Genomic DNA, 144,179 nt, shown 5'->3' on the forward strand with positions numbered 1-144,179 from the left:
ATTTATTGTTTCTCGGTCAAGTTCATGGCATTGCCATTTGTGAAGAGACTTTCCATTTATTGTATGAATGTATGGTACATTACGGTATGTTTGAAAAATGTCATTCATTAAAAATTTAATTAAAAAAAGAACTGGTGTTGCCTCGGAAGTGAGGGGTAGTCTTATACAGCGAATATAGGCCTAAACCTATGTTTTAACTGTAAAATTAGGGGGTCGTCTTATACCCCGGAAAATACTGTGTGTGTGTGTGTGTGTGTGTGTGTGTGTGTGTGTGTGTTGTGTATATTAGAGAGAAGAAAAGAGAGGTGAGAGAATAAATTGCAAATTTAATTGGCCAGTTCATTGTTCAGTTATGGTGGAAAGGATCATGTATTGTAGAATACATAGATTCAGAAACAGGTAAGTAAACTGCAGGTTTAAATTATACCATTGAGTTCTTGTATTAAAGATCCACAAATAAAAGTAAAGAATTAAATGTTGTTGGGGAGTCCCCCAGACCACCCTCAAGTTCAATAATTCATTAGAACTTACAGAAATGAATTTGACAAAGCTGTTTTAATTATTATTACAATTTATTATAGCAAGAGAAAACAAATTAAAATTGCCAACAGAAAAACACACATAGCTCAGAATGCAGGACACCAGTTGTGAGCTTCCAGGTGTCTCTTCTCAAAGAAGTTTTTTTATTGATAGCTTACTTTTTTTAATCCAAATATACCCTTCAGGAAATTAATTTAATTTTTTTATTTTTTTATATTACAGTTTCAGGTGTACAGCATACTAGTTAGAAATGTACATAACTTACAAAGTGGTCACCATAATAATTATAGTACCCACCTAACCTCATATGTAATTATCACAATGTTATTGATTATATTACATTACCATGACAATTTCATAACTGCAAACTTGTACTCCTCTGCTGGCCTGGTCCCCCCCAACTACCCTCTCCTGCATGTTTGATCACCCCAACTGCCCTCTCCTGCTGGCCTGATTGCCCACAACTGCCTTCCCTTGCAGACCTGGTCCCTCCCAACTTCTTTCCCCTGCTGGCCATCTTGTGGTGGCCATCTTGTGTCCACATTGGGGAAGCCATCTTGTGTGTTGGAGTGGTGGTTAATTTGCATATTACTCTTTTATCAGATAGGATAGAGGTCTGATGCATGGATTGGGGGAGGGGGGGGGGGCGGGCAGCTGGTTTGCCCTGAAGGGTATCCCGGATCAGGGTGGAGGTTCCCTTTGGGCATGGGGTGGCCTGGGCAAGGGACCTGTGGTGGTTTGCACACCCCTTGGTGACCCAAGCAGAGGCCCCAGTATTGGAATTTATTTTGTCTTCTATAATTGAAACTTTGTAGCCTTGATTAGAGGCCTGAGCCCACCAGGGTGTGTGAAAAGCTTGGCTTCCTCCATTACCAGGGAAACTCAAGCCTCCTGCTTGCTCTGTGGCCACAGCCATTTTGGTTGGGTTACTTTGCATACTCATTCCCAATTGGCTAGTATGAGTGGCTTGTGTGTGTACCAGAGTGATGGTTAATTTGCATATTACTCTTTTATTAGAGAGGATAATCTGAAAAATGGTCAGACCAGAGAAAATGACTAAGTGTAATTATGGTATGTTTGATGGGATTCTAGCACTGAAAAATAAAAGGCATTAATGGGAAATTATTTAAATCTGGATAAAGCATAGAATTCAGTTAATCATAATGTGCCAATGCTGATTTCCTAGTCTTGACAAACATATAGTTAGCTATTTATTATGTTAACAATAGTGAAAAGATAGGGCAATTCCCTGCCCTATTTTTGCAACTTTTATATAAATTTAAATGTATTGCAAAATAAAAATTTTATTTTCAAAAGTACTATCCACCTTTTTCTTGTCTTTAAGCAGACATACAAATAGTAAAAAATTTAATAGTAAGACTAAGATTAACTTTTGTTCATCTCAAAGTGATTCCTTATGAGAAAAGCAGAGATAGTTTTCCTTCTCCAAAGCAACACTTGGCTCTGGATATTATTACCAGATTAAATTCTCAACTTTTATAATTTAAATTATTTTTGTGTTTCCACCCTGATAAATAAAATTCCATAAAGGGAATCATTAAGGGGCTAGCAAGGGCATAATGAGCTGGTTGTGGGCCCCCATAGATGCAAATTACATTGATAGGTTCTTTCAGCTGGGGAGAGAAGGAGGCCCAAGAACTAAGGGTTGTGAATGAGTCCCACTATCATAAATAAAAGCTGAGAGCACAAGTTTTTGAAGTTCCCATTTGTTATCTTGTAGGTCTTCCTGAAATATCATAAACTTCCCTTAACCTCCAACTAGGTTTGATTCCCTACTCTGCTTTCAAATAACTCTAAATTGTTGCGGTTGTGATTATCAAGTTCAGTATTTCCCAAAGTGTGGTACGCCTACCCCCAGGGGTATGGGAAAAGTTTGGTGGGGGTACGCGTTGCACCGGAGTTTGGTGGGGATATGCACTGCACCATGCTTAGCTGTGCCTAATTCTACTTTCTCATGAGTACGAGAGGTACTCAGCATTACGAAAATTATAGAAGGGATACACATATGTCAAAAGTTTAGAAAACACTAACTGCTTTTCCTAACTGGACTACAAACTCATGAGGGCCATGCTACCACCTATATCCTTCCCAACACCCCTCAAATTACTCTTGCCTGGCACAAGTGTGGTTGCACTCAATAAATATTTTTGCATTAATGTCTGCCTTAATATCACCACAAATTTAATGGCTTAAAACAGCACAAGTCAGATAATAATTCTGTAGGATAGAATTCGGCCATGGGTTTCTCTGGGCTAAAACAAGGGGGTCAGCTAGCTACTTTTCTTTCTGAAAGTTGTAGAGGGAAATCTGTTTCCTCCTCAGTTGGTTTGTTGGTGGAATTCAGTGCCTTGAACGTGTGGGTCCTAGGCTTGTGTTTTCTTGCTGGCTGTAAACTGAGGGCTATTCTAGCTTCCAGTGGCCTCTAGAATCCTTGCTCACAGGACCTTTCCTCCATTTTTAAAGAAATGACAGGTTAGTCCTCCACACATTGCATCTTTCCAAGTCACTCTTCTTTTGTCATCTTTCACTTTTAAGAATTGGGCCAGACCTCCCAGGACTGCGTCTGGCGAGTGGCTCATATTCTGCCAGCTTCAGAGACGGGAGGAAAAACAGGCCTGGTAGAGGCACCCATTCCATTCCCTGCTTGCTCGGTAGCTGGTGATTGGAAGGCACTCTGCGACAGTGAAAAAAAAAAAAAAAAAAAAAAAAAAGAATTGGGCCAGGATAGTCTCCCATCGCAAAGTTCTTAACCTTAATCACAACTGCAAGGCCCCTTTTGCCAAAAAATGTAACATATTTACAAATATCAGGGATTAGGATATGAACACCTTCACAGATGAGGAGGGATTATTCTGCCTATCACACATTTGTTGAATTAAAATGTCAAACTATAAAGTGATTAAGTTTTTTTTTTTCATGCATTGTGGGAACTTTATAAGGTTCTGTAACTATTCAATACTTTTAAAATTTATTGTTACATGTTTATCAGAACCTCAAACCTCAGGGAAGGAGGGGATCGCTGGGAGTAAGGGGGAGAAATCAACCAAGAAACTTGTGTGCATGAGTTTTATCAATGGCCACAGATAACAGGGGGTGGAGTATGAGTGGAGGGTAGGGGATAATGAGGGGATAAGAACACATATGTAAAATAATAATAATAATAATAATAATAATAATAATAATTTTTTTTAAATAGAAAGTGTGAAGTAACCGAAACCTCAAGAACACCTGAGACTGTCTTTACTGCCATGCTAGCAGTCATTAGCTGTATGGTAATATAACTTGGGGCTTTTGGGTAAGTATTTCTGGACTTATGTTCCTGATCCTTCATGGATGGGAGCCCTTATATGGGCTGATTCCCCTGCCTAATGTAGTCACTGATGATACCAAACACCTTGGTCATCCAGGAGGACCACGGGTGGGGAAAGGAAGTATAATTACAGGGTTCTCCACCCAGCTTCCCTTTTGTCTGACACAAAATCAAACCACTGCTCCTCTGTATGTAAAATTAAAGAGAGGTTTCTGGTTTGTGAGGACACAAAAGGAAGGGACCATCACTACTTCCTTCTGGGAGAGGGGCAGAAAATGTAACAAAAACCTTGTCTATACAAAAAAAAATTGACAGCCAGTTTAAAATGGAATTGCCATGGCCTAGAGCAAAGAATATACTTACATAATATTATTCTACAAGGTCATTATCATTTTTCCCAGATTTGGGTAATCACCATTACCTATAATAGTACCTCGCACCCTTGGGTATCAATAAAAATCTTTTTTTTTTCTTTTTTTTCTTTTTTTTTTTTTTTTTTTTTTTTGTGCTTGGAGACAAAGGTAACACATATCTAGATATTTTAGAATTACAACAGCATAATGTACAATTATCCCAAACAAACTTACAAATCAATCCTTTGAATGACTGGCAGCAATTTAAAAATGACATGAAAGGATTTAATCTTTTCCACTGTGCAGAGGGCCACTTGGGAAGGCACCTGAGCATTCTATAGTGGCCCCTCTTGCCCTTTTGGCCAAGAGTGACCCTCTTCTCGTGGTCCAGTTGCCCACAGCTGTTGCCTGAGCTTTCAGTTCATGCCGAGGCTGAAGCATCATGGTAGCTGTTGGTACCATGAATCTCTCTCCCACCCAGTGAGGTGAGCTGGGCCCTCTCTGGAAAAGAAACATGGGTTCTCCAAAATATGAGATCAGTGCCTGGGCCTCGCCAGCAGGTGAGGGGTTCCCGAGGCAGGTGCTAGGTGTGGAGGCCATGGGGGCATAGGCCCAAGGAGACAGAACTGAACCTCACATCACCCTGTTTGGCCCTGGAGGATGGCTGGTTAGCCAGAGGCGGGTAAGATTTCTCAGGGAAGGAATAACCTAAAACAGGCAGTCACAGAGGGGCTATCAGGAGAGAACTTGGGGATCAAAAGAGATGGGGCACAGACCCCTAACAACCCCCTCCCCGCAACCTGGCAGGTGCCTGAACCTTCACCCTTTCTGAGGGAGGTCTCCTGCCCCCGTGGCTGCTTCGCTTCCCATGCACAGCTCAAATCGGGACCCAGGTAACAGACAGAGACTTGGCTGACAGCAGATGCCCTCTCACTGCAACAAGACTTGTTTGAGAGGTCTTGTACCCATGGTGTGGGCAAGTGAGTTTTTAATATCCAAGTCCAGCCTAGTAGCAGGCATGTTCAGGCCCTTCTCAAGAAGGCAAATAATCCTTTCCACTAATACACACATGGTAAATAAGATTGTTGTTAGAGTGTTGAGTTTGACAGTTGAATAGTAGCCAATTTTTCAGAGGAAATTAAATTCATTAATGGAAATAAGCGAATATTCTAGAAAAACTGATTGTACTGTACAAAAAGCTGTTCCTAAACTGTTAACAAAAATTATTATTGGCAGAGCGTCTCATGGTAAAATTGCATAACATGTAATGAATCTAAAACAGTCATAGTTTAGCACAAATAATTAAAATGTAAAGGCTATCAAGACTACATTATAAAATTTCCAAAAGCCTCCTATTATTTAAATTTAAAAAAGGGGTGACAGTGGAAGAATATCATATAAGGAAAAATATCCTGTGAGTAAATTACATCTAAAAAATTACTTTAGAAAATTAACCTTCATTCAAAATGCTAACAGCAAGATACCAATGAAAATACACACATGGTGTCAAAACAAGCCAGAGGAAAATTATTTGGGGGGGGGGGGGGGGGAGAGGGAAGGAGAAAGAAAAAGAAAAAGGATCCCAAGTTAAATTTATAGAAAATATCCCTTTATTAACTTTTGGTAGAGAATATGTTTGTATATTTTCAGAAAACAACTGCAAGACCATCTGGATTCCTACAACAGAGAGAAATAGACAGAAGTGCTCCAGCCATGAAGATAGAAGAGAAACAGTTCAGAGATGGAAGACACTGACGGTGCCTCGCCGTACTAGCAGACAGCAGCTGCGTGTCACTAAAGGATGCCCAGGACCAAACCATAGACGGTCAGACTCGCATCACCACCATTTGTCCACCAACCAGATCTGAAATATCATGGCTGACATGTACACATAAAGAACTGTTTGACATTGAAATTGGGACTCAAAAGAACTGTTGGCCCAGAAAGGAACTCACTAAAGACTGATTCATTTGCCTCTCAGCATAACCATTATGGCTTGTCTCAGTTTTGGTCCTTACAAGGGTATTTCTTGGATCACATGATCTCACACATCTAGAGGAAATAATGAACAACATAAACTGATGAACAAAAACATACCCAGAGAAAGAGAAGCAGTGATCAGACTTTCAAACCTCAGAGGGAAGGTAGGGGAGGGTGGGGGTAAAGAGGAGAGTTCAACCAAAGGACTTGTGTGCATGCATATAAGCCTAACCAGTGGCCATGGACAACAGGGGCATGGGGGCATATGTGAGGAGAGGTTTGGGTTGGGAATGGGGGGATGAGGACAATTATGTGATATCATAATCAATAAAAAATGGAAAAAATAAAATAAATCATTTGGGGTTTTTCAAAAAAAATATATAATAATAAAATTTGTTGTTACATCATTTCAGTTTTCTATAGAGTAGTCTTATTATAATTGGCAGTGATACCCTTAAAAACAAAAGATGAAACTGTTTCACTTTATAAAATCAAATTATAAAAGCACTTATTAAGCACTAGGGTGTCTCAGGAACTTGGGTAAGTTCTTCAGTTTTAGCATTTCATTTTATTTTCACAAACAAAAAGAAATAAATACAAGTAGTATGTCCTCATTTTGCAGATGAGAAAAACAAAATTTAAGTATTTAGTTAATCTTCTAAATTCATACAACTAGTCACTAATTGAGAAACTAGTATTCAAAACCAAACCTGACAAAGTCCAGAGTAGATGTATCCACAGAAGGAACAATGCTGTCTGGCAAGGAAGAGGGTATTTAGGAAACCCCAGCATTAGCCCTTGGATGAGTTTTGAACTAATAATTCCAAGAGATGAAATGGGTGGGATCTAACTACCATAGAGAAAAAAGGGATGCTCTGCTACCTGAGTAAATGAAAAACAAAAAAGGGACAATTGAGGCAAGGCTGAAACTGGGTGAATGGTGTATGAAAGGCATTGAGGTGAGCATGAGAAAGGATCCATTAACCAACCTCTGTCTCTCTATTAAAATATTATGTATGTGCTACATTTATTTTTTTCATTTTAAAATCTCCTCAGTATTTATTTTCAATTGCATTATTGAGATAAAGCTTATATCCATATATTCACCCTTTTAAAGTGTACAATACAGGGGACATCAACATAATGACAGAATGAGAAGACTCCTTTGTTTCTTATTTTAAATATACAACAAGTCAGATAACTGTAATTCCACAAAAGATCTCCAACTTAACACAGAAACACATATGAAAGATATATGCATCAGAAATTGGAAGGTGGTTGCATTACAATTAGAGGCCAGATACTTGAAGATTCAGGCAAGAATGGGCCTTCCTACCACTGGCTGCCAGCACCATCTTCTCTCCAGCCAGGAGCCACCTTTCTGCCTTGCTCTGACCTAAGCTGCCTTTCTGCCTTGTCATGCTGCCCAGAGACCTAGAGCTGCTGGGGTGGTGTGGAACATCTGTGTTGTCTCCATGGCAATGATGCAAGCATCCCACCCTGCCCTCAGCCACTAGACACCTGTGTATGCAAATTAATCTGCCATATTTGTTGGGTTAATTTGCACACTCACTTCTGATTGGCTGGAGGGTGTTGTGAAGGTATGGTCAATTTGAATATTTCTATTTTATTAGTGTAAATAAGTAGGAGAGGCAGGGTGGGAAGAAGGACAAGGACTGTGGCTGCAGATGAGTTCAGTACCCATGGCAGCTACACAAGGGCCAGAGTAGATGTATCCACAAAAGGAACAGGATGCAGTCCTCACACTAGAGCTTAGAATATAAGAAGGGCAGAGCATTGTTCTGTTATGGTAGATACTGCAAGATTAGACTGGGGAGCCTTAAACAGTACTGCAATGCAGCAGCCATTGCTAGCTGGGGACAGAGCTGGGAGACTGTGAACCACACCAATCCCTTTAAAACCCTGTGGAGGCCATGAGGATGTCTCCAAAAATACAGTAAGACCAACAGCCATTAGTAAAAAGAAAGTAGCACTTGGAGATAAACAAACAAAAACAGTCCTTCATTACCCACCACATTCCCTCACCACAGTGGTGATAGCCTGTAGTCAAAGTGAGTTTTCCTTAGAGGGAACACTCACTATTCCAGTGGGTATGCAGCATTTTCTTTAACTACAGTGATGCTAATACTCTGCAATTACAGAGGCACAAATTGTGCAGGTATAAGAAAACAAAAACATGTGCTCTCACCATTTACTAGATAGAAAATAAACCAAAAAGTTACCACACCTATCAAAATGCTCAGTTGTTAAGAGCACAACAGCATCTAAGCAAGAAATGAGTTCACTACCTCAAATGTGCAGGCAGAGAAACAATCCATCAAATACCATGAACAACCAGAACAACATGGGAGCACAGAAAGAAAATTAAAAGTCTCCAGAAACCAAATTCAAAGTCATGGAAGACTGTTACTTACATTTAAAATTTCAGTGATGAAGAAGGTTAATTATATACAAAAGAATACAAATATCTGTTCAAGTCCCTGACTTCAAGACTTTTGTATATATACTCAGAAGTGAAATTGCTGAATCATATGGTAATTCTATTTAATTGTTTTAGGAACTGCCATACTGTTCTCCAGTGTGTACACCTTTTTCTTGCCTAATTGCTCTGGCTACATAATATTGTAAACTGAATGCCCCTTTCCCATCAAATTCTTATGTTGAATTCCTAATCTCCAATGTCATGGTATTTGGAGGTGGGGCTTCTGGAAGGTATTATGCTTATGAAGGTGAGATCCTCACAAATGGGATTAGTGCCCTTATAAGAAAAAGTCACAAGGAAGATAGTCTTTCTCTCTTTTCAGTGAGAGTGAACACAAGAAGGAGATCATCTGCAAACTGTAAAAAGCACTCACCAGGTACTGAATTGTCAGACACTTTGATCTTAGATTTCCCCTTATACCCAATTATGAGAAATAAAGATCTGTTGTTTAAGTCATCCACTTAAGGGTATTCTATTATAGTATCCCAGACTGAATAAGACAAGCCAGAACTTTTAATGCTTTATTAAATGAAAATAGTAAAAATGAGCATTCTGGTCTTGTTACTAATTTTATTTTTTTTATTTTTATTGAATTTATTGGCTTGGCATTGGTTAATAAAATTATATTATTTATAATTTTGGCTTCAGGTGTACAATTCTATAATACTTCATCTATATCAGGAGTCTTCAAACTACAGCCCGCGGGCCACATGCGGCCTGCAGAGGAGTCTGATCCGGCCCGCCAGGTTTTTTGGGCAGTGAGCGCAGCCGAGGTGTTACAGTAGGAATTAGTAGTTCATATAGTCCGGCCCTCCAGCTCTCTGAGGGACCGTGATCTGGCCCCCACTTTAAAAAGTTTGAGGACCCCTATATATTGTATTGTGTGTTTTTGTTACTAATTTTAGAGAAGATTGGAGAAACCAAGATAGAAGCATAGGTGAACACTATACTGCTGCCTTGCACAACAATTTCAAAACCACAACTAAAAGACAAAATGGACACCCAGAACCACCAAAATCTGGCTGAGTGGAAATTCTACAACTAGAAGAAAAAAGAAAAGGACATTGAGACTCAGGAGTGGCGGAGGACAGAGGTAAAGAGACACAGAGACATGGCATGAAAGAGGAAAGGCCAGGGAGCTGAATACATGGCTGGCTTTCTTGAACCAGAGGAAAACAAAGGCTCCCCATAGAGCTGAAATCCAGTCCCAGGTGAGACTCAGGGAACCTAGACACATAGGGGGAGAAACTGGACTGTCTGGCAGCGGGCAGGCCTTGAGAGCAACTTTCTCTGACAGATGCGTGCAGCCATTGCCACGGGGCACGGAGACCCGAGCCTCTTAGGGTGGGGCTGATGGGAAACAAAGGCTGCCTGCTCTGCCCTGAGACCCTGCCCCATCAAAACTGAGCACAGAAGCTCTCCCAGTGTAGACACAGCTGATCCTCACAGCCAGTTGTCTTGGAACTCAATTCTACTCGCACACAAAGCCACTCCATCAACTCATGGAAGCAGCTAAAATGGGGAGACAAAGAATGAAATCACAAATGAAAGAAAAGAAAGAAAGCAGAAACTGGACATAGAGTTCAAAACCACATTTATAAGGTTACTCAAGAATCTGCTAAAAACCCCTAGGAACTTAGTGAGACCTTTAAAGATCTTAATGAGAATGCCAAAAAATGGAAAAGGACCAGCCAGAAATTAAGCATACACTGTCTGAAATACAGCATATACAGAAATTCAACCGTACATCAAAGGTTCCCAAGAATCAAACCAAAGATTTGAAACATGATGAAACAAAAAACACCCAGCCAGAAAAACAAGAAAGAAGAATCCAAAAATATGAAGATAGTGTAAGAAGCCTCTGGGACAACTTTAGAGTACCACCATCTGAATTATTAGGGTGCCAGAAGAAGAGAGAGAGCAAAATATTGAAAACCTACTAGAAGAAATAATGCCAGAAAACTTTCCCTGCCTGGGAAAGAAATAGACTTCCAAGTCCAGGAAGCAGACAGAACCCCAAACAAAAGGAATCCAAAGAGGACCACACCAAGACACATCATAATTAAAATGCCAAGGACAAGAAACAAAGAGAGAATCTTGAAAGCAAAAAGATAAAAACAGTTACCTAGAAGGGAGTACCCATATGACTGTCAGCTGATTTCTCCACAGAAACTATGCAGGCCAGAAGGGAGTGGGAAGAAATATTCAAAGTGATGAACAGCAAGAACCTACAACCAAGATTACTCTACTCAGCAAAGCTATCATTTAGAATTGAAGGTCAGATAAAGAGCTTCAAAGACAAGAAAAAACTGAAGTTCATCAACACCAAACCAGAATTATATGAAATGCTGAAAGGTATTCTTTAAGAAGAGGAAGAAGAAGAAAAAGGTAAAGATAACAATTATGAACAACAAATACATGTCTATCAACAAGTTAATCTAAAAATCAAGTGAATAAAAAATCTGATGAACAGAATAAACTGGTGGATATAATAGAATCAGGGGCATAGAAAGGGAGTGGACTGACAATTCTCAGGGGAAAGGGGGTGTGAGGGGTGCGGGAAAAGATTGGACAGAAATCTTATACCTATGGATGAAGACAGTGGCTGGGAGGGGGTGGGGGGAGGATAAGGGCATGGGGTGGGGTGGAGAATTAGGTGGAGAGGAGCTATTGGGGGGGGGGGGCAGAAAAGAGGAACATATATAATAATCTGAACAATAAAGATTTATTTTTTTTAATTTTAGATAAAAGCTTTCATTCTCCCCCACACTGAATATGAGATTAGCTGTGAGTTTTTACATATGCTCTTCTTTATTTTCAGTTATTTCCTTCTATTTCCAGTTTGTTAAGTGTCTATATCCTTGAAAGAGCATTTAATCTTATCAAATGCATTCTTTTGCATAAGTTGAGATGCTTGTTTAATATTTTGCCCTTCATCCTGTTAATGTGGTTTATTACATGACTGGTGTTCATAAATTGAAGCATCTTTGCATTGCAAGGATAAATCCTACTTGGTCCTGGTGAGTAGTCTGCTGAATTCAGTTAGATAGTATTTTCTTGAAGATATTTTACATCTATATTGTAAGGAATATTCACTGTAGTTTTCTTTTCTTCTAATGTTTTTGTCTGGCTTTGATCTCAGGAAAATGCTGGCCTCCTAAGATGAGTTAGACACATGTGTCAAACACAAGGCCCGCGGGCCAAATCCGTCCTGCCAGGCCTTGCAATGTGGCCCGCACCGCGCTGTCATCACTGCACTCCGCTTCGTTTCCATCACAATGACAGTTTATGACTGTTCAGTAAACCATTCGGCCCACGATTTAGGCTGGATTTTAGATTTTGGCCCCTTCTCTGATTGAGTTCGACACCCCTAAGTTAGAAAGTGGTCCCTCCTCATCAACATTTTGAGTTTGAGAATTATTGGTGTTATTTTCTCTTTAAATGTTTATCAGAATGTACTAGTGAAGCCATTTGGTCCTTGTCTTTTTTGAAGGGAAGTTTTTGATTACTGATTCAATATCTTCGTTAGTTAAAGGTCTATTTAAATTTTCCGGGTGTTTTTTTGTTTTGTTTTGTTTTGTTTTTGTTTTCATGATTCAGACTAGGATTTTGTCCATTTTACCTAGGTTTATCCAATTTATTGGCATGCAGTTATTCATAGTACTTTCTTATAATCTTTTCTATTTCTGTGGAATTGGTAGTAATGTCCCCACTTTAATTTCTGACTGTAATAATCTGAGTCTTCTCTCTTTTTGTTTTATCCAATTTATTGATTTCCTTAAAAAAAAAAAAAAAACACTAACTTTTGGCTTTATTATTATTTTTTCTATTGTGTTTCTATTCTCTATTTTATTTATCTATGTTTCAATCTTTATTATTTCCTTCCTTCTTTTAGCTTTGGGGTTAGTTTGTTCTTCTTTTTCTAGTTCCTTAAAATATAAATTTAGATTGTTGATTGAAGATCCTTATTTTTAATGTAAGTATTTACAGTTATACATTTTCTTCCTTACAGTGCATTCTTTAAATTTTGGTATGCGATTATTTTCATTTTATTCATTCATTTTTATTTTATTTTCTAATTTTCTTTATGATTTCTCCTTGACCAAGATGCATGCCCTTGACTGGAAATCAAACCCACAAACCTTTGGTGCATGGCCAATGCTCTAACCACTGAGAAACACTGTCCATGGTTCTCCCTCATTAAAAAAAAAATCATTATTGTTGAGAGTATTAAATAAGTCTCCTTAGCCCCATTGACCTCTTCCAGCCTGCTCCTTCCCCTCACTGCAGGCCCTCACCATCCCATTTTCTGTGTCCATGCATTATGTATACAAGTTCATTTGTTGATCTCTTCCTGCCCACCTTCCCCTGCCTTCCTTTGAGGTTCTGCTTCTATGTCTCTGGGTCTATTTTTGTTCATCATTTTACTTTGTTCATTATATTCCACTTATGAGTGAGAACATATGATACTTACCTGTCTCTGACTGGGTTATTTTGATTAGCAAAATACTCTCCAGGTCCATCCATTCAATTGTAAATAGTAAGAGTTCTTTCTTTTTTACCACTGCATAGCATTCCATTTATAAATGTACCAAAGTTTTTTTAATCTGCTCATCTGCTTACTCTGTTTCCAGATCTTAGCTATTTTAAATTGCATTTATATGAACATAGGTATACATGTATTCTTTCTGGTGATTGTTTTGGGTTTCTTAGGATATATTTCTAAAATTGGGATCACTGGATCAAATGAAAATTCCATTTTTATTTTTTTTAGTAACACAGGTCATGGTTCAAGTTTCTGCATACCTTTTTGGAAACTCACACTAGCTTATAACAATTGAAACACCCACTTCAAATTGATATGTTGTATGTAGGACATCCACTGCATTTTCACTACACAGTGAACATCAACAGTCTCATCCCAGGTTTTCACTTTCTAAGCACAGATATTGTTGTGATTGTGGAGATGGATGTCAAGTACCTGATTCCCTTCCAGAAACTCTGGTTATTGTTAATGCAGTGCCCTGCTTTTCTTTAGATGAACAGTGAATTTTAAGCTCTATCCTGGATGCTACTCTTATCTCCGTGATTGGAGACAATGCTGGGAGAGATCTTTCATCTTGCTTGGTAGCAGTGTTCTTTTGGCAGCCAACATGACTCTAGTATTCTGAGTTATAACATGCAATACTGAAAACCATTACTTGGTATGAAATATAACGTGTACCCTTAAAATTACATTTTATCCAACAACTTTAAGCTCCTATAACCAGAGTATCCAGGCTGTAAACAAAAGAAACAAAAGGTATAGTTTTTTACTACATTCTAGTTTCAGAGACTGAATTTACAAACTGCAGATGCAGTGCAGATTCTTGTTAAACCAATAGCTTAAGAGATAACAGAATTTGGTGGAGTTAATTGGGGAAAACTTGAAAAAGCATCATTAATCCAAATTTGAAGGAGACCAGACTTTGGACAATTGGAAGGGTGAGCATTTTCTTGGCCTTTATCTCTTCCTTCTTTGTCTTGTTTGAAAAGTATTTTAAAACTTAATCCTATCTTATTTTGTCCTCTGACAACTGAGGTCTAATTACAATTAAGTTAAAAACATTCTAACGAAGAATCTCTGACAAGAAAAGGAAAATCTTTGTCCAGTGATGCCAAAGAAGTGAAGAAAATAGGAAGCAGAGCCCACAATGACTTGAAACACTTTCTGCTCATGTGTCCCATTCCCTCACAACAGCACTTGGCCTTGACATGTAGAATTAGCTGCAGGAAGGGTATCCCACTTGCAGCACATAAGCTGAGGCAGCTAGGGTTGAACCTCAGAACTAAGCTGAGTCTTTAAACACATCACAAGCCACATCATAAGACCTCTGCAGTCCTTGGTACCACTTTCTACAGAGATTCAAAGATTGGAACTTTTAAGGGTAGGCATTCTCTTCTGTGCTGCTGGGGCTATCTGAGTCCTAGTCCCAAGTTCCTGTTTTCAAGAAGCAGCTACCTTAAATCCTAAACCATGCTCTGTACTCACCAGTGGCTCCCACACTTCTCTGTGTTGGGTAATAAAACACCTAGTCCTTGCTTTCTGTTTTTCCCTAAGCCACCTCAGTAGGTGAAACAGGGTAACTCTCCATCCTTCTCCCTTTCTCTCTGTAAAAATCAATAAAATATTTTTTAAAGTGTATGGGCATGTTTTGCTTTGATGGCAAATACCTCCTTCATTCATCCATTCAAAAACACTAAGTCATATATCCAACTTCTTCACTTAAGGAAGGTATTCCATTGGGTTCACTTTTTTCATATCATTGATTTGCTATTCAGACATGAAAACTTTTACATAATTTTTAACAAACCTTTTAGATTGCATTACAAATCTTCCTGCCTTCTTAAACAGAAAGTATGCATTGAACATGATTTGAACATTGGATTAATGACTGAAGGTCAAAAGCTATTACTACTACTATAATCATGCAAATTACAGTTTACCCCAGGAAAAGGACATGCATTCTTTTTGTAGGCAATCATTCAGGATCAAATTGCATCAATAGTCATGTGCAGAACTGTTTAGGTAGAACTTGGGGAATGCCATAAAATACTTGTGTAATTAATTCCATTACATGAATTAAGCAGTTTACTAATGAAAATGTTGTATATGTGCAGGTCAGTTTTTAAAAACAGAAAAAAAAATTGCCCTGGCAGGTATGACTCTGTGGTTGGAGCATCAGGCATACAGTAAGGAACAGCAGGTTCTATTCCCTGTCAAGGGCATGTACCTGGGTTGCCAGTTCAATCCTCAGCCCCAGTCAGAGTGTACAGAAGGCAACCAATTGGTGTGTCTCTCTTACACTGATGTTTCCCTTTGTCTTTCCCTCTGTCTTCCACTGTCCCTAAAAATCAATGGAAAAATATCCTTGAGTGAGGATTAACAACAACAAAAATTCAAATACAGGAAATCTTATCCATTAGTTTCTTTTTCTGGGTGAAAAACAAACAAACAAACCAAATGCATCATGTTCTTGTAGCTTTTAAACACCTTGCCCATAGGGTCAGGATTTGGGAACCACTCTACTAGTATATTGAACAGATCAGTCCCATTTGTAAACAAATGGCCTCATCATGTAAAAAAGAAATGTTTTCTGCTGTCTCTTCAGCTTGTTTGTGAGCACTTCTAGAGCAAGGACAATGTCATACTCCTTTTTGCATCCCTGACACAGTGCATGAGGCATCATAAATACTTAATAAATATGGTTGAATAAATGATGATTAGTGTTCTTTATGGATTACGGAAGCATGTACCTATCTAAGTAAGTTATTAAAAGTATTGAATATTTACTATAAGTATATGTTAACATAAAAAATAACTCAGAAGGTCTTTGTATCTCTGGAAGACTATCACCTCTATGAAAATTATCCATTTTGGATTCTGTAGAGCAATTTAAAAAATGAGTTATTTTTGAGATTTGAAGAAAGTTTCTTTCTGTCATCACTTTGTTATTATTTTCAGTGTCTATGCTCTATATTGTTTACATTTTTGAGGATTTTTTTAAATCCTCTACAATTTGTAAATAATGTATTATATATATATATTCTTTAAAGCATCTAAGTTTGAAAAGACAAGGTTAAACTTCATCTTTTTTAAAAAAAAATATTCTTTATTGGTTAAGGTATTACATGCCTTCTATTCCCCACATCCCCCTGACTCATGCTCTCAACTCCCTCTTGTCTGTGTCCATTGGTTAGGCTTATATACATGCATACAAATCCTTTGGTTGATCTCTCCCCCTTACTCCCACCTTCCCCTACCTTCCTTCTGAGGTTTGGCATTCTGGTCTATGTTTCTCTGTCTCTGGATCTATTTTTGTTCATCAGTTTATGTTGTTCATTATATTCCACAAATGAGTGAGATCATGTGATATTTATCTTTCTCTGACTGGCTTATTTCACTTAGCATAATGCTCTCCAGTTCCATCCATGCTGTTACAAAAGGTAAGAACTCCTTTTTTACCACAGTAGTAGTATTCCATTGTGTAGATGTACCACAATTTTTTAATCCGATCATCTGCTGATGGACACTTAGGCTGTTTCCAAATCTTAGCTATTGTAAATTGTGCTGCTATGAACATATGGGGTGCATATATCTTTTCTGATTGGTGTTTCTGTTTACTTGGGTATATATTCCTAGAAGTGAGATCACTGGGTCAAATGGGAGTTCCATTCATAGTTTTTTGAGGATACTCCATACTGTTCTCCACAGTGGTTGCACCAGTCTGCATTCCCACCAGCAGTACACAAGGGTTCCTTTTTCTCCACATCCTCGCCAGCACTTGTCATATATTGATTTGTTGATGATGACCATTCTGACAGGTGTGAGATGGTACCACATTGTTGTTTTAATTTGCATCTCTTTGATGATTAGTGACTTAGAGCATGTTTCCATATGTCTCTTGGACTTCTTTATGTCCTCTTTCAAGAAGTATCTATTTAGATCTGTTGCCCATTTTTTGATTGGATTATCTTCCTTTTGTTAAGTTGTTTGAATTCCCTGTAAATGTTGGAGATTAAACATTTATTGGTGATAACATTGGCAAATATGTTCTCCTATGCAGTGGGCTTTCTTGTTTTGTTGCTGTGCAAAAGCTTTTTATTTTGATGTAGTCCCATTTGTTTATTTTATCTTTAGTTTTCACTGCCCTAGGAGCATTATCAGTGAAGAAACTGCTTCTGCATATGTCTAATATTTTGCTGCCTATAGATTCTTCTAGTATTTTTATGGTTTCCCATCTTATGTGTAAGTCCTGTATCCATTTTGAGTTTATTTTTGTGTATGGTGTAAGTTGGTATTCTAGTTTAATTTTTTCCCTTGTATCTGTCAAATTTTTCCAACACTATTTATTGAAGAGACTGTCTTGACTCCATAGTATGTTCATGCTTCCTTTGTCAAATATACATTGGGCATAGTGGTTTGGGTCAATTTCTGGGTTTTATATTCTATTCCATTGATCTATATGTCTGTTCTGTGCCAGTACCAGGCTGTTTTGAGAAGAGTGGCTGTGTAATACAGCTTGATATCTGATAGTGAGATCCCACCTACTTTATTCTCCTTTCTCAGGATTGCTGCAGCTATTCAGGGTATTTTTGTTGTTGTTGTTGTTATTATTCCAGATAAATTTTTGGCAAGTTCATTCTAAGTCTTTGAAATATGCCATTGGCATTTTAATGGGGAGTGCATTGAATCTATATATTGCTTTGGGTAGTATGGACATTTTGATGATGTTGATTCTACCAATCCATGAACATGGTATGTTCTTCCATCTGCTTACATCTTCCTCTATCTCTTTTTACAGTGTCCTGTAGTTTTCCACGTATAGGTCTTTTTACATCCTTAGTTAAGTTTATTCCTAGGTATCTTAATTTTTTTGGTGCGATGGTAAATGGAATTGCTTTTTTAGTCTCTGTTTCTGTAATTTCACTGTTGGTGTATAGAACTGCAATAGATTTCTTGGTGTTAAATTTGTATCCTGCTACATTGCTGAATTCATTTATTAAGTCTAATAATTACTCCTATAGGTCATTGTCTGTTTTAATAGTAGATTGTAAGCATGTGCTTCATGGACATGTGGCTCTCAGTCATCAGTTTGTCTTTCAGTATTTATTGAATGTCCATGTACTTATGGTACTCAGTTATTTTTTCTATAAATCTTTTTACTGTGCTGTAATTGATCCTTAGGATTTAACTTGAAGATACAATAATTGCTGGCATTTGACATTTAGCAATAAGAGAATAAATGTGTCCCAGCATTCTATGTTTTATCATAAAAATTTTAAAAGAAAAAATATATCAAAATTTCCTTTTTGTAAGTACCGCTTTTGTTTTTCTGACTCCTGTATTTACCAGCTTCTTCTCCATTTCTCTAATCTCTTTCTTTTCTTTTCTTTTTTTCCCCTAGTTTTATTCATATACTAGAGGCCCAACACACAAAATTTGTGTGGGGGAGAAGGGGAGAGGCTCAGCCCAGCCTGCGCCCTCTTTCAATCTAGGTAAGGAGTGAGCAGGCAGATGGTTAGGAGTGAGGAGTCCTAGATTGAAAGAGGGCGCAGGCTGGCCTGAGCCTCTCCCCTTCTCCCCCACACAAATTTTGTGTGTTGGGCCACCAACTGCACTCGCCAGCCATGAGCACAGCTTCTGGATGAGCAGAGCTCCTCCTATGGAAGTACACTGACCACCAGGGGGCAGCTTCTGCATTGAGTGTCTTCCCCCTGGTTGTCAGTGCGCATTATAGCGACCGGTTGTTCATCCATTTGGTCGATTTGCATGTTAGCCTTTTATTATATGGGATAATGAACATATTACGTATTCATTTTAGGTGTACAACATAATTATTTGATAAATGTGTATGTTGTGAATTGATCATTACTGTAAGTTTAGTGTATATCTTTCACCATACATAATTACAATTTTTATTGTGATGAGATATTTTAATCTAATCTCTTAGAACTTTCAAATATGCAATACAGTATTTTTCACTATACTCACCATGTTATACGTTATATCCCCAGAATTTATTTACTTTATAACTGGAAGTTGCTACCTTTTGACCACCTTCACTCATTTCTTCCATCTCTATTCTCTGTTTCTATGAATTCTGTATTTTAGATTCTACATATATGTAATATCATACAGCATTTGGTTTTGTCTGACTTATTTCACTTATACCCTCAAGGTCCACCCATGCTGTTACAAAAGGCAAAATTCCTTCTTTTTAATGGCTGAATGATATTCATATATATATATATATATATATATATATATATATATATATATATTCTTTAACTATTTATCCATCTGTGAATACTTAGGTTGTTTTCATGTCTTGGCTATTTTTAAAATGCTACAGTGAACATGGCAGTGCAATTATCTTTTCATGATAGTAATTTTATTTACTTCAGATATGTACCCATCAACAGTACACAAAGGTTCCTTTTCTTAACATCAAGCATTTATTTCTTGTTTTTTGTTTGTTTGTTTGTTTTGCAGCAAACATGCTAACATAGGTGAGCTGATATCTCATTATGGTCTTAATTTGCATTTTTCTAATGACTAGTGATATTGAACATATTTTCATGTTTGCCATCTGTATGTCTTCTTTGAAAACATGTCTCTTTTCTCCTCTAGAACTAAAAGAATATTCAGTAATTGTAGAATTTAGGTTCATAAAATTAAACCCATATAGACTCTGAGTTAAAAATAAAATATGCTTTCCCAAAATTTTTGAATATATGCCTGGCTGCATCCACTGTTATTGTTTCTTTGTTAGTCCATACTCTTAGAAGACAATGACATTTCTCTATTGCTTTCTGTTGTTCTTTAGAATTAGATCTGGTGTATGGTTCCTCTTTGTTGCTTCCTCCACCAACTCAGATGAGCTCAGCCAAGCAAAGACTGATATTTAGCAGATATTCTTTTAGCAGAATTAGAATCACAGTAGATGTCTATAAATGTAAGTATACGAAATAAAAAAGTTCTAATCTGTGATTCTATTAATTCCTTCAACAAATGGATACTGTTAATACTATTAAAATTAAAAACAGTTTTACTATTCAAAAAAAGTTGTGGAGTTGTACTGTGATATCCTTTAACAAAATACCAGATAGTGAGTAAGTATTCATAGTCCAGAAAGAGCTCACATTAGAGTAATGGTTAAATGTTGGTGCTCTGAAGTCACACTGACTGAGTACAGATGCCACTCCTTACACTTACTCAGCAGGAGATTAGCGGGACTTACCCTCTTTTAACTTCTGGTTTTGACTCATTAAAATGGAAGTATTGAACTTGACTCATGGGACCATAAGCATTAAATAAGTTAATATATTTAAGTACTTAAAGGGGTTTTTGCCCATAGTAAATACTTAATAAATACTATTATTTGTTATTATTTAATGAACATCTTATGAAAACATTTAAAATGGATCTTCAATCTATCTTCAATAAGTTTTATTGTCCTGAATTGATGACTATTTCCATTTTATATTTGGACATCATTAAGACATGTTACCAAACCAATATCTTTCCTATAGGTTAGGATGCTTTTAGCTGCATGTGACATAAGACTCAACTAAATATACTTAAACCATAAGGAAATTTATTCTTTATTCAACAATGATAGTTCCTTTGCCTTTTCATATAAGCTTTACAACGAGCTTACTGATTCTACAAATGTTTCTTCAGGGATTATCAATAAGACTATGTTAAATTTATAGATCAACTTGGGTAAAATTTATGGCAATTTTGGGTCTTTCACTTCAGGAAATTGGTATACTTCTCTATTTATTTAAGTACTAGAGGCCTGGTACATGAAATTCATGCATGGGGTGTGCGTCCCTCAGCCCAGCCTGCACCCTCTCCAATTTGGGTCCCCTTGAGAGATGTCCTACTGCTCATTTAGGTCTGAACCAAGTAGGATCAGGCCTAAACGGGCAGTAGAATCTTTCTCACAATCCAGGACTGCTGGTTTCCAGCTGCTCACTTGCCTGCCTTCCTGATTGCCCCTAACCACTTCTGCCTGCCAGCCTGATCACCCCCTAACCCAGGCGTCTTCAAACTACGGCCCGCGGGCCACATGTGGCCCGCAGAGGAGTCTGATCCGGCCCGCCAGGTTTTTTGGGCAGTGAGCGCAGCCGAGGTGTTACAGTAGGAATTAGTAGTTCATATAGTCCAGCCCTCCAGCTCTCTGAGGGACCGTGATCTGGCCCCCTCTTTAAAAAGTTTGAAGACGCCTGCACCACTCCCCTTCCATCCTGATTGATGCCTAACTGCTCCCCTGCCAGCCTATTTACCTCTAACTGCCCTCCCCTGCAGGCCTGGTCACCTATAACTGTCCTCCCCTGCAGGCGTGCCTTCCCCAACTGCTTTCCCCTGCAGGCCTGAGTCCCCCCCTCCCCCCAAACTGCCCTTCCCTGCAGGCCCAGTCACCCCCAACTTCCCTCCCCTGCCTTCCTGGTCCCTCCCAACTACCCTCTCCTGCTGGCTATCTTGTAGTGGCCATCTTGTGTCCACATGGGGGCAGCCATCTTTTACCACGTGAGGACAGCCATCTTATGTATTGGAGTGATGGCCAATTTGTATATTATTCTTTTATTATATAGGATTAGATAGGATAGAGGCCTGGTGCATGGGTGGGGGCCAGCTGGTTTTCCCTTGTAAGGTGTCCCAGATCAGGGTGGGAGTTCCCTTGGGACAAGGGGCAGCCTGGGTGAGGGGCCTGTGGTGGTTTGCAGGCTGGCCACTCCCCCATGTAATCCTAGTAGAGGCCCTGGTATTTAGGATTTATTTATCTTCTATAATTGAAACGTTGTAAGCCTTGAGCGGAGCCAAGCCTCCTGCTCACTCTGTGGCTTCAGCCATTTTTATTGGGATTTATTTATCTTCTATAATTGAAACTTGGTAGCCTTGAGTGGAGGCCAAGGCAGGCCAGGGCTGCAGAAACTTATCTTTCTCCATCACCAAGGGCAACTCAAGCCTCCTGCTCTTTCCAGCTCCATGGCTGCCACAATTTTTGTTGGAGTTTATTTATCTTCTATAATTGAAACTTTATAGCCTTAAGTAGAGGCTAAGGCAAACCAGGGCAAGCAGAAAGCTTGGTTTCCTCCATTGCAGGGGAAACCCAAGACTCCTGCTCTCTCTATGGCCACAGCCATCTTAGTTGGGTTAAATTGCATGCTCACTTCTGATTGGCTGGTGGACGTGGTTGGTGGGTGTAGCAGAGGTATGGTCAATTTGCATATTACTTTTTTATTAGATAGAATTATATGATTTTTCTCATCATTGTTTTGTTCATTTTAAATATACAGAGCTAGCACATTTTTTTATTAGATTTACAGCTAAGTATTTATTGTTTATTGGTGCTAGAGTAAAGGGTACTATTTTTAGTTTTTAATTTCCACTTTTCATTGCTATTTTATAAAAAGCAATTGATATTTTGTTTTCTGTGGGCTTATTCGCTTATTGATTTTCTCTGCAGAATCACCATGGCAGCTGGGACCATGTACACATATCCTGAAAACTGGAGGGCCTTCAAGGGGCTTGGGTCCATGAACTCTCCGCACCACCTCACTTCCACTTTAGCCAAACCAACCGTGCCCTTGAATTTCTCCACAAATTTCCTGTAGGCAAGGTTCTAGTATTTGAAGGTGACAATGGATTCCGTGTATTTGAGAACAATACCATTGCCTACTACGTGAGCAATGAGGACTTGCAAGGAAGAAGTCCAGAAGCAGAAGTCCAGGTGGTACAGTGGATGAGTTTTGTGATAGTGATATAGTGCCCCTAGCCAGTACCTGGATGCTCCCCTCTTTGGACATCATGCACTACAACAAGTAAGCCACAGAGACTGTGAAGGAGGACGTGAGGGGAATTCTGGGGCTGCTGGAAGCTCACTTGAAGACAAGGATCTTCTGGTGGGAGAATGTGTGACACTGGGTGACATCACAGTTGTCTGCACCCTGTTGTGGCTCTATAAACAGGTTATGGAGCCATCTTTCTGCCAGGCCTTCCCCAAAACCAACCACTGGTTCATCATCTGCATTAACGAGCCCCAGTTTCATGCTGTCTTGGAGGAGGTGAAAGTCTCTAAGAAGAAGGCCCAGTTTGATGTTAAACAGTTTACGGAGAGCTAGCCTAAAAAGGACACCCCTCAGAAGGAGAAAGGACCTTGGGAGAAGCAGAAACTCCAGGCTGAGTGGAAATAGGAGAAAGCTGCTCCCACTCCTGAGGGGAGGATGGATGAGTGTGAGCAGCTGCTGACTGTTGAGCCAAAGGCCAAGGACCCCTTTGCTCACATGCCCAAGAGTGCCTGTGTGTTGGATGAATGCAAGCGCAAGTACTCCAATTTGGGAGCACTTTGATAAATATAGCTGATGGTACTTTGAGTAATGCTTCCCTGAAAAGCTCATCCAGACTTTCATGAGTTGCAACCTAATCACTGGAATGTTCCAGTGGTTGGACAAGCTGAGCAAGAATGCCTTTGCCATGTCATCCTCTCTGAAACCAACAATAGCAGCTCCATTTCTGGACTCTGGGTCTTCCATGGTCAGGAGCTTGCCTTTCCACTGAATCCAGACTGGCAGGTATACTATAAGTCATACACATGGCAGAAACTATCCTGGCAGCATGGAGACCCAGACGCTGGTGCGGGAGTACTTTTGCTGGGAGGGGGCCTTCCAGCATGTGGGCAAAGCCTTCATTGAGGGCAAGATTTTTTTTTTAAGTTTATTTTATTGATTTTACAGAGGAAGAGAGAGGGATAGAGAGTTAGAAACATCGATGAGAGAGAATCATCAATCAGTTGCCTCTTGCACACCCCTTACTGGGGATATGCTTGCAACCAAGGTACATGCTCTTGCCCAGAATCGAACCTGGGACCTTTCAGTCTGCAGTCCGACGCCCTATCCACTGAGCCAAACCGGTTTCTGCCAGGGCAAGATCTTCAAGTGAACATCTTTTGCTATCCCTAGCTGCCTGTACCCACCCTTCAGGAAGATGGGGGTCATTAAAGGAAACTGAACATTGAAAAAAATAAATAAATTCGCTTATTAGTTCCAGCAATTTTTTGTATGTGAAATGTTTTATGTAGGTAATCATGTCATCTTCAAGCAGAGACAGTTGTATTTATTTTAAATCTGTCTTTCCTCCCCCCAGAACTTTAGTATGATGCTGAATAGGATTGCTGAGAGTGGACATCCTTGCCTGTCCCTGATCTTAAAGGGACATTTGTTTTTTTACCATTAAGTATGATGTTAGCAGCAGGTATTTAATAGATTCCCAAGTTGAGGAAGTTCTCTTGTATACCTAGTTTTCTGAGAGTTTTATCAGGAATATATATACATATATATATATATATATATATATATATATATATATATATATATAAATTCTGGAACTATCCAGAAGGTCCTTATTTTCTTTAGTCTATTGGCATCATGAATTATTTTGATTTCTAATACTGAACCAACATTTCATTTATGGGGTAAATATCAGTTGGTCATGATTTATTATACTTTTCAAATATCAGTGGATTTGACTTGTTAGGATTTTGTTCAGGATTTTTCCATTTATATTCATAATAAAATTGATCCATAGTTTTCTTTTCTTGTATTGTCTTTGGTTTGGGTACCAAAGCAATGCAGGCTTCACAGAGTGTGTTGAGAAGTGTTCTCTGTTTTCCAGAACACTCTATGTAAACCTAGTACTGCTTCTTTGTTAAATGTCTGAGATATATGCCTATGGAGCTTCCTGAGCCTGAGATTTTTGGGGGAAATTTTTTAAACGTATTTTTTGTGGTAAAATATACATAAAATACAATTTTAACAATTTAAATGTACAATTTAGTTAATAAGCTTACATATAAATATATAACAAAAACTAAGTACATTCACAATATTGTACAACCATCACTACTATTTCCATTACTTTTATCATCCCCAATAACTCCTGATTCCTTTGTTCTTTCAGTCTCTAGTAAACTTTATCCTACTATGAATTTGCCTATTTTCTGTACTCATATAAATGGAATCATACAATATTTTTTCTTTTGGTCTGGCTTATTTCACTTAGCATAATGTTTTTAAGGTTCACTCATGTGTCAGAATTTTCTTCCTTTTTAAGACTGAATAATATTCATATCTAACCTAATAAGAAAAGTAATATGCAAATTAACCATCACTCCACAATAAAATGGCAGCACCTATAGTCACAAGATGGCAGTGCCCAGTCCTCTTAACCCCCACCAGAGTTCCCAAGTCCACCCAGCAGCGGCAGTTCAGGGTGTCCAGCTGGGAAGGGCCAGTGCCCTGTGCAATCTTCAGCCTGGGCTGGGGTCTCAGGCCAGCAGGGCCACGTAGCCCCGTCATGCAATCTTCAGAACAGCAGTGGCAGCCTGGGCTGGGGCCGCGCACCCCCACTTCGAGATCCCCGGCCAGGCTGAGATGGCTGCCTGGACTGGGGTCTCAGCCTGGCCAAGGCACGATACCCTTCCAGTAGTGACAGCCTGGGATCTCAACCATTGAGTCACAACAGTCATATATAGAGGAATCTTAAATGTTTCTTTTTAAAAAAAGATATATTTTATTGATTTTTTTACAGAGAGAAAGGGAAAGGTATAGAGAGCTAGAAATATCTATGAGAGAGAAACATCAATCAGCTGCCTCCTGCTCACTCCCCACTGGGTATGTGCCCCCAACCAAGGTATATGCCCTTGACCAGAATCGAACCTTGAGTCTGCAGGCCAGTGCTCCAGCCACTAAGCTAAACCAGTTAGGATTGTCCAATATGCTAAAGAAAAAACCCTATCTAATAAAGAGCAAATATGCAAGGGAGGGCATTTGGGGGTGACCGGAGTGTCAGGGGAGGGCAGTTGGGGATGATCAAGCTGGCAGGGGAGCAGTTAGGGGGTGATCAGGTTGGTAGGCAGAAGTGGTTAGAGGCAATCAGGAATGCAGACAGGCGAGTTGGGAGCCAGCAGTACTATATTGTGAAAGGGATGTCTGGTCTGACTGCCTGTTTAGGTCCATGAGATCAGGCCTAAACAGGTAGTCGGACATCCCCCAAGGGGTCCCAGATTGGAGAGGGTGCAAGCTGGCCTAAGGGACACACACCCCTTGTGCATGAATTTTGTGCACCAGGCCTCTAGTGTGTGTGTGTGTGTGTGTGGGTGGGTGTGGGTGTGTGTGTGTGTGTGTATAATATATATACATATACATATACATATACATATACATATACATATACATATACATATATTGTGTGTGTGTGTGTGTGTGTGTGTGTGTATATATATATATATATATATATATTTATATATATATATATATGAAGCTGATGCACTAAGATTCATGCTAGAATGGACTTTCCTTTCCCTGGATGTCAGCACCACCTTTCCACTCCAGCCCAGCACATTTCCATTCCAGCCCAGCCCCTTTCCACTCAGGCCCCAAAGCCACCTCTTTCTGCTCCAGCCCTGCCTTCCCATGCTGTCCAGAGGCCCTGAGAGACTGAGGGAAGGGCAGAATGCCAGTGTCCTGCCCCATCACTCAGTCCCTGTGTATACAAATAATTGCCATCTTTGTTGGGTTAATTTGCATATAACTCTTTTTTGGCTGGTGGCATAGCAGAGGTACAGTCAATTTACATGTCTGTCTGTTATTAGGTAAGCTATATTAGAGGCCCAGTGCATGAATTCGTGCATGGATGGGGTCCAGCCAGCCTGGCCACAAGGAGGGTACATGGGCAGTTGGCCGGCTTGCCTGCTGGTTGAACTCCTGGTCAAGGGAACAATTTGCATATTAGCCTTTTATTATATAGGATTATATAGGATATATACTGAGTGGCCAGATTATTATGTGTTCAGAGATCATAATAATCTGGCTACTCAGTGTGTGTGTGTGTGTGTGTGTGTGTGTGTGTGTGTGTATAGACAAAATATACCATATATATGCCAAATATATACACCATATTTATATACTATATATATATATATATATATATATATATATATATATATATATACAATATACACACACACACCATGTTTTGTCTATTCATTTATCTATTGATAACATATGGTTGTTTCTACCTTTTAACTATTGTAATGCTGCAATGAACCTTGGTGTTCAGGTACCTTGAGTTCTTGTTTTCACTTCATATATATATATGGTCAGGTATGCAACATTTGTTCCTAGAAATAAGATGACCTTTATTCTAGGTAGTTAATTCAGGGAATTGAGTCAATCTGGTCAAGGGCTGAGTTGTATTTGGGTTAGGGTTACCTTCAGTGGACCACTGGCTTCAAATTTATCTGATATTACATTGCACTTAGGGTGGGATTTTAGGTCCTGGAAAGTATTCCTTAATGTGTCTGTTGTATTCTTTCTTAGCTTTGGGTCTTCCATGTGCTCTTACACCACAGACAGATTTTCTCTCCACTCCCAGTGAGAGATTGTTGTTGCTTTGTTACTTAGTGCTTGGTATCTTTGGGGTGGGAAACAGAAGAATTCCTTATTGTCATAGTCTAATTTCAGTATCAGGTAAGCAAGCCCTGCGTTCCTGGGATTTCAGGGTTGAGCTTTCTTTCCCCTTCTTCTCATGGAGTAAAATTCTTCTGTATAGTATATTTTTTCAGGTCTTGTGTAGGTATAATTGTCAGATAAAACCCAATTAAACCCTAGCCATGTGACTCAGTTGGTTGGACCATGTCCCATACACTGGAGGGTCACAGGTTCAATTCCCAGTCAGGGCACATAGCTAGGGTTTGGGTTCCATCCTTGGTCTGAGCACCTATAGGAAGCAACCAATCAATGTTTCTCACAATGATGTTCTCTCTCTCCCTTCCTCTCTCTGAAAATCAATATAAGCACATCCTCTGTTGATGATTTAAAAAGTAAAACTCAATTAAATATGAATTTTACATAAGTAACAAATATTTTACACATTAGTTTGTCCCAAATTTTGCACAAATAAAATTATTTTTTGTTTGTTTGAAATACAAATTAAACTGTATTTTTGTTAAATCTGGTAACCCTATGCATTGGACTTTCTTGTCTCCTACCAGTGGTATGAGATTTCTAAGTTAATGGTAGAGTATCCTGGGCCAGGCATGTCTTCAATCCCTCTCCCCAAAATAGAGGGTTTTTAGTGTTAATGCTCCCTTACCACAATACATGTTCGCCTGTGCCCTAGGACTGATGGCATTTCTTGCCCTTCTCCAGGTGACTTAGAGAATTAGTTCCTTAGGGGAAAAGAGTCTGGTGGGACTCCTAACTTTCCTGATGTGTCAGCACTCCTCTTCTCCATGCCTGCAACACCATAGGGGGCTTTCTCCAGTCTCCTGCCCTCCCTACCCTTCAACTGCACATAAGAGAATCTGGTGAAAGTCTCTGTGGAAGAATCTATAGGGTCTCCTCATGTCAGTCAGATGCTTCTCACACTAGCTCATACTTGACTCCTAGCAATGTGTTAAAATGTTTTAGCTCTTACTTGCTTGTGTGGTACCCAGCTTCTTTTCCTGCCATGTTCTACCATTGGTGGGCAAGTGTTTATATCTTGTTACTCCTTGATAGGATCTGCCTTTCCTTGAATTTGGAGCTATTTGGTTAAACTATGAACTTAGGTCTCTCCTGCCAAAATGCCTTTGTGTCTATAACACTCTCTTTGACACTGTCCCTCATCCAGGCTTCATTGTCTGGCTGATGGCTGCACCCTCAGGAATGTAGACTGTGCTGGTGGCTTCCAGCTAGGCAGCCCTGAGTGTGAAAGCTAGCTTAGCCATTTACTTACCTATTTGAGACTAATTTTATTACCTGTGAAAAGGGGAGAATAATATCAATATTCATCCTTCTAGTTCTAGGAGGAACTAGAAATCTATAATAATAATATATAATAAAAAACGTGATATGCTAATTAGATCAGATGCCCTTCCAGACCAAGCCACTGTGGGCTGGGGCCAAGGCAGATGCAGAAGCCCTTGGCTGCTGTGGCGGGTGGGGACCCAGGCAAAGGCAGGGGCAGAGGCCCCCGGCTGCTGAGGGCAGGGCAAAGGCAGAGGCAGAGGTGGCAGATGTCAAGCCCCTTGCACAAAATTCATGCATCGGGCCTCTAGTAATAAATAAAAAGGCCTAGGCCCTGGCTAGCATTGCTCAGTGGTCAGCATATTGGCCTGTGAACCAAAAAATCATGGGTTTGATTCTGGTCAAAGGAACATACATGGGTTGCAGGTTCAATCCCAGGACATGGTCCAGGGTGTGCAGGAGACAAGCAATCTATGTGTCTTTCTCACGTGGATATCTCTCTCTCTCTCTCTCTCTCTCTCTCTCTCTCTCTCTCTCTCTCTCTCTCTCTTCCTCCCTCCCTCCTTCCTCTCCCCTCCTTTCTGCTATTTCTGGGGGGAAAAATCCTTCGGTGATGATTAAATAAATAAATAAATAAATAAATAGGTCTGGAGGTGAAAACAATATATTATGGGCTAAGTAGGATTCTGAGTGCTTTATTCATATTAAATAATTTATTATTCCTGACTCAAGAGTCCCCTCCTCCATGTACCCCTCTTCATTTTTCTAGACTAGATGAAATGTCTTTGCTGATTATTTCTTATTTGTCCCCTCTCCCAGCCTGACCTGTTCTTACCCTTGTCTGCCCTACAAGTGCCCTGGGAGACTACACTCATGGAACACAACACTTAGGCTCTTTTGCTAGCTTCCAGATGGGCTCGGCTTTTGTGTGAGACCAGAGAGCAGTAGGAGGGCCAGAGTATCAGGAGGGTCAGAGCACCCTTTCCCATTGCCTCCCTGACCAAGTCTTATTTCTAGCAGTATCAGTTTCTTTCTCTGTATTATTTTGCTAGGGTTACTGCTATAACAAAATACCATTGACTGATATTTCTTTAAACAAAAATTGTCCCAGAAGCCGGTTTGGCTCAGTGGTGGAGCGTCGGTTTGCAGACTGAAAGGTCTCGGGTTCGATTCCGGTTAAGGGCATGTACTTTGTTTGCGGGCACATCCCCGGTAGGGGGTGTGCAGGAGGCAGCTGGTTGATGTTTCTCTCTCATCGAGGTTTCTAGCTCTCTATCTCTCTCCCTTCCTCTCTGTAAAAAATCAATTAAAAAAAAATTGTCCCATAGTTCTGAAGGCTGGACGTCCCAGACGAAGGTGTCAGCAGGTTGGTTCTTTCTGAGGACTCTCTCTTTGACTTGCAGATGGGTATATCTCCCTACGCGTTCATAAGGTTTTCCCTCTGAGTCTGTGTCCTCACCTATTCTTTTCATAAGGACCAGGCAGATTTGGTTTGGGCCCACCCAATGACCTCCTTTTATCTTAATTATCTCTTTAAAGATCCTGTCTCTAAATGCTGTCACATTCTGAAGTACTGGTGGTTAAGACTGCAACATATGAATTCAAAGGACACAATTCAGCCCATAACACTCCCTAACTAGAGCTCCAGTCAGGTGGCCCGATGCTACAGCCTCACCTTCTACTGGGGTCCAGTCAATCTAGTCTTCCTCTAGCCATGCAGGTCTAGGGATGGCAAGGTTCCCACTGCGGTAGTTTCTTGCTGCCTCAGCAACTACTTTCATGAGGTCATTCCCCATTGCAATTACCCGAACTATCTTGTTGGATGCAGTTACCTCAGGCACTGAAATAGTGTCTTCTCTGAGTTCCTTTAGCCACTTCCTTCTCCTGTCCCCAACATTTAGCATATAGTATGGCAAGTATCTTACTCTTTTCCCATGTTCCCTATGGAACTACAAGTTCCTTGGAAATAAAAACCATGCCTTTTTTTTTTTTTTTTTTTTTTTTTTTTTTTTTTTTTTTTTTTGTATTTTTAAGGCCTAGCCTGGTATCTGATGTTCAATATTTGTGATTTGTCATTGATGAATTTAGTCATTGACGAATGCTCCCCTGGATCCATGTTTTCCCATCCCCTCTGTCCACTTACTTCTTTACATGTCTGGTACATGACTCTTAGACTATGGAAATAGCTATTAGATCTCACTGTTATACAGTTTGTCCATCTTTGGTACACATGACAGATTAATCTTCATAATCAATGATCCTCAGAGAGATGATGAATTCAAGGCCTTAACCTCCCTTCAATTTCTCATGCCTAGCACCATCACTCACTTTCCAAACTGGAACATACCTTTGCTGCCAGCCTTTCTGTTGGTGGTGAAAACATCACCAGTTCTGATCAGTCTAAGTCAGTGGTAGAACATTAGCCTGGGCACAGTTTCAATTCCCAGTCAAGGGCATGTACCTTGGTTTCAGGTCCATTCCCCTGGTCAGGAGGCAACCAATTGATATGTCTCTCTCACTTGATGTTTCTCTCTCTCTCTCTCTCTCTCTCTCTCTCTCTCTCTCTCTCTCTCTCTCTCTCTCCCTCTCTCTCTCTCTCTCTCTCTCTTCACATCTTTCCTTTCCACTCTCTCTTAAAAAATCAATGAAAAAAATATCCTTGGGTGATGATTAGCAAAAAACAAATAAACAAAAAACTGGCATCAGGTGTTGGATCCATAGAGTCAGATCAGATCTGGTTCAAAAACCTCGGTATTTCTGGCTAAGAAAGAATTCAGAGCCAAGACTCACACTATAAGATAACATTTATTTAGAAAGTTGCAGAGGTAGAAAAAGTGAGCTGTAGAATAGGTTTAGGAAACAAGTTAGAGGTGAAAGAAGAAAGAGTTTAGGAGAGAGAGGCAAGGAAAACACACATGGGGGAAGGGTGGTGGAGAAAGACACAGGTGTGCTCCATAGAGAGAGCAGTGCTGGGTCCTCCATCCTAAGGACTTTTAAGGGTGGGGGTTTTAAGGGAAGACCCAGGGAAGGATCTCAACCACTTTCCGGGTATGTCCTTTCAGGATCGTTGTCAGTGCCAAAGTAGGGGGTTAATATTCAATGTAGCTGGTCCTGAGGTCAGCCATGGTGTCGCCAGTCTGGTTTTGCAGCTCCAATACAACTGAGGTCTACATGTTATCTCTAGGGATTAATGCTTATGGGAGTGATCCTACAAGGGTTCGTATAGGCATAATATGAGGCTATTCTCCCGCCTCTTGTTCCTCCATCTAAAGGGTCTATCCACATGCCAGGGGAGGAAAGGTCAAGGTGGAGGAGGGGGGTCCAAATCACAGGACCAGTGATATGAAAGGTCAGAGGAAAGGTCATCTGGGGGTGAGGTCCTTGTTTTTTCAGTTTTGCCCATTGCTTGGCACCTGGAGCTCCCACTCTGGTGACATTCCATAACTGGTCTATTGCCCTGCTCTGCTCATGCCTGTCTGACTGCCTACCATATTTGTGCCACTGCTCACAGATATTGATATAATGACTTCTCTCTGAGTTCCCTTAGCCACTTCCTCTCCTGTTCCCAACATTTGTCATACAGGCAACTATCTACCTCCCTACACCTAAAACAGTTGTTGCCCTCCTTGCCTTTGGTTGAATTCTCATCCAGCTTTCTCAAGATGCAAAATATATACTATATCATGGTACTGACCCACCCAAATAAAATCAGATCAGAGTAGGAGCAGGGTTAAAGTCCTGGAAGTTTTGAGCTGTGCTGAGGGTTGACCTTCTAGTTTCTGGATAGTGAGAAAGTGAGGATAATCTAGAGGGGCATAGGCAATAAGGGGGGAACCTGGAACAGCAAATATTTTGATACTGTTTATCTTGGTGGCCCTAAGAAAATCATTTAAGGTTTTGGTGCCTCAGTTACCAATTGGCTTGGATTAGAATTGTTAACGAAAAAAAAAAAACACACACACACATTGAAACCTGTAAAGAATTTTTGTGAGTTTATTTGAGCCAAGCTTTCCACACATGCCTGGAAGCAGAACCTCAACGGATTGAGATAATGCTCCGAAGAATGGCGGGTTACATTTCTCTATTTATACACTGAAATCAAAGGAGGGACATAGGTGGGTTACATGAAATTCATTGGTGATGGAGTAAGGAGGCGGGAGAAAGCAAAGCAGTAGGAAACTCCTGGGATTGGATAAAAAGTAAAATGATGGACGTGTACTCAGGTGAGTGCAGGAACAATTAACATGATAAGGAATGAATTTGAGGCATCTGTCCTGGTGCTCACCACATTTGGTTGTGCCCCCGGGGCTCCGGAAAAAGGGAAGCCACAAGTTACCCAGATATCTCACAGATATGTTATCTTAGAGGCAAAAAGGCAAATAGGCTCAGTAAAAAGATCAAAGTTGATCTTTGCCTGGGAAAATATCTGGGACATGACTACCTACTATAACCTGTTAGATATTTAATTTTCAAACCATCTTTTGTGGTTATCTTAGGTCTCTGGGTTTGCAAGACTGCCACGCAGGCCTTCCCTGAGCTTGTCAGGTTAGCACATGGCTCTTTTCTTTCACAGAATATTATAGTGTTTAAATGTACTTCAAGTTCTGCAATTTGATTTTGTTCAAAATATGCCAAATCTGATTTGTTGATTTAGCTCCTTACCACCATCCATCTCAGTGAATGGCAAAACTGATTAGTCAACAAAACCAAATATCAACAGTACAACGATTGAAATTTCTTTTGAGAGCCAACTTTTTTAAACTTAAATTTCTAACGCCATTTCTTCAAAATAGATTTGCCCAGGACATGGTATTTTGTGGAAGAGCCACACTTAAGGGGCCAAAAAGTCTCATGTGGCTCTTGAGCCACAGTTTGCGGACCACAGAGCTAGGACAAGTAAATTTTAAAAACAAACCTTAGCCGGAACTGGTTTGGCTCAGTGGATAGAGTGTTGGCCTGTGGACTAAAAGGTCCCAGGTTCGATTCAGGTCAAGGGCATGTACCTTGGTTTCGGGCACATCCCCAGTAGAGGGTGTGCAAGAGGCAGCTGATTGATGATGCTCATCGATGTTTCTACTTTCTATCCCTCTCTCTTCCTGTGAAAAATCAATAAAATATATTAAAAAATAAATAGATAAACCTTATTTCAGATTAATTTAAATTGGCTAATTGAAATAAGTGAATATTCAAGAACACTTAATTGTACTGAACAAAATCCTGTTCCTGAAGTATTAGATAAAATTTTTTTATTGATAGTTCATCTCATAGTAAAACTGCCTAACATGCAATGAATCCAAAGCTGTCATATTTTTGTGCAAGAAATTAAAATTACGTTATCAAGACTGCATTGTAAAAATTTCCAAAAGGCTTCTAATATTTAAATTAAAAAGGGCAGATAGTAGAGTAATATCCTGTAAGAAATAATACTATGTAAGTAAATTACATCAAGAAATTTTTTACTTTGAAAATTAATTTTTATTTGCAATGCTAACAGCAAGACAACTATGAAAAGTCATATGGTGTCAAAATAAGCCAAAGGAAAATTTTGAGCAAAAATAAAAAAGGATCCCAAGTCTAATGTATTGATAGAGAAAAGATTCCTTTATTAACCTTTACTTAAGAATATGTTTGTATATTTCCAGAAAAACCCAGATCCCAGAGAGAAACTGACCAGATTGCTCCATCCATGAAGACAAGAGAACAGTCCAAAGATGGAAGACACTGAAGACACCTTGTAATGCTAGCAGTCAGCAGCTGTGCGTTGCTCCAGGTTGCCTAGATCCAAACCAGAGAGGGTCGGACCTGCATTGCCACCAGTTGTCCAACATCCTGAACTAGGATATCATTGCTGACATGTACACATAAGGAACTGTTGGACATTGAAATTGGGACTCAAAAAACTGTTGGCCTGGAAAGAAACTTACTACATTTGCCTCTCAGCATAACTACTATTGCTTGTCTCATTTTTGGTCTTATATGTTTACGTATTTCTAGTCTGCAGATGCAAGATATTTTAAGGGGAAAACAATGGGGTAGATGTTGGAAGCCCTCTATTGTCTTCACTAGCAGAGAGGTGTGGACAAGGAACCCTGAAAGGTCAAAGTCAACCACCCACTGTTTAGTTGAAACAACTTCCACCTTTTAGTTTTATGTAAATCCTTGCTGATTGGCTACCATTTCCCCGAAAACAAGACAGTGTCTTATATTAATTTTTGCTCCCAAAGATGTGTTAGGTCTTATTTTCAGGGGATGTCTTATTTTTCCATGAAGAAGAATACGGTACACATTTATTGTTAAATGAAAATAAAGGAAATTTATTACCTCTATACGGTATGGTAGTACGGTAGTTGTCAACACAAACCAGACAAACTGTGAATCCTACAGTATCAAGAATTTACTCATTTATTCAATGACAATCATGTCATCATCTTCTGGAACATCATCATAACAATTCAATTCCTGAATTTCCTGGTGAATTTCTTGTGACTCCATTTCTTTTAGAATCAGTGGACCAAATCTCTCATGTTTAGCCTGGGTTGGGGGGGGAGGGGGCTTATTTTCAGGGGGATGCCTTATATTTCACTCAGAAGGAAACCTGTAAGTAGGTCTTATTTTCGGAGAATGTCTTATTTTTTGGGAAACACGATATTATTGGAATTGCCTGCCTAAGGGTGTATCCCACAATCTGAATAAAAGGGATAACAAGGTCAGAACATGTGGAGTCCTTCCTCTTGAGCTGGGCTTCCGCCTGGCCCCCAATATTTCCAAATTAATATTTTCTAGTCTCTTTTATTTGTATGCGGCCTCCTCCAGAGCCCAAACCCTGAACCTGAACCCTGAACCACACAGGATGTGGGGGGGACACTCACAACTGGCAGCCCAATGTCGCACATGTGATCTCTTCAATTAAATAGTATAAGGAAAACTGTTAGGCTTTCCTGGTTATTTTGAAATAATTTCTAAGGAAAACATTCAAGTGGAAAATATTCAAATCTTAAAATTTGGGGAGAGATCAAACTGTATTTTTCTCCCAGGGAGAAATACTGACAGTGACTCTTCTTCAGCCAGTATTTCCCTTCTGGAAAATGTCAATTTCACACTCCCACCCTTTGGACCCTTTTGGGGAGAGAATAGGTCCTACTTCCTGCTGGAACTGCCTGTCCTGCCCAGCAATAGGAGCACCTGTTCTTTCCCAACAATGCATTCAGGGAACTATCTTATGTAATAAAATCCTAATATGCAAATCAACCAAACAGCAGAAAGGCCTGTGGAATGACAGGTCGCTATGACATGCACTCACCACCAGGGAGCTCTTGCATTGAGCAGCTGCCCCAGTAGAGGGAGGCCACCTACAGCAGCAATCGGGGGGCAGAGCAGGGGCCAGTGGGTGGTGCCAGGCCACCAGCCAAGGCAGGTGCCAGTGGGGATCCCCAATCACCTGCTGGTCTCCCACAGATGGCCCTGATTGGCCTACGGACCTTATCCTATATATTGGGAACAATGTCTTAGATTTAAAAATTAAAACTTGGCAAGGCTTCTCTAACACTGAAAAAACAGGATGATGCAGCAATGACATATATGGATTGTGGCTTGCACATTTTATGGTCAGCCCTGATTCTAATACTTATAACTGTGTGACAAAGCCAATTACTCAACTTCTCTGCTTCAGTTTTTCCACCCATAAGATGGGGAAAATGGTACTACTGCCTCAAAAGGATCATGCTATGTACTACTTTTTATAATCAGGGCAAAAAAAAAAAAAATGTAGCTGCACATACAACAGCAAGATGCCTTTCACCTGTGTGAAAAGTATGGTCACTGGTGCATGCAGTGTCCCGGATTGCAAGAGGGATGTCCTACTGCCAGTTTAGGCCCAATATCCCCAAGGGGTCCCAGATTGCTACAGGATGCAGGTCGGGCTGAGGGACCCCCCACCTCTAACCTCCATGCACAATTTTCCTGCACCAGGCTTCTAATGTGCAAATAAAGAGGAAGGGACTTAAATAAACATTAAATTTTTCTTCCATTTTAAAACCTGGGAAGTCTTGGGTAAAATGGGACACTTTGGTCACCCACATAATAGATATTTTATAACAAGTCAGAGATCAAATTGTTTCCTCTTTTTATGCAATGACTAAATAGCTTAGAAATAAGAAATTCTACAAAATTTAAAAAGAATATAAGGTGGTTGGCCCTAGCTGATTTGGCTCAGTAGGTAGCGTGTCAGCCTGGGTTAGATTCTGGTCAAGGGAACATACCTCAGTTGCAGGCTCCTCCCCAGCCCAGACCCTGGTCAGGGCTTATGAGGAGACAACCAATAGATGTGTTTCTCTCACATCGATGTTTCTCTCTGTATTTCTCTCTCTCTTCCACTCTCCCTAAAAGTCAATGGAAATATATCCTCTAGTGAGGATTAACAAAAAGAAAAAGAAATAAAAGAAAACAAAAGAAACAAAAGGAAAAGAAAAACGAGGTGGCAGATGCAAACAAAGACTATATATCTAATTATTATCTCGAATTTGTGAAACAGTTACACTTAATTGATAACTAGAAGAGAGATGGTCTGATTTACAGTTTTGCCAACCACTTGCTCAGACATTTTATTTCTGCAGCCCTATCTGTGACAATTAGATATGTAATTCCAGCAATCAGAATCAACACTTTTACTAACTCAGTAGATCTAGAGTTGCTATGACTCGAGAAAAACACACACATACCATTTTACTAAATAGAAGCTTCATCCATGGCTTAAATCAAATAACCACAAAGCAGAGAGCTTCCTGGTTCATTTGCTTAATTGTATTGACTGCAACAAAAAATTGTGAGATTTTTAAAAGCAGTTCATTAAAAAGTGTACATCTTTTAAAAGGCAATTGCAATAAGGAAAGATGTCCACATACCACACTTCCTTACGTGTCTATAATTCTACCCATGCATAGCACTTGCTCATGTTGGGCTGCCAGACAAGACCTCAACAAGCAATAGGGGGTATTGTCATTTAAGTAATCAGTTCTTCTGTCTATAGAGACAGAGATATCATACCACCTTCAAGACAAAATGTGCCTTTAATTAGGAAAAAGCACCTTCATGTGCCCTTTAATTACAAAAGGTAAAATAAGCACTCATTTGTATTTTGAGCAGAATGTTTTTAGGTTGAGAAGCTCTTTTAATCTGTCTAGTAGGCAAGCTCTGGCTCAGCCTTTCTGCCCATTTTAGGGTTTATTGGATATATAAGATCTGAAAGAGAGATATACCCTAACTTTCTGTAAACCAAACATAATTTGTGCTAAAATCTCTTGTCTTTGTGGTTGTTCTGGTGTTACTGTTTGCAGCGATCTGTAGGGAAGCTCTGTCTAGAAAGGGCACACAGGTATGACTAAGATGTCAAGAAGTATAGGTCACTGGCACATACAGGATATCAGTCTTTAATAATCACGTAGCTCTGGTGAGACGACTTGTCTGGACAGGGGCAGTGTTTAATAATCACAAGTGCTCTGGTCTGGATAAGAAAGATGACCACCTTGGTCTAATGACTAGCCTAAGAAGCATTTTATTTATGATGGCTTTCTCATAATGATCAATGACTAATCAAAATAATGATAAATATTAACAAGTGTAAAACCCAGTGTTAAATAATGACACCATTATGTCACATGAAATGGACTTCCCCTCTCATCAGTGAAGTTTCTCTTGGGGCATTCCATTCTCTGAGGAAACCCCCTTCTCCCTGAGCCCCCTACCCAAACCAGTTTAAAGTCTTCGTATCTATTTCAATTTGTTTTACAAAAATGGGTGAAAAACAAACAAAACTTCACTAGGGAACACTTTAAAAGAATACTCGCCGATGGGTGTTAGTTTCTCTAAGGAGGGCTGCTCTTGACCAGTCAGTGCTCAAATGCTCAGCGCTGGGGCTTCCCTTGCCATTTCCCCTTGTCTTCACTTCTGGGCTGCTGGGCCCCTGCAGACATTTGAAGAAGCAGAAGTAGGCCTCTAAAAGAGCAGCTGGCCACGCAGGTGTAAATGCAGACAGATGAGGCCCTTCAACCAGGGATATCCCACTCATACTACAATAGATTGCAGGCTACACGGTCACTTTAAAAAAAGTTTTATACAGATTTGGAGACTATAAACATGGAACTATATAGAAGGCAACTGGTAAGGGCTCCTAGGTGTGTTTCTTTGTGCCCAGGTGAATTAAGGTAAGAAAGCAAGGCCCAAATTATATCTTTACCAGTCGTCAGACCTAAATGAAAAAGATGATTATTTTGCTGAGTCTAAAAGAAGTGGTTTAGATTTTGGCTGCTGTTTTGAGCTTGGATCACAAACCATGACATTTTTTGTTTTGTTTATTAATCCATGAAAAGTTTTAAAGGACCTTTTTATTGTCTCTGGTAGACCTTCCTTGGCAGAGAAAGGAAAATACATAGGTCAAGTGAAACCATTCCAGACAAGGAAAATAGCCCACCTACAAGATGGATGTCCATAAGCCAGGAATGGTTTTACTTGACCTATGTATTTTCTTAACCAAAGATCAAAAACAGCATGATGTCAAGAGCAGAGCAACTGAAAGTACTGGGCTCTGCCAACTATTAGAGCTATGGCTGCAATCAAGGAGCATTCAGCAACACGTTATAGCACTGTGTGCAAAGATTGACCTCTCTCTCTCTTTTGTCACACACACACACACACACACACACACACACACACACACACACCAGCATACACTGCATCTGCTTAAAAAAACAAAGGACCATAGAACTTCAGTCACTTAGATGATGGAAATTGCATTGTTTTAGAAAAGGAAGACAAGTAGGTAAACACAGTGTCGATGGAGTAATTGGCCTATAAAAAAGGATTCATTATTTGTGAACCTCACACCTGGACAAATGCAGTAATCTCCCAGTTGTATTTTCTTTCCTTCATGAACAATCATCTGAAAGTTTCTCCACATTGCAGGAACTGGTTTAGGTGTTGGGTATTAAGACAGATAATTGGCCCTACCTACCCTAATGAAGCTGACTTTGGAAACCAGATGTACTGATAATACACAGGCATACATGTTATGACCTGTAGGCTGAAAATGTGTCACCTTCCACCCAATTTTGGGGGACAAGGGCTCTAACTTCTCCTTTGCCTGATCCTCTGCTCTATAATTTGGCTAATAACTCCATTCTCCCCAGGCTGGCCTTGCCTCTGCCAACCCTCCCAGAAGTCCTACATGCTGACAGACTTCATTGACTCCCAACTAAATGCCTGCTAACATATCTCCATTTACCTCCTCCCAGATTCTCCAACCCTTTATCTCTGCCCTGCCAGCAAGATACACACTTGCTGTTCTTCTCTGATGCCAGTCTCCAGATTTTTGTGCTCCGAGATTTGACCTCCCCAAATCTCTTAAGTGTAAAGAAGAAACCAAGTTCGTAATCAGAAGACTGCTTGGAGGCTGACATCGGTGGCCATCTAGAGGCTGAGGTCACTGAGGGCCCACACTCATGGTCAGCTGTTCTGCATGACCTGCAGCAGTCCCCCAGATATCCTTTGAGAAACAGAAGATGCTTTGTGCTTCCATCTGGTAATTCTAGACGCCACCATTTTTTTCTCTTCACAATTCATGAGGTTCTAGTTTTCTTCTACTTTCAGTCAAGCTTTGGCTAGGTTAGCTCTTCATTTTAACTTCTTAATTTGTTTTATATTGGACAGCGTAACCTAACAATTCTGCAAGAACTAACATTATCAGTGTAGATTTAACTGGCTATCAAGAGAGAAAAAGAGAGAAGGAAAGAATGACAAAGAAAGAGATCTCATTTCTGTGCCTTTATTATACAGGTAATAGAGGCAGGAAGTACATTTTGCTCTCTGAAGGCTGAAGACATTTCTGATAGTCATAACTGCTACTGTCAAACAGTAGCAGAGGCCAGGAATACTGCTCAATAGCCTTCAATGCACAGGACAGCCCCACAACAAAAAAATAATCACCCAACCCAAAATGTCAGCAGTTTAAAGGTTGAGAATCTCTAGATTACAGTATGTTCAAAAGACCAAGGAAGATTATATAATTACTTCTCACTTGGGCAATTCACCTCAATTCTCTGAACTTATCCATGACATCTGATGACGTGGCTGACTTTAATGGTTAAGCTTCTGCTTGTGGGATATCACACACTCTCACCTTAAAGTTCAAAGAATTGCTCACTAACCAGCCCTTAACCATGTGTATGAACCAGCTGGCCCACATGACTAACAGACTATTTCTCACTGGGCACAAGGAAGGCTTATTTAGGAGTTGTTGCCAACATCTGTAGTTTTTAGTGTGCTGAGAGACAAAAAAAAAAAAAAAAAAAGGTAGGAAAGAAAATGGATGCAAAAATCTTACATGGAGTGAAATTCTATTAAGCTTATCATGCCTTAAAAATTTTATGAGAGAATCCAAATAGATTCTCCTTTAGATGTGAAGCTTCCTTCCCTTCTTCTTATCATCAGGAGCTATAAAAAGAAGGAGGAAAGGAATGGAGCTTGGAAGTGGACAGGCAATTGGGTCAATGGGAGAGCTTCTGCTCTGAGGTGGCACTACGGAAAGAGAAAAAAATGAGGACTTGTTGCCAAACTGGATTAGACTTTCCCTTTTCTTTTTATTCATAGAAAATGCAAGACTTGAGAAACTGATAATAACTGTTATAATGGAGGGAGGTGGTGTGAGGTCTAGAACAGAATGAAGGAGAAAGCAAGACGACAGTCTTTTATGGAGACTCCCTCACCACACACACAAAATAATAAATATTAAAAACCTGATTCTTCTGATTTATGTTAATGGTCTTCTCTTTTCTTATTTAATAAAAATTGAGAATGTGAAATCTAAAATGGAGAATCTGAGCATGTGGGTATTACAGAGCTAATATAAATGCAGGCCAGAGTGCCAACATTGCCTGTTAAAAGATAGCCTGTCAGGTTCTGAGTCTAAGAGAAACTGTTAAGCAGATGATCTGAGCTATAATTATGGTGAGGAGCAGAGGAGTAAGAGAGGTGGGCTGCCCAGATGACTGGGAGACAGGAGGGAGAAGAGGAAGTGAAGGTGGTAGGAAAGGAACACTCAGAAACAAGGGGCAGGAAGTGTGATGTCTGATCTGGGTCCCATCTTACCTAAAGTAAACAATTTGGGTGCATTCTGAGTAATGGCTTCCTACATGTGGACTGTTGGTTTCACAGAAGATGTGGCATACAAGGAAAGAAATGGCCCAGATAGAGTTCCCAAGTTTTCAAAATGTCAGCATTTCTCACTGCTGTTTTCTAATCCTCCTGAAATTCATTAATTTATTCAACAAATATTTACGGAAGCCCCTATCTGTGCCAGGTGCTGTGCCAGGCCAGGTGACTATAGTAGTTAAGACTGGCAAGGTACAGTTCCTTTGGAGTTTGTTTTCTAGTGAGACAGATAAAATGTAAGCCAGTCAATATGATGTTGTGCCATGGTTAAATGGTATGAAGAAAACACTTCAGAATTAATATGGTAGTGACTGGAGTATCTACTTTACTAGTAGGTTGGATGGTCAAGAAAAGCCTCTTTGAGGTGACACTTGGTGACATGCCAAGAGATTAAGATTGAGATGTCTAGGTAGAGAGCACAGCCCACACAAAGGGCCACGTGCTGATCTGTCCTGGCAGGTCTGAGGAGCCCCCAGAAAGACCATGCGGCCTCACTGGTGAGCAAGGAGTAGATGAAATGAGGTCCTGGGTGAGCTCAGCCATATAAGACTGCAACATGTGTTCCTTTAGCAAATACTTATTAAGCACCTAGTGTGCCCACGGCATTGATGAGCATACAGAAATGGAACTGAGAAACCCCCCCCCCGTCTCAAGGATTCAGTCCCCAGGGAAGAAGTTAAAGTATAGTGAGGGTGACTGAATATTCAAAACAACTTTGCTACAGGCGGGACACACTAGATGTACAGAGCCGCGGCCTGAGGTCAGAGATCCGGCGGCCACCTCCTCCCCCCACAGAGAGGCAGGGTCATTCCAGAGATGAGTAACCGAGCCCACCTTTCCTCGGCGGGCGCGCCTTCTCGGTCTCCGTGGGTGGGGGCGGGCCACAGAAATCCCCGCCCGGCTGGGTCTGCCGGCGATGAACACCTGATTCACCCGCCGCCCGGCGGGGCGACGCTGCTCGGAACAGCCCCGCCCCCGCCCCGCAGTGGTCCCGGGAGGAGGCCGGCGGAAGTCTGGGTGACTCTGCCCCCTCCCCCAGGCGGCCCGTGACGCCCGGCCGGGCGGGGACCTCCTCTGCGACCCCCGCCCCCGCCCCCGCCCGCCCGCGGCCCCGCCCATACGCTCGGGGACGCGCTTGCGCGCTCGAGGCCGCCTCCCGCCGGAGCCGCTCTGCGCCCCTCCCCCGCCGGCCGCCGGAGCCCGACCACACGCCCCAGGGAGCCGGGGGGAGGGGACGGGGGCCTCCTCGGCGGACGGGCTGAGCGGCTCCTGTTCCCGGCTGGGACGCCGCCGCTCCGCCCGGCCGAGCCGGGAAGTCCGGGGCGGGCGAGCGGAAAACCCCAGGGTCCGGCCTGGTGGGGAGCCAGCCGCGCCGCCGGCCGCCCCAGATTCCCGTTGTTGTTGTTGACAGTCAGTGCACGCAGTCCCTCCCCGCGCCTCCTCCCTCCCGCCCCACCTGCTCCCCGGCTCCCGGCCCCGCCACTAGGGAGCCTGCGCCCTCGGAGCCGGGTGTGGGAGCGGGCGCTGGAGCGCGCATTCGGCCGCCATGGGGAATGGGATGAACAAGGTAACGTGTCTGTCTCTCCTGTGTGCAGGTTTCGCCTCCACCTCTCAGCCTCCCTCAGGCGGGAGTGCGGGCTCCCCACACGTGCCTCCGTGGAGGGGGAGGCGGGCGGTGCGGGGCGGCGCCGGGCCTAGGCATTGGGGGGCGCCCCTGTGGGCCCCGCTTCCGGCGCAGCCCCCGCCTCCGGGCGGGCGGGCGGCCTGCGCACTCCTCGCTGTGTGGGTCGCCGTTCCGCTCCCCCACCCCGGCCCCGAGCTTGGCGCCGCGGTCCTCCTCCCCTGCTCACTCCCGGCTCTGGAGGCGTCGTCACGGGGTCGTTAGGAAACCAGTAGAGAGGTGTCCTCCAGTCTCTACCCTCCTTTTCTCCACAGATTTTGTTTATTTTTCGTGCGCACAGACTAGTCCTGTGGACCGAGAATTGACGGGCCCGATTCCCAGGTGTTTTAAACACCCATTAGGGGCGGGGCGACCTGAGAGCACTGACCGAGCTGACAGATTCTGGGTGGGTGGCTGCTGCTGCGCGGCCAACCTGTGGGCAGGCAGACCGCGGGCGTGCCCCCTGCAAATCCGTGCTGCGCTCTCCTCCTGCTCCGGCCGCGCCGCCTGCCCGCCTTTCTGCCTACTAGGCTGTGGGCTGCTTCCACCGATGGAAGGTGGCAGGAAAGGGACAAGCTCTTAAGCTCAGAGTTGCCTGGGATGTATGTATTCATGTTAAAGGTTTTGTGATCTGGTACTGGTGGTTTAAAGAAAAGATTTACAATAACTTTTTTAAAACCCTCAACACACGCAAGGTCACAGGTCTGTGGAATGGTCCTGGATTGGAGAGTAGCGTCTGGTCTGCTTCTCTTTCCCCATTGAATCCCACCCACTCACTTTTCCACATACATTCAGTACTCAAGGTTGGTGGATGTAACAATGTGGCTTTCTTTTTTTTATATGTCTCAGAACTGGGGTCAGCAATGACCTGGTTCCTTTAGCTGGAGTGTCAAAAGTGTGCTAGGGAGTGTTAAGTGACAAGATGGGAAAAGAGGCTTATGGTAGAAGAAGCCCTTGTACCTTCTTAACTCCACCTGCCCACATTGTTTCTTGTGTTCTGCGGATCCAGTTGATGAAAGAACTATGTGTTTTGGGCTTGCATATCTGAGGGTTTTTTGGTAGCCAGAATTGTATTCATTGTGTGTGTGGTGTTTTTTTTGTTGGGGGTTAGGGGAGTGGATGGTGGGGTAGTGATCAAATTTGGAGACAGACTATTTGGCTTTTGGATAACCACTTGCCCTATGTCAGCACCATGCATGAGTCTTCCCCTTATTAAATTAACACAGAACAACAGTAAAGCCACTTTCACAAGTTTGTGGGCCCTGTCTGCTTTCCTAATAACTGTGGTCATACCTCGGCTTTCCTTTGGTTCTTTCAACAGTATTTCCCACTTAAATTGCTTACTCTCCAGCTCTTTCAGCATGTCATTTATTACATTTATATTATAACTCAAAAGAACATATTTCAAAATACAAATGATTGTCCAAGAGTTCAAAATTAATTTCAAGCTTTTTAGCAAAAAGTCACATTATGAATTTACCCTTCAAGAAAGTATTACTTTATGATTCTATCCTAACCATCTTGTGTTGTAAATAGAACCACTATCTCCAATCTAGAGATGGAGAAACATACAGACAGATTTAGAAATATCCTTAATTCAACAAATATGTATTGTGTACTTGCTATTGTAGTCAGGTGCTGTGCTAGTTGAGTGGGTGGGGTGAAAGTGTGATGGTAATGACACAGACAGAGCCTTCAGTGTAGACCAGCGATTGCCCAATAGAAATAGGTGAGCCAAGTATTTAATCTAGATTTTTTTAGTAGCCACATTAAAAAAGTGAACAGAAACAGGTCAAATTAAAGTTAGTAATATATTTTGTTCAACTGAAATATATTCAGAATTTTGTCATTTCAACATGTATCCAATATATAAAATTATTTATAGAATGGTTTACAGTTTTATGTACTACATCTTCAAAGTCTGGTGTATATTTTATACGTAAATCAAATCTCATTTTAAGTACTCGGCCATTGTGGCTAATGGCTACTATATTACACAACGTGTGTATATGTGTGTGTGAGAGAGAAAAAGAGAGAAGACCTGCATAAACACAGGATGGGGAGGAATACAAGCTCCAGGATAAGATAGGCAATTTCAGGAACGTGGAGTAAGTAGATGTGATGAGAGAAAGCTTGAAGTATCATTTAGGCCAGGCCAAGGATCCTGCTTGGGCAGAGATGTTTAAGCTGAGGTCAGAATGAATTGCTCAAAGTTACAAGGTTAATTAGTGGCAAAGTAGGCTGCCGGAAGCCAGAAATTAAAAGCATTAACTAGAGTTTGTTCATGTCTTTGTGTGACTTGGAATTAGGCTTCATATTTTCCCTGTCTATAAAAAAATAAGGTTGATTTGCAGGATCAGTGGAATTATTATATGGTGCTAACCATAGAAATGCTTTTCTAAGCACTTTTATGAGTAATACATGATGCCCTTCAAACTGAAAATGTAATTGACAGTACGTGTGTCCTGAGGTTACTGGGACAAGATTTCTTTCCAGTATGCCAAATTAGTCATTCTTGGCCAAAGAAAACTTATGAACTAAACAATGCAGATTCCATTCTGACTGCTTGGAGTTTTTACTTATATTTCATGCCCTCGAGAGGATCTTATCCATATGTTCCAGTCTTGAGGAGAGCATCATGCCCATCTTAGGTGTACACAGTGTGTTACACAGAGTATAAGGAAGAAAGGCTTCTTTGTTCTGGGCAATTGAAGATGATGAGGAAATACAGAAAGAGAACACAGCAATTGTGATCTATTATTTTTTGAGCCTCATATGTGCCTGCAGTTTATAAAATCTAAGCCTCACTACAGCCTGTCTTTTCCTTTTGTACAGATTGGAAATGGAGACTGGTAGAGATGAAGTAGCATGATTAAAGTCTTACCAAATGCTAGGAAGAGGCAGGACTGAGTTTGGAGCACAGTTCCCACTGATTTTGAGGATAGGAGAAGCCCTTCCTTTACCTGGGATGTCAGTTCAGTCCACATGAATTCTAAAGATAGCAAAAAAATAATTTGAGAAAGCTCCCCAGAGTTCCAAATTAATTGCAAAATAGGAAAGCCACATCCTCTCTTCATGGTTGACATTAATAAAGCAAAAGGAGAGAAAGGGAGGCAACTAAAACTATCATTTCATTCCTTTTTGTGCAGTTCCCAAATAGATTCTCTGAACTGGTCAAAATTATAGTCACTAATGAGCTTATTGTATGCCAGGGCAAGTCTTGAGACTTTACCTTTGATCCTCACCACAGCGCTGCCCAGTAGATACTGTTATTTGTATTCCTGTTTTACGGTGAGGTACACAGAGTTTAAGTGACCAGCCCAAAGTTGCCTGTCTGGTGAGTGGCAGAGCCTGAACTCTAAGCCAAATGATTGGGTTCATAGCCATAACACAGAGTGCCTCTGTGCTGCTAAAAGGGTCAGACGAAATGTCTCTGTTGAGGATTAGAGTAAAACCGAATAGGCTATTGCATTCAAATTACCATGTTTCTGTGGAGCATTTGCAAACTCCTAATTGACTCAAAGTTCTCTCAAGTGTCTAAACCCCCAAATCTTTTCGGGAGGACCTATAAAGAAAATGACTATCTCATTATCATCTTATTAACCTTAAGTAGTATTATAATACCCCATTAAAAACAAATATCCAGTTTTTCTAGCCTGCATTATATTGGAGAAACGGGCCCAAATGTGTCTCCAACCTGAACTAATGACCTAGAAGTGTGCTAATATGGTACCACCTTCTGGCTCTTGTATTCTGGTTGATGTATTTTCGCCCCCTGACTGAATGGTTGGCTCAATTCATCCAGCACCCAGCTGCCCAGTCTGGTAGTCTCTTCCTTCCTCCCACTCTGCTCTGTGTCCTCTAAAAGCAACCTTCCGAGTATAAAGGGATGTTGTCCAGTATTTCATGGGAAACTTGCTTATGGTAATAGGAGACAAACACTTCAATTAGTGCATCACTTTTAGATGAGAAGCCCACATTGTAAAAGAAAGAGGGACAAGCTACTAAAAAGCCTGACTTAAAGTGTCTCCTATTCTGCTGCTTCATGCTGCAATCTTGAACAATGTTAATGAATGTTTCTTTTTTTTTTTCTTTTAGTTTTTTTTATTTCAAAAAATTTTTTTTTTAAATATAATACCGTTACTTGCAATAAACATTAATATCTCAAGAGATTTTAAATATGTTACATGCAATAACCACCAATTCAAGAAAAATTATCTTACATATAATATTACTATAATAAACATTAATATTTCAAGAATAAAAGGATTTTAAGTATAACAATATTACCAAAACTGTACTAATATAGTATGATGGGAAATATTAAAAATCTGCTAATAACAGGATTACTTCTATTATATTCTAGTATATTTCCCCCTCTGGCTCTATTTTTGTTCTTCAGTTTATGTTACTCATTATATTCCACCAATGAGTGAGATCATATGATATTTATCTTTCTCTGACTGGCTTATTTCGCTTAGCTTGATGCCCTCCACGTCTATCCATGCTGCTGTAAATGGTAAGAGTTCCTTCTTTTTTTACTGTAAATGTTTCTGAGCTTTGGTTTCTCTATTTCCCTTGATTCATAGGGACGGTGGGTAACTTATCTAATATCCTATTTGCTCTAAAATGAGTTCAATAATACTTCCTCCAGTTTCTGCCCAGATTCTTGAGAGAAGCAAATGAGAATTGATGAAAAGACATTTTTACCAACTATAAGGTGCAAATCTGCACTTGGATTTGGCACATCAGTAGTTACAGTAGTGATGGCATCTGCCTTGGATATGGTCGACACCTGTGGTAGCATAGCTCTTTTCTTCTTAGGAAGATAAGGTAGTATAGTTGCTAAAGGAGTATAGTTCAAGGGGAAATAGCTCAGGGGATCAGCCCCCAAGGCAGAGACCAGGGCTTCTCAGCCTTCAGTTTTGAGTTTGAGCTGTAGCGTTCTTTGTTGTGGGGACTGTCTTGTGCACTATGTAGGAGGTTTAACACTATCCCAGGCCTCCACCCACTAGATGCCAGTAGTCCCCTCTCCACTTGTGAAAACTAAAATGTGCCCACGTATTACTATTACATGTCCCCTGGAGGGCAAAGTCATCCCTCATTGAGAATTATTTACTTAAGGTTCTTCACTCAGAATCTCCTGACACCTGTGTTAATCTGGAACCCAGTCATTCTTAAAAGGCCAAAGAGACCTAAGAGGTAGAGAAGCACTGTTTAGTATGGGAAGGAGTTAGAAGATCAGACATCTTTGTGCTGTTAGATGCTGCAGTTTCCACATGGCGGCACCTGACTTCACTTCCTTCATAATTATTCAGTTGTCCATTTACCCAGTCATCAGATTATGTTATTGAATACCTGCTATCGTCCAGGCACTGTGTTAGATCCTATAGTGGGAAATAATGTGCTATCCAAGTTGGTCCGAAGCAAATTACAGAGAGTACTCCCTCTGTGGGAGGTAAGTGCACTGTGAGTGGCACACCTGTACAGCTGTGTCTGTGGGGCTGATGGACAAATGGCACTATGTTGGCGGTCTCTCTATCTTCTCTACACTACCTGCACATTTTCTCTTTTTCAGCATTGCAGATTCATTTCATATCGAAGGAACAGATGCTTAAGGCCTGTAAGTGCACGCAAGAGTATTCTCAGATTTTTCTTTTTGTAGGTGCAAACTGGTTATGTTCTTAGCCACATGGCATTAAGAAAGTCTGTGACATTCAACCCTTTAGGCATCCTCCAGAATTCTCCCTCTCACCCGTGGCTTTAAAATTCAGAAAGTCCTTTCTGACCGAGGGAGAATTATAAGCCTTCCTTCACCCCCATTACCTTGTACTACTGCTTGATCAGGAATTTTCTCCCTTATATCTGTTTGGGTTGTGGTCTTAGATTCCATGGCATCCTGAAATACTAAGAAATGTTTAAAAAGTAAACTCAAAATATTTCCTGCCTTAGAAACAGTATCCTTTTGTGCTTAAGATCATTCTTGCAGATAAGGATTTGATTTCATGTATTTCTGTATGAATAGTGTTAGTAAGGTGTGGATGAGAACAATATTGATCAAGGGGAGCCATCAACCATGGAAAATTTTTAGAATGGTCTCAGAATTACTGCAGAAGGAGACTGCCTTATCATTACCTATCTCCAGATAGTCCTTTAACAAAAGTAAGAATCTTTTGGCCAGCAGTGTCAGCATCTTCCTTCAGTGATTATCTCTTCATGTGCCAGACTCAGTGGCAGGCTTTTGGGACATAGCAGGATACAAAACCCTGTTTCAAGGTCAATCAGAAAAGTAAGCAAATAAAATAATTTTAGGTCTTGATAAATACAATGAAGAAAATAAAGCGGTGATGTAGTAGAGGTGGCAGGGAGTTTGTAGTCATGAGAGACCTCCCTAGGAGCTGTCATCTCATGGGAGACCTAAGTGACAAGAACCACCAAGGGGAACAATGGGGAAAGAATATCCTTGGCAAAGGGAAGGGATAGTTATTCCCAAGGCCCAAAACTGATTAGGACCAATTCTGAACTTATTTTTTTAGAGTCACAGAATATTCCCAAGTTACATTTACTACCTTTTCCCCTTGATCTGTCCTTACTTCCTACCAGGTGTGAATTCACTGTTCATGCTGTTCCAGGTGAATGCCCAACTCTCTCCTGGGCTCCTCTACAAGCATCTATCTGCTGGAAAATTATTTTGTTTCCATTTGTCTCGTTTTTTGAATTTAGGGATTATTAGTAACAATAATATTGGAGAAATAGGGTCACATTTTTTGTTTTTTAAGTTTGAATTACAGTTTTAAGTATGATTGGTATAGAAATTTAAATATTTATGGGCTTTTATTCCTAGAAAACAAAAATGGAATTTTTCTCCCTGCCAGTGGTCAATCCTTCAGCCGTCCTTATTCTTGTTTTGTAATTGTATGTGGCAGAAACTGAGATTGAGCAATTTGCTTTTTATTTCCAGCCCTTGAAACTCTAGTTTACTCTTCTGGTCTTGAAAATTGAGTTAAAAGTTTACTGACATTACTCTGTTCTCTCCTTATATTACTTAAAAAGATCTTAACTGAATACAGAATGTGCATCTTAAATGACTTTAGTAAGTTGGCTTCTTGATTTTGGTAAGCTCAGATCTCTGTTTTTGCCAGCTCTTGCCCTGGCATCCCTCAGGATGCTGCTTTCATCAGCCCAGCCCCAGTGCCTCAGCCTGGTTCACTGACCCCAGACAGAAACCAGCCAGGGCAGAAAGGGACAAAATTTGATCTCACAGGTTTCATTCACCATTTGTTTTCATATTTCTCCTTTCCTTGCTTTGACTCCTCCCACCCTATTCATATTGTTTATTTGCTCATTGAAAAAAACATTTACTAGTACTTGAGTACCTATCAATCTAAGGGAAACCAGTTGAGTTTAGAGAAACATATTCACACATATGATGCAGGCAGCAGGTAAATTAGACTGTTGTGGGCAGTAGTCAGCCTGCACTTGTGTTTTACTTACCTATCGAAATGTTTAACATTGTTTTTCTTAATGTAGATGACAGTGTTTGAAAATTGGGTTGTTTCCCATAAAACCTGGGTGCTGGGTTGGGGGGCCTGGCCTATGTCTCCCTTGGATGAGGAGAATATGGGGGAAGGTGCTAGGCATAGGGCAGAGGCTATAGACATAGCAACCTCGGTCCTTGCAGTCTCACTTGCTGAGGTGTCATATGTAGGTGTCATCCTGATAGCTACTTAGAGCCCTAAGAAGATCTTAATCTGAAATATCACATGATGAGCTTTGCACCTTGGAGGTAGGTTGAGGAATTTTTGGAGTTGCCAAGTTCAGAGGTAGGGAGATGTCTAGGAAGTTATTGCAGTAAGTAAGAGGGGAGGGCTGAGGAGTCGAAGGAAGTGCTAAGTGGAGTCCAGAGGAGGGAAGAGTCTCCTGTGAGTAACCTCCAACTGGTCCTTGGAGTACCAGTGGGGATGCTGCTTTCAGGGTGGGTAGGACTTTGCTAGTTGGTGACTTGCCTGATGGTCTGTGAAACTTATTTGCAATTGTGTATCTTTTCTTGATTTAAAGGCCTACATCAGGGTCTGTGGTCTCAACAAGAGAACCCAAATGTGGCTGCTTTATATAGAGTAGGTCAGGCCCCAAGGTCGTTCGTGCATATGCCATTGGTTTTTAGCAAGGCAAAGATGCACAATAAAATCCATGCCCTGAAGAACGTCACTGGGTGCTGCTTTCAGGTCTCTTAGGGAATTGAGCAAAAAATAGGGAGCGTGGAGCAGAGCCGGGTACAGGGTAGTGGTGCTGACATGAGGGTGTTGCTTGGGTACTGGGGGTATGTAGGGAAGTGTCATCAATACCTGTGTGTTGTGTGCACTGAGCAATCTGTCTGGTACTGTAGCTTCTGCAGCAGTGTCCCTAATTGGACTTTAGAGTTTCCATACAATGTATTGGAAAGACAAAAATGATTTTCTGGTTTCGTTTTTTGCAAAGTGAAAAATAAGTCCCTGTTCTCATCTCAGATCTACTGAATCATTTTATATGGGGGTTGGGGGCTTGTCCAGAAATTTGAATTTTTAACAGATTCTGGTGGATAGTTTGGTTTGAAAACACTGTCTTAGGAGAAGTAGACATTTAGGAGCAAATGCATGTTCTTAATTAACTTACCCATTTAGATAGTCCATTCATTCATTTAGCAATTTTTTGTTGAATGATAATCATGGGCCAAGCCCTGAGCCAGGAGCTGGGTGTGCGGCTGTGAGTGACAGGATATGTTTGCCGCCCAGAAAGTTTTCCAGCCCAGCAGCAGGCACAGACCTTCACCTTGTAGTGCCCGTGATAGCATCACTATAAGGAGAGCATAGCAGACTGTGGGCACTGAAGCAAGGGTCTACTCCAGACTTGGGGATCAGGACAGGCGTCCTTTGGGCATGAGTCATAGCTGCCTAACAGTGGGAATAACATGCACAAAGGCCTCAGACAGCAGAGGGCAGGTTTGCTAGAGCTGTGAGAGAAGCCTTGTATGTGCAGCAGGTATAGAGGGTGTGTGAAGAGTATACTGAGAAAAGGAGGAGTCATGGAGAATCCTGGTCTTTCAAGTTCCACAAATAGATGGGCACCAACATGCGACCATCAATAGGTTATTTGGGAAGGCTTACTATTGGCCATGGGAAAAAGGCAGGAGCCTGGAGACAAGGATGCTTGCTTGTGTGTGATATCCATCTAGGGAGGTGCTGGGAGTGGATGTGGCAGGTGATAAGCCTGTGCTCCAGCTACTCTGCTGAGGGTTCAGCCTCTATATTCAAAGCACTGTCAGTTTTAGGTCCCTAACACTCACATCTGGTCTGTGTCTCTTCCCTAGATCCTGCCTGGCCTGTATATTGGCAACTTCAAAGGTGAGTTCTCTTTTCTTTTGTATTATTGTGGTAAAATATGTATAATGTAAAATATACCATTTTAACAATTTGTAAGTGTACAATTCAGTGGCATTAACTACATTCATATTGCTTGTAAGCATCACCACCATCCTTCTCCAGAACCGTTTGATTTTCCCACCTGGAAATTACTACTTTTAATAAAATGAAAAGTCAATTATTCTCATCTTATGTTGACTTTTCTTTTACCCTTTAGACACTACCCCCTTCTCCGCACCCCAGCCCCTGGTAACCACCATTCTACTCTGTGTCTATGAATCTGACTACTTTAGGGGCCTCACATGAGTGAAATCATGTAGTATTTGTCCTTTTGTGTCTGGCTGGTTTCACTTGGCATAATGTCCTTAAGGTGCATCTATGCTGATGTGTCAGAATTGTCTTTCTTTTTAAGGCTAAATAATATTCCATTTTATGTATATACCACATTTTATTTATTCATTCATCTATCGATGGACATTTGGGTTGCTCCCACCCAAAGGTAAGTTTGCTTTTTAAGAGGTCAGCTTTAGCCTTCTCACCCATGATTGAAACAAGGTATAAACTTGGTTTATTCAAAGTCTGGTCTGGAGGTGGCCACCACTATTGTTAGACCCCTTTTGGACTGGACCCTCTTGGCCAGTGTTGACTGAGTGGTATGAGCTTGCAGGTTCCAATTGGACCTTTGACCTTCATTTTAGTTCTATATACATGTTCGAACATGATATAAAGAAGATGGCTGAAAGACTCATTTAGTAGCCATGTAATTTATTTATAATCTTTTATCATTTTTTTCTAGTTATTAATAAATTTTCAGAAATCTGTTTTTTTATCACCTGGGAAAACTAAGAGAAAATTTTATTTTAGCAGATTATTCTCATCTTGTATTGACTTTTCTTTTCATATATATTTTCTGCTGCTTATTCAATACTAGAGGCTTGGTGTGTGAAAATTCATGCTCTGGAGGCGGTGTCCCTCAGCCCGGCTTGCCCCCTCTCACAGTTCAGGAGCCCTCAGAGGTGGGAGGTGACCTGGCCATCAGGGGAAGGTGATGCCCCCATCACACTTCTGCTGCTGCCACTGCTGGTAGTGCAAGCCTTGGCTGGCCCTGGTTACCTGAGCCTTGGGGGACCCTGGGCAGCTTGGCAGCCGCCATCTGAGGCTTGCCTATGCCTCAGGCCCACCTAGGCAGCTGGCCAGCTGCCATCTGAGGCTTGCCTTCACCTCAGGCTGGTCCTAGGCAGCTGGATAGCCGATGTCTGAGGCTTGTCTGCACCTCAGGTGTCAGCTAGGTAGCCGTCATCGGTGGCTTGCTTGTGCCTCAGGCATCGGCTGGGCAGCCACCATCAGAGGCTTACCTGTGCCTTGGGCTGGCCCTAGGCAATTGGAGGGCTGAGGGTGGGTCCTGCTACACTGTGTGCCTGCTGCCCCAAAAGGACTGTGGGACTCCAGCGGGGCTGAGGGGATGAGGGGACTGGGTGCCATCATCTTGTGGCTATGGGTGCCACCATCTTTGTGATGGTGTGATGGTCAATTTGCATATTCCCTCTTTATTAGCTAAGATATGTTTGATTTGCTGTCAGTTATTGATTTTTTATTTTTAGCTTATCTGTCTCAAAATGTTCTGTGGTCACAGAGGTCAGTAGAAACCTAAAGAGCAAGTGAATGATGGCAAACAGATTTTTTATTTCCAAGGAGGGTTGGGTGCCCATGCTGTGTGACACTGAGTGAATTTAGTGAAAACTGGTTCCTCAGCATGGAGACAGGGTGTGTAGAACAGGAGAGAATACACAGAGGAAACCTGCAGAAACCAGCCAGCCTTGTTGGGTTCAGAGCCAACTTTCATCATAGGATCTGAGACTCCACCCTCCTCAAGCAGTCCAACACACACTGCTGTTAGTTTCTGGTTGTTGCCTAAATTCATGATTCAGAATCAAGTTAATTGTAAAAACAACCTGTATGATTTCTCTGCATAATAATTGTTCCTCTTTTTCCCAGAAAGCTCCCAACTTTGCTAGTCCCCTCAAAGAGAATTAAGCACGGGAAGCTGACAGCTAGCTGCTAATTGCTACTAGAACTCATTAAAAATAGTACTGGAGTTCCTAAATCAGTGAGCTTTGTAGTTTGGGAAAAGCACCAAGTGGTAGGGAGGTGCTCAGTAAAGTCCAGAAAACACAGAAGAAACCTGCAGTTTCCAATCCATTAAAAAGCCAGTTTCTTTAGAGGTTTACTCGGCAAACTCACTAGTCAACAGAACCAAATATCAACAGTTCAATGATAGAAATTTCTTTTGAGAGCCAAATTTTTTAAACTTAAACTTCTTCTAACGCCACTTCTTCAAAATAGACTTGCCTAGGCCGTGGTATTTTGTGGAAGAGCCACACTCAAGGGGCCAAAGAGCCTCATGTGGCTCACGAGCTGCAGTTTGCCGACCATGGCCCTAGCCGATTTGGCTCAGAGGATAGAGCATCGGCCTGCAGATTGAAAGGTCCCAGGCTTTATTCCTGCAAGGGCACATGCCTGGGTTGCGGGCTTAATCCCCAGTAGGGGCGTGCAGGAGGCAGCCAATCAATGACTCTCATCATTTGATATTTCTATCTCTCCCTCTCCCTTCTTCTCTAAAAATCAATAAAAAACATTTTAATAAATACTAATCAAATTAAATACTTCTGCCAACAGTTTGTGATAGTTTTATCCTTACACATAGAAGGTTACTTTCTTATAAAGGGACATTATGCACAACTTTTAAGTAAAGATTTAACACTCTTTTTTTACTAAAATCTGTACCTATTTTCTGAATATTCAGTGACATAGGAAACCTTCCTGGTTCCAGGATTCTTGCTTTGTGGGTTTCACCCATTAGAGAGTTCTGCATCAACCACACTGTCTTTGTTCAGGTGGTGATTCTTTGTTGTTGACATCAGCTATTCTAACATTAGTATGTGATTGTGTTTTATTTTTATTATTATTTTTCAAATTTCTTTATTGATTAAGGTTTTACATATGTGTCCTTGTTCCCCTATTACCTCCCCTGTTCCCTCCACTCATGCCCTCACCCCTCTGTTGTCTAGTGTCCATTGGTTAGGCTTATATGCATGCATACAAGTCCTTTGGTTGATCTGTGGTTGTGTTTTATTCACATACTAATTCACCAGGCATTTCTTAAATACTCATCAAGTGTCAGGCTTATCTACACAAGAAGCTGGGAAGAAGTATTGTATCTATATAGTTGCCTGTGAATTTACTCATTTATTCCACACAGTTGTTGCAAGGCACTGTGCTAGGAGTCTGATGTGGATATGTAGCCTGGCCCTCGAGCATGTACTGAGCAGGGGAACAGTTCCTGCAGAGTTGATCTTGTCTTGGAATTCAGCTACCCCACAGCCCATGAGCCAGATGTTTGCCCTTGATACTTTAAGCAACCTCAGTGTGAGAGCTGATGATAACCTCGCCCCTCCCTCCCTCCCTCCCTCCCTCCTTCCTTCCTTTCTTCCTTCCCTCCTTTTCTTCCTTCCATTAGAATCCTCTGCATGTCACACTGCAACTTCCCTTTTTTCACTTTCTTTTTAACTTTGGACTTAATCTGGTCATGATGACGATGATAATAATAATGACAACAATACCATTTACCATATACCAGCCAAGCACTGTTCTCAGCATTTTATATCATTTAGTACTTCCAGCAACCCTTTGATGTGGTACTTTTTGCCATTTTCCAACATTATACAATAGGTGAGAAGAGTGAAGCACAGAAAAACTTGCCAAAGCTCAGGACCAATAAATGTCAGAGTCCAGATTGGTAGAGAAGGGAAAAGGTAGAAACTGCCCCATTTTGACCCCCAATCCAGGTAGGAGATAGGTCTATTTAAAGGTTCACCCCACTGACAATTATTACAATGTGTAGTAATTTGTAATTAGAAGTCTTTCAGTTTTACAATGTGAAGCATAAGTGCAAATGGATTGGAATCTCTTGCCCATCATTCAGCAGATTCTCAGCTTGGGAGGCAGAAGTTGTTTTGGAAATAACTTGGAACATGGCTTGGGCTTCAGAGCAGAGGGATTTGGTCTCTTTATAGCAGAGACGTTTCTTCTCCCCTCCTATTCCCCTCACCCTGCATGGCCATCCTTTTGAATTCACAAACAGTGCAGCAGGTGCTTTGAGTATTGAACAGGCATTGCCAAAGAAGTTCTTTCCTCCCAAGTTTATGTTTTTCTTGACCATTTGTGTTGCTAGTGTTAATTTCTAATTCTTCTTTGAATATATTTTTGTTAATTTTATTCAGAAGAAATTCTGCTTGACTTTGTTGGACTAGCTTATTTCCCATAGCCATTCTGGCATCTCTAACATCTTGGGACTTTTTACCCTGTCCATCTTCTGTGTCAATATAGAGTGCTAATTTTCCTTCCTAAGGAAGCATGAGGCTGTCACTTTGCCCTTTAGGACAGTATCTTATAGGAATCCACCTGCTCCTTCCATTATGTTCACCCAGTAAATGGTGGAGTTTTCCTCCTGTGAGGCAGGGGACATTCAGTAGCAGAGAAGAATATGTTGGGTGTTTCTGTTTTAGTGCTCCCATTGTGTGAAGGAGACAGTTCATCTTCAGGAGGCCTGATAAAACAGACCTGTGGGAGGGAAGAGTGTCGGAGATGGGGGGGAGGGGGGGTAAAGGAGACAGGTGACAAGAAGTCCAGGGTCTAAGGAGATGGTGGCAGAGAGAGGAACTGCCATTTTCTTTGAAGTCAGTGTCTTATTTGTGGTGTTGAGTGGTCTTCTCTATGCAAATATGTGTAATCTTATTCCCAAACCACTTTTTTTATTGTTCATCTTAATCTGTGTTACAAAAGCATATTTATGGGGTGATGAAAATGTTCTAAAGTTAGATTGTGGTGAAATTAAAAATTCCGCATATGCTAAAACCCTTGAGTTGTACACTTTAAAAGGGTGAATTCTATGGCACATGAATGATCCCAGAAAGATGTTTTTAAAAAGACAAAAACTATATTTAAACAAATATTGACCATTAAATTCAAATCTTGGGCAGGATCAGAATCTGGAAGCTCCTGCCGTTGAGTGTCCCCAGCTTGCCTTAAAGAGCCCATCTCCCTTGCCTTTCTGTATGTCTCCTCTGTGAACACTAGATGCTTTAGTTGCTCTTGTTTCACTTGTAGATTCACAAAAGCTCTAGTGATAACTTGAGAATCACATTTTGGTGAGAATGTGGAGACTGGCAGCCTGTGGATCCCAAATGATTCCAGTTCCTGCCTAATTCAGAGCTCACTAAGGGCTGCACCTTGGAGATACCGTGTTTCCCCGAAAATAGGACATCCTCCGAAAATAAGACCTAGCACATGGAAAGATAAGACATCCCCTGAAAATAAGACGTAGCGCAACTTTGGGAGAAAAAAATAATATAAGACACTGTCTTATTTTCGGGGAAACAGGATAGATAGCTGAATGGGGAGGGTCAGAATGGAGTCCTCTGTGTGTGAGGGAGATGGCTGCTGTGCATATCTGAATTTGAAGCTTGAGATGGCTAGAGCAGTTAAGAGAGTCTTAAAAACCAATATTTTAATATTTTTAAAGTTTTTTCTTTCTTTAAGTGTGGTGCATGCTCGTTGCAGAATATTTACAACAGTGTTCTTAGGTTTTGTTTCATCATCAAGCTAATTAGAAATGCATTTTCCTCAGCCCTGTCTTAGACCTTGAATTAAGTTGGAGCCTAGAAATCTGCCTGTTTAACAAGCAACCCCTCCCTCCCAATAGTTCATAAGCATGTTAAATTTTTTAAAAATATATAAAAAAGAAAAAAAGTGAAAACGCTTATAATTACCTCTCTTAAAGATGACCATTTTTGGGGCTAATTCTTTACAGCAGTTTTACCCACCTAAGTGTGTCTATCTTTATGTGTTTTTACAAATTTTATTTATATTGTATTTATAGTTTTGTACCTGTTTTATCCTCTGTTTAACATTATATCCTGAGCATTTTCCAATGTCATTAAATATTCTCCAGAAACATGATAATTAAACAGTTAACTTTCTGTCTGTTTTATCCTCTATAATTTTAAAAAGCTCAGCCCAGGCCAGGACAGAGGCAAGTGACCACCTTATTTCTTGCTGGACCTGTTTCATGAATTAGAGATGGGTTACAGCATGGTGAAATTCATACAGTTTTTATTCTACTTTGGAAAGGAATGTAATGGGTGTCTCCTTAGTGTCATATGCAGATTATTTAATAGCCGACTCATAACTTAGGTACAATTCTGTTTAGCATTTATAGAAAATGTTCCATTTTTTATTTTTGCCCTAAAGTGAATCTATGTAAACCACAGTCTTGTCTGTATGTCTGGACCCATTCCTACTTTTGACATTAAGGCACGGTCATCTCTGGCAGGTTCCTATATTTTTACACAGTAGTGAGTCTTTTGTGATTAATTTTAACTTGGATTATTAATCATTAAAAGGCAATTTTAATACATTTTAAACATCTTTAGTGTTATGTGTTTTATTGAGTCTACAATTTAACAATTATCACCTACAAATTGATCTCATGGGTTCACTTCCTTGATCACAGTCTTTATCTATCTTAGTACCTTTCCACATTCTGAGCCAGTCAGAAATTAACATAGTTATCTGCAAAACACATAAAAGAGATAGCCCTCTAGTCCCTAGACCTAGATTATTTTGGGTATGGTCAATTCTGAAGTTTCAAGAAAGAAAGATGTAAGTCATTTTGGGGGCATTTTCTGGCTAGACGTGAGGAGGAATCAGTCACTTGCAGAGTAATGACTTGCCCATTTTTTTCTTCTGTGACAGATGCCAGAGATGCAGAACAGTTGAGCAGGAACAAGGTGACCCACATCCTGTCTGTCCATGATAGTGCCAGACCCATGTTAGAGGTAAGAACGTGTGCTGGGGTGCAAGGGACACCCGTGTGCTCCTTTGGTTGCTGTTGTGCTCGAAGGACTACATTCACAACCGCAACCTAGTCGAGGGACTACATGCCTGTGGAATGCGGAGGGTGTGTTGTTCCCATTCTCCTGCTGCATTGCGAGCTTGGCTTTCTTGACTATGTACCAGAGATAAGTTGATGCTGCACTGATTTCCCTCTGGGTTTAAAGGACATTTTAGACCCATTTCATTCCTTTCAAAATTATCTCCAATTTTAGAATCCAAAAGAATCTGGGCTGCTTATTTCCTAGTTGTTGTTTTTTCCCCCACTTAAGCTCAATTATGACTCATTTGCACTTGGGAATAAAAGATAATGGGAGATAAGTCACTGGAGATTTCCTAAGACTCCTCTGATACAGAGGCTGTCAGTGTTGAAACTGTTGTGTATTAAGTTTTCAAGTAAACAAGGTTTGTCAGTCTGTACATTAATTCCCAAACCATCTTCAGTGTTACCCCAATGGACTGTTTAAGCTGTTGTCCAGGAGCCAAATCTGTTTGTTTGTTAGCCTTGGCAGAGTCCAAGTTACCTCTTTTTAGGAAGGTAATGCATGTGTGGTTGTAACGTGTATTGTGTTTTTCTGTTGTAGGGTAGGGTGTTGGAGAAAATGGGGCGATTTGTTCTGAAAGAAATAATCCTAGTTCAATTTGTTTTCATTTAAATTCATATTCCAATAAAAGTTTATGATCTATCAGAATAGATCATACACTTTTATTGTTAATCTATTTTCCTTAGCCATTAGAGCTGCCAGATTAGAGTTAGTATAAAATAAATGAGGACATGGAGGAAGAAGTGATTCTGTCAAATCTTGTATAGACAACTGTATGTGGTAAGCAACTCGGACCATTTCTTGAGATCTGTGAGCTGGCACTTCTGTTTCAGCTCATACTTCTTGTTAAGGTGCTATAATTTGTGTTGTAGCAAAATTTCATTGAAAAACACAACAACAATAGCACACCATTTTTGGGAATAATAGTTCCATTTTTTTATCTAGGAATAATAATTTTTATTTAAAGCATAGCCAGGCTATGGCCACCATCATAAGTTAAACATAAACAGTCATGATTGATTTCCTCTTAAATCATAACATGAGACTTGAGGTTTCCTTTATTTAATGAATGATATAGATGTCCTTTCCTCCTCATCCTCGAACCCCCCTCCTGACTCGATGCTCCATTTAGCGGAATGTTGTCCTTGTCCTGTATGAACATGGCCCTTGACCTGTCCCATTGTAGCTCCTGGTAGATACAAGATCTGCAAGTGTTAGACGTAAAGGAGTGCCAGCCCTGATTTGCCCAACCTCTCATTTTACACATGGGGAAATGAAGGACTAGTGAAACAGGTGGGATTGTAGCCCGGTGTAGAGAACACTGTTTGCGTAAAACCCTCAGAGCTGTGGGTAACTGTGTTCCCATCAATAATATACTGCATATTTCTTTTTAGCCCCTACATATCTCAGTCTAACTTCACAAGTAATTCATGAATACATTCTTATTTTTTTAAAAAATAGAACAATAGCCTCTCTTATGTAACAACTGCTCACATTAAGTTATTGGAATAGAGGAGTTTCACCGGCCAGGGATCAGATGGTTCAGACCTTTGGTTAGCCCTTGCCTGATGCCCATGGCAACTTCTATCTTAAATTGCAGCTCTAGTTCCAGAAGCCACACTCTCACCAGCATGGGCTAGGTCACGGATATTAACTTGTTTGGAGTAGGTAGGGAATTAACAGGTAGATTTGATCCCTAGAGTGAAATAAGGACAGAGATGAAGGTCAAAGGGCAGATTGTGTGCAGGGCAGAGCAGCTGCAGTGAGCTGCTCTGAGTCTGAAGAGGGGCCCAGTAGAGAGTGGAGGGGAAAGAATGAGAGAGAAGGGAGCTGGACCTGCTTCATTTTATAAGAGCTTCAAAACCATGCATGTTTATCTTATGATCCCTGACTTACTCTGAGTAGCACTAGTCTCGGGTGGAGCTGGAAGAGAGAGGTAGTTACTACCGTGTTTCCCCGAAAATAAGACATCCTCCGAAAATAAGACCTAGCGCATGGAAAAATAAGACATCCCCTGAAAATAAGACTTAGTGCATCTTTGGCAGCAAAAATTAATATAAGACACTGTCTTATTTTCGGGGAAACAGAGTATCTAATATAGAAAGGTTTCAGCTCACAGGAGTTCTGTGAGTCTTGCTGTTGTGTCTGTGGATTGGGCAGTGCACTTTAGGTCGTTTCCAACAAACATCTTAGTGAGTTTTAAAATGCTGGATGCTTAGCATCACTTAGAAAGGGATTTTGGAATCTTTAGGTCTGCTCTAAGTGAGAAAGGGCCGTCATATGTTCACCGAGGTTTCTAAAACAGAAGCCAGAGGTAGGGGCTTCCTGAGGATCTCAAAGGATAGGCATAAGCTGTCAGACATTAGGCCTGGAATATGATGCTTTGCAAAAAATAAATAGGGAATTTAACACCTTTCTGGAAGATTTACGGTGTTTTGACAGTAAAAGGTTCCAAGTTCCGCATTGAAGGTACACATTAACCAGTCTCTCTGAGCAGGGACCTGATACCATCTGTGGAACTATGTTCTGCTGAATATGGTCATGGGAATCCAGAGTCAGGAGGACTCTGGAAAGGGCCACAAATCTGAGTGAGTATCCTGGGCAAGTGGGTGTTCATAGGAATGTTCAGACACCTGAGTAGCCAAGAGGACTAGCGTCAAGGAGGTGGTGCCAAAACTGATCTCGTTACTGATGGAGGCTGCCGGATGGTGAGTTTCTGGACATCTTGGTATAAAAGAGATAGACAGAATGGAAGATTACATAGTTTTTGTGCCTGTTATAGCCTCTTAGGTGTAATCTGTTGCAATAACAGTACTATAAAGTATGCCCACCATAAAAGAACTCATGAATATGCTGATATCTTCAGTTATTATCCACTTATTAATTTTTAAAAAATAAATTTTATTGATTTTTTACAGAGAGAAAGAGAAAGGGATAGAGAGTTAGAAACATCGATGAGAGAGAATCATCGATCAGCTGCCTCTTGCACATCCCCTACTGGGGATGTGCCCGCAACCAAGGTACATGCCCTTGACCGTAATTGAACCTGGGACCTTTCAGTCCGCAGGCCGATGCTCTATCCACTGAGCCCAAACCGGTTTCGGCTCCACTTATTAATTTTATTTAGGAAAAACTCTAAGGAATTTTGTTGATTTTAGATTAGATTAGATCTGATTTTCCATTATTTGGATAATTGTTTGATGGTTTCTGACATGGCATTAGCAGGGTCTCCCACTCTTCGTAGCAACCTGATAGGTGGAAGAAAATGAAAGACGCTGTTCTCTACCTGCTGCACCTGAACCTGGTCCTGGAGTGCAGCAGCTTGTCTCTGGTGTTTCTGTGCTGGATGCAATGAAGTTCTCCATCCTCTGAACCAGGAAGGTCAGTGAGGGGGAAGAGGTCTGAGGCTTCAATTATCTCTCCGAAGAGTACCTGAGGAATAAGTCTTTGGAATGAAGACTTTTAGAAACTTGGGCACCTCTATACTCACACGAGTCAGCCCTAAACTAACAGAAGATGCTGAAGAGCTCTGGCTCCCATTTTTATGCCTGCTGCACAGGGTCCTGGAGATGACCTACTTGATCCCATCACTGTGAGCAAGAAGCTGAAGTTCAGAAATGTGCAGGGATTTGTTCTTGATCCCACAGCTGATGTATGGCTTTGTGGAAACCTGGATCTGCTCTCAGGTTATCCAGTGAGTTTCCCTGCTGTAGTTCTCTGGTAGCACAACTGTTGCCCCTGAATTTGTCAACAGTATTGGTAGATGTTGATACATCAGCTTGGGAAAGGATTGTACCATTTGTGTCTTGATTAACAGTGTATGAAAGTGTATTTCCCCAGACTACCACCACCATCGAATCTTATTCTTCTTTACTTTTTATTAGCAATATTTTTGCTTTTTATTATTGCCTCAAGTGCCTTCCTCATACTGTTGAGTCTTTTGTCCAGACGTTGAATGCAGGGAGTTAATGATTTATTCATTTCTTGAACTCCTACTACATGCCACCCGAAGGTAGGTGCAGGAGATAATAGAAGTAAATCTCAGTATCTGCCCTGGTGAAGCCCTTAGTGTATAAAGAGGATATGCATTATGGTTATTTTATAAGTATCCTATTTAATAAAACAGTAATATGCAAATTGGCCATCACTCTAACACAAGATGGCCACCCCATGTGGACAAAGATGGCTGCCCCTATGTGGATACAAGATGGCGACCACAAGATGGCCTGCAGAGGAGGGTAGTTGTGGTCGATTGCTGGCCTGATGAGGGCGGTTAAGGGTGGCCAGACTGCAGGGGAGGGCAGTTGGTGTCAAACAGGCTGGCAAGGGAGGACAGTTGGGGCAACCAGGCCTGCAGGGTGGGCAGTTGGAGGGAACCAGCCCTGTAGGGGATGGCAGTTGGGGGGGACCAGGCCTGCAGGGAAGGGTAATTGGGGGCAACTAGGCCAGCAGGGGAGGGCCGTTAGGGGTGATTAGGCTTGCAGGGGAGGACAGTTCAGGTGACCAGGCCTGTAGGGGAGGACAGTTAGGGGCAACCAGACCTGCAGGAGAGAGAAGTGGGGGTGACCACGCCGGCCAGGGAGGGCAGTTAGGGGTTACCAAGCTGGCAAGGGAGGGCAGTTAGGGGTTACCAGGCCAGCTGGGGAACACTTAGGCATCATTCAGGCTGCCAGGGGAGTGGTTACGGATGATCAGGCTGGCAGGCAGAAGTGGTTAGGGGCAATCAGGCAGGCAAGCGGTTGAGAGCCAGCAGTCCTGAATTGTAAGAGGGATATCTGACTGCCCGGGCAGTCGGATATCTCAAGAGGGGTCTCAGATTGGAGAGGGTGCAGGCTGGGCTGAGGGACACCTCCCCACCCCCCGTGCATGAATTTTGTGACTGGGCCTCTAGTTAATAATAATTACCGTCAGTGAAACATGAGCTCTAACTCCGGGCAGGCCTTTGGTGCTAGGAATCGAGTAGGAACTGCAGCTGTGGAAGCTCCAGCAACAAGGTTCCTCTTTTGCTGTGTGTATCTGGAGGCATATGCAGTGACAGGTATTTGACCAGGGCTTTGGAAGGGACTGGAAATTTGGTAAATCTGGTTGGTGACATTTGAGCCAGGCGAGGCTAGCTGTAACAAGACATAATGCTCCTGCTGGGGCCCTACCACCACAGACCATGCCTGTCTTGTCCACTCCCTAGAATTGGTGAGCCACCAAGGCAGATGCATCATTCCAGTGACAACTGGCTCACATCCCCTGCCAGCAAGTGGCAGAGCCAGCAGGAAGTAAATCACTTACATGGTTTCAACATGAATGAAACCCAGCCCTGTAATTATAGCATACACTGTTTGCATGTGTAGGTCTTGGTTGGGAAGCTACTTGCATTTAGTCAGAAGTGTTTTCTCATTTGTGAGCTGTGTCTTTGGTGCCTACTGATGGCTTCAGATTTGAGGGGTGGTAAAAACTTCTGCTACAGAGACGGTGCTTTTCAAATCAGAACCCTCATATTGTTCAAAGGTGCTAAGGAAGTAATATTGAGTAATGAAAGGTTTCTCCTTCCTCTGAAAAAAGAAACAGAACTCTTTCTAATGTAAAAGATTTCAGTGTTTGTTTCATTTTTCATTTTGGGTATTTAACCAGAACACCTGCAGGAAACAAAACTATTTTTCACTATTAACAAAAATGCTTTAAAAGGTACGGTATTCTCATTCCTTCACTGGCCAATAGCCCAAAGAATTTTAATTTTTAAATAATGTACATTTTAGGATTAAATAGAAAAAATATTATTTGGTAACAGTGTTTCTCATGCATTCATGTGTGGAATAGTTTATCCCCCTATATTTAAACTAGAACGTTGTATGTCTACCAGATAGGTTTGTTTTGTTTCTTTATTAATTTCAGAGAGGAAGAGAGAGGAAGGGAGAGATAGAAACATCAGTGATGAAAGAGAATCATTGATCAGCTGCCTCCTGCACATCCCTTACTCGGGACCGAGCCCACAACCCAGGCACCTGCCCTTGACTGGAATCAAACTTGGGTCTGTTCAGTCTGCAGGCCAATGCTCTATCCACTGACTCAAACTGTTTGGGCCAGATAGGTTTTTTTAAGCTAAAATCAGTTTGGTTATTGTTTTCCACGTTAAGTTGTGAGTTTTATATTTTTAACCATATAAGTTGTAGTTTTTTATTATAATTTTTTAAGATTAAGATGTTTTCATAGACAGACATTTACTCCTGGTGATTCTGTTTTATATTTCTTTTAACTCTGAAAGCATTCTTTTTTTAATGTCCAGGCTCAGAATTTTCTTTTGATAGTTTGTTTGTAGTTGGCCCCTTCTGGTTTTGATATTTACTGTTACCTATATGTCTGTACTGCTATTTCACTGACCTGTTTATTTCTGAGGAAACTCACCAAGGTCAGGTATTCAGTCTGCTTAGACAGTGATGCTGAGGGACCAAGGGCTCCTGGAGGCACCTCATTCCCCTGCTACATGTGCGCCTGGTGACCATCCCCATCTCTCTTCCTCAGAAGTTTTTTTTTTTTTTTTTTTTTGGCTCCCCAAATGTAAGACAAGCCCAAGCCCAGATTTTCAAAGGCATCTATACTAATAAAAGGGTAATATGCTAATTAGACCAGGGGATCTTCTGGACAAAGCCATGGTGGTGGGGCCGAGGCAGAGGCAGTTAGGGGCGATCAGGCCAGGAGGGGAGGGCAGTTGGGGGTGATCAGGCCAGCTGGGGTACAGTTGAGAGTGAGCAGGCCAGCAGAGGGGCAGTTTGGGGCAAGCAGGTTGGCAGTGGGGGGCAGTTGGGAGGATTCAGGACAACAGGGGAGCAGTTAGAGGCAAGCAGGCCACCAGGGGGGGCAGTCAGGCGGCAAGCAGGCTGGCAGTGGGGGGCAGTTGGGGACAAGCAGGCTGGCTCGGGGGGGGCGGGCTGTTGGGGGCGAGAAGGCCAGCATGTAGAGTGGTTAGGGGTGATCAGGCAGGCAGGCAGGTGAGCAGGTAGGAGCCAGTGGTCCTGGATTGCTAGAGGGATGTCATACCTCGAGGGATCCCAGATTGGAGAGGATGCAGGCCAGGCTGAGGGACACCTCCCTCTCCCCACAACCCCCTACCCCCTTGCATGAATTTCATGCACTGGGCCACTAGTTGAATTATAAGAAATTGTGCTTCTTTGTGCACTTTTTCTCTCACGCTCGTCCTGCTTATCCAAGTGTTCTCCTCCTCTCAGAGCTCAGCCAAATCTCCTTCTGAGAAGGACATTCCCAGTGCCCTCCAACCTCAGGGCTTCGTTCCTTTTTCTACAGTATTTTGGGTCTGTACTCTTGGTTGGGTTGTGAATTGTGTATGCTCTGTGATAGCTTCTTTAATATGTCAAATAGCTGCTTGACCTCTGTTTGCTGATCTAGCCCTTTTCCACCTCTGCCTGGGCTCTGGAGCTGGTCGGTCACAGGACCGCTGCAGCAGGTGCTTCACTGGACCTCTGTTTTCCTCCAGCACTCAGCCTGGCTGCTTCATAGGGCCCTCTTCAGAGAGCCACATGCATTTTCAACTCCATTCCAAAGTGAGACATCTTGTCTTCGGTAATATGTGGCTTATTGGTGGTAGGTGAGGGTTGAAGGAAGAGCTGTACAAAAATGATTTATTAATCACAAGTAATCTGTGAATCCAGAGGGTCTGGTAAATGCAGTGCAGCTTTTGAGCATTGGCAGGTCTAGATGTCCTGTTCTACAGAGCTCTTATGGCCTATAGTTCAGGATTACCTCTTCCTAAGTTATTACAATAGAGAATTCCCTGTGAAACTTCTGTGACTTTCTGATTGATCTCTTAAGGGTCCTTCAGCTGCCTTTGGTTTGCATTAGAAGTATGGTTAACAAGAAGGACAGTCCATCAACAACGATCAGTGAATAATAAATTCTAAGGGTTGCCACAGCCAAGACAGCATGCTTAAGGTAGGGGCAGAGCTGGTTGAAATGTTGTCTCAGATTTCAGGGAGCATATAGCCAGATCATGAAAAGCTGAGAGAACATTCCAGGCACAGGGGCAGTGTTCTGACTCATGAGGAAGAGCCTTGTCACCTGTGGTGGCCGCTCAGTCAGACTGCAGGGCTTCACCCCAGCTGTGCCTTTCTATCTGGTGACCATAAAAGCCCACAGCTCTCAGAACCCTGGATCCACCCTGTCCATGACCTTCAGGTAACAGGAGCTGAGGCTGCATTTCCTCTGGCATAAGCCTGGTATCTTGTCTCATACACATAGGGATGGGCTAGGGTGTTCACTGGAGCTCTGTTTGTAATAGCAAAAGACTTCAGCCCCAACACCCCCGTCCCAAACATACACACACACACACACACACACACACACACACACACACACTCTCTCTCTCTCTCTCTCTCTCTCTCTCTCTCTCTCTCTCAGCAGAAAGTAGTGGTCAGTTATGATATGCCCATATTAAGAAATACTCTGCAGCAGTTCAAAAGAAGAGAAGGTTTATCTGTAGGCACAGAAAAAGATTAACTGTTACACAAAAGAAGCAAGTTGTACAATAATATCTACAATATCTAAAATTAAGTACCAATTATATATTTCTGATATCATGTAAGTATGTAAATGCACACACATAAGGGTTTGAAAGGACCATGTCAAACTCCTAAGAATGGTGAAAAGAATTGGGATAGGCAAGGAGGGTGGCAAGGATGAGTTTCACTTTTTTCTCTATTATTACTTATTTTTACAATGTGATTATTTTCATACTATGTTTTTTTTAAATGAAGAAAGGTAGGGCAGGAACACAGGCAGGTGGGTGGCCACACTCTTGGTAATAATGACAGGTAATAGAACTTAGTTATCACTTTTTGTAAACAATTTGAAATTGCCATGTTACTGTGTAATTGATTTGCTTAAAAATGAACAATAAATTTAATAAAATAAAAGAAATAATGACAGGTAGATTGCTTGCCTGGAATGTGTTCTGTATTTTATAACAGTGTTTCCCATGGATTTATGTATGAATGTGTGACACCAAACAAGATACATCCTTGTTGTTCAGGTCAGTAGATACAAAGCATTCATTTCAGTCACCTTAATCCTAAAAAGGAGAAGATAGTCCAAAACACAGATTTCAAATGTATCAAAAGGTTTCATTTTCAATATCAGTTATGTTCTATTTCTACTTGATTCAATTAAAAGAGTTTCTGACCCTTTTTTAGGATTTATAATTCCCCTTGTTATGAGGTTAAAGTACTGGGCAAGATTTCCTAATTGGATTGGCCATTGTTTCCAGTGTGGATGATATCAGTTATTTTGGCATCGCAAACAAAAGACAAAACAAAACAAAACAAAAACACACTCAGATCCTGATGAGTATAGGACTCTGGAAACAAACCATTGTTGGGCCTGGAATGGTTTCAGATTGACAGCTGTTTCCAGTGAGCCTCAGTTGTTTTCACCTCTCTAGGAAATTCTTTGATGCCGCCCAAATATCAGTAGTACCCATTATACCAAAGGCTTGCAGCAGCTTTCCTGTGTTGAGATAAATTTGTTTGAAGCCAACCTCAGACTTAAATAGAAATGACTCAAATAGAAATGATTATGGTAGGTATCGAAAACTGTCTAGTAATTGCTCTTTCTCGAGACAAGTGGTGTCTGAGCTTCTTGTATGGGGACAGTCAAGTGCAAAAGGCAGCTCCAACTGGCTGCTGACCTCTCCCTTGGTGACAAGCTGACTTGCAAGTGGAGTTCTAAAGCCAGAATGGACTAGAAGGGGCTTGAAATCTTCTAGTACTTTCTGGATTCTAGAGAGGAATTGTTGTTTGTCTCTGAATTACAAGAAATCTGTGTTAAGCTTCCTGTGCCTGACTTTCTAGAGTCTCTGTACATCAGCAGGGGACTTCTCTGAAGTACTCCTACTTACTGACCAGTGTCTTCACACACCTGAAGACTTCCTCAGGCTGTTTCTCTTAAGTTGAGAAAGTCTGAGGACTGTTCCCAGGCTGGTTCTCTAAATTGAGTCTCAGTTTCTTGAGTATTTCTTACTGAGCCTCCTCTGGTCCCACCTCTCCTGATTCCCTGTGTGACCAAGTACCAAGCACATTGTGTGCGCTGTGTTCCCAGAATGGGCTTACCTAGTTTGCATCCCTCCCAGTCTTCAACGGAGAATATGCCAGTGGCAGGAACAACAGGACCTCCAAACCCAGGTCCTACATGAGCTATCCTCTGGGCCACAGCTGGAGTGTAGTAGGCATTGACAGTGGCAACTGAAGTGCCAGAAAGTGCTGCACTGCCTGGTGTGGATGGTATGTGGAGGTTCTGTTGGTTTACACAAGATCTTATGACCATGGGCTGGAGGGATTGGAGAGACTTTGTAAAGAGGAGTATTGAGGCAGCCTCCTAGGACTAGTATGGTTTGGTTCACTGGGGAGCTGTGTCTCAGGATGAGCCCTTCCAAGCTGTCCAGGAAAGGGAAATAAGCTCAGAGCCCTGGGAATGTGCAGGTCACCTGCTTATAGAGTGGAGAAGGTAGCCCCTTGGTGACAGAAGGAGGCAGCTCCAGCTGGTTGGGGTGACAGCGGTGTCATCTTCAGTTCTCTTTTCAGTTAAGTTGGGAGTTACTCCCTTATATTCATCAAATGTTTATTGAATAACCATCTTGTAGCAGGGGCTGGGAATAAAATACAAAGAGAGGTAAGATAGGCCCAGCATTAAGAAGGGACAGGCACAGAAGTCCTTACAACACTGCAGAATTGCACTGCATCACATAGGGTGGGTCCCTGAGGCACCCAGGAGAAAATGGCTAACTGATGAGGCCAGCCAGGCTTTGCTAAGGAGATGACACTTTAGTGTAGGGGTGTCGAACTCAATCAGAGAAGGGGCCAAAATCTAAAATCCAGCCTAAATCGCGGGCCGAATGGTTTACTGAACAGTCATAAACTGTCATTGTGATGGAAACGCAGCGGAGTGCAGTGATGACAGCGCGGTGCGGGCCACATTGCAAGGCCTGGCGGGACGGATTTGGCCCGCGGGCCTTGTGTTTGACACATGTGCTTTAGTGCCATCCTAAGGATATTGGATAACAGAGGTTTTCCAAGTAGTAATGGTGAGAAGGAACAGTTGGAGTGGGACATGGGCTTCTGGGTAATAAAGCGTATGTGTGCAGGCGGGCAAAGGGCGTGCAGTGGTGCAGGTGTGCAGAGGTAACATGTTGTGTTCTGGGACTTATGGAGGCGCAGGGGAGCGGGTCTGTAGGGTGGCCAGACTGGGAAGGTAGCCCCACAGCAGATTTGGTAGGTTTTCAATTGTCAAATGGAGTCCTGTATGTGCAAAGCAGAGACTTAGCAAAGATTTTTAAATAAGTCAAGTGACATACTTTGGATTTCTCTTTCAGGGTTTGACTAGGGAAAGAGTGAGGGAAATTGATATTGGACAAGCTATTGGGAAGTTCTTACGATACTCCTGGTCATAAGTGGTGAGGGTTTGAATTGAGGCACTGGGGAGTGGGATTTTTTCCCCCTAGAAGTCATTTCCACAAAGTGACAGAGCAAAGTTGAAAATCAAAGGATGGAAAAAGATTTTCTAGCACATGTGAACCCAAGAAAAGGTGGCATAGCAGTAGTTTTATCAGATGAATAGAACTGAAAGCAAAAGAAAAGAATTGAAATAAGGGGAACAGTTCATTAAGAACTTGGGGGTGTCTTATAAAACAGCTTCAAAGTAAAAAAGCCATTTCTCAAGTGGAAAATAGGAATTATTTGCGGGTGAAATGTGGGGAGTGAAGCAGGGGAGATGGTAAGGATGCCTGAGGTCACAGCTTTGAGGATTGAAAGGACAGCTTCTGTCACCAATGGATGTGAGAGCTCGAGGAGGTGGAGACAGAGTTGAAAAAGGACTAAGCTTCTGGATGAGATGCTCATGTGATATTCCCAATGAGATAAAAATGCATGTGCAGGGGTCAGGTGAGAGATCCAAGCTGGAAATGATTTCAGCATCCTCAGCTAGGCCATTGAGGTTGAGTAAAACCATGCAAGAAATGCTCTTACAGCGTGACTGGGAGAGTAGAAAATGAACAGAATGCTGGGAGGGTGAAACATCTGACTTACATGGTGGTGAAGCATTCAGAGCACAGGGCCCTATATGTTGTGAGGTGGAAACATATGGATTATTATTCCTAAGGCCATTCCCTTTTATGGTTCTAGTTAGTCTCAACTTTGTTGAGTCTAGACCTTGTTGTTTCCTGCAGGGGCACCCCAGAACACTAAGGGATTGGAGAGGAGAATCTCTGAGCAGATATTCTGTAGTTCTTTGGCTACTAACCCTTAATAAGAAGTTTCTCTTGCTTGGCCATGTTTAAGGCTGTGGTTAAAGGAAGTGACATTAGAGCATATCTGGAAAGCTTTAATTTTTGAAGGAGTTTAAAATGGAGGAGCAACTTAGTGTCAAGGGAAGAACCAAGGCAAGTATTCATGGAGCGGGCCCTGGGTATCCTGGTGGTGATGGCATGCAGAGGGTTGCTGGCAGGTGAGGCCCTTCCACCGGCAGTCAGACGTTTGAGAAGTAACAAATGGTTGCTTGGTTAGGACCCGAAGCTGGTTCATGACTCTCGCTACCATCGTTGTTTGTAGCAACAAGAAAAATAATGACTTATAGAGGTGGTCTGGTATACTGAAGTCTGCTTTAAGCAACTTTGCCATCTTCAGGTGCTCATCATAATACATTGTTGGCAGGAACTGCAGGTGGACTGTGTGCTGCCACACCTGCAAGGGAAGTGATCAGCCAGATTTTAAAAGCCATGAGCAAAGCAGTGCACCCAGCTAGTATCACCTTTGTGCCGGCTGCATAAGCAGGTCATGCCCACACTGCATTGAAGTGTGTCCCTCGCTATGTCTGACTCCTGGGATGTTTGGAGAACTTTGTGTGCTGGGGCCCAGCTCAGTGTTGAACCCGGGTTTGAATTGAGAAATTATTTCTCTCCTCTCAGTTATCACCACAACTAGTACAAGTGTCAGATGTCACCATTCATTATTGAGCACAGGGCATCAGAAAATGCAGGCCACATAGCTGCTCCCAGCACGGGGAGAAGGGAGAGGGTATGTTCCTGAGTCTGGATTACAGCCTCTGTCCTTTGAATGTCAGCTTGTAGACATGCTTATTTGCTTCTCAGACTTTTCCCCAACTAAAGGGAGAAAATCTATTAAGTATATTAAGCAAGACATACAGCCACCTACAAGTGGGAAAGCTGCCACAGGCCATCCCTTTCTTATTTTATTAATGGCTGCAAAGGGACCACTTTTCTGACATGGTATGAGGCATATGAAGTTGAACCACCGGTCTTGGAAACAGTTCCTAGGCAGAGAATCTTAGAGACTGTTTCCAAGTGTACTGGCCTTTAGAGCAAGTGGTCAAGGCCTAGCAATGGTGAGAATGGTCCGACTTGAATTTACTATTTAATGAAATACCTTGTCACAGAGACCAGCCCTGCCGCACCCAAGCAGGAGGTAGCTTCAGATCTACTTCGAATGATTCCTAACTTAAACTGCATTATTTAACACCCTGAATCTACACTCTAAAGACAAAATAAATCTCATAGCTAACCAAGTAAGAGTGTTTTCAAACATTTGATTTTTTTTAATGGCTTCCCCCCTCTTCTGACAGAGCCTCTCTTGCTGCTGCTCCTGCATTTGCAGTGGGATTGTGGTGAATGGCTTCACCCAGTCACCTCGAGGTCCTGCTGACTCCAGTGAGAGGCCTCTGGCTACTTGGTGGCCCATTCTCTCTCTCTCTCCCCCCCTCCCCCCTTGTAAGTTCCCCTCGCACAGGCTCTAACCAAGGTGGCCTGGGACTTCCTTCTGTACACAGTGCAAGAGGATGCAGCTGTCAGAGTAAAAATAGCCCATTGGACTGATTTTTTAATGGCAGCCGTGGGGAGAGAGAGGACTTAGTGAAATGCTTCCCTTTGAAGGAAGGCCCTGGAACACTGACCAGCCAGCACTTTGAGCAGAGCAGGAAAGATGCTCCCCTCCCTTGTTGGTTTGGGACATAAAAAACGTAGGGATTGAGTGCAATCTCTAATGACCCACCTCACCTGGGTATAGAGATCCAGCTCCCTCGTATTCAGGAGATATGGAAGAGTTACTGTTCTCTGCTTTGCTTCTCTGAACCAACTCTGAGCTTGATAACTCCTCTTGGTGGGTCACACAGGTGCCTTTATGATGTCTACCCTGTGCACATTGTTTGCCTACCCATGTCAGACTGGCCAGCTTTCTCGGCCAGCTCCCTGCTCTTTGTCAGTGTTTGCTTCTTTCTAGAAACCAATTCTAGGGTCTGATCTCACATGGAGGATGTGACATTAGGCCCAAAGGATCACAAATTTTATTTAGAAAAAACTTATGTGTTGTGAATTGTGTGTAAACCTAAAGACAGTGGCCGTCTTCTAAGTCGACACTTGCCCTGCTGCAGATCTGTCATTTTGTGATAGTGAGGAAGTCTGCCACCTGGTCAGCTTAGCAGTCTGAGAAAGAGACCACAGTGTTTCAGGAAAACCATTACCTTCCCAAGGTGAGGACAGTTAGGACAGGCACACTTGTCCAGGTCTTGGAGACCTCCGGGAGAGTGTACGTGGCTCTGCACTAGTTCTTCTGGATCATCTGCTTGTGATGTTCTGTGCCTGGTGTGCGAGGTGCCATGTTTGCAGGTAACGGAGGACTGCCATCAAGGTGGAGGCCACTGACAATAACTCACCTTCCACAATTTACTTAGCACCATCTGCTCTCAATATATTGCAGCTAGTATCTTTGTTTAACCAGTCCTATAGAAGAGGAAAACCCATCGTCTCTTTCTCTCATGGAGTAGGAAGAGAACTGAGCACAATTGATGATTAAAGGTTGCAGTTCCTAGGACATAGCATGCTGTATCAGATGTTTAAATGTCAAGGGAAAATATGCACAGAATGACTCCAGTCAGCAAAATGATTTCGTGAAGTATCATTGTCTAGATCAGGGCTTGGCACACTTTTTCTATCAAGGGCAATAAATATGTTGCGCTTTGCAGGCCCTGAGGTTTCTGTGGTGGAATCCTTGTCCCCTGTAGTGTGAAAGGAGCTCAAGACAATATGTCAGTGAGCAGATGTGGCTGGGTCCCAATAAATAGGGGCCTCGGTTTGCCAGCTCTGGTCCTCACAGCCAGGTGGATGGAGGGCTCACACAGGTGCCTTTATGATGTCTACCCTGTGCACATTGTTTGCCTACCCATGGGACAGACCTCAGTGACTGGGCCAATTATCTTCCAGGAGAATGTGTTGGGTCCAAAGCTTAGGGCCATTTACTCCATAATGTAATGCAAGTCCTTGGAAATTTCTGGGCATTTTTGCCTACCTTCACCTTAGTTACAACTTTCCATGGTTAATGAGACCAGTCACAGTATGCTGCTGAGACCATTTAGAGCAGTGGTTCTCAACCTTTTTAATGCCTCTACCCTTTAATGCAGTTCCTCATGTTATGGTCACCCCCAACCATAAAATTATTTTTGTTGCTACTTCATAACTGTAATTTTGCTACTGTTATGAATCGTAATGCAAATATCTGTGTTTTCCGGTGGTCTTAGGTGACCCTGCTAGCGGTTCTCAACCCATAGGTCCCTAGCAGGGTTGCCTAAGACCATCAGAAAACACAGATATTTACATTACAATTCATAACAGTAGCAAAATTACAGTTATGAAGTAGAAATGAAAATAATTTTATGGTTGGGGGTCACCACAACATGAGGAACTGTATTAAAGGGTCGTGGTATTTAAAAGGTTGAGAACCACTGATTTAGAGCATGTGGAAAACTAAAGATGAGGCCTAGCCCTTTGTGACTACTTGAAGCTGTCCTGCTCGCCTGCCTGCACTGGATTGTTGCCCAGGTGCCTCTGCCCAGCCTGGGAACAGTGCTGCTCTGCCCAGCCTGGATTGGTGTCCCTGCACTTAAAGTTGTAACAATGGGTCTCCCTTCCCATATATTCCTTCCTTTACTTCATAGCATTTATTGGTGATCTTGGAAGAGAGAGGTGCTAGAATATTGAAAGAAAGATGACTGAGATAGGATCTATGCACTGAAGGTATTGGGATCTGATGGGAGAGACTTACCATTCATGAGCAGTCGTTGTCCTCTGTGCTGGTACCCTAGTGCCTCTGTGTTGGCTTCATGTGTGGTGTGTGCTGTTGGCACTTAGAACAGGGAGCTGGAGTGAGTCCAAAGAAAGAAGGGAGGAGGGGGAAGCCTCTGCAGAGGCAATGGGTTACATCTGGGAAGTTTTCCTGAGGAAGTACCACAAGAGGAGTCCTGCAGGAGAAGAGTACTCCAGAGAGAAGTGACCACAGGAACCTGGCAGGGGCTGGGGGTGGAGTGGGCAGGGGTACAAAAGTATAAGACATTTGGGGAGACTCACAAGTAGGCCAGGACGCCTAGGGTTTGGTGAGCAGGGCGAGAGCATGAGGGGGAAGTCCGGAGATAAGCTGCGGGCCAGTATTGCAGGACTTTGGAGAGGGTCTTCTTCATTTTGCAAATAGGAAGGACCCACTGGAGTTTTTTTTTTAGCAGCCTAGATACGACCAGATGAAAATGTACCTTTGTATGTTTTATAAGGGGTATCTATGGAATACTCTTGAAGTTTCTACTGCTGATTTCTCCTGATAATTCCTAAGCATGGGTTTTCATTCACGATAGTTTTTATGTGGTCATTTAGCATTAACATTAAGTAAGTAATACTGTGCCATTATTTGGTTTGGCGACCCTGTTGAAACTAACCCTGCTTTCCTCATGAGTCACATTGAGTACATTAGCCAGTCCTCAGACAGAACTGAAATCACAGAAGAGGGCTTGTGGTGGTGGGTTTGAGCTGGCGTGAGCCTCCCTCGCTGTCTTCCCATAACCCACCCTTATGGGCTCGAGGAAATCGGATGTGCTGGCTGTGCCCACGGTAGCCTTATATTGAAATAGCTTGAACAAAAATAAGCATTTGGGTCCTCATCTGTTATCTGACAAGTCAAATGTATGTCATTATTTGACTAACCTGAAAGAAGTCAACAGGTGTTAGAGGTTTCTCATTTGCATTTTTTCTCTCACAAAATCAAACCAAGGGCTAAATCTTGTCTCTCCACTCTGACTTTACCACCCCTCCTCAACCTATCAGGCACCACAGAGTTCTTGGAAGTTGTTATTTGTAGTTGTGTTTCCTAAACTTAGCAGGTGCAGGAAGAATCAGTGGCAAATAGGTACTGTAGGAAAATTCATCTTAAATTTAAAACCTAGACTTAAAACATGAATTATGTTACATACCTAAAGGACTGTGTTTATCCTCTGCTAATTTTCTACAATTATTTATGTGATATTTTTGTTATAGTACAAATAGTTAAAAAGAGGGATGGCCAAGAATCTCACCCCTGAGACCTCACCTGGTTTTGTTTTTCATGCTAACTCCGGTTCTTAGTCTACAGATACATGTTTTTGCAGATGTAATCTTCCTATAGGTATACTTTTGTATTCTACTTTTTCCCCTTAAAATTTTATTGGCTGTGTGAAAAGTCTTAGATTCAGAAATAACAATCAAAATGTACATGCCAGGTATTGAGTTTGGCTTCCATATTTCCATATTCGTAAACTGGGTGAGAATGTCCACATGCTTTCTCTGAAGCATGCACTCTGTGAAGAGGGGCCTCGATAAAGAAGACTGGTAATCCAGTCCAGCCTCTGCATTTGAAAGCAATTTCAAGTTGGTGATTGCCTTCTCTGGGTTCTTCACAAATGTGGCCAGATTACTTTTTCAGGGTCAGGTTACCTTTAGGTTTATATAAAAGTTCAGGAGTAGTCACATTCATAGAGACAGAAAAGTAGAAGGGTGTCCAGGATTTGGGGAAAGGAGAATGTGGGGTTAGTGTTTAATGGGTAATGAATTTCCATTTGGGAAAATGAAAATTTTGGAGAGGAATGGATGGAGATATAAATATAAATAAACTTAAGCCACTGAGCTATTAAAATTGGCTAAAATGTTATGTGTATTTTATATGTTATGTATAATTTACCACAATGAAATAAAGTGCAAAGAATGGTTGTCTCAAGGGGGAAAGACTTTTGGTTTTGTAATAATACTCTTATCCTAGGAGGATACATTCCATGACCCCCAATGGATGCCCGAAACCCTGGATTGTACAGAACATTATATATATATTTATTTATTTATTTATTTATTTATTTATTTATTTATTTATTTTAATGTTTTTGTCCCATTTATATATACTTTAAGGCTTCTCCTCAACATAATCAAATTGCCAGCATCACTCCTGTTGTACTTTGGGGCCATTATGAAGTAAAATAAGGGTGAGTTGAGCACAAACACTGTGATTCCTTAACAGGTGATCTGATAACCTAAACAGCTATCAAGTGCCTGACAGGTGGGAAGCATGGATGTGCTGGATGAAGGGATGATTCGGATCCCAGGTGGGATGTAATAGGCAAGATGTCATCATGCTACTCAGAAGGGCATGCAATTTAAAGCTTATGAATTGATGGAGTCGTGGAACAGACTGACATACCTTGATGTAGGGTTAGGGGGACAAGAAGAGATGAACCAAAGAACTTATATACTTACTAAAGGTCCAGTGCATGAAATTTGTGCATGCCGGGGGGGGGGGGGGGGGGGGGGAGGGGGGGGGGGGCGGGGGAGATGTCAGCCTGGCTTACACCCTCTCCAATCTGGACTTCCTCTCACAATCTAGGACCACTGGATCCTAACCACTCACCTGCCTGCCTTATGCCCCAACTGCTCTCCCCTGCCGACCTGATCTCACCCCCAACTGCCCTCCCCTGCCAACCTGATCTCACCCTCCAGTGGCCCCTCTCCTGCCAGCCTTGTCACCCCCAGTGGCCCTCCTTGCTGGCATGGTTACCCTAACAGCCCTCCCCTGCAGGCCTGGTCGCCCCCAACTTCCCTCCCCTGCCAGCCTGATCTCACACTTAACTGCCTTTGCCTTGGTCCCCACCACCATGGCTTTTTTTGGAAGGAAGTCTGATATCCAGAAGATGGCCAGTTGACCCAGACTAATTAGCATATTACCCTTTTGTTAGTATAGATATGCATAGCCCATGGACATGGGCAATAGGGTAATGAAGACCAGGGTGTGGGGAGGGGATGAGAGGAGGGGGGAAGGGAGAGAAATGGAAGATATCTATAATATTGTCAACACAAAAAAAAATATTTTTAATATGAAAATTAATTTAAAAAACAAAACAAAAGGCTTATGAATTGTTTATTTCTGGAATCTTCCATTTAATATTTTTGGACTGTGGTTGACCATAGGTAACTGAAACCACAGAAAGAAAAACCTCAGATAAGGAGGGGACTACTGTATAAGCTGTGGTCTTGCTTCTGGTCAGGTGTGGGATAGTCCACATTTAAATTTGTTTTAATTTTGTGTTTCTTTTTTATAATCAGTTTTGTTGAGAGTATTGTGAAATTATCTCTTCATAGGATCCCTGGCTTATTTTGTTCAACTCACTAATGGGTGTTAGATGACTAATTTTAATAAAGAGTTCTGCATTTGGGAACTGCAAAGTCTACTTCAGCATAACACTCTATATATCTCGTAAATGTGGTTGTCGAAGAAAAAGTGCCACTTCTCTAACAGGACCTCTCCTATGTCCACACCCATGCTGCGGCTGGCACTTGATGGGCTAAGAAGGAAAACCAAGGTTTCCAATCATTAGCAGCTAAAGTGACTCTTCCATTGCCAAGACATCCTAATTCTAGCCCTTCGAAAACTTCCTATCCTGCTACTTATATTTTCTCATAGGTTTTGCAGAGAATATAATTACATTTTATAATTAGCTTGCATTACCGGTAGCTTTCCTGGGAGAGAGGAAACAATTTTGAAGGGCTTTATCTTTCCTTGGAAAGTAGAATGTCAACTAGGTTCTTGAGATGACTCTTACTTACGATGTTTCAGAAAGAAAAGACCAGTGAATTTTAGAAATTGTACTTGAAAAAGCGAGAGTTTGATCTCTTTACTAGTCCTGAAATCAGAATCTTCCCCTACTTTTAAGTCTTTACTTGCATACCATTTTAGGTGTATTCTTTCGTTTCAGGCCCAAAAGCCAAAACTTACTTTTGGTGGTTACTATGCATGTTGAAACAGAAAACTGAACAATATTAGTACTTTTGAGAATGTGCATTTTGAAAGCTTTAACCTTTTGTTCAAGAGCCTCTGAGATACTTTCTAAAACTACTCTCAGCCACTGATGTGTAATTTTTCTTTCACAGCCCAATACAAAAACTTTATCCAAGAGGTTTACTGGGCAGATCTCACATGACTCTTATTGTCCTGTGTTTTCCTAATCTTTTCTACATCATGTTCGCTGGTTGGTATGCTCCTTGGTATTATGAACTTGCCCTACGCATGTGGTCATTGTGGATAAGGACTTTCCTAGAAATATCTGCCTTTTTCTCTCCCTAGCTCCCTCTTAGGCCACTCTCTGAACATGTCAGGCCATTTAAATTGTCAAAAGAAAGGAGCTACTCTTTCTTTTCCTTCATAGAAATCATGAGAGTCTTAATGCATAGACTCAGTTTTTGGGAGAGGAGTTGGGGGGGTGGTCTGTATTTTAATGCAGTCTTGGGCCAGCTGTCTGAACTGAAAATCTGCAACGTGACATTTATTAGCTCCACAAAAGTTTAATATTAATTGGCTTTCCACCAACCACTTTTTGAAACATCATGGAAAGTACTGAGTTTTTATTTATTTATTAAGAATTTTCTTTTGAAAAGGAGATGATCAATTTTAGCTTCATAGATTTTTTTATTTTTTTATTTTTTAGTTATTTCTTTTTTAAAAATATATATTTTATTGATTTTGTACAGAGAGGAAGGGAGAGAGATAGAGAGTTAGAAACATCAATGAGAGAGAGTCATCGATCAGCTGCCTCTTGCACACCCCCCACCGGGGATCTGCCCGCAACCAAGGTACATGCCCTTGACTGGAATCGAATCCGAGACCCTTCAGTCCCCAAGCCGATGCTCTATCCATTGAGCCAAACCGGTCCTGGCAAGATTTTTTAGATATTAGAGGTAATATGAAGTAGTAAATACCTAAAATGCTATACTAATGGGAATGCTGCTATTTTTAGAACTTAGGATATTTTTTTAGATTGTTCTAGAATATTTATATTCTTTTTTTTTTACTTTAAGTTTGATATACTTTCCATAATTTAGTTACAGATATAGATAGGATGTCCTGTCCCTTATCTCTGTCTCTATGGACCTCAGTACTAGAGAATGGCCTTATTTAGGTCCAATTAAAAGGAATATCAATTCTACATCACATTTGCAGAGCCAGGCCTGTTGCTACTAGGATAATTTTAGGTTTCTCCAGACTTCTCATGGTGTTATGATCCTCCGTGTTGCCCCACTCCTACTGCTTTCTGAATTAGTAATTAACGGCTATGCACTGTACACATGTGCAGGCATCCAAAGCCTCTTTCAGGTACTTGATGTTCTGTAGTCTGTGGCCTCCAAGAGAGATACTTTCTGTGCTTTGTTAATGACTAAGCCAAGATAAATAGATGTTCTTGGGGCAAGCAGCTGAGCATTTCGACAGTTTTGACTCCTTTCTTTACTCATTTGCATAGGCTGTTCCCTTCTCATTGTAGATCACAGTGAGATACATCTTAGCTGGTCCCACGGGAGCAGGCAGGCAGGAGATCGGTGTGTGTGCAGAGTCATGCAGTGTGCCCTTGCGCAGTGTGACTGCAGGTCCAGCCTGGTTTCCTTCTTCACAGGGATAAGGCATAGGTGCTTGACAACATTTTCCTTCCCCTGCACTTCTTATAAGTGTGATCTTCATGTTAATAGTTTTTCACCTTGTTTTCATCATCAGTAGTCATTTAGTGAGTGCTACTATGTGTCAGGCACCATTCCAGGGAAGGTTAGTGTTATATCTTTGATCCTATCTTATGTTTTATATTTTCTCTGTCTTGCCTTAACAGTATGGGGTCCCCAAACTCCTATCTTATGTTTTATATTTTCTCTGTCTTGCCTTAACAGTATGGGGTCCCCAAACTCCTGGCCAAGAGCAACTTTGTTCTTCCTTAGAAACTTCACAGATTGAGATTCCGCATCTCAATCCCAGTCAGCAAAGGAAGGAGAGAGGTACACCACTGACCAAAGCATCCTCCTCCAAAGATGCCTTGTCCCTCCTCATCTGCTGTAGCTCAGGAAGGAAGGGTTCCCCTTTGTCATTTTCCTGCCTTGTGGGGCTGGCCTCCTTTCCTTGTACATTATGCCTAAAGGAAACACAGTGCTTTCTAACCACATTGCTGTTGGCATTTAATGCTCTAAATAAGCTAAGATTTTTTAGCCTCCCCTTCTTGCCACTTTCTTTCTTTCCTTCATTTTTTCTTTCCTCCAATATATGAACTAGGCTGACTTTAGATTCTGCTAGAATCAAGTGGTTGCCCGTCAGCATGTGTGACAGGCAAGCGTCTTCACTCTCTGTGAGGGGAACCACCTCAGCATTTTTTATTAATTTATGTTGCTTGGACTGATAATCACAATGGAAGGAAAAGTGGGAACCTGAAAATCCCCTTTCCCTCTGGAGTATTCTGAAGAGGTTGGAGGAAGTTTCTGGAGGAAAGAATTTCACCAGCTTCTGGGCCTGATCCCTGGCCAACTCTCACTTAAAAGTAAGGAAAAAAGTGAGTCATTTCAGTGGCAGATAAATGAAATGATCAGTGCATGATCTACACCAACAAGCTTGTTTGGCCTCTATGGAAGGAAGGAGTAAAATGGCTTCTTTTTACAGTATAATGTCCATTTCCATTGTCTTTCCCTTTAAATTACTGTGCCAATACCTGTCTGATTTTGGAGGTGCTTGGGAACTTTAAACAACTACCTCAGTCCTTCCTCAGAGCACAGTACCACATCCAGGGAAACGAGGACAGAGACAGAGGGAACAATTGAGGACCACAGAGCCAGACATGAAGGAAGAAGAAAATGCTGGTGCGCTTTCTTCTGGCAACTAATCCTTAACTTTTATCCTTGGTGCATTAAAGCCTGTGCAAACTCATATGAAGTGTTCCCATCTGGACAAGCAGCGATAAAACATGTCTTCTTCAAGGTCCAAAGGACCGTTTGTTCGGAAATGTAATGATTGACTCAAATCTGGAAAAATATATGTATGGGAACTAAGTAGGGAATTTTTTTTTTTTTTTTTTTCTAGCCTCTCATAAAAGTAGGAGACAGGAAGTGGAATTCTCTCACTTGGGTCTTCATGGCAGACAACAGGTTTCATGCTGAGTTTGCATCAGCAGGAATGGGTTTGTTGAGAGCTTGTTTATGGTCTCCTCAGAGGAACTAGAGAAATAGAATTTCAGCTGAAATTTTCTGAACAATACCCAGACTACATCATACAACTGGCCCAGTGAGGTCTGGTGCCACCTCTGCCACCATCTGCACCTGCCAAACAGGTGCTTTCTACCCATTCTACTCTTCCCATGTTCTGTTTCCAAATCTACCTGGTGTGAGTTTGTCAGATGATGAAACCCAGCCCTGAGTCTGCACTCTAAAAGCAAAGGAGGTTGAGAAATGTAGTTGGTGTGGACTTCGTATTGAGAAAATGGGGTTCATTATGTAAGGGAGCATCAAAATGTGGAGCTGTGTCCTGGCTGGATTGGCTCAGTTGGAGCTTTGTGCCATGCACTAAAAGTTTGCAGGTTCAATTACCAGTCTGGGCAAAAACCTAGGATTTAGGTTCAGTCCCCAGTTGTGATGTGTAAGGGAGGCAACCAATCAATGATATTCATTTTCTCTCTTCTTCCTTCTTCTTTCTCCTCCTCCTCCTCCTCTTCCTCCACCTCCTCCTCCTCCTTTTCCTCCTCCTCCTCCTCCTCCTCCTCCTCCTCCTCCTCCTCCTCCTCCTCTTTTTCCCCTCTCCCCTCTCCCCTCTCCCTTCTCCCCTCTCCCCTCTCCCCTCTCCCCTCTCTGTTGGGTATTAACTGTGAACCATCATATCATGGTTTGATTCAGTGGGGGCACATGCCCAGTTTGAGCGCTTGATCCCCAGTTGCGGGGAGTGGGGGTACAAGAGGAGGCCAATCAGTGATTCGCTCTTCTCGTTGATGTTTCTATCTTTCCCTTTTTCTCTGAAATCAATACAAATATATATAGAGAGATTTTTTTTTTTAAATGTGAAACTGTGACAGGGTTTGGGGCAGCCACAAATTTAGATGTTCCTTATAAGACTACATTAGTAAGTATAGCATAGATATTTCTAATGACAGGAGTCAATAGTGAAATTTTAATAAACAACTGCAAACTTTTCAAAAATCCTAGAAGACATTATTTTATGACTTTGTCTGCTGAGGGAACTATATTGTCTAAACCCGGCTAGCAAGCCACATGCGGCTCTTTGGCCCCTTGAGTGTGGCTCTTCCACAGAACACCACAGCCTCGACGAGTCTATTTTGAAGAAGTAGCATTAGAAGAAGTTTGAGTTTAAAAAATTTGGCTCTCAAAAGCAATTTCAATCGTTGTACTGTTGATATTTGGCTCTGTTGACTAATGAGTTTGCTGACCACTGGTCTAAACTATTCTACATGCTTGTCCTTCATTTACTCTCTTACATTGGTTTTTGTTCCAGTTTCTGATGTGTTCCCACTCACTTATTTCTAAAGATACAGTGGCAAGAGTCCAGGAGGTTAGGCTACCAGGAGAGGAAGCTTAAAAATGGTCCATCTACGTTTTTATGAAGCCAAGGTTGCTGAAACATTTACACTTTATATTTTCACTTGACACTGCAAACCTTTTAAACTATACTTTAAGTCCCTCTGAAGAAGAAACAACTAAAATTTAATAAAACCGAAATTTAACCTGGTTTTTATGCAGCTTGAATTTACATAAAAATTCTTACAGAGTTTTAATAAACTTTTATATGAAGTTTCCTTCTTTTTTTTTTTTTTTCCAAACTGTTTATTCTTTTTAAAAAACCTATTAGTTTAGTAAATAAGTTTTGCTTTTCAGGAAAGGAGACATAATAAATCACATTATTTCCCATGTATAGAAACTCCTTCTATCAGGTAGGTACATCAGTGAAATTGAAATATCCTCATACTAAATTTGATAAAGAAACTGTACCATAATGTTACAATTTTTAGATATCATATTAAGGTTTTTACTACCAATGGATCCTAAACAAAATTGATAAAAATGTGGAACATATAAACAAGCATCTGTGGTGAGGGCTCTGGAATTTGTACCACCTACTGGGAAGCACCCAGTTATTTCACTTTTTGATATCCCCCTGTCCACAAGCTGTTTCCAGACCGGAGCATGAACGTTTGTACACACAGTCATCATGGAAAATAATCAGGAACCTTAATTAAAGAGTTTTTCCCAGTTCCTTGGCAACAAAAGATGAGTGAAAAACTTCTCCTTTTTATTTTTTTGACCTTAGTAAATAGTTCCTTCAAATATTTTTTTATACTGCATATCATCTTTTAAATTTATTTTTTATCATTCTGCAGGGGGTTAAATACCTGTGTATTCCAGCAGCGGATTCACCATCTCAAAACCTGTAAGTTGCTGTTTTTTTATGCATTATTTGGAGATATTAAAAATGACTAAAGAAATGCAACATCAAATAAGGAAAGGAGAGTAGAGTCTTGGGGCCACGGGACCTTGCTGCTGTGCACAGCTGCTGCCTCATCAGAGGGGATGGGAGGCCCACGCAGGTGTGACCTGCCCAGTGGGGCAGCCTGGAGCCAGAGGCTTGCTTTGTTTGATGGTGGTCTGTACAATAACAGTATGTAAGAAGAGTCTGGTTTTTAAAAAGAGGACCTCATATCAGACCGTTAACATGCTCAACCTTTCTCTAGCAGCAAACCCTTCCTGAAGCTGTGGGTTTTGTGTAAAGAGTGCATCCAATAGAAATAGACTGTAAGCACAATGCAGTCACACTTGTAATTTTGAATTTGCTGGGAGGCATATTAAAAAAGTAAAAATAGATCAGTGACAAGAATTTTAGTAATGTTTTGTTTACAAAAGTATATCTAAAATCCTTCCATTTCAACCATTTGCTAAGTACTTTTTAAATGAGATATTTTCCTTTTTTTTTTTTTATACTAAGTCTTCAAAATCAAGCAGGCTTTCTTTACGTTAACTGCACATCTCAATTCAGATCAGGTTTATGTCAAGTATTCCACAGCCACATGTGGTTGGTGGCCACTCTGTGGCACAGTGTATTTGTAAAGTCTGTTTGAGTCCAGTGAACAGGTCTTCCTGGTTTAGGAAAGTCCAGTCCTCTGTTTCTTCACAGTTGAATACATTTTTGACACAGTTTGTCTCTATAAAGAGAAATGTGTCTTTGCTATCTTTTCAGATAACAGCAATCGCATGGAGACCCGTAGGAGCAGGCTTTGGTAGAATGGAGGACAGGTCTCTGGAGACCTTATGCAGTTATGACTCTAACATTCACACTCTTTAGTTTCCAGAAGTGATCCAGAAAGGCCATAAAATGGAGTAAAGTCTTACTGAAACATGGATTTGAACCTTGCAGGCTGAGAATATGGGAGCCAAAGTAAAGTACTTAACCTTCAGTGCACTCACAGACCCCAACCTCTGCCTCTGAGGCTCGCCTTCTGCTGTTATTGGAGGTCAGATACAATAACCCTCCTAGAATTACATATTATTTCTTTTCATCAGAAAAGTTGAAAGCTACGATGGTGTTTGTGAATTTGGGATTCCATAGGCTTGTCGGGACACATCCCTTGTGATTCTCACATTCTGTTGCCTGCAAATCCTACACATCAGAAGTACAGATTGCAGAACCCTACGTAGGATCCCCAAGTATCTAGCCTCTATAAAAGTGGAACACTAACCAACCTTGATTTTTCACTGCTACAGAGAAGAGAAATCACAGGCTATGCAATAATTTTGTGCAGTCTACCTGTTTGAGAAAAAAAAATGGGTCTAGACGCAGATGGATTGATGTGGGGAAGGATGAGGGGGATAGGTAGGGTACAGGTGGTATAGGGTTAGGTCAGGAAAGGGCAGGAGAAAATTGGAAGTGGGACAAATACATTCTACCCAGGGCTCATGTTTTCAAAGTGACTCTCCATATTTCCCAGGAAAGTCAAACTTTAAGATTGGTGGAGGAAGGATTTTACTAAGACCACTAGGAAAATAGTAGTAGCTTAGATCTGGAGGGAGGAGAAGATACTTTAGAGAACTTCCTTGGTTACGAGTCGTGCCAAGAAACAGAAGTGGTTGGGAGGGCATGGTATGTACGGAAGGAAATGAGCCACTGCCTTTCTCTGAGCCCACAGCAATCTTCTGTATTTTGGTGGAGTATTTTTAGAATGGTTGCTTTGCTCTTATCTCAAACTGAGGTTCTGACATACTGTTGAATTTGTCAATACCTAATTGGCTCTCTGACTCTTTGAAAGAATCAAACTGTAGCACATCTGGGCATTTGCTGTTAGGACACATCATCACGTGTACTTTGTGCTGCCCCTCAGGGTTCTCAGTGCAGCTACAAGTCAATCGCTGGGCTTGCCAGGATGGGACCCTGACTTTCCACGTGAAGATAGAGTAATGAGTATCCTGTGCTATGTGGACAAGTAAGCAGTAGACCCAAAATTAGAGGTCTCAACTTTAAAACAAGTTTCAGATACCTTGGGCAAATCAGTTCTTTCATCTTAAAAAGGCCTGCCTTTAGAATTTTTGGAGGTTAGATCATATATGTGAAAGTGTTTTCTATGAACTCTAAGAACTTTTGAAAATAAGAGGATATTACTGTGTCTTGGGAATTATAGAAAAGGTGCTTGAAAATAAGTTTCAGTGTTTAGGCGGCCTGCTTCATTTCCTTGGAAGGTGTGCTTGTGGAAAGGTCAGGTAATAGGAGCAGGCAGCAGCCGCTTCTGGCAAAATTAGCCCAGTCACCATCACCGTGGAGCCAGAGGACTAACTCATAAGATTTGAATTGGGTCTTATCTATGCCAGATAGGTACAATGATGTTGTTAAATATGTGTGGTTTACCTCTTTAACCCTCTCCTTTTATTTGGATGAAAGCATAGTGTGGGAGAGGAGTTTGCATTTGGGAGTTATTGCAGCATCCATGTTTGGGGCAAATGATGCTAGTGTAGAGAATGCACATTGCTGCTATTGGACTGAAGTCTTACCAGAGCACAACCTCTGTTGCAATTGAAAAACTGAGGCCAGATCATAGTTCACTAAAAGACAGAAAAATTGGCACTCTACTTCTGGGAGTTAGGCACACAGGCATTTGTGTGGGTCTTTACGGAAACTTATTTTGAAATCCTTCATAATACCAACGCTTATGCATAACGTTTTGGGCATGGTTCTATAAGTTTTTCTTGCTCTACTGAAATTAGATGGAGATTATGGAGTTAAGCTGAACTTTGAGCATGCTTTGTATGTTAAGACAGCCTATGAAATAGCTTTTCTCTTTACCTGTTAGAAATGTTTTATTGGAAAGCATCGCATGCTTTCTAAACCAGTAGTCGCCAGACTTTTGGACTTCACAGGCCACCAGTGGTCCTCGGACCACCACCTGTTGGTGACCGCTGTTCTAAATGGAAGCGTGCTTCAGAATATAAGCAGACTACTAACTTACTCTTGCAGGCAGAGCATTTGACTCTGTCTATATGACATATCTCATTTTATGTAGCCTGTAAATATTAGGAACATTTGAAGGATGGAATGAACCTTCATTTTTGTACGCTCAACCATTGTGGGAGGTCAAAAGACAAATAATCTTAATGCTCTTGCTAAAAAAGAGAGAGGGATTGTGTCTCTGGGTAACCCAATTAGAACTGGTAGTTCTTTAGTCCAGCCACTTGTAATTTATGATGCCTGTGAGTTCCTATATTTTTTTTCTTTCTATAGAGGATATAATAATAATAATAATAATAATAATAATAATGCCTAATGACCAAGATTGGTAAGGTTTTAAAATATTTCAATTGATTTTAGAGAAAGGGACAGGGAGAGGAGGGAGAGAGAGAGAATCATCAGTGTAAGAGAGAGAAATATTCTTTGACTGCCTCTTAGACATGACCCAACTGGGGATCGAACCTGTTGCCCTCACCAGGAATTGAATTGGTGACTTTGGGCGCGTAGAACAATGCTCAACCAACTGAGCCATACCAGCCAAGGTGAGAGTCCCTATATTTAATGACAAAATAAATTCTAGAAAACTGTATTGCTTATTGTTTTAAACTTATATTTTAAAAATTATTTCCAACTTTGAATATAATTTAAGGTTTTATATCCTAAATCTTTACCCACAGATTTCTATACAAACCACAGGAATTCTTCTGCTAATTTTTATCTTTTGAAACATTGCTGTCACTTGGCATTCAGTTGCTGCAAATCTGCTGCTCAGAAAGGTCAATTCTCTGTCTTGGCCTCAGTACTCACAGACTCCCCATCTGATCTTCCAGGAACTTGATATGCAGAAAACTGGTTTGAGATAATATTAGCACATTAAGATTTTAGCTGTTTCCCCAACCACCTTTCCTTGCAAAGTCAAAGCACATGAAAATTCAGATTCTCATGGTAGCAATAACCCCCCAGACCCAGACTGTCTTCTTTGCTTGACTTGTTAGGGACGTCCTGGAGTTTGTATCAAATGCACAGCTGCATGTTCTCCAAGTGGCTGGTGGAGATGGATTGGTGGATTAGGTTTTGGAAATACTTGCTTTTGCTTTCTCTCTGTGCTTTCCTAGGGAAGCTGTTTTAACCTTACTTCTCTCATTGTAAAATAACTATCTCACACAATTTTTATAGTATTAGGTTAGATAAGTAAAAGTGTTTATGAACACTAAGCATCTGCAAAAATAAGGTTTTGTTTTCTGTATATTTAAATAAGGAGTGTTAATGTAATTTGAAAGTGAGTGGTTAGAAGTATAGCAGCTCAATTTTGTTCATTCTTATTTTAATGTTTAAGTTGGCATTTTATATGTAGACATCATCTACACTAATAAAAGAGAAACATGCAAATTGACCATCTCTCTGCTATACCCAACAGCCAATCAGAAGTGAGTTTGCAAATTAACGCAACAAAGATAGCAGCTGTCATAGAGCTGGAGTGAGCAGGAGGCTTGGGTTCCCCCTGCTAAGCTTCCCGCCCACCTTGGCCTGAGCTCAAGGAGGGGCTGGGAGCCTGGATCACTAGGGGCATGGCCAGCCAGAAAATGACCCTCAGCCCCCTACCCAGGCTGGCCACACCCCCATGGAGTAAGAGTTCCTGCTGGGGGGCATGGCCAGCCTGTAAACAGCCATCAGCTCCTCACCCAGGCTGGCCAGGCACCCTAGTGGGGATTCCCACCCTGAAGCGGGTATGGCCAGCCTGAAAATGGCCCTCAGCTCCTCACCCAGGCTTTCCACGCCCCCATAGGGTGAAGGTCCCTGCTGGAGGGGTCTTGACTAGCCTGAAAACAGCCATAATCCCTTCACCCAGGCTGGCCAGGCACCCCAATGGGGACCCCCAGCCTGAGGGAGGTGTAGCCAGCCTGAAAATGGCCCTCAGCCCTTACCCAGGCTGGCCACACCCCCATGGACTAAGAATTCCCTGCTGGGGGCATGGCCAGCCTGCAAACAGTCCTCAGCCCCTCGCCCAGGCTGCCCCATGCCCCAAGGGAACCCCCACCCTTATCTGGAACACCCTTCAGGGCAAACCAACTGTCCCCCACTGGTGCAGCAGGCTTCTATCTATACTAATAAAAGGGTAATATGCTAATTAGACTGGGAGACCTTCCAGGTGACCCTTTAGATATTTTTCTGGACAAAGCCATGGTGGCAGGGCTGAGATAGAGGTGGTTAGAAGCCAAGAGGGGAGGGCAATTGTGGGTCATCAGGCCATTGGGGAATGGGGCATTGGGGGTGATCAGGTTGGTGAAGGGGGCACTGTTGGGGGTGAGCAGACCAGCAAAGGGGCCAGTTGGTGGTGAGCAGGTCGTTAGTGGGGTTCAGTTGGGGGTGATCAGGACAGCGGGGAGAGAGGCGGCAGTTTGGTGTAAGCACGCCAGCAGGGGGCAGTTGGGGGTGAGAAGGCCAGTGGGGAGGGTAGGTAGGGGCGAGCAGACCATCAAGGGGGGCAGTCGAAGATGAGCACACTGGCATGGTGGGAAGTTGGGGGCGAGCAGACCAGCAGGCAGAGTGGCTAGGGGCAATCAGGCAGGCAAGCAGGTGAGCAGTTAGGAGCCAGCAGTCCCAGATTGTGAGAGAGATGTCCAACTGCCAGTTTAGGCCCAATTCCTGTAAACCGGCAGTAGGACATCCTTCGAGAGGTCCCAGATTGGAGAGGGTACAGGCCAGGCTGAGGGACACCACCCACTCCCCCCGTGCATGAATTTCATGCATCAGGTCACTAGTTAAGGGAATAATTCTTACTTTTCATCTTCTCCTTTGGTCAAATACAGGGAGCTTGGTCTGTGCTGGGGAGTCAGCAGCATTCTCTCATTAAAGCCTTCATGACATCCCGGGGTTGGGGAATCAAACAGATCTCTAAACTGCTTGAGGTTCTCCTGAGGAGAAGAGGCATTACAGTACAGAGAGCTGATATTTAAAAATTCAGTAAAACTTTCTTATCTCATTCTACCTCCCTGTCTTTTTTTGTATTTTTATTTAGTGAAGCTGATGTCCTCTGTACTCTCTCCTTATTTACATTTTTCTTTATTTTCATTATTTAAAAAACAATTTTGCAAGATAAGAGCTAAGTGGACTTCGGTGGCCTTTCTAAACAGATGCATACACATATGAGAACTTACATACACTTGCTCACACATGGCTCCTAAAAACTTTGCAGTCTATAGGAAAGAAAAATACATGGAAAGTGTGTATTGCATTTTTCATAAGGCTTTAACTTGAACTATTTTTTGTCTTAGACCACACATGTCAAACACAAGGCCCGCGGGCCAAATCCGGCCCGCCAGGCCTTGCAATGTGGCCCGCACCGCGCTGTCATCACTGCACTCTGCTGCGTTCCATCACAATGACGCGCGGTGACATAGGAGGCTTGTGATCTCGCCGGCCGCCTCGCCGGCCGCCGTACTTGCTATCTATTACACATGTGCATAGATAACAAGTCACGCGAGATTCAGGAGGCGTGACCTATAGTCCGGCATCCGATGTGGTTGTGCGGGTGGCAGAGCAGAGGAGAGAGTGAGTGTGTGGGCATAAAAAATACACAGCAGAAGCTGCCAGTTCCTGGCATAAAGTGCAGGCATAAAAATCGCAACAGAATCTGCTATCTGTACCCAGCCAGGCATTTATTGACTGACTTTTTTTTTCTCCACTCCATCTGCCAAATCAAGCTATCCCTGTGCAGTTTTCAACTTTTTCCTTCTAACGCAGATTTCCAATAAACTACATCTTTTACTGCCAATATTGATCCCAAAATGTCCAGGAAAAGAAAAGTTGACGGTGAAGGCAGACAATTTAATGACAAATGGGAAAATGAATACATGTTTGTGCTTAGAGAGGGCAAACCAGTGTGTATATTGTGTTATGAGACAGTGTCGGTGATGAAAGAGTACAATATACGTCGTCATTTTGACACCAAACATGTTAAGTATGGCAAATATACTTTGGAAGAAAAGCATAAAATTGTTAAAGAACTAAAAGGCAAACTACAATCACAGCAGCAAATGTTTACAAAGGCTACAGCGAAAAATGATGCTGCAGTGAAAGCAAGCTTTATAGTGGCTAAAGAAATTGCCCGTACTTCAAGGTGTTTTTCAGAGGGTGCCTTTTTGAAGCAATGCATGCTAAAAGTGTGTGAGCAAGTATGCCCAGACCAGTTACAGAGTTTTCAAAATGTCAGTTTGTCAAGAAACACCATTGCAGATAGAGTTCAAGAACTCTCAGGAAATCTATCATCACAGCTGGCCGAACAGGCATGCAGTTATCTCGCTTTTTCACTTGCTATCGATGAAAGCACAGACAACACTGATACAGCACAGCTGTCCATCTTTATACGTGCTACGAAGACCGACCTCTCTGTCACTGAGGAACTTTTGGATGTAGCTGCCATGCATGGGACGACGACTGGTAGAGATATATTTGAGGCTGTGGAGAAATCTATAAATAATTTTAAATTACCCTGGGAAAGTTGGTGGGGCTTACTACCGATGGCACACCTTCAATGTGCGGAGAAAAGAAAGGCTTGGTTGGACTAATGAAGGAAAGAATGCAAAAAAGTCACTGCCACACACCCTTGATTACTTATCATTGCATTATCCACCAAGAGCTATGTGTGGAAAAGTTCTGGACATGAATGACATAATGACCACAGTCATTAAAACTATTAACTTTATACGGGCACGTGGCCTGAATCATCGCCAGTTCCAGCAGTTTTTACAGGAGGTGGGTGCAGAGCATGGAGACGTGCCATACCACACAGAAGTAAGATGGCTGAGCAAGAGCGCAGTCCTCAAAAGATTTTTTGAGCTCAGAGAACAAATTGCTCTTTTCATGGAAAGTAAAGGAAAGCCCTTGCCTGAACTGTCGGATCCCGCCTGGCTATGTGATTTTGCTATGATGTGTGACATATGCGAGCATCTCGCCCAACTGAATCTGAAGCTGCAGGGACGCAAACAAGTCATCACGAAGATGTCTGACATGATCACAGCATTCCAGCGTAAACTTCAACTATGGAAGTCCCAACTGGAACAGGACAATCTTGCCCACTTTCCCGTTTGTTTGAGTATCTCAACCACTATTTCTGGTACTTTTCCTTGCAGTCGGCTGGCTACCAAAGTTAGCCGTTTACTAAGTGAATTTGAGCGGCGCTTCTCTGATTTTAGAACACAGCACTCAGGCTTTGACATCTTTGCCAATCCTTTTACAGTTGATGTCAACAATGTGCCCCATCACCTTCAGATGGAGATAATCGAGCTTCAGTCTGACAGTGGCCTGAAATCAAGGTTTCAGGATGTTGAAATTGAGGACTTCTACCCTCTACTGCCCCCTGACTCAATGCCAGAGCTCCGACTTCATGCTGCCCGTATTCTATCCGTGTTCGGGAGCACCTATCTTTGTGAACAGATGTTTTCAATAATGAATCTGAACAAAAACAAGCACAGATCACGCATTACCGATGACAACTTCCATGCTGTTTTGCGGGTTGCTACAGCCCAAGAAATAAAACCGAACATTGACTCATTGATCCGGGGAAAACGGTGTCAGACATCTAGCCAGAAAACAATACAATGAGCATTTTAGGTACATTCCAATATTACTGTTTTGCTTGATACCAATATTACTGTTTTGCTTGGTAGCATGTGAGTTGGTTAACAGCGCTGTTAAGGAAAAGATTGTTCCACTCATTTTAAATTCACATTTCTGGTTAACATTGTCAGTTTATGACTGTTCAGTAAACCATTCGGCCCGCAATTTAGGCTGGATTTTAGATTTTGGCCCCTTCTCTGATTGAGTTCGACACCCCTGTCTTAGACTATGCCTTTCTAGTGTTTTTAGTATTGAACTATTCTTTGTGAAATTATCTTGTACTAGATGATAAAGAGGTTTTTTGTTTTTTTCTTAGGTCTTTTGTTTTTTTTAGATTGCTTTTGTCTGTCCAGCAGGTGTGGCTCAATTGGTTGAGTGTCACATTAAGAACCAGGAGATCATGGTTCGATTCCCCACCAGGGCACATGCCTAGGTTACAGGCTCAATCCCCAGTGTGGGGCATGCAGGAAGCAAATGATCAATGATTCTCTTTCATTATTAATGTTTCTATCTCTCTCTCCCTCTCCTTTCTTCTCTGAAATCAATAAGAATATATTTAAAAATAATAATAATATAAAAATAAAATATAACCTTATCTGCCAGAATGAAAAGTAAGGTACAACCAATCTAATTGAACAATGGGCACAGGATTTGAATAGACGTCTTTCCAAAGAAGACATACAAATGGCCAAAAGACACATAGAGGCCCAGTGCACAAATTCGGGTGGCTGGCCAGGGGGAGGAGTTGCGGGCAGTTAGTGGGCCGACCCTGCTCTGCCCCCTGGTCATACTCCTAGTTGAACTTCTGGTAGAGGGGACAATTTGCATATTAGCCTTTTATTATATATTGATAGGATATTCAACATTTCCAATTATTAGGGAAATGCAAATCAAAACCACAAAGAATAGCTATTAGCAAAAATAAATAAGAAATGCTAGGGAGGTCGTGGAGGAAAGGGAAACCTTGTACACTATTGTATATTAAGACTAGAACTACCTTATGACCCAGCAATTCTACTTTTGAGTATTTGTCCAAAGAATATGAAAACACTAATTTGAAAAGATATATATGTACCCCTATGTTTATTGCAACATTATTTATAATAGCCAGGATACAGAAGCAACCCAAGTGTCCATCAGTAGATGAGTGAATAAAGAAAATGTGGCATTTATACACAATGGAGTATGATTCAGCCTTAAAAAAGAATGAAATCTTGCCATCTGCAACAACATGACTGGACCTAGAGGGTATTGTGCTGAGTGAAATAAGTCAGATGGAAAGACAAATACCACATGAGTTGGAATCTAGAAAACAAACATATAAACAAAGGACCAAAAAGCAAAATAAAACTAAAACAAACTCATAGATACAGAGAACAGATCTGTGGTTACCAATTGGGAATAAATGAAAGGAAAAGAGGAGATCAATTATATGGTCATGGATGGTAACTAGACTATTTGGGAGTGATCACTTTGTAGTGCATACAGATGTCAAATTATAATGTACAGCTGAAACATATAATAAAAATAATTTTGAAAGGAAAGAAAAATATGGTATATACATTGCCCCATTTTAAAATGTTGACAGTACAGGAAATATAGCAGTTGGGGAATCGCTGATATAAATGTGAATTGGCTTTTTGTGTTTATGTTATGCCAGTGCCTTTGTGGGTGCAGAATGTTCCTTCCTACTGCTTCTGGGGGGGAGGAGGGGAGAGCTTCGTGGCCTGTGCCCCAGAGGGAGGGCCCAGACAGGGCCTGGGGGGCCTGGACTGACACTTGCTCACTCTCTAGAGCTGGGGCCAGGTAGAACACTTCTCCCATTTGCTGTGGTTTTCTTAAGCATTCCTTTTTGAGGAAAAATAATCTAAGGGTGCACACACATGTTCATACTCTGTTGAGGGGAAGGAGAAGCTCCCTCACTCCTGCGGCTTTGCTGACTGTATGGCTGCTGTGAGCAAGCCCAGCTGCCATCAAGGTGCTGGGCCATCTCTGGGTTTCAGCTCACGCAGGCAGAGTCCTCACAGGAAGGACTCCTCATGCCCACAGGGGGATCGCAGCGACCAAGACTTGTATAGTCTTGGAGTACAAAGATGAATACCATATGGTGTGGCTTGGTTAGACCCACCCACCATCCTTTCTGGGAGTTCTCTGGAGATCAGGAAATGGCTGGCCCTGGTTCTGGTCTCTGGATGGAGAAGAAGGGGTTGGGGATGTGCTGGTCCACAAGGAGGCCAGCACAGACTGAGGAGGAAGAAGAGGAAGGGCACCTGGGCAATACAGTTATGGGGCTGTTTGCTGAGCCCGATGAAGGATATCTCAGCTGAAGTGCCCTCTGTCTGCCCAGTGGATTCCCTCTGGGTGGTCACCAGCAGCAGCAACAGCATTGTTGGGTGAGTGTAGAACATGTGGCCAGGTGTTCCCTCTGGGTGTCAGTAGCAGGCATTATTGGAACACATGCAGACCATGCTTTTCTTCTGAGTCAGCAGGCTGGCTTGCTTAGTCTAGAATGTCTCCCAAGTTCTTTGTGTGGAAGCAAATACACAATGAGGAGCAGGAATAGGGAACCTGTGTTTATGGAAGCAGCTTGTGGTGAGATGGTGCCTCAGGCTATGCTTCTGCTTCAGTCAAAGGGTGGAGCAATATCAGGACCAGAGTCCTGGGTATTTCCCACTGTGGAGGAGGGTGTTTAATGGCCAGGGTTTGGGCTTATGTCATTAGCTTCCCTGGAAATAACCCCCCACTCCCTACATACCAAAGCAGTAGTGAGCACGCCTGCCTCCTGGCTTTTCTTGGAAAAGGCATTTCTAGGAATGCCTGCTTGGCTTGGCCTTGTGCCTAAAATGTTATGAGTCAAGTTTCGTGGTAGGGCTCTGAACAGGCATTTTATTGGCATTGTTGCATCCCTGGGCCAGGCACCCTGGGCTCTGCAGGGTGCACAGGAGCCCTCCTAGGCTCCTCCGCACTGCACTGGATACAGTCAGCGCTAGAGGAGTAAGGGTCTGGGGTGGGGGACAGGGACAGAGTAAGGGCCCATCCTCAGCCCCTCAGTTCCTTTACACACTGTCTCTAGGCCCTGGCAAGCTTGGATTTGCACTCCTGACCACACCCATACCCCCACCTCTTATTCTGAGATGTGAAAAGGCTGCTCTTGAACCCAGGTTACACTCCACAGTGCTTAAGACCTAGGTTCCATTGTGCAAATACTTGGGGACGTGCAAGTATAAAAACTGGATATACTAAGGTGTTCCCACTCTGAAGTTTCAGCAAAAGGATTCGTGTGTCACCTTTGCAAGATCTTGATGATTGCCATAGCACCCACCTTGAGACAGTAAGGCCTGCCTGCCTGGTGGAACATTGTTAACTCCTGTGCCACTGGATGCTTTTGCAGTGCTCCCAGGCAGTCTGTGGTTTATGCACTAAAGCAGTTGTCATTTATTCCTATATGTGCTCTTCTCTTTCTGGTTGCTTTCTTCTTCCCTGCTGTCTTATCCCAGATGCAGCTTTCCCACAAAGGAGAGGCCGGACCACAGGCTGTGGCCTGGGAGGCTTCTTCAAATCCCCTAGATGTCCCAGTGTGGCTGGCCTGGTGACAATTGCGTGCACACTCCAGCTGCACCCTTAGCCACTAGCCTCCAGTCAGGGGTGGGCCTGGCTTCAGGGCTGGCTGTCAGGCTCGACTCTACAGTCAGACCCACCTTCCCCTGTCCTGTCTCCCCTGTGCAGTGGCCTCCAGAGGGGGACAGGGCACACTGTGTAAACCACGAAGCGGATTGCTGACAGCAGCCTGTAGCCACTCCTAAGCCAGAAGAGTTGGCTCCATGTGTTTAAAACAGTTGAATTAGTTGCTCATATCAGGAAGATTGTATTTGGCTGTAGGTAACAGAATATCTCATTGACAGCGCTTTAAGTTATAAAGATACTTACTTAACTCCCTGACCCGGAAGTCTGAAAATGGGTGCTCCCAGGCCTGGGCAGCAACACCTTGATGTCCCCCTACCATCCTGTTACCTATCTACTCAGAGGCCTGTCCCCTGTGGCCCCAGACATCTGATACAGTTCTAGGCAGGGTGCTTACTTCCAGTGCCCTGGCAGGAAACCTGGGATTGCGATAGCTTTCCTTTTATCAGGAGGAAGACTTTCCCAGAAGTCTCCACCATAAGCTTTCCCTACACTTTTCAGCCAGAAAATGAAGAGAAGAGGGGATTCTGAAGACTGGGATCGCTGCTGCCCAGTGAAGTCAGTGCAGCAGAACCTGCTCTGCCACCTGCAGAGCCTGAGGGTTTCGCTGCATGCTCCCCATTGTTGGGTTTGCTTGAGAAATGGAAGACTGAGCACTGAGCCCTCATCAGCCTACAGCGCCTGGCCTTTGGGCTGGTTTCCTCCTGGCCTCCTCACCCCATGCTTACACCCCTCCACGCCCCTCTCTGGCTCTGAGGACTCTCAGCACCAACACTCAGATGTCAGGATTCCATCAGGAAACTTTCCTTGCCCACTTTATACCAAGCCAGTCTTTGGCAGTAGAGTCACAATGCCGAGTCACTTTGCAGATTTATGCCTATCCCAGAGCGGCTAGGCTTCTGCACCTAACACACAGAACTTCTCTGCAGTCAGTGCCTGTGGCAGTCATCGCACTGCATCTGGATTTCCGCTTCTAACTAGATGCATGGCAGCAAAGCTGAGGGTCAGAAGTGAGGGTCATAGCTTATCGTCCTAGAGAACTTTAGAGTCCATGGAGCATGTTGGCATGTAAAACATTCCCACTAACAGCAGAGGTTAAGGGGAGCCAAGAGGCTTTCCTGAGGCCATGCAGCCACTAAGCTGCTGAGTGGGTAGGTGTTGGAGCCGCAGTTGTCATTTCCACACATCTCTTCTGTCACACAGTTGGGACAGGAGGAGGCCGGTGTGGAAGACTTACTGGTTATTCATTGTCAGAAGTGCACTAGCTTATTGGACTTAGGGAGCCTGCATAACGTGGGCATCTTCCTCACCAAAGTGGCTGTGGGGTTTCCAGTGTGCTGCCGAGCATCAGGGGGCCAGACTGACCGTGGGTCTGGGCAGAAGCCACCCACCATGACCACCAGTCAGTGGCAATAGAGAAATTCCAAGCAGCCCAGATGTGGGCAGCACCTGACATCAGTCCCCTAGGTATCAGGGCGTGTGATGGGCGCTGACACTCAGGCAGCTCTGCCGGACAGTGTGGCCGGAAAGCTATACAGCTGAGACCTAACAAACCTCAGGTGGACTTGTCACCATGTGTTGAGTACATGAATGTCACTTCTCTCTTTCTCCCCTCAGGACAAGACATTTCAAAGAAAGTATTAAATTCATTCACGAGTGCCGGCTCCGGGGAGAGGGCTGTCTTGTCCACTGGTATGTATGCCTCTTGCCTGATAGCCATTCAGCTTGGTTGATCCTCAGGGCTTCCCTGTGTGCAGTTAATTATTTTATCTCCTTATTTTTCTCAAAATCTCAGACACACACCCCACTTGAGTCTCCTCTTTGTTCAACACTGTTGGCCTTTGTTGAGAGAGAACCCTAAAACTTAGGATTTTCATCTTCACAGGTAGGACTTCTGTAGGGACTGTCAGGCCCTTGGACAGCAGAGCCTTTGTGGCCAACCTCTGCCATTCCATCAGAGCAGTCTCCATGGAGGGCACAGACTGTAGGCTTGCTCCTGACCCCTCAGGGTCTTTCAGAGTAATACAGTTCCTTCCACAGAGCTGTGATTATGTTATGTGTATGGTGTGTAGCACTGCGTCACTGCAGCACCAGAGTGGCGGCTTCCTCTCCATCTAGGTTGGGACTGTGTGTGTGTTTGGCTTTGAAAGGATCTGAATAGACTTAGAATTAAGCAGTTACATACAACTGTGCCCCTGGATTCAGCTGTACTCTGGGTGTGGATATAGGTACATATTGATACATGCATGTGTATATACCCTGCAGAGTAAGGGACTGAGACAGGTGGAGCTGAAGGACAGCACACAGAACCTGGCACAGTGTGAGCTCTTCCAGAGCGTTGGCTCTCCCTTCACTCTCTCATTCTTCTGTCTTCATCTGGCAGCATCACTAACCTGTGTGGGATCCAGCAGCCAGCGTCTGGAGCCATGCTCGGTGTCAGAGTGCAGGCTGAGTACCTGCCTCTCTGCCTTGAATGAGGCACGATGTTGACCAGCAGCTCAAGTCCCTGTTGCAGCGAAGCTGTGTGGAAAATACACAGTGGTGCCACTGGGTGTGCCACTGCTGAAGTGGGAGGCAGCCCTGGTGGTAGAGGGGGTCCAGTGCACAGTGTCCACAGGGGTCATTCATGAGAACTGTCATTTGTTCTAAGGGCCAGGAACTCGCCATGGGGGAGTAGGAACATAGATACCGTATTTTTCGGACCATAAGACGCTCCGGACCATAAGACGCACCAGTTTTTAGAGAAGGGAAATGAAGAAAAAAAGATTCTGAAACAAATAGTGTCCTAAAATATTTTATGTGCATTAAAACCCAACATCACAGTCATAAACACATGTAATCAACCCTGAAAAGTAAACAGCAGCATTTAGAACCATTTTAGAGCCGGGCAAGCACACAGAGACCACACAGAGCCGGGCAAGTAAAAAAACTTTTTTTTTAAAGTATATGTGTAGGCTATATTTGGACCATAAGACGCAGGGACTTTTTCCCCCCACTTCTGGGGGGAAAAAGTGCGTCTTATGGTCCGAAAAATACGGTAGTTTGATTGCTTAAAAAGGGTGTTCTGCAATTTTATAAAGTCCTTGAAATAGTGTGTTATTTATTTCACTTTTAAAAAGGGTAAGATATGTTATAAATACAAATGGTGGGTTTTGTAGCATTGTTTGCATTTTCATTAAAGCACTTTGGGGCCATAGCTGGTTTGCCTCAGTGGATAAAGCATCAGCCTGCGAACTGAAGGGTCCCGAGTTCGATTCCGGTCAAGGGCACATGCCTGGGTTGCTGGCTTGATCCCCTGTAGTGGGTGTGCAGGAGGCAACTGATCAATGATTCTCTCTCATCATTGATGTTTCTATCTCTCCCTCTCTCTCCCTTACTCTCTGAAATCAATAAGAAATATGTGTGTGTGTGTGTGTGTGTGTGTGTGTGTGTGTGTATGCGCGCGCGTGCATGCTTTAATGAAAATGTGCTCTAATGGAAATACAAACAATGCTATCACTTTAAGGAGTGCAGTTGGAACTCCTTTCTCTACTTGGACTCTAGGGTTCCAGGTTGCAGCTCAAGAGGATGTATTTTTTAAAAGCTTTCATCATTTCTGAGGTAAAGCCTTAGGGAAGAGACATAGCATCAAAGTGCTTTATTAGTGTTATTACTGTATTGTTAATATTATTTATATTTAACTATCTGTAGGTCTCATAGTCTAGGAATTTATATTTCATACAGCTGTGCAAATCTGAATATAGGCTTTTCTCAAAATGAGAAATGTGCTAAACTTCCCCATCAGAAACCGTTACTAGAACACTTCAAGTCTGACGCAGCACAGCCTTTCCTTGACCACCTTACTTTGCATATGCATTTACAATAGGACCCTACTCAGCCTGCTAGAGACACGTAACCCTTACTGCCCACAGAGCATACACCATGGCTCAATTTCAGAGCACGTGTGTGTGTGTGTGTGTGTGTGTGTGTGTGTGTGTGTGTGTATCTATGCGCGTGCGCACATGTGTGTGCTCTCAGGTCCTCTCCCTGGTTGTGTCCCTGGTTGAGGGATTTTCAGGTAGCATATTGGCTTGCTGTCCATGCTCAATCCAAGGCAGGAAGACTCTAGAATCGGGTCCATAGAGTCCTTAACCTAAACAGATCAGAAGGTAGACTGCAGACCCTAAACCTTCCTTGCCCACGGGCCATTCTCTTGGCCCCACAGCCTGGCCGGTGTCTCCAGGAGTGTGACTCTGGTGATCGCGTACATCATGACCGTCACTGACTTTGGCTGGGAAGATGCCCTGCACACTGTGCGTGCAGGCAGGTCCTGTGCCAACCCCAACCTGGGCTTCCAGAGACAGCTCCAGGAATTTGAGAAGCATGAAGTGCATGAGGTAACTGTGCTCCGGGGACTCGGGAGGTACGCAGAAGAACCTGGGAAGGTGCCTGTCTGTCCACACACTCCTGGAAGCATGGAGGTTGAAGTTAGAGAGGCCCACAGAGAACATCTGGTCCAAGGACACCTCACCTGCACCCCACGTGAAGTCCTCCCTGGTCCCTTGTTCACTAGCTGCAGCCACAGTATATCGTCCTTTACCATCTTCCTTGGGCCCTGTGTACTTCATTTCTCTCCCTGGGGGTCAAGTGCCATTTTTCTAGGTTTGGCTGATGTTCATGCCAAAGCCTTGAAGAAACAGTGATTTATCTTCTTGACACTGCCTGACCAACCACAAAGCTGAGACTGCCCATGCCCATGTATTTCCCAGTTTGTATGTAACATATAAAAGTCTTACATGCATGCTGGTGTGTGTGTGACGTTTGCTTTTCTTTTCAACTTCTTCAGTACCGGCAATGGCTGAAGGAGGAGTATGGAGAGAACCCTTTGAGGGATGCAGAAGAAGCCAGGAACATTCTGGGTAAATATAAAGAGCTGGGGCGCACGGAGGCCCCACCTGGCACCTGGAGAGAGAGCAGCTTTCAGGCCCTGTCTCCTCTGACCTACAGCAAGTACCCTACGGAGACCTAACACTGCGACCTGGTGCCTGCCTTTCTGCCAGGCGCCTGGTGTGCTGGGAGCCACCTCGCCTCGGAGGACAGGAGGGAAGGGTGGCGAAGAAGGTGGATCCAGGCTCTTACCCAGGACCTCCCCAGCCTTGCCTCAGGCCCTTCCACACTGTCTTCCCAAAATTTCTGCACTGACTGGAGGCTGCTTGCTTTCCACACTGTCACTTGCTCTATGAGGGTCAGTGTGCATGTGTGTGTGTGTGTGTGTGTGTGTGTGTGTGTGTGTGTGTCTGCATGTGTGAGTGTGTGAACAGTGCCAAGCACTTAGTCCACACTGCCAGCTGCTACCACCCCTTTTCTTTTGTCCAGTGCTCCAAGTGAGGGCTTTCCTGTCAGCATCTGCAGTGTTGCGCAGCCAGAAGCCATCCTTGTCTGAGAGCACGCACTGAGAACTCGGGGCAGTGGCTGAAGGCAGCAGCCCCCAGTATGCAGGTGGCTGTGGCAGGGCAGCAGGTGGCCAGACTTCCTCTGATATGGCTTCAGGGGCTTGGAAGGTGGTGGTGGTCAGAGTTCTGACCATTGCCTAGACTTAGAGTGCCCCAGGCCTGGACTTCCTGCTGCCTCAAGTCAGGTCTCCTTGCAGCCCATCATGTCCCCAGGTTCTGCGTGGTATTTGTTCTCTCTGGCACCCACTGCATTTTAGTCTCATGGGGAGCACTACCAATTCAGCCAAAGCTGTGTGCTCAGAATGTCCTGCCTTCCTCTTCCCCCCCACTTCACTCTCTCCCAACCACTTGCTGTCTCCCTCTACAAGGGGCTCTTCGAAAGGCTTGCCAGCACCTTTAAGTATTGGGAAGAAAGAACATTTATTAGGCATTGTAGCAGCTTGCATTTAAAACTACATTTTTAAATGTGCACTTATTGCGCACCTTTGTGTATGCGGTGGATTTTATCTTTGATCTCAGCTACCTCATTAAATGTTTTTTGAAAAGGTGTTTTTCGTGGTTCCAATCAACTCTGCCTCATAGTTGAAGATGTTCGGTCGTGATTGTTTTCTGAAGCCAAAGGGAAAAGTATCAGTGTCACTGAGCTATTTAAAGTTTCTGATTTGGGCTCCAATAATGCTTTCTGGTGGGTAAAATTCCACATTCAGGCCACAGCCAGCAGGCAGCAGAGCACCTATAGCTGCAGTGTGAGGCAGCGGGCATGTTTCTGTACCCCAGCCTTTGTTCCAGCTCCAATGCTTCAGCGCGCGGAGCCATGGAATGGAAACCCATCCCTGGCTTCTACCTAAGGAGGTGCGGCACTCTCTTTCTCTGATGCTGCCATACAAGGAGTCTGAGTAAGAGGTGTTCCGTGCTTTGCAGGGTGTGTCGCAGGTGAGTTCATGGGGGATCAGGACAGTGACATCTCCCAACTCCACAGTTGTACAGGCCCCAGGTAAACATCCTGACTGTAGCCTCTGATCACGTGCTTCAATCTCCCAGCTGGCATATCTGTTTTGGTGTGTCAACAAGAAACATGGCCTTGGACTTCCTACATACAGATGAAACAATTTGCCTATGAAGTACATTTAATGTAAATATGTTAACTAGAAAGTATTGAAGATATCAGATTGAATGCTTAAACATATGTACATTTATGAGCATCAAAATATATTCCTATAGGTCTTGATATGCTGTCTTACTATTTGTTGCCAGCGCTGTTCTTTCTCCGCAGCCACACCAGGCGTTCTGAAGTACTGGGCCTTTCTCAGAAGACTGTAACGCACCTGAAGTCGGAAATGCTGCAGAGCCACCGAGCTTAGTCTGGTGCTGCCAAAAAGAAAACCTAGAGTTTAAGTGTCCAGAACTGTTTTGTGAACTTGTCTGTTTGTTTTTTTAAATGGAGTACCTATGTAATCGTGTTGTTACATGTTGAGCACTGAGGACACTCTTTAGCGAGAGGACCTGTTTTTGTGTGTGTGTGTTTTGTTTTGTTTTTTTGCCTTAATTCCAGCGCTGCGGCGATGCCTTGACCACAATCTTGGTGCCTGGGCAGCAGTCTCGGCAGTCCTGCTGCCATCCTGACTGTAGCCTCTGGTCACGTGCTTCAATCTCCCAGCTGGCATATCTCTCTTGGTGTGTCTTACCCATGGTTTGTGTTCTCCGTGGTGACATTTACCAACAACTACACACTTTTGTTAATAAAAGGTAGTATAGCCACATTTAACTTTGTGTTCAGAGCATCCTTCCTTAGCTAAGGCATGGGTAGTGCGTGTTCCTGCTTGGGAGGGCCATGAAGCAGGTTTGGAGCCTGCTCCTCCAGCACAGATGCTGACTTTATTTTAGAGGCTATTTTCCACTGGGGAAAGTGCAGCAGGCACTAGGAAATGTGAACTAATTTCTACATGGGAGTAAAGTCAATCATCCATGAAAGCAAGAAGTTCAGAAACAGGAGCTGTGTATTGCTGCAATTTAAGTTGACTTCCTACATTGTCCTTGTTTAAATCCGGTTGGGGAGTAGGGGGTTCTGGGTGTAACTTTTTACTTCAGGTTTGGCTTGAACTGCAGGCAGGTGTGCATGGGCCCCAGACCACTGGCTTGCCATATATTCCAAGTTACTGCTTCCAGGGCCTGGAAGCTCCTGATGGGGCTGGGCGTGCTGAGAGCTGTGTTGGGCTATTTTGGAAACAGCCCCTGATGGGTGAGGTGACATGGCATTGATTAGTTTGTGGCATAAATGTTCTGACTCAGCAGGCTTGCCTAGGTGCAGCACAAGTACTTCTGAGACCTCCCAGGTGTCAAACCTCTGTTAAAATAGTATTGGCATCCTAGTGGATAAAGAGTTGTCCTGCAAACTGAAGAGTCCTGGGTTCCATTCTGGTCAAAAGCACATGCCTGGGTTGCGGGCTCCATTCCCAGTAGGGAGTGTGCAGGAGGCAGCCAATCAATGATTCTCATCATTGATGTTTCTATCTCCCTCTCCCTTCCTCTCTGAAATCAATAAAAACATATTTTTTTAAAAAAAAAATTTAAGATAATTTGACTATGCTTAGATGTTAGAGGCAGAGACCTCGTTTTTGCCCTGGTCAGGCCCAGTGTTGAGGTCACACTTAAGATGGGGGAGTAGTGGACTCCTGTTGCCCCAGGGCCTTGGTTTGTGACACAAGATGGTTGTGATCCGGGCAAGTTTTCATAGGCTATTTTTTCTGCCACTTTTGTACAGATCCTTTCCAGCCTGAAATTCAGAACCATGACCTACAGTGAATGTGATTTAACTGGGTCACCTGCTCTAATCTCCACTCCAACCAGGTATCTGCTCACTCCAATCACCAACACTATATTCAGGTTTCTGCTCTCTCACTCCACTCACCTCCACTCCATCCATGTATCTGCTCATGTACTCCACTCACCTCCACTCATTCAAGTTTCTGCTCACTCACTCCACTCCATTCGGGTAACTGTTGATAAACCCTCTCTGCCAAATGTGATTCTTTGACCTAAATCATGTTTTTCAGAGTACCGTAACTAACCCTGAGTGTCCTCACAGTCTTCAACCGCGTTTTTGCTTTTCCATGAGGATGGTTTTCCACTAGTAGCTTCTTTAATGTATTGGGTTCTGGTTCTTTTTAGTTTTCATCTCAATATGGAACCCCACTTTCAGTGTCTGGAACTGCTCACATCACTCAGGCAGAGACAGTTTATGAATTCTAGTGAGAGCCTATAAATTCTAGTTATTGTGTGTGTGTGTGTGTGTGTACACATTCCGCTGTGTTTTACTATTTTGAGTTCTGTTTTAGAGAAATTCTTAACCCTCAGGGGGTTCTGTCAGCAACATAAAGGAGCGAGTAGAGCTCAGGTACCTGGGCACCAATGGAAAAGGCAGAGCTTGTGTTGCACAACACGAGTTGGTCACGAAGGCTGCTCTGCAAACCCGCCTCTCACCATAGAAATGGGGAACACACTGTCAAGCCCTGTGATCCACTAGACGGCTCCTCCCATCCTGACTCTGAGTTATTAATAATTTTATTAAGAATGTGCTTTCAACATGCTGTATTTATACATGTACTTAACAAGAAACCACCAAGACTTCAGAGGGAAGTTCCTCTTCCCTTTCCTTGTATTGCCAGAGAAAGGGAGAAACTGAGAAAACAAGAAAAACTGCCTTTGACTTGTGGGAGGCTTGAGCACCTCAATCCCTTCTTGGGATCTAGCAGGGGCTCCTAGGCCCAGGCTCGGGAGTCATTAACACCGCGGCTGTGTTTCATTATGCGTAGCTATCTTGACACTTCTTTCTCCTTTCCCTACTCCGGCTGAAAACCTGTGACTAATAACAGAGCATAATTATTTCAGCTATTGTCAAAATTAGTGTTCCGTTTTGCACCTTGGGCTTAACCACCTTAATGAGTATCTGACTAAAGGTTGTAAGTGTGCCCTGTCTGTTTCTCTATCAGGAGAGAATTACCAGTGCATGTTTGAACATCTGCTAGTGGGGTTTATTTTGGCTGCAGACCTCTATGCAAACTGTTGATCATAAAGAGCTAGTAGTTCCTGAAGCTTCTCGTTCAGGTCATTCGAGTTGGTGCCAAAAGAGTTATTTTAACAGGTGACTGAAAGTACTCAGCCGCTCAGTATTCTAATTGAGTGTGATGTGGAGTTTATTTTGAGGTAGAAGAAACTTTTTGTGTGGGATTTTTGTACAAAGGCCTGTTTAAGAAAACTAGGTGGGAGTTGGGGAGGGCGTTATTTTTTTGAGCTAACAATCCCTTCTAGGAATAATGCAGATTGAGATAGCTTTTGGAAACAATGCTAGTCACACCATTTGCTCATTTACCCAGCTTGACCCAAGGAGATCACATCAGCTTACAGTGGCCTTCCCACTTAGCTGCTCAGTCCTCCAGGACACACATGTACCCAGCAGCATGCATGAATGGAGCATTACAACCAGCATGGTGTTGGCCCCTCTTCCCTTGAGGTCTACATACGTCCATTGTCTTCCCCTTAGCCTCATGCACCCACCCCCAGAAGTGGCCAGAAACAGCACAAACAGGAACCGTACTTTCTGGTGAGCAGGTTTGCCTTTTGCTGCTCGGCTCTGGGTTTCCCCAAGGCTCTGGTGGGGAACGTTTTTGGAAAATAAAAATCAAAAAGACCTCTACATTTGCACCAAAGAAATGTCACCTTCTGCTTTGCAAAGGGTGTGCCCTTCGCAATGAGAGGCCCAAGTGGTACAGAACTTCCTCAGAACAGGAGTCCCTAGAGAGGCTTGTCATGTGCAGGTCAGATGTTCTGATTCTGCTTCGTCTGTGTTGAGCCAAACTTATGTGGTGACCGAGGGAGAGGCAAGGTGTGAGGAAGAGTGTTACTTGACGTGGTGGTGACTTGCATCACTCTGAAAATGAGCTGCATCCCAGCTGTCTGCCTGCTGTCACTACCTGTCTTCCTCGAGTGCCCATGGAGTAAGTGTGGGGAAGGGGCCATGTTTAACAAAAAGGAGGCTGAAGTATTGAACCAGTGAGCAGGCGGGTAGGATGGTCACATGGCAGGCAGGCCTAGATAAGTCTAGTTTTATCCTGGTTCTCTGGAATACCTTGGGGAAGTCCTGGAGGAGGCATCCCACACATATGGGCAACTTCTTCTCAAGATTGGCATGAAAGAAACTCCCTGGAAGGGGTGAGCAGTGCTGAATGGCACCCTGTTTGGTGGCACGGTGCTGCGTCAGAGCCACTCTGCCTGCAGCCTTCCTGGATAGTATAGTGTGTTTGTCCAAGAAGCCCCTCCTAATCCCAGAGACATTTCATCTAGATAGCAGAACAGCCAGCTCCATTCAGGTCAGCTGTCACTGAGCACTGGTGTGTGGTGGGAGCAGGCATCCAGACTTGTAGGATACATTTTAATGTTACCCCCATTTTTAGATGAAGAACTCAAATGCTAGAGATCTTGAGCATTACCTAGTCACAGAGCTAGAAAGTGGCCAGATAAGGACTGGCATCCAAGCACTCCTTTTGAAATGCCAGTACCACCAGGAAGGCTTGACTAATGAAATGCTCACAACGTTCACCAGCATTGTTTTCTGAAGATGGGTTTCCATTAGATTGGAGGCACTTTGGCTGCCACACACACCTCTGACCAGGCATTTCTGACTAGCCTGGAGGAGCAGGCAGAGAGCGGGGTGAGCTGGGCCCCAAGAGCCCTTCACAGGAACACAGAATGGCCCCTGTGTGGAATGGGTGGCATCAGTGCCTGGCCCCCTAAGCAGATGGTCTTGTGGCCTGCATGTGCCATCATTATTCAGATTGAGGCCTCTGATGTCCGGTGAGAGTTTTACAGAAAGCTTGGGGATTGCTATGATGAGTGTCTTCATTTGAGTTGAATAAGGACAGAGCAGAGGATGCAAGAGTGGACATTGAAGCAACCCGAGACTGGCAGGATGCCTCCCAACCCTCAGGGCTGAGGGGCAGGGCCAGGGAATGGGTTTCCAGAACCCAGTAAGAACAGGTAAGAGCCAGGGTGCCCACACAACAGGGTGGGTCGGTGAGAAGTGTCAGAAAGGCTGGGAGAGCAGGGCACATGGGTTCACCCCATATTCTCCAGCCCTGCCTCTCCTACACAGACGGACACTGGCCAGCAGGGCAGAATGCACACTGTGGGTCGTGTGGGGTCCAAGCAGGGGAATTGCCTTACAGCCGGCATCTCTAACCTTCAACTTGGGTGTGGCAGGTAGAGGAAGTATCACTGGCTCCCAAGTATCTGAGTGTCAACAAGCTGATAATATAAGTTCTCCCAATGCTTTGCCCCGAAAGGTGCTGTCTGGTCACTGGCTTCACCTTTAGAAATCCTTCTAGAAACATGCTTGCCTGCCATACACCCCCACTCCCTGTGCTTACCTTGGGCCTGCCTGGAGGAATGCCATCAGGGGCCAGTGACATCTGGGCCTCTGCTAAGTACTATGCCCCATGGCAAGACCTTCGCCGTGAAAAGCAGGGGAGGCCCGTGTCCAGTGCTGCTGTCAGCCATAGTGCCCACAGCTCACCAGGAGCCGCTTCATGAAGTGCTTCGCAATGCTCTGCGCAGACTGCCAGGAGAGAAGGGAAGAGCTGTGCAGGCAGCCCTGTCTCCTGAGACTTTCTAATTGAGTTGGGGAGAGGAGGCAGCACTCCTGACTATTCTGCAGGGAATAAATGCATGCTCTGTGGAGCGTGCCCTGCTGAGTGGAGACCGTGGGAGCAGGGCAAAGACCGTCTGGACAGAGGGTGGCATGCAAGTGAAGGTGTAGATGGGAGGGAATTCAGTGATTTGGAAGCTGCTCTCAGAGGGCCTCAGGGAAGGTGAGAGAAGCTAGAGGTGGGCAGTGAAGGGACAGGATTTACTTACTGAGGAAAGTCCTTATCCTGTAAGCTGGGAGCAGCCATGGGGGGACTTGGATTTGATTTGCGCTCATGTTAGACAGGCTGGAGGCAGGAGAGCAGTTTGGAGGTAGAGGATCAGGCATCATAACCTGACTGGATGCCCTATGGGACTTCTCTGAAGAAAAATCTACCCAGTGAGGTGACCAGCAGTTAGCCACGGAAGTGAGGAGGTGCTGGTCTGCATTGTTCACCAGAAGTAGGAGCAGAGTTTGGGGCAAAAGGTTGTTGCCAAGTAGCACCTGGCATAGACCAGAGTGGACGGGTGGGGGTTGGGGGAGACGGGTGGCAGGACTGGCTGAGCAGAGGGCCAGAGGCCACGGGGCAGCCCCCCTCCTCTTCTTGAAGCCTGGGGACAGGTGTGGCTGGTGGCTAGGAGGAGGGGCCTGGAGATTGTCACTTGATGGCCCAGAGTGGCCAGAACCCAGTCAGGGCACTCACCAGACTCACAAGGTGGCAGAGCTTGGCTGCGCCCCTGGACACCGGGTGCTAACCTGTAACCTTTCAAACACTTCTTCACAAAGTCTCATACAGACTTCCTGAAATGCTTTACCCCCAACTCCAGTGCTGCTCTGTGCCTTCCAGTGCTGCTGAGTCACTGGGGTCTCTGATTTGAAGCCCTCTCTTTTCCCCTCCTCACTCCTCTTCTCACCTCCCCTTCCCTCTCCCCTTCTTCCCCTTCACCTCCCCTCCACCTCTGCTCCTCCTCTCCTTCCCTTTCTCCTTGCTCCCTTTCCCTCTCCCCTCCCTCCCCTTCACCTCCCTTCTACCTCTGCTCCCCTTCCCCTTCTCTCAGATTAGAGCTGGGTGCCTTGGGGAAGCAATAAAGAAACCCCAGAAAGTAGGGAATTTCATCGATCCTCCTCAGCAGCCATCAAGAGTGCACAGAGCCCCTCCACTCCCAGTACAGATGTGGAACATTTATAAAACAATGTTTAATAGCTAAATGTTGATCTATTTTTTATTACTACCACAAGCCAGCAATCCTAAAGTGCCAGTGATAAAATATGGCTCTTGCAAAAATTCTTCCGTTGACCTAAGTTCTAAGTCTTAACAATGGTGGTGTCTACAGTGGAGTATTAATAGTACACTTCAAACATTCCTCTACATCTCCTTTAATTAACAAGGTATTCTGTACTGAATAGAATGTGCTGAACTCCCAGTTGGCAAGCAGGACTGGCACATGGGGAATTTTTTTCAGTAAATTCCGGGTGATGTGGAATCAGAGCTCCATGGGGCAGTTACATCTCCAGCCCCTGTGATGTGCAGAGTAAACTAGAACCAGCTTGGTCGGCTACTTCAGTCTGGGGTTCTGAAGCCACTGCCTGCCTGCTTGTCTTTACAATGTTTTGACAGCGAAGGTATTTGAAAGCCACTGGAATTGATCCCAAAGAAGCATAAACATGCTATTTATAGAATTTGATGTAAAATGAGATTTTTATTACTCTCTCAATCTCATTCTTTTGTATAATACTTTTTGTAACTATTTGTATATCTGTTGCTTAACATGAAAGAAATTTTTCAAAATTCAAAACAAAAGTGTTTTCTATCAATGATGAATGAAGACAAGAGTGACATAAAGAGAAGTTCAGTTTTAACAATACACTTACAAATTTGCAAAAGTTAAGACTGAAAAATAAACTGTAATTCATTAATATGATAAACCAACATACAGGTTTATGTTTTTTCTCATTTCCCCAAATATTATTGTAATTTAAAAGTATTAGTACATAAATATTTCTTCTTTTCACTATTACATTTTTTGTTCTTATTTATATATTGTCATGATAAATAGAAAATGCTATAAAAGAAGGTTTTCACAGAATGTATTTCTTTTCTATCTTCTATCTTCCTATCCTTTGTTTTGTTCCACAACTGTTACTGTTTGCCACACAGTGACCTGGAATCAAATTCAGTAAGTGTGCACCTGTGTTTACAAGGTCCTTCATGAAAACAAAACCAACTTTATGTGCTTCTCTGTCTTCTCTCTGTAGCAGCACCCTTTTCTTAGGAAATGCTGGAGGCCCGGGAGCCCACCTGATTTCGCTGTGGCCAATGTCATTGAGCCCTGTCCCCTATTCTAATTTGGTTTTCTCACATCTCAAGAGAAACTCATTTTTCCTATAGAGACAGAAGTGAAAGGATAATGAAAATTCTCTTTTAACATGTTCCTCTAATTTTTCTGGTTCTTTCTTCAAAGATAGTTGAAGGTTTGTTTATTTTCAAGGACCCTGCTGAGACAGCTGCTTTGTTTTCCTTTCCCGTGTTCTCCAGAAGTTCCCCTTCTATTGCGAGGTTCAGTATATGATAGTCTACCCTTCACAAGATGGTGATGAGGGCTGAAGCTTCCTCTTTCTTTTTGTCAAAGAATTCCCAATTTAAATTGTGTCTTCAAACTACCAACTCCCCCCACCCCATCCCTTCCAGAGAGTCAGAATTCTAATCTATGTACACATAATTTATTAAAACTACTTCCTTTATTTAGTGATGGGACCTAATTTAAAATTGGTAAATATTTTTATTTTTTTATTTATTGATTACGGTGTTACATATGTGTCCTTATCCCTCCATTACACCCGCTACCCTCCCATGCCCTTACTCCCCTGTTGTCTGTGTCCATTGGTTAGGCTTATATGCGTGCATACAAGTCCTTTGGTTGATCTGTCCCCCGTGCCCCCACCCTCCCCTACCTTCCCTCTGAGGTTTAATGGTCTGATCGATGTTTCTCTTTCTCTGGAACTATTTTTATGTTGTTCATTATATTCCATAAATGAGTGAGATCATGTGATTATTTATCTTTCTCTGCCTGGGTGCCTGGCAGTGGCAGCCAGAGGGAAGCAGCCCAGGTCCCAGGTGCAGGGAAGCCAGTGTAGGCGGAGGGGGTGGTGTGGAGGGAGGAGAGGCCAGTCTTGCACGAATTTTTGTGCATCAGGCCTCTAGTATGCATGAGTTCCCTGGATAATCTTTCCCTACCCATCCCCGCCTTCCCTCTGAAATTTGTCAGTCTGTTCTGTGCTTCTGTCTCTTGATCTATTTTGTTCATTAGATTCCACATATGACTGAGATCATAAGATCTTATCTTTTTCTTACTGGCTTATTTCACTTGGCATAGTGCTCTCCAGTTCCACCCATGCTATTGCAAATGGTAATAACTCCTTTTTTTTTTTTTTTTTTTTTTTTTTTTTACTGCAGCATAGTATTCCATTCTGTAGATATACCACAGGTTTTTAATTCACTCATCTGCTGCTGGGCACTTAGGCTGTTTCCAAATCCTAGCTATTGTAAATTGTGCTGCTATGAACATAGGGGTGCATATCTCCTTTCTAATTGGTGTTTCTAGTTTCTTGGGATATATTCCTAGAAGTGGGATTACTGGGTCAAATGGGAGTCCATTTTTAGTTTTTTGAGGAAACTCCATACTGTTCTCCACAGTGGCTGCACCAGTCTGCATTCCCACCAGCAGTGCACGAGGGTTTCTTTTTCTCTGCATCTTAATCAACACTTGTGGTTTGTTGATTTATTGATGTTAGCCTTTCTGACAGGTGTGAGATGGTACCTCATTGTTGTTTTGATTTGCACCTCTTGGATGATTAATGACTTTGAGCATGTTTTTATATGTTTCTTGGCCTTCCTTCTGCCTTCTTTAAAAAAGTATCTGTTTAGGTCCATTGCCCATTTTTTGATTGGGTTGTTTATCTTTCTTTTGTTAATTTGTATGAATTCCCTGGAAATATTGGAGATTAAGCCCTTATCGGAGATAACATTGGCATATATGTTCTCCCATGTAGTGGGCTTTATTGTTGTTTTGTTGATGGTTTCTTTTGCTGTGCAAAAGCTTTTGATTTTGATGTAGTCCCATTTGTTTATTTTCTCTTTAATTTCCATTGCCCCATGGTCAGCAAACTGCGGCTCACGAGCCACATGTGGCTCTTTGGCCCCTTGAGTTTGGCTCTTCCACAAAAAAACACAGCCTGGGTGAGTCTATTTTGAAGAAGTTGCATTAGAAGAAGTTTAAATTTAAAAAATTTTGGCTCTCAAAAGAAATTTCAATTGTTGTACTGTTGATATTTGGCTCTGTTGACTAATGAGTTTGCCTACCATTGCCCTAGGTGCAGTATCAGTAAAGAAATTGCTTTGGCACATGTCTGAAATTTTGCTGCCTATGGATTTCTCTAGTATTTTTATGGTTTCTCATCTTATGTTTAAGTCCTATATTCATTTTGAGTTTATTTTTGTATATGAGGTAAGTTGGTAAGTAAGTTTCTTTTCTTTCTTTTTTCTTTTTTTTAATTTTTTTTTATTTTGCATGTATCTGTCCAATTTTTCCAACACCATTTATTGAAGAGACTCTCTTGACTCCATTGTATGTTCATGCCTTTTTTGTCAAATATTAATTGAGCATAGTGGCTTGGGTTGATTTCTGGGTTCTCTATTCTATTCCATTGATCTATATGTCTGTTCTTGTGCTAGTACCAGGGTGTTTTGAGAACAGTGGCTTTGTAATACAGCTTGATATCTGGTATTGAGATCCCACCTACTTTGATTTTTTCTCTCTCAGGATTGCTGCAGCTATTTGGTGCCTCTTTTTATTCCAGATGAATTTTTGGCTAGTTCTTTCTAAGTCTGTGAAATATGGCATTGGTATTTTAATAGGGAGTGCATTGAATCTATAGATTGCTTTGGGTAGTACAGACATTTTAATGATGTTGATTCTACCAATCCATGAACATGGTATGTTCTTCCATCTATTGATGTATTCCTCTGTCTCTTTTTTAAGTGTCCTGTAGTTTTTGGAGTATAGGTCTTTTACTTCCTTGGTTAAGTTTATTCCTAGGTATCTTAATTTTTTTGGTGCATTGGCAAATGGGATTGCTTTTTTAGTCTCTCTTTCTGTAAGTTCATTATTGATGTATAGAACTGCCCTAGATTTCTTGGCATTAATTTTGTGTCCTACTACATTGCCAAATTCATTTATTAAGTCTAATAATTTTTTGATGGAGTCTTTAGGGTTTTCTTTGTACAGTATCATGTTATTTGCCAGTAAGGACAGTTTTACTTTTTCTTTTCCAATTTGGATGCCTTTTATTTCTTCTTCTTATCTGATCACAATGGCTAGTACTTCCAGTACTATGTTAAACAGGAGAGATGAGAGTGGGCATCCCCGTCTTGTTCCTGTTTTTAGAGGAAATGGTTTTAAGTTTTGCCCATTAAGTATGATGTTGGCTGTGGGTTTGTCATATATGGCTTTTATTATTTTGAGATCTGATCCTTCTTTTCCCACCTTGCTGAGAGTTTTTATCAAGAAAGGGTATTGGATTTTGTCAAATGCTTTTTCTACATCAATTGATATGACTATGTGATTTTTATCTCTCAATTTGTTTATGTGATATATCACATTTATTGATTTGTGGATATTGTACCATCCTTGCATCCCCGGGATAAATCCTACCTGGTCATGGTGTATGATCTTTTTGATAATACTGCTGGATCCGATTTGCTAGGATTTTGGCATCTATGTTCATGAGGGATATTGGCCTATAATTCTCTTTCATTGTGTTGTCTTTATCTTCTTTTGGTATTAAAGTGATGTTGGCTTCATAGAATGAGCTTGGAAGTGTTCCTTCCTCTTGAATTTTTTGGAATAGTCTGAGTAGGTCAGGTTTCAGTTCTTTCTTGAATGTTTGGTAAAACTTCCCTGTGAAACTGTCTGGCCCCGGCCCATGTTTGCTAGAAGCTTTTTGGTGACTGCTTCAATTTCTTCCATAGTTATTGGCCTATTGAGATTTTTAGAATCTTCCTAATTGAGTTTTGGAAAGTTGTACTTTCTAGGAATATTCCCATTTCCTCCAGATTTTCTAGTTTGTTAGAATAGAGTTGTTCATAGTATTTTTTAACAATCCTTTGTATTTCTTTTTGGCCTGTTGTTCTTTCACCTCTTTTATTTCTGATTTTGTTTATTTGGGTCCTCTCTCTTTGCTTCATGGTGAGCCTGGGTAGAGGTTCATTAATCCTCAATCCTGTTTATCCTTTCAAAGAACCAACTCTTCCTTTCCTTGCTCTTTTGTAGTGTTTTTTGGGTCTGTATATCATTTATTTCTGCTCTGATCTTTATTATCTCCTTCTACTCACTCATTCTGCGCTTTTCTTGTTGCCTGATTCTTTAAGTTGTAGAGTTAATTGATTTATTACCATTATTTCTTGTTTTTTGAGGTAGGTATGTAGCGCTATAAAGTTCCCTCTCAAGACTGCTTTCATTGTGTCCCATAGATTTTGAATTGCTGTGTTTTTATTGTCATTAGTTTCCAGGATGTTTTTAAAATTGGTAAATTTTTTTATAATTCTCAGCCATGAACCTGCCCTTCTTCTGTGTGAAATCACTCCGTGCAATTCTCTGACATGAGCTGCAAGTCTCTGCCAGTGCACCTTTGGCTTCAGGCAGGGTTGGAGCACAGCTGGGGTTTGACCCTCTCCTACTATGAATTTGTGTCAAGTCATTGGTCCTGCAATGTTCTCTGCTCCTCCTTGCTTCACCTGCTGTCAGAGCCTCCCAGTGGCCTTGCTTTGTTCAGGCTGTCACTACACCCCTGGGACCAGCGAGCATGGAGACAGGGATCCCTGAAAGCTCCTGGCCCCACCCTTCCCCTCCAGATCTATAACCCAGAGCCTAGGGCACCAGGCCTGTGCTCTTCACCACCTCTCTTCCTCAAGCCACATGGCCTCCTTCTCTTCACTTGTGTTCAATGAGATGAGCCGAGCCCTCTAACAGAGAACAAGCCTTCCCTACCCACCTACCCCATTTTTAGAACTATGTTCAGGACCCTCCTTGCTCCATACAGTTAGCACTCTGGGAACTGTAGAAATATGAGCACAATGAGATGGTCAGGACCTGATCTAACACACGTGAAGCCTCAGGGTTTTCCCTGCCTACTCACCTCACTTGTTTCTGAACCTTCTTTTAAAATAAATGGCCCAGCTGGTGTTGCTCAGTAATTAGCACTGGGAGGTCGCTAGTTCAATTCCAGGCAGGGTGCACGCCTGAGCAGCAGGCTTGATCCCCACTGGGGATTGTGCAGGAGGCACCATATCAATGTTCTCTTTCATCGATGTTTCTCTCTCCCTCTCCCTTCCTCTCACGAATCAATACAAACATTTATAAATAAATAAATAAGTCAAATATTTTAGGACTTGAATGTTAGCCTCTTAAACTTTCTTTTATTAAGATCTTGTCACTAGCATCCTAATCTTGTGTTGTTGTTTTTTGGGTTTTTTTTTTATTTTATTTATTTATTTATTTTTTGCTTGTTTAGCAAAATAATAAACACACACACAAAAAAAAAAAAACCCTCCTCATCCTGCCATGTTCCTTTCCTTTTTCTGGATTTAATTCAGTCAAAATTATTGGTGCCTCCAGTCTGCTCAGCAATGGGCCAGACCCCTGCCTTGCTGAGCCCACCTGTCCACTCAAGAGTGCCGGGGGCTGCCTTTGGGTGCAGAGGAAAGACCTGCTCTAGGGTCCTCTTCTGTGAATTGCTTCTGCAGCCCCAACCAGAGCCTATCCACCTTTTTCTGGCTGTACCAACCTCCTGTGACTTGGATTTTTGAACTATTATATATTTCTTATAATGTCAGTGACCTTATTCTTGTCACCTTTCACTCAAATCCATGCACTTACTATCTGATAGCCTTGTTGTATTTCCTGGATTTCCTCATTCACTGCCTTTCTCACAATTTACACTCATTTCTGAGAAGAGTTTGATGCTGATTGTTTGCTGTGAAACTAGCTCTGGACAAAGTTCATGGTACCAGTTAAAACGGTTGCTCAAAGCAACTTTTCTTTCAGATACAACTTCTGATACTGAAATTTCTCTCAGGAAAAGATAGACACTCACACTGAGCTGCCGGGCAAGGTGCCTGTGCCTGTGCTGACGGCCCGGCTCCCGGGCATACCCTGGTTCTGAGCGAGGTACCCTGGTGTCCTGCCACGAAACCAGTGGCCAGTACATACATGTTTTGCTTTACAGCATCTTTCCTTCAGTTTTTTTGGAGAAAAGGCCAGGCTGGATTTTCTGTTCATCAATTTCTTTCTGAGATTATGAATATTTGCCCCCCACTCCAAAATAAAAGAAGTCTACAATGGAATTAAGAAACTTAGTTTTGCTCGGTCAGTTCTATATGGCTGATTAGGTGTTTTCTACTTACAGAGCACTGTCATGTATATTTATTCATTTCCTAACAAACCCAGGGAATTACTGGTACCCACGCTTAGCTTCTGGCCAGAGGAACCAGGTCTAGAACTCAGGGCTAGCTCTTGCCAGAGTGCTCTTTGCCCTGCACTGTGCTGGAACCAATGGAAAATGAGCTATTCGTGTGAGCAGGCTGCCAAAATAATTTAGAAACAAAGGTCAGGGCAATTTTATCACTTGACATAGTTGGTTCTCAATGGGTGAATTTATAAATTAATACAGTGGAAATAAATAGCGAAGAGGCCACAGTTAACTTCTCTGTGAGAGAAGTCTTTACACGATACATTTATGCAGGGAAAATGATTTCCTCGAGGACTTTGAACCTGAAATCATCTTTGAAGCACAGAGACTTGAGTTGGTTGTGTCTGGGATTCACTGGCGAGGCCTGGACAAGCCAGTGAGCAGTATCTTTGTTTGGAGGAATTGCGGGTAGAGGTGAGGCCTATCTAGGAGAAATACCCAGGAAGGCGCAGACACAGGAAGCAGCAGGAGGAGGCAGAGCTGCAGGGCAGGGAAGGATGAGGTGGTCCAGGAAATCTGAGGAGGGGATTTGATACAGGTCGGAGCAGACAGTACAAAAACAAGCGCTCAAACAGGAGTGGGGGGGGAGGGGTGCATCTGGGGATCTGCAGTGGTCAGGTTGAATGCTCGGTTATAGATTCTAAGAAACACAGTTCTGGATCAATGAAAGCTGTTCAGTCTTATGTCTAAATCATCAGATGTAAGTTAATACTTTTAAAACCATAGAGCTCATCTCTTCTTGCCCAGAGGTGAAAATTGTTTTGCCCCAAAACTTAAAAACAAAACAACAAAAACACACAAAAAACTCATGTCTCTGAAAAGTAATTGACTTTTCAAAAAAAAAGTTTGATCTAGTATCCTGCTACTTTGCCAAATTTATTTATTAAATCTAGTAGTTTTTTGGTGGATAAAAAAAGATGTGGTACATTTTCACAATGGAATACTATGTAGCTTTAAGAAAGAAAAGGAAGGAAGGAAGGAAGGAAGGAAGGAAGGAAGGAAGGAAGGAAGGAAGGAAGGAAGGAAGGAAGGAAGGAAGGAGAGAGAGAGGAAGGAAGGAGAGAGAGAGAGAGAGAGAAGAAGGAGAGGGAAAGAGAGAGAAAGAAGAAGGAAAGAAGAAAGAAAGAAAGAAAGAAAGAAAGAAAGAAAGAAAGAAAGAAAGAAAGAAAAAGGAAGGATTTCTTACCTAATTGGTGTGCCACAGTGGTTGAGCACTGACCCCCACACCAAGAGGTCACCCATTAAATTTCTGGGCAGAGCACATGCCAAGGTTGTGGCCTCAACTCCCAGTAGGGGGCATGCAGGAGGCAGTAGACTGATGTTTCTCATCAATGTTTCTCCCTTCCTCTCTAAAATCAATAAAAACATATATTAAAAAAAAAAAACAAAAAAAAACTAGGGGCTAGGAGCAGTGGGGTAAATTGGGGGTGAGGGGAGATGTAATACTGTCAACAATAAAAAATATATTTTAAAAAAGATCTCTTATCCTTTGATATATCATGGGGGGACCTATAGATTATTATGCTAAGTGAAATAAGCAAATTAGAGAAAGACAAGTATATGACCTCACTTATATGTGGAACCTCATGAACAAAATACTGATGGGAAAAACAAAAACAAAAACACAAAAAAAACAGGTCCAGAGGCATGGAAACATGGCATAGACTGAGGAATCTCAGAGGGAAGGGAGGTGGAGGGGAAAAGAGATTAGCCAAAGAACTTCCATGCATGGCCCATGGATACACACAATAGTGCAGTGAAGGCCTAGGGAGTGCAGGGTGAAGGAATCAAGGGGGGAGGGAAGGGAACATCTGCAATACTTTCAACAATAAAGGTAATTTTTTTAAATGAAAGTTTGAGTAGGACAAGAAGCAATGGGGCAATTGAAGACTAGTCACAACCATTCTAAAGAGACAGTAGGACATAACTCAGAAGGGTGAAGGTGAAGTTATCCGTAGCTTTCTTACTGGAATAAACCTGGTCAAGATGTTAAATCAGCACTCTCCTCTGCTTTGATTTCTGCAAGCTTAAAACTCAAAAATTAGAAAACAGAAAACTATAATGTTCTTCAGAAAAAAAAAGATAGCTCGGTGTTTTGGAAAGTAGCCTAACCAGCACCTGCTGGGTAGCAAGGATTTTGTTTTGTCTCAGCATGATCACAGAGCTTGACAGCCATCAATATGTGAAAAGAACACATTTCAAACTTACTTCTGAAGCTTATATCTATTTATTTGCTAAAAAGAGGTAGGCAACACTTAAGGTAAAAATAAATCAAACCACTTTGGGTCTTCTCTAGTGATGTCACCTTATATTTATTCCCATATTCTATGGTAAGTGTGCATGTAAAATGTCTTTGTTGCCTGGATTTTACTCAGCAACATGTCACTGCAGAATTACGATGTGTGCATCTAACAGGACACGTGTGAGACAGATACTGTCCTGGCAGTCTCAGTGCCGTTGTCAGAGATGATCAGCGAACAGCAAACATTCTGCCTGCCAGACAGTTTCCAGGACACAGGTGGTGTAGTCAGGGCCTTTCCTGCCCTCAGCCCATTTACACATTGGGCCCCATCAGAATTAGTTATCATTCCAGTGGGTTTTCCTGGAGTGCTGCAGGCATTGTGGGGCCTGCTGTCTACCTGGGCTGCCTCCTGGCTCAGGTCCAGAGTGATTTTTCAGTCCTTAGTGTACTAGGCCTTAAAACCTGGACAGAATTTCTCAGGATTTCAGTGTTCTCCAACATATCAGATGTAGAATCACTGAAAAACGAAAGCACCTTTTTTTGTGTATGACCTTAGGGAGAAATTTAAATTATTGAAGTCATCTCTTCCATATCCTCACAATTCCCAGATAAAATTGGGGGCAGGGAGGTGGGACAGATTTATCACCAACATTCCTTTGCCCAAACCTTCACCAGATTGAGGTCTTGGGATAACTTACCCAAAAGTCCCAAAGTCTAACCAACTTCTCCCTTAGCTCCATCCGAGCTGAACATTGTAGAATGGTTGTGAAGACTAGTCACAGACATTCTAAGTGCTGCCTGCCTTCAGGTTGTGGATTTGGCCAAGTAAAAGAGTGCATAACTTAAGCAGAGAAAGCTCCTTTATCGGACCTGCTAACAAACCCAAGCAGGTCATATGCTCCTCAAAGTAAAGAGTGAACATAGTAAATATCTTTACAGTGAATCACAGCAGCTGAACGTTTCCCAATAAGATATGTTCTTAGTAAAAGTCCCCAGAAGTTTTCTGACTGGTCACACTGCTTTATTTCATGCACACTAAAGGAGAGTTTGAGTTTTTTGTTTGTGTTTTTACTATGGCAGAGATTTGAATGAGCAATGGGGGTCCTGAGTGGTTTAAAACTCTTTTTGGCCACATATAATGTCACCCCAGGCATGTTTCATTGTGAATTTGAATTATTTTATATACTAACACAAAGCCCAGCATGTCTTACACAGCAGTCCCCTGCGGATCACCCGGTCTCCTTCCTGGCCATGTCGAACATGGGTGACCATGCGTGCACGATATTTTCCATAGAAAGACACATGCTGGCGGTGACTGAACAGCCCGTTGAGTTGCATCAGGTGCTAACAGACTGCAGCTGTCTGGCCGGCAAAATATTGTGGGCTTGCTCTAACGGTCGTCTGGGTGATAGAAGTGGGGAATTTGATGTCTCTGTTTTCAGGAAGCTACCTCCCATAGTTGAAGGAAATCCCTGTGATTGGTTTGCCTCCAGTTTTGATTCTCTTCTTCTGTAATACATTTTACCCTCCTCATTTGTTTTTGTCATGTGTTTTTTAAAAACAACTTTAGTAAGCTCAGATTTACATACCATAAAATTCCCTCATCTGAAGTTTATAATTCGGTGATCTTTATGGGACCTACCAAGTTGTGAAACTGTCACCATAGTCCAGATTCAGATGTTCTCAGATCCTAGCAAGATCCTCGTGCCCAGGTGCAGTCAAGCTCACTCCTGCCCTCACACTGCCAGCCACTGATCTGCTCTCTGTCTCTGCAGACATACCTTTTCAGAATATTTCTCTAAATGGGATCAAAAAGTATGTAGTCTCTTGTGCCTGGCTCCCTTCATCTAGCATGAAGTTTTTGTGATTCACCCATGGGGCAGCATGTATTAATGTTTCCTCTTTATTGAACGGCCTAGTTTGTTTTTTATTGGAATTAGAGGCTGATCAAGAGTGGATTGGACTGTGGTTCTCCTCTTTGGCCGATCTGTGTGAATCACTGGAGCTATTTGTATTGTCACAGCTGGGATGATGAGGGCTACTGACATCCCACAATGCCCAGAACAGCCCCACAACACAATATTATGTGGCCCCAATGTCAGTGGTGCTGAAATTGAGAATCCCTGGGTTAGACTTTACTGAATTTCTACTTATCTTCAAAGTACTTGTTCAAAACAAATCTTCCCTTTGATTGCAATACATGTCATTGGGGTCTGATCTGTCTAATTTTATGTATGTTTAAAATATGAACTAATTTGTAAAACTCATTTTCTTAACAGTTGGGAAAATTCTAGAATCTCCTAAAATATTATTCAGGAAGTTCCACTATCTAACAAAGAAAAAGGTGAGAGGGAAAGAGTATGCAATTCTTGTTTCCTGGTTGATATCTCAATACAACCTGGTTTTGAAAATTTAGCAACAGAAAAGTAGCCAACAATGCTGGATGTACAACAGAAGCTGCATTGGGGAGGCTTTATAATAAAAGCAGCTGATCAATTACATTAAGTCAATTTAGCAACAAGTTGCACTATAATTTTTGTGGCTTGAGGACCAATATTTTGCCAGTTCATCTTCAGAATTTTGAACCTACTGTGTAACATTAGTGAATTAAGTTTACATGGGACAAAGGTTGAAAGAAAACAGATCTAAAAACACTAAACTGAAAAGGTTTCTACTGCCTAGCATTTGCTGCAGCATAAAACCTCTCTTGGGTTGAATAAGAAGAAATCAGCCAGAATGAAAACATTTTGTTTCCTCTGAGACCAGGGACTGGACTTTGAGATGCCAGGAGGTGAAAGTCTGTCCCCTGGATCTGTGAGCTGTGTGTGCTGATGAACAGGAAGCAAAGTGCTCTATGTGGAGCTGAGTAACTGGGAGATGGATGTGATGTGAGTCACTCTACTACGCCTGGGAATCTGACAGACAGTGGAGTTTCGGCTGCCACTGCAACTTCTCCTTGCTCTGACCTCCCTGTTGTTCCAGTGGGCAGCTCAGCCTCAGCTCATCAGGACTCAGGCAATGATGGAAAAAGACTGGAATATGGGGAACCTGGAGAAAATATGCTGATGGGGAGGCAGGAAGAGGCACATGGGGCCTTCTGGCAGACCTTTCTACCTTTGATATTTTATTTTGTAAATAAGAGGATTACAATTACTATTCTTTTTTAAATGGAACGCAGGAAATATTTATCCTGGAATTTTTAGGGACACGCAGTGGCCTAAAGTGCACATTGGTTCCACATGGTGAGATTCATCCAGCTGCCGGCTGGGCCGCTCTGCCTCCAGCACCACACACTGAGCACGTGCTCTTTGTGTCTTTATACTGTGTCTTCCATAGACCACAGAGCATTTGGACAAGAGTTTCTGTTAACCGCATAATATTGTCAGAAGAAGGTACTTTTCATGGTCCTGAGAGGAAAGGAGGTTTATTTCATGCTTGCTCCATCCCAAAGGGCGGGGCCATCACTAGAGAGGATGGCACCACCGCCTCCTCCTTCCAGCTGTTGCCTCAGTGTTAACAAACCTGTGGCATTCAACAGCAGGTGAGAGCTGTCCTCTCCTCCTTCAGACTATGGGAAACTTGCATAGGGTCACAGAATTACAAATGGTGCAGCCAGGCCTCAATTTGCATGTGGCCAGGCCTCTCAGCCATGCTCTTGACCTCCCTCCACACTGGGAGAGAGCAAGTGCTGCAGACCTAGGCAGAAATGCCCCACAGGTTCCTGCTCTGTCCTTGGGGCCACAAGGATCCAGAGAGCACAGGTCCTTGGCCTCTGGTACAGGGATGTGCACTGGCAGGACCACATGCAGCTTAAGAGAAGCTCCTGACCCACCCGCCCTTGGCGAGCTCTCATGTAGGCCACCCCCTCCCCACCAACCCTGCCCCCCAGGAGGAGGTGAGGAGAGAGAGTTCTGGATTCTATTCTGGATTCTGTTTTGGATTCAAGAGGGGGCCATGGAGCAGGACTAGCAGCCACCCAGAATGTTAAGCTTTTCCAGCCTTTTAAAAAATGAAATGAAAGTACACAAAGCACCATATAGCAAATAGCCAGGGTTCCACTGTGAGAACCGATAGTGTACTTTTTCTATTGAAGATAAAACATTATAAATATCATTTCTGTAACCTTTAAAAAACAAAAATCTCATATATTGTTCAGAGATGCACATAGAAAGGGAAGAGATAGGTAGGAGGATTACAGACCCAAGTCTCAGTCTTGGTGGCCTCTGGGGACAGTCTAGGGAAAAGGAGTAAGAGACTGCAGTGAATTTGGCTCCCCACGAAGCCAGCCACATTCATACAGAATGTGTGGCCCTCTCCTGCTGCCCATGAACTCCCTGAGAAACCACAAGATGTGTGGGGAATGTTCTGGAAGGTTTGTGTGGTATTTGTTACAGTCCTTTAGCTTCCAGAGGGTCAGAGGGTCTGTGTGGCCCATGGGCAACAGGGCTGTGTGAAACAATTTGGCAGCCTTAAACACCAAACACGTGCCTTTCTTGGATGCTTCCAGGTCTAGCTTCCCTCCTGTGACATTTGCTGTAACTTCAACATGCCATGCACCCTGGGGCTTCCTTGCTTCTGCATAAGCTCACCCTCAGTTGTCCTGCTCTTCTCTCAGGAGGAGCCTGGATCATAGGAGGGATGCTGAGCTCCCTCTCTACCAGGATGAAGTTCCTCATCCCTGAACACTCCCTGCTTCCCCCAGGCACGCTCCTTGTTGCACACACAGAACTGTATCTGCAAAGCTCTTCCAGTACCTAACTTATCACAGTGCATCCTGCATTGTGTGTACATGTGTGTGTGAGTGTGTGTGTGTGAATGTCTGAGTGTTAAGGATGTGTGAGTGCATGTATGTGAGTGCATGAGAATGAAAGTATGAGTGTGAGAGTGTGAGAATGAGAGTATGTGAGTAAGAGTGTGTGTGAGAGTGCATAAGTTCCCTGAAGCCAGGGACAGTGTCTTGCTCATCTCAGCATCTCCATCTCTCAACACACTGCTTGGCAGAATTGTTATCAAGTGAACTACTCATTCAGTGACTATGGGGTTTGGGTGGTTCTTAGCCTGCATACTTTTACACTATGCATCTCCGTTGACAAAGAAAGACTTAAGTTCACATCTCCCATCCCTTGGGATAGGGTGAAACCATACCTGTATGAGGTTCATTGTCAATGACAGAAGGTGGAAATCCACTGTAGTCATTTGCTTGGGCTGCTGTAACATACTACGATAGTTAGGGTATAATAAACAGCAAACATTGATTTTTTACCATTCTGGAAGTCCCAGATCAAGACCTGGCAGATTTTAGCCCATGAGAACTCTTCCTGAGTCAGAAATGCTGACTTCTTGCTATGTCCTCACCTGGTAGAAGTGGCCAGGGAGCTCTCTGTGGCTTCTTTATGAGAACACTAATCCTGTTCATGAGGGCTCTGTCCTATGACCTGCTCTCCTCACTAAGGCCTCACCTCCTAATGCCATAATTTTGGGTTTAGGTGTTTAACATATGGATTTTGTGGGGACACAAACATTCAGTCTACAGCACCAATATTTCAAGTGGCCACTCTGAGAACCTCAGGGTATGGGCTGGTTTCTTCCCCAAACTCATCAGGGGGACCTGCAGATGTTTATTCTGGACAGGCGGCCTACCAAGTGCCTATGCTCAGAAGAAAGGGGCTCTGCTCTTTCATTCTGCTTTCTTTGCTAATAGTTCTTTTTGGGGTTGTCTATGTAACAGCAAATCCACTTGAGGCTCTTCCAGTGCACATGGAAGCACTTTAGAACTGTCCCCATGGATAATGGAGCATGAACACCCCCTGAAAGACCAAAGTGGGCCCTGTCACTCTTTAGGCAAAGGAGGAGTATTTTTTAAATTTAAGATAAAAATAGAAACAAACATCCTATTGTATTTTTGGAGATCCCTTTTGTGCTCTGCTCACTGAAAATATAAGCACCACATACCTGCTGTATCCCAACCTCTAGAACAGTGTTTGGCAGATGGTGGGTATTCAACATAGGCCAGTGGAAGGAGCAAAGGTATTTGGATTGAAATCACCTTTACATGGACCGAAGACTAACATGGTGGCAGGTAATCCACATTCAGGAGGAGTTCAGAGCTTTGTGGCCAGCTGTAGATATAAGCCAGTCTCCTCTAGACTGGAGCACTTTTTTGTCTATGGTAGTGGATGATCTGAGACTAAATCTTCAACTCCACAAACTGCACTCCATAAGTCTGAACAACTTCCCTGTAAGTTAAGAAGGAGTTGTGGCCCTAGCCAGTTTGGGTCAGTGGATAGAGCGTCAGCCTGTGGACTGAAGGGTCTTGGGTTCAATTCCGTTCAAGGACATGTACCTTGGTTGCAGGTTGTGGCCCCAGTGGGACACATGCAGGAGGCAACCAATCAATGTGTCTATCTCACATTGATGTCTTTCTCTCTCTCCCCATCCTCTCAACTCTCTCTAAAAATCAAAGGAAAAATATCCTCCAGTGAGGATTAACAAAAAGCCGGTTTGGCTCAGTGGTAGAGCAGTTGTCTGTGGACTGAAAGGTTCCAGGTTCGATTCCGGTCAAGGGCATGTACATTGGTTGCGGGCACATCCCCGGTAGGGGGTGTGCAAGAGGCAGCTGGTCGGTGTTTCTCTCTCATCGACGTTTCTAGCTCTCTATCCCTCTCTCCTCCTCTCTGTAAAAAATCAATAAAATATATTTAAAAAAAACCAAAAAACCAAACCAGAGTTGTGTAGTGGTGGTGTCCATTTTTGGGAGCCTTCAGATATTCTAAGTGTTTGCTAAAAATAGAACTTTGGTTGTATCTTCCCAAATAGGGATAACAATATAGAAGTAATAGTCATGGTGGCAGTGGGAACAGAAGTGACAGCAGAAGCCATCCTTCACTGAATACCACCTGTGAGCTGACACTGTCCTAGATAGAGTGCCATAGAACCCTAAAAAGAGCCCTTAACAGTTTCAGTTACCTTAAAATAATGTCCGAGCTCCTTGACTTGATTGACCACACCTCATCTGGGTCCACTCTGCCTCCTCCAGCCACATGCCCACCAACACTCAGCCTGTATCCTTCTTTCGCATTCTTCATGCATCCTGCCCTCTCCTTTAAGCACTTTCTATAAGAACCTGCACCCATTTTTACCTCCTCTGGGCCCCTCTAGCCCATCCTTCACCCTATTTAGGTAGAAGTATGGCCATCTAAGGTGTGCTATTTTTCTGTTGTTGTGATTGTTTAATCTTTTACCTCATCTGTGGAGCTTGGGGGGGAGGGGAAGGTGCTCAAACAAGTATGGGGACCCATCAAAAGGGTCAGGAGCAAACCAATGGAACTCCCAATGGTGAAAGCGGAGACAGATAGAGCAAAAGTATAAATGGAGACACAAACATCTTTACTGAGGGTCCCAATGAGCTGTGAGTGGCTTTGTAGGTGTCTTTAGGAGTCAGCAGCATGCCAGGGGACATCAGGACCAAAGTCAAGAACTACCAGGGGCTCTTTTGACAGCTGCTTTCCAACCAGCAGCAGACTGAAACTGCTGGTGGTACTGCCTGGACTTACACCCTGTGAGAAGGCAGTTACCATTAACAAGGTGGCATCTCCATGTGTCAGCAATACTGATACACATACATCCCTCTACCCATAACCTGGGTGTCAGCGTGGGATGGCTACCAGGCAGAAGATACATTTCCTAGGAAGACTAACCTGCCTCCCCTTCACCTCCATGTCCTCCATCTCCCAGGGAGATGAGGTGGGACCTGGAAACACCCCATCCGGGGATCCTGAACCATGGCTTAACTCATTATAAATACTTGTTGGAAAAGTGAAAAAATAAATAAATGATTGTGTTGGATTCTAAGCCCTGGAATGAAATCCATATACATGGGTCTATATTGATATAAAAAAATGCAAACCCAATGAAAAAAGAGAATTCATCTGTCTTGCTCACTATTTACTACTGTTTCTCTCTGGGGCCCAGCTTAGAACATGGCACATAATAAATGCTTAATAAATAAAAGTTGAAAGAAGGAATTGTATTATTATCACTGCTTAACAGATGGGAAATGAAAGCTAAAGGTTAAACTATTGCTTAAGCAAGTGTAGTTAGTAATGGGTGGAGCTGGGGTGTCTCTTTTAAACTAAGCATTTTTGTACTATCACCTCCCAAAGGTAAGGCCAAAAACTTCCATCAGCTTCCCAATTGTTATCTCTCAAAGTGAGCTGAGAGTCAGGGCTGACACTTAATGGCTGGGTTAGCTCCTGACACTTTGGCTCTCTCTCCATTGTCAGGTAAGAATACCATTATTTATATCTAATTAGGCCATATTCATTTCAAGAATCTTTGGCAGTCTAAACAGTGAGTTTACTTGGTTTAACGATTCGATAATGGCAAATGGAGTTGATTTTGGCCTATTTTGTCATTCAGACTTCATTTTTGAAGTTTTAAGTTAGAATGTTTTCCCCGTATTAAAAATAGTGATGGCCAGTTATTTTTTACTATTGAGAAAACATTCTAAGTAATTGAAGTTTTAAAAAAAATAAAGTATGATAGGTCAAAACCATCTCTCCATTTGTCATGGATAAATGGTGATGGAAGGAGACTTGACTTGGGGTGGTGAACACACAATACAGAGTACAGATGACGTGTTGATGGAATTGTGCACCTGAAACCCATATAATTTTGTTAACCAGTGTCACCCCAATAAATGTAATAGAAAGGAAAAAAATAAAGAAAATAAAAATAACTGAATAAATGTTTAAAGTGTTTTATTTACATGAATTTAACAATAGCATTTAGCTGTTCTAATGCATCAGACCTTGTTACTAATGTTCATCTTCCACTGTCTAGCTGAGTATCTCACTATGTAGCTCATAATTGTTGGCTTATAAATTTTGTGTATATTGCAGTGAATTTGTCAGACAGAATTCATGTCAGTTTTGCACATTGAATACCAAACTTAATGATGAAACAATTCCTGAGATATTCTATAAAACACATCCTTGTTTCTGGGGTGTTTGAGTTGCATTCAGTTCTGTGCAGTGGATTCTGTGTCCTTAAGAACTATTGTTAGAAAAATGAAGACAGATCAGATTCCTAGTTTCAGGCTCCCCAGGCTGGCAGAAGCTGGAACTGCTTCAAAGCCACCAATTCCTTCTGTGACCACTCACCAGACTCTCTGAAAAGTGATGAGAAGTCACCAGGGAGCAAGGAGTGAGCTTGCTACTCTAACACCTGGTGAGCGCCTAAGCTGTGTCAGGTGTGTTTTGGTTGTTGTGGAAATAGCCATGACAAGACAAGCATGGCCTCCACTCTCCTGGAGTCAGTGTCCCCACCAGAAGGTGGGGATTAAAATGCAGTCATGATTTTGAAACAGATTTAAAAATGTGGGGGTGGATTTCATGGAGAAGCAATTGATTTCAGGGTTGAAGCAGGGAAAATACCAGATGAGCCTGAGACTTGTTGGGCCAGAAAATAGGGAAGTGTTTGGAAAGGAAAGAAACTTAACTCATTATAAATACTTGTTGGAAAAGTGAAAAAATAAATAAATGATTGATTTTATATCAATATAGACCCATGTATATGGATTTCATTCCAGGGCTTAGAATCCAACACAATCATTTATTTATTTTTTCACTTTTCCAACAAGTATTTATAATGAGTTAAGCCATGGTTCAGGATCCCCAATGATCAGAATTGGAATAACTTGATCTACAAAATTAATGGATTCTAATCTATAAATGAGAAGTATTAGAGGCTAATCCACCGAGCAAAATAAATATTCATGAGTTCCCAGTGATGTAAATAAACAACTAAATAAATAAATGGCAGAGATAGGGCATCTCTCCATTATAGAAGAATTTAAGTTAAACGTGGAAGGAGTGAGACCACCCACAGGCAAACAGCACAGTGTCAATCATTGCAGATGAGACCAACTGGCAGACATGTAAACTGCTGACTGAGCCTGAAAAAGGAATGAGACAGTTTCATAGTCTCACCTTCCTCAGAAATTGATCAGTTAGAAAGAGACAAATAGTAACTTCACAGTTACAGAAACTCTGCTGCTACCTTAACCAACTGGAAGAAGACCTATCAGAGGAGGATGCAGTCTTATTACTATGGGATTCCTGCCAAAAACCCATCACCTCAATGTAATTGATAATAAGACAACATCAAGACGAGTCCAAATTTTGAGACATTGTTTAAAGTAACTATCAAAAAGTGTCAAGAGCATGAAAGACAAGGATGAAAAGACTGAGAAACCATCAGAGAGATTCTAGTGATCTCTGCTAAAGAGCATGGAGATGAGGGTTGGGACAGAGATGCTCTTCCTCCCTACAGGTGTCATCTGTCATCTGGAGAACTTAGGAGTGGGGTGGGTTGTGCCTCTGAGGTCTGTAGGTATAAAATGAAGAATGTAAGGGGTGGGGCAGGGGAGTAGGGGAAGGAGAGGCGCATCTGAATTTGGCCAACATAGATGGACAGTTAGGTTAATGCAAATTCAAATTTTGTATTTTTCTCAATAACAGGTTTCAAAAAGTAGCCTTATTTGAAAAAAATTGCCTGAGTTCTCTACTTTATTTTGCCTGTCTTTATGCAGAATGTTATTTTAAGTCCCGTGGAAAATAATAAATAAATAGAAAAAGTGACCCTTAGAACTTATTGGGGGGATAGGGTACAAGAGAAATAAACAAATCAAAGATTAAAAACTTGCCTATAGTAAATAGATAAAGAAAATGTGGTATATACCTGAAATGCAATACTATTACACCTTAAAAAAAAAAAAAGGAAATCCTGTTATTTTCAACAGCATGCCTGGATCTGGAGGCATTATGCAAAATGAGATAAGCTAGATACAGAAAGATCAATCTTACTTGCATGTAGAATCTAAAATGGTCAACCTCATAAAAGCAGAGGTAGAATGGTAATAGCCAGGGACTGGCGTGCTCAGGAGCTTGGGGGGCGCGGGGGCGGGGGTAAGAAGGGGGGAAAGGGGCTGGAGGTGTGGGGAGGTCTGGAGGGATGCAGGGGGAGGGGAGGGAGGAAGAGGGTGTGTGCTAGTCAAAGGACACATAATTTTGGTTACACGGTGAATGAGTCCTGGACACCCTGTACCAGAGGGCTTGCAGCTAGCAATGCTGCACTATGTGACTTAAATTTTACTAAGAGGATAGTTCTTATGGTAAGTGTTCTTATCACAAAACAACAACAATGAAAAGGATAGGAGGAAATTTGAGAAGTGATGGATACACTTACAGCCCTAAGAGTGGTGATGGTTTCACAGTTGTCAAACCTGAGTTGTATATTTTACACATGTACTGCCTTTATATGTCAACCATACCTCAATCAACTGGCTTAAATAATAAATAAATCAATAATCAGTGTTTAAAACCATGCCCATAGCTATTACTTGTATTATGAGATAGAACCCTGTGCTAAGAAAAGGAACAGCCAATTAAAGGTGAGTAGGATCAATTCAGAAAGAGGAAGTTGAAAGGTGTGGTTGAATTAGGGCTGCAAAGAGTCTTCTGGGGGAAGAGAGACCTGCCTTTTTCTGCTAGAGACAAAGCACTTGAATTATTAGATGAAGGTGTGTATGTTAGGGTTGAGAGAGAAGCAGCAGGGAAGTTAATTTTTTGGTTGAAGAAGGCAACATAGGCCTCTGGGCCCAAGGTTAGGAGGGCAATAGACATCTTAAAGATAAATATCTTTGAAGTATTGGGTCAGATAATCAGGGTTGATTCAAGAGCATTGTGAGGCCTAAAGCTTCTGAGTATGAGGAAAGGAATTCAGTTAAATGCTCAAAGTACGGTGAAAGCTCCAGTTAAGGGTGCAGAATGTCCCTAAAGACCCGGCGAGGAAGGATGCCACTGAGCAGGAAGCTGGTCAGCTTCAACAGAGGAGCTGAGAGGCCCAGAGGCTCTGAAAGGAATGAGGACTTTGGTTTTTTGCCAGAGAATGTCATTGTGGTTTTAATAAAAGTGGTTTCTTCGAAGTAAAGACCAGAGAATTCGAGCTACTCAACTGAAAATTTATTGAAGACAGGAACCATGCTCTACTATAGCTCAATATTTTCCTGAAATATCTAGCCCAGAATAGCAGCTTTAAATTTTGACAGTGGATCCTGCCAAGAGTTTCAACCCAATCCAGAAAAAGCCACCAACATGAAAATAAGAGCAACTTGTATTAAAGACATGTTTAAAGAATACATTTTAAAGTCTGAAGGAAGTGAATGGAGGGCTTAAATAGATTGAGGGGTTGAGTAAAAAGTAAAAGTAAAGAGATATTGTGATAGTATTTAACATAAATCAACATGAATTGATCATAATGTGTGCCAATCTTCTTAACAAAAACTTTAATGGTTTGATTATAATATATTTTATCCCTAAAAAATTATAAACTTCAGAAAGAAAATGGAAATAAAAACAATTGATATAAATAATGTGTGACCTCATCAGACATGTTGGGGTTTTCCCTGACTCTTGTGTGTTTTTCTTAGATAAAATTGTATCATGCATGCAATTTTGCATCCTGCTCTTTTCCCTTAACTTCATAAGTACTTTTCCCCAATTAACAAAAAATTTTCATAAATATAATTTCCCAACCATGTGAATGTACTAAGGTGTATTTAATTGTTTCTCAAAGATTAGGTATTTAAATTAATTCTAAGTTTTATAGTAAAAAAAAAAAAAAAAAAAAAAAAAAAAAAAGCCAATATTGCCAAAACCGGTTTGGCTCAGTGGGTAGAGTGTCGGCCTGTGAACTGAAAGGTCCCTGGTTCTATTCCAGTCAAGGGCATATACGTTGGTTGCGGGCACATCCCCAGTGAGGGGTGTGCAAGAGGCAGCTGGTCAATGTTTCTCTCTGATCGACGTTTCTAACTCTCTATTTCTCTTAATTCCTCTCTGTGTAAAATCAATAAAATATATGTTTTTAAAAAATGCCAATATGAACATTTTTTAAAGGAGATTGTCCAATGCTTTCTAAAAGGAGTGTGTTCATTTCAAGCACATGGTTGTTGTCTCATGTGATCTCATTTTCATGGATGTGAGTTTGCTTTCTCTTTTAATGGTTATCCACTCATTTATTAGTTTATTTGAAAACATTTATCAAGCATCCAATATGTGTAGGTACAGTTGTAGGTGTGAGCGGTGCAGTGAGCAAGGGCATTAAAGCCCCTGCCTGATGGGCTCATACTCTAGCGAGCAGAGATGCAGCATTGGCACTGCGGGAAGGAACAGAAGTGGGCTGTGAAGAGTCAGTGCTTTATGGAAGACTGAAGCAAGTGTAAGTGTTTGAGCATCTGGGGCAGGGGTCCCCCTGCATCGTGGTCTTCAGTAAAGGCCCAAAGGAGGGCAGAGAGCAAGCACAAAGGCAGAGAGCCTTCCAGACAGGGTTGTTCATGAGGCTCAACATGTTTCTCAATGTTGAGTGATTCTATTGGGCTCATTTCATAATGAAGTATGTGGCCAAGGTCCTCACTGCCCAGCGCATCCTGTTGACATCAGGTACTTCTGATAACCCCCTCACTCTCAACATGTTCATTTCTAAAATGAAAGCATAATTCCTGCTTTACTGTTCCACTGTTGGTTATAGTAAAAAAGGACTGAGGAATCATTGAAGAAAGCCCACTTAGTGATGGCAGGGCAGATGGCAGGTGGTCCCTCTGCAGCTTACCACTGACCTCTGATCCAAAGCGGCACTTTTGTGGAGACTTCTGTCCTCCCCGCAGGATACCCGGCTGGAGGAACAAGCTCCTGGCTGTGTGTGTGGCCCCAGGTTCCCTTCTCCAGTGGGGTCAGAACAGCTTCATGTTCAAAGGCAGTTTGGGAGCATAATCCTCCAAAAAGTCGCCATATTGAGGGAAGTTTCCCAATATTTGTTTCCTCCTTTGCATTCTGTGCCACACATTGGCTGCTCCAGTACCAGTCCTCTCTGCTGGGCTTTACAAGCCTAGCACAGGCCATGTTTCCTTCCCAGGCAAAGGACCTCCAGCAGGCCTTGAAGGAAGTCACCTTGAGTTGTTCCCACTTAGGGCCACTCCAAAGCCCTGCTGAATGAAACCTCTTGGAGGAAGTGATCAGAGTCCATGGTCAGAGGAAACCTAGTTCCTCCTGACCTGTACCTGCCCCCAGTGCTACAAGTTTGGGTCAGGCAAATAGAGAAGCCTGCTGTTAACCACAATATCAACTGTGTTTAAGATAGTAAACGAATCCTCTGCTACCTCTGTGTCTGCCAGTGCATCTTATATGTGCACACCCAGCCTGGTCTCCACCTATGCTGCATCCACGTGAATTCCAAGTGCTTTTACAGGACAATCAGACCAGATCTTCCTCTGGTAACTTAAGCCCAAGTTTCCAAGTCAGGTGTATTGCCCTCCATCCTCCATATCATTACTATCTTTCTTTCCTACCGTGGTTCTCAACATGTCTGCTGTCTCCTGCCTTGTCCTTCCACCTGCGCCCTCCTGCGCCTCCAACCCACAGTGCACCCATGGCAAAGTTCACCTTTCTGGAGCTCTAGTTGGATTGTGTCTCACCCTACTTCCAAACTGGTAAAGTGCCTCCCCACTGTCCCCCTTTATCCCATCTATGTTGTTCACCACAAGTAGTCCTCAACCCCTGAATCAAAACCCCCCACTCTCTGATGGAAACGCAAATTTCTGGGCCCACCCACTGAGTCTGAGTCTCTGGGATCACAGTATTGTTGAAGAACCAATGTCCCACCAATAAAGTACAAGCTCCCTAGTTGGTTTTGAGGCCCTCCATGATCTTTCCTGATGGGCTTCAATCCACCTTTCTGGCTCCTTTACCCTGAGTCCCCACCTCCATCCCAGACTATACTTTTCTTTTCTTTCTTTTTCTTTTTTCTTTTTTTCTTTTTCTTTTCTTTTCTTTTTTTCTTAATATATTTTATTTTTACAGAGAGGAAGGGAGAGGGATAGAGAGCTAGAAACATCGATGAGAGAGAAACATCAATGGTGGGGGTGGGGGTGGGGGTGGGTTGGGGCAGACACCTATAGAGTTCACAGAACCTCCTCACAAAATACCAGGGAGCCATGTATCTGCAAAGGCTAGGAGAGTGCCCACAACTGAGGTCTGTGTCAGATAATCCAGTCCTTCAAAAATAGACTTTTTTCAGAAAATTATTCACTTGCTTAATACAAAAAAAAAAAAAAAAATAGCAACACAGTGAATATACACTCATCAACTGGGTGTTTTAACATGGGAATCAAAATAAAAACCCTCTAGAGCTTAATTTTGCTGATAAACCCTGAACTTGATTCTCAAAAGGAAGAAAACTTGAAGGAATTAAGAAAATTCTATGGGAATATTGATTTCTAATTTATAAAATGGAGGCACAGAAGAATGTATTAGAGGATCTTTCATTTTAATCAATACACAAAGAAGCCAAAAAATAGTAAAATTTACCCAAAAGAGGTATGACATATTAATTCCTAAGACAAAAAGTTCATATAAATCACAAATTGGCAAAATGCAACATTTTAAGCCTCCCCAAAGTTCCATGTAAGTCACCGGGATGAGCATGTGTAGGTACAACCTTCAAGAATTCATTGTCAGGGACTGTAGAGTGACTGATGGTTCAAGACAAAAGCAAAATATGTCCGCCCAAGATGCTCAATCAACACAGCCACAGTGTGGGCCTCTGAGATCTCACTCTGTGTGAGCTGGTTCCTTCTATACCTGAGAGACACCAGTTGAAGACAGTCCCATCCAGAAAATATATTGAGCAGGCCAGTCCACAGGCTGACTCACTGTCTACTGACTCCAAATGATGACTTTGCAAAAAGTTGAAAGAAGAAGCACATTTCAGAAGAGAATGAGATTTCTGAAAGGAGTTCCAAAACAGACATTTCTGTATAAACTGGATAAAGGACACAGGTTATTAAAAAATTGCTGAAGGCCTCCTATGAGCTGGTTTCCCAGCAGGTGACCCAGGAGTCCAACAGCCTATACGGTCCTTCTCAGAAGAGGCCCTGGTAATGGGAGCTGCCCACAGATGGGCCAGAGAGTGGGGAGCACTCACATCTCACTGGAGGCCTCAGACATTCCCAAGCAGAACCTGTCCTCTTACAACCCCCTGCTGTTCACCTGAAATCTCTGATCTGCTGCTGTCAGAGGCCTTATGAAAAACAGCCTGGATACATATGCCTTTCCAGAGTGCCCACACATCTTGTGTGATCCCGGACTGTCCCTCTTAAATGAATGCCACCAGCACAACCTGCCCACTCCCACAGCCATGAATGCCTTTGCTGGTCTCATTACCCTGCTTATATGCCCTTTCAGAACTTGGAAGGGCTGGGATGAAATGTCCAGGCAAAGCCCAAAACACAAATCATGCCAAGCACACAGGCCTGACTTTGCAATGGGCGCCTGGAAGGAGACAGGACAAGCATCATGTGAGTGCCTCCAGTTATTCCCCTTTCATTCGTTCTGCCACATTCACAAGTTGCAAACCCAGAGAGAAACCTCCTCTAAGGCAGGACAGTCACATCTCAAGCCTTATCCTCCCAGTAAGGGAGGGTGGTGGAGTGAGAGGCAGGTGAGGCAAAGCCCTGAGACATTGTGGACTGTAAGGAGTACATTAGGGAGCAAACATGGTCGGGGCATAAGCTGGATGGTGCAAATACAAGCCAGACCAAGTCTGTGTGGCTCTGCTTTCTCGGCACCACCTGAGTGAGGGGATAATCCTGGGTGAGGACTGGCAGAAAGGCTGGGTGAAGTCAGAGCTCAGGAGGTGCAGCTATCAACAAAGCTGAGGGCTGTCCTCACTATCCCACCCATTCTGTTGACACTGGCACTATAAGAACTCCATCAGGATCAAGTTCATCTCTAAAGTGGAATCACAAAGGCTGCTTCACTTTCCCATTGGGTTACACTGGGAAATGACTGAAGAAACTAGCATCAACTGTATCATAAAACCTCACAGAAAGATCAGAAACAAGGCCTGTACCACCAGCTGGCTGCTGTCGACGGACAAGCTCAGGTAGGGCAACATTCTGAGCCGCAGTCAGAACATGTGTGGGCCAGCAGGCCTGGCTTCTGAACCAGATGGGGCAGGTAGAACCCCTGGACAGAATTAGAAGGTTTTTGGAAGACCAGCCTTTTGTTTCAGTTCAGAAAACTAAAGCAGAAACTAATGGCATTTCAGACTGTTAGAGAGGTCCATTTCATAGCCTGGTGCTTTGCGGGGCAGGTGGAAAATGTATATCTGATCCCCTGCCCAAGCCCAGGCCAGGCACTACCCCTAGTCCCACCCTGGCTTGTCTGCCTGTCTGCCATGGCCCAAGGTTCCCAAACCCAGAACACTCTCTCCCTGTTCCACCTGGAAAAGCCCAGCTCTCCCATCGAAGTTCTGCTCAAAAAGCGCTTTTTCTATTAAACCCGCTTGCAAATGCCCAGCAGCCTTGCCACAGTGCTTGGTTCTGAGAGCAATGCCTTCAGCCTTTATCCTTTCTCTCACTGACAGGGGCAAAGGCCTCTAATGTGTCCATCGTGTCCACCAGTCTAAGGGGAGCTGGACTGACACATCACACTAAAAGGAACAAGATGGTGAAGTGATTGGATAAAAACCTGAGGCTCAGAGGAGGGTGCACACACTGGGTCCCTGGGGCCCATGCTAGGAGGCACCACCCAGATCACATTGAGGCAAGAAGGACTGATTTCCTGGTTGCTAACGTGCTGCAGGAAGGCCTGAGACTTGGGCTCCCCTGGACTCAGAGCTGGCAGAAAGGGCCCTGCGGAGGGTCAGCATGTTCCAATCAGAAATCCTTTTGCGGGATAGCAGGTGCCCCTCAGGCTCTTCCCATTGCATCTCTGTCTGATTACAAAGCAGGGTCAAGCTACCATGTAGCCTGGCCACGGATATGCAGAGCTCTCTAAGGCAACAAAGAAACAGGGCCCAGGAGGACCCACAGCATCTACCCACACTTGGTGGCCTGTCTTCTAAAAGTGCTGGGTTAGAGAGAAATAAGATGGCAATGTAGGTAAATGCTGTTAGTTGCTATTTCCCACAACCACATCAAAATTACAACTACTAGGTGTAGTGGTTAATAAAGTGGATATTTTTTTCAAAAGATAGAGTTACACATATGTTGATACACAGTATATGCGATTTGATATGTATGCTATTTTGTTGTATTGACAACAAGTTTCAAAACTTCATATGTCAAATTTTCTGAAGGTGATAACATCATAGATACTTTTACACTTAAAAATGTCAAATTTCATGCCAGAAAAAGGGCATTTGTGGGAAGTTTTAATTCATTACTTTATTTTGAAGAAAAGTGCTGTTGAATACTTCAGGAAGCTTATGGTGAGCATGCTCTATCTCAATATAATTGTGAACGCTAATTTAAATGCTTTAAAAGTGATTATTTCTATGTGAAAGACAAAGAATGTCCAGGTCAACTGAAAAAAGTTTGAAGACCAACGATTACAAGAATTATTGGATGAAGATGTGTGTCAAACTCAAAAACAACTTGAAGAAAGATTAAATGTTGCTCAGCAAACAATTTCTGATCATTTAAAAGCAACGGGAGAGATTTTAAAGAAAGGAGAATGGATGCCACATCAACTGAATGAAAGACAAATGGAAAACTGAAAAGTCATCAGTAAAATGTTGTTTCAACAGCAAAAAAGAAAGTCTTTTTTGCATCAAATTGTGACTGGTGATAAAAAGTGGATTTATTTTGAGAATCCCACATGCACAAAATAATCCAGGTCAACCATCAACATTTGGTGGGACAGGAAGGTGTGGTGTATTATGAGCTTCTAAAACCAGGTGAAACTATTACTACTGACCACTACTGACAACAAATAATCAATGTGAACCACACTTTGGTTGTGAAATCACCAGAATGTTCCCAAAGACATTGCAACTAATTTTGCTTCATGATAACACACCATCACACATTTCAAAACCAGTTAAAAAGACATGTAAAAAGATCTTTCTTGGGAAGTATAAACCCACCTGCTATATTCACCAGACCTTGCTCCTTCAGATTAGCACTTGTTCCAATCAATGGCATATGCATTTTCTGAGTAACACTTCAAAATGTATGAAGAAGTGGAAAATTGGGTCTCTGAATGGTTTACCTCAAAACAAAAGAAGTTCTGTTGGAACAGTATCAACAAATTACCTGAAAGATGGGGGAAGTGTGTAGCTAGCCATGGGCATTACTTTGAATAAAGCACTTTTGGATGTTTCTCTTGAAATTATTGTGCTTTTTCTTTGATTACAAAATTCACATTATTAACCAGTACACCAAGTAAAATACAGAACAACCATCAATCAAAACTGCCTGAAAGCTGGCTAAATGGAAGTCCTAAAACTAGAGAATTAAAGAAGAAAGTATATTGAGACTAGTAGTAGGAAGGGCAGGGGGCAAAGGAGCAGAATGGGTTGGTTCGACACCCACATGTGCCATTTTTTTACTCAGGAGGGATATCTCCAAGGAACTCCCATGAAAAACAAGGGAGTCCCAGCTCTACATCAGGCCCCTCCTTCCCCCCCAGCCCAGGGTTCCAGAGCTTGGAAGAGGAGTCCCTGTAATTTCAGGTTGTAAAAACCAGCAGGGATTGTGGCTTAATGACATGGAGGCTACTGGAGTCCCAGATGTTGCTTTTAAAGGGCCCACTCACAAACAATTTCTCTAAGCTCCAGCACCTGATGGTGGCTTTCGAGGAATCCAAGGACGTATGGGAAGGAACTGGTCTGTCTGGCATTGTGGCAAGAACTCACGAGCAGCTTTCTTCCAGATAAGGATGCTCTCAGGGGTCATTGTTCCTGTGCTTGGTCCTCCACTGTTACAGAGCTAACTAGCAGCTATATCTGAATTTCCATCAACATGGCCCATACTGTTTACTCCACCTGGTGATTCCTGAGATGCTGCCCCATCCAACTTGTAGCCCTACCCAAGCCCTTTGCAACTGCTTTACCATATGAATGGCCTGTTCTGGCTCAGGTTTCTGACTTTGCCAAAATATCTTAAATAAGCAGCAGCTAGAGTCAGTGTGCCCCAAACCTATCAATAAAAGGTCCTAGATCCAGCAATAGCACCAGACTGTCTTGCTCACAGCTGATCTTCACCTGGGCACTTCTTAGCCCAATAAAAGTAGCAGCCATCTGCAGATCTCTCTGTAGTTCCTGCCAAATGGCCCCAGGCACTGGTGGACTTTGTACCTCCTGAGACACCCCATAGCCAGTGCACCTGGTGGATAGCTTTAGGCCACACCAGATTACAAATCTACAAATCTATAAGTGACACATGCAAGGGGCAGACTCAGTGAGCACCAAAGCCCCACTGAAGCAAATCTTGTCAATAAGGGGTCTCCTGCACAGTAGCTCTTCCATTGTAGTTGCAGCTGGTCCCTACAGCCAATTGGCCTGGAGGTCAATTCCTCCCAGTGACACCAACAGCAATCAACTACAGCAAAACTGTGCACACAGCCCACACAGAGTTGCACCTAGAGTGCCCAGCTCAGGTGACTGGAGAGGCTCAGCCACTGGGCCCTAGAGCACACCTACTACACAAGGCCACTCTACAAATTCCAGGAGACATAGCAGCTCTACCTAATATATAAAAACAAATACAGGGAAGCAGACAACATGAAGACACAAAGAAACATGTCACAAATGAAAGAAAAGAAGAAATCTTCAGGAAAAAAAAAATTAAATGAACTGGAAGCAAGCAAACTACTAGATACAGAGTTCAAAATAATGGTTATAAGGAAGTTCAAGGATTATAATTTTAAAGGACTTTGTGAAATTTCAATAATCTTAGTGAGTATTTCAAGTAAATTAGTGAGAACATCAAAGATGTGAAAAGGGATGAGTCTGAAATAAAGTAAACACTAACAGAAATGAAGAATAATTTACAAGGAATCTACAGTAGAGTAGAGGATGCCAAAAATCAAATCAGTGATTTAGAATATGAGGAAACAAAAACCACTCAACCATAAGAGAAAAAAGAATACAAAAATATGCAAATAGTGTAAGGAGCCTCTGGGACAATTTCAAATGTATCAGCATTCACATCACCAAGAAGAAGAAGGGTAGAGCAAGATATTGAAAACCTATTTGAAGAAATAATGATAGAAAACTTTCCCTACCTGGTGAAAGAAATACATTACAAGTCCAGTAAGTGCAGAGGGACCCAAACAAGATGAACCCAAAGAGGCCCACACCAAACACATCATAATTAAAATGCCAAGGGTTAAAGACAAAAAGAGAATCTTTAAAAGCAATAAGAGAAAAGCAGTTAGTTACCTACAAGGGAGTGCCTATATGACTGTCAGCTGATTTTTCAATAGAAATTTTGCAGGCCAGAATAGAATGACAATAAATACTCAAAATGATGAATACCTACACCCTTAATTTCACAAAGGGTGGAATTAGGAGCGGCCCCATATTCTACCCTACAAAGCTATCAATTACAACTGAAGGTAAGATAAAGAGCTTCACAGATAAGAAAAAGCTAAAGGAGTTCAGAACCACCAAACTAGTATTACATGAAATGTTGAAGAGTATTCTTTAAAAGAGGAAAGAAAGAAGAGATAAATAATATGAACAATAAAATGGCAATAAATATATATCTATCAACAATTAAATCTAAAAATCAAAATAGCCGAAACCCATTTGGCTCTGTGGATAGACCTTAGGCCTGTGGACTGAAAGGTCCCAGGTTCGATTCTGGTCAAGGGCATGTACCTTGGTTGCAGACACATCCCCAGTAGGGGGTGTGCAAGAGGCAGCTGATCGATGACTCTCTCTCACCGATGTTTCTAACTCTCTATACCTCTCTCTCTCTTCCTCTCTGTAAAAAAAAAAAAACAAAAAAAACAACAACAACAAAAAAACACACACACACAATAAAATATATTTAAAAAAATAAAAATAGCCGAAGTCAGTTTGGCTCAGTGGTAGAGCGTTGGTCTGTAGACTGAAAGGTCCCAGGTTCGATTCCGGTCAAGGGCATGTACATTGGTTGCGGGCACATCCCCAGTAGGGGGTGTGCAGGAGGCAACTGGTCGGTGTTTCTCTCTCATTGACGTTTCTAGCTCTCTATCCCTCTCTCCTCCTCTCTGTAAAAAATAAATAAAATATATTAAAAATAAATAAATAAATAAAAATAAAAGTAAACAAATAAGAAATCTAATAAATAAAATAAACTGATGAATAAAATAGAATCAGAGTTATGGAAACATGGAACAGACTAAGGAATCTCAGAGGGAAGTGGGAGGGGGTGGAAAGAGATTAACCAAAGGTCTTATATGCATACTAGAGGCCTGGTGCATGAAAATTCATGCACTGGAGAAGGTCCCTCAGCCAAGCCTGACCCTTCTCACAGTCCATGAGCCCTCAGGAGTGGGAGGCTACTCAGTGATCAGGGAAGGCAACACCCCATCACATCTCTGCTGCTGCCACTGCCAGCAGTGCAAGCCTCAGCCAGCCCTGGTTACCTGAGCCTTGGGCAGCCCTGAATGGCTGGGCAGCTGCCATCTGAGGCTTGCCTGTACCTTGAGCTGGCCCTGGGGGTTCAGGGGCTTCGGGGATGGGGGGACTCTGGAGGCAGGCACCCTAGCAGGGCTGAGGAGGCTGGGTGCCACTATCTTGTGGCTGTGGTCACCTCCATCTTTGCAATGGCATACAGATAAATTAACATATTTCCTCTTTATTAGATAGGATATGCATTACTTATGGGCACAGACAATAGGGTGGTGAAGGCTTGGGGTGGAGCAGGAACTGTGTGGAGGTGAGCAAAGTGGGGATAAAGGAGGGCCATCTGAAATACTCTCAACAATAAAGATTTTAAAAAACAAAAATAAAAGTGCTGGGTTAAGAGGCTGTGGGTGGCCCGCTGATAAAAGAGACAAGATTGAACATCCAGCAAGACCCAGGACAAGTCTGAAATACATAGGACAGGGAGCCAAAGGGTGGAATTAGGAGCGGCCCCATAATCCTCCCAGAAACCTCTGGTGAGCATGTGCCTCTCATATCTGTGAAGCTGGATCTGCAAGGTAAGGGGTTCTGGTTCCAAAGGGACACAGTGA

At 42.6% G+C, this 144,179-nt stretch overlaps 1 protein-coding gene, 1 non-coding gene and 1 pseudogene across 6 annotated transcripts; all 3 read left to right on the forward strand.

Moving 5' to 3' along the window:
* Positions 1 to 3,106: 3,106 nt before the first annotated feature.
* LOC118725135 lies at positions 3,107 to 3,246 on the forward strand. Its single transcript, XR_004989876.1, has one exon. It is a non-coding gene; the product is annotated as a small nucleolar RNA SNORA7 (small nucleolar RNA).
* A 19,486-nt stretch (positions 3,247 to 22,732) lies between these two features.
* On the forward strand, positions 22,733 to 28,969 carry LOC118724325 (annotated as a pseudogene).
* Positions 28,970 to 43,384: 14,415 nt separating this feature from the next.
* DUSP22 (dual specificity phosphatase 22) lies at positions 43,385 to 105,040 on the forward strand. 5 transcript variants are annotated; one of them, XM_036444750.2, is made up of 9 exons: positions 43,385 to 43,811; positions 49,483 to 49,527; positions 53,251 to 53,284; positions 60,116 to 60,198; positions 85,825 to 85,874; positions 99,852 to 99,926; positions 102,439 to 102,610; positions 103,060 to 103,132; positions 104,921 to 105,040. In XM_036444750.2, the coding sequence occupies exons 1-9, from the start codon at positions 43,791 to 43,793 to the stop codon at positions 105,025 to 105,027; spliced, it is 660 nt and encodes a 219-aa protein (XP_036300643.1). In that variant the 5' UTR covers positions 43,385 to 43,790; the 3' UTR covers positions 105,028 to 105,040. The 5 variants fall into 5 exon arrangements, with proteins under 5 accessions (XP_036300643.1, XP_036300642.1, XP_045440155.1 ...); XM_045584199.1 differs by lacking the exon at positions 49,483 to 49,527 and adding an exon at positions 104,588 to 104,660 and having other exon boundaries at positions 43,388 to 43,811; positions 104,940 to 105,040; XM_036444753.2 differs by having other exon boundaries at positions 43,390 to 43,811; positions 104,940 to 105,040.
* Positions 105,041 to 144,179: the final 39,139 nt, after the last annotated feature.

This window comes from Pipistrellus kuhlii, unplaced genomic scaffold (genome assembly GCF_014108245.1).
Source record: "Pipistrellus kuhlii isolate mPipKuh1 unplaced genomic scaffold, mPipKuh1.p scaffold_m20_p_2, whole genome shotgun sequence".
In the NCBI taxonomy this organism is placed as follows: Eukaryota; Metazoa; Chordata; class Mammalia; order Chiroptera; family Vespertilionidae; genus Pipistrellus; species Pipistrellus kuhlii.

Bases quoted from the DNA above. Each gene is read 5' to 3' on its own strand.
- DUSP22 (XM_045584199.1), top strand. From the start codon at position 43,791: ATGGGGAATGGGATGAACAAG. The intron at 99,927-102,438 runs GTATGTATGCCT...TTGGCCCCACAG, and splicing joins GAGGGCTGTCTTGTCCACTG to CCTGGCCGGTGTCTCCAGGA. The intron at 104,661-104,939 runs GTAAACATCCTG...CTTTCTCCGCAG, and splicing joins CACAGTTGTACAGGCCCCAG to CCACACCAGGCGTTCTGAAG.